The 111,019-nt window shown below is 38.6% G+C and overlaps 15 protein-coding genes, 1 long non-coding RNA gene, 1 other non-coding gene and 3 pseudogenes across 33 annotated transcripts; 8 read left to right on the top strand and 12 right to left on the bottom strand.

Moving 5' to 3' along the window:
- The first annotated feature begins 10,732 nt into the window (after nucleotides 1–10,732).
- Nucleotides 10,733–12,586, top strand: LOC133723771 (protein NODULATION SIGNALING PATHWAY 2-like). The gene has a single exon (XM_062150639.1). The coding sequence runs from the start codon at nucleotides 10,822–10,824 to the stop codon at nucleotides 12,430–12,432; it is 1,611 nt and encodes a 536-aa protein (XP_062006623.1). The 5' UTR covers nucleotides 10,733–10,821; the 3' UTR covers nucleotides 12,433–12,586.
- Nucleotides 12,587–21,322: 8,736 nt separating this feature from the next.
- Nucleotides 21,323–23,225, top strand: LOC133722501 (protein NODULATION SIGNALING PATHWAY 2-like). The gene has a single exon (XM_062149387.1). It carries the CDS (start codon nucleotides 21,397–21,399, stop codon nucleotides 23,002–23,004), a length of 1,608 nt encoding a protein of 535 aa, XP_062005371.1. The 5' UTR covers nucleotides 21,323–21,396; the 3' UTR covers nucleotides 23,005–23,225.
- Nucleotides 23,226–23,482: 257 nt separating this feature from the next.
- On the bottom strand, nucleotides 23,483–29,386 carry LOC133722500 (ubiquitin-activating enzyme E1 1-like). The gene is made up of 7 exons (XM_062149386.1): nucleotides 29,154–29,386; nucleotides 28,483–28,823; nucleotides 27,892–28,109; nucleotides 26,577–27,371; nucleotides 25,532–26,400; nucleotides 25,008–25,440; nucleotides 23,483–24,276 (listed from the first exon to the last, which is right to left on the bottom strand). Exons 2-7 carry the CDS (start codon nucleotides 28,808–28,810, stop codon nucleotides 23,680–23,682), a joined length of 3,240 nt encoding a protein of 1,079 aa, XP_062005370.1. The 5' UTR covers nucleotides 28,811–28,823; nucleotides 29,154–29,386; the 3' UTR covers nucleotides 23,483–23,679.
- Nucleotides 29,387–32,462: 3,076 nt separating this feature from the next.
- On the bottom strand, nucleotides 32,463–32,544 carry TRNAS-CGA (transfer RNA serine (anticodon CGA)). The gene has a single exon. It is a non-coding gene; the product is annotated as a tRNA-Ser (tRNA).
- A 110-nt stretch (nucleotides 32,545–32,654) lies between these two features.
- Nucleotides 32,655–34,112, top strand: LOC133721000 (kinetochore protein SPC24 homolog). The gene is made up of 5 exons (XM_062147497.1): nucleotides 32,655–32,905; nucleotides 33,061–33,203; nucleotides 33,303–33,403; nucleotides 33,606–33,679; nucleotides 33,847–34,112. The coding sequence occupies exons 1-5, from the start codon at nucleotides 32,728–32,730 to the stop codon at nucleotides 33,951–33,953; spliced, it is 603 nt and encodes a 200-aa protein (XP_062003481.1). The 5' UTR covers nucleotides 32,655–32,727; the 3' UTR covers nucleotides 33,954–34,112.
- A 515-nt stretch (nucleotides 34,113–34,627) lies between these two features.
- LOC133722766 (gamma-interferon-responsive lysosomal thiol protein-like) lies at nucleotides 34,628–37,576 on the bottom strand. The gene is made up of 5 exons (XM_062149638.1): nucleotides 37,183–37,576; nucleotides 37,035–37,100; nucleotides 36,627–36,815; nucleotides 36,363–36,455; nucleotides 34,628–36,279 (listed from the first exon to the last, which is right to left on the bottom strand). Exons 1-5 carry the CDS (start codon nucleotides 37,450–37,452, stop codon nucleotides 36,109–36,111), a joined length of 789 nt encoding a protein of 262 aa, XP_062005622.1. The 5' UTR covers nucleotides 37,453–37,576; the 3' UTR covers nucleotides 34,628–36,108.
- A 5,540-nt stretch (nucleotides 37,577–43,116) lies between these two features.
- LOC133722765 (importin subunit beta-1-like) lies at nucleotides 43,117–52,566 on the bottom strand (annotated as a pseudogene).
- LOC133721003 (uncharacterized) lies at nucleotides 46,198–48,702 on the top strand. The gene is made up of 4 exons (XR_009852041.1): nucleotides 46,198–46,530; nucleotides 47,531–47,675; nucleotides 47,769–47,845; nucleotides 48,280–48,702. It is a non-coding gene; the product is annotated as an uncharacterized LOC133721003 (long non-coding RNA).
- An 898-nt stretch (nucleotides 52,567–53,464) lies between the features above and the next one.
- On the bottom strand, nucleotides 53,465–55,096 carry LOC133720997 (gamma-interferon-responsive lysosomal thiol protein-like). Of its 2 annotated transcripts, none has more exons than XM_062147493.1 (5): nucleotides 54,799–55,096; nucleotides 54,596–54,694; nucleotides 54,276–54,428; nucleotides 53,909–54,001; nucleotides 53,465–53,824 (listed from the first exon to the last, which is right to left on the bottom strand). In XM_062147493.1, exons 1-5 carry the CDS (start codon nucleotides 55,087–55,089, stop codon nucleotides 53,669–53,671), a joined length of 792 nt encoding a protein of 263 aa, XP_062003477.1. In that variant the 5' UTR covers nucleotides 55,090–55,096; the 3' UTR covers nucleotides 53,465–53,668. The 2 variants fall into 2 exon arrangements, with proteins under 2 accessions (XP_062003477.1, XP_062003478.1); XM_062147494.1 differs by having other exon boundaries at nucleotides 54,629–54,694.
- A 919-nt stretch (nucleotides 55,097–56,015) lies between these two features.
- LOC133720996 (tryptophan synthase alpha chain-like) lies at nucleotides 56,016–57,258 on the bottom strand. The gene has a single exon (XM_062147491.1). It carries the CDS (start codon nucleotides 57,172–57,174, stop codon nucleotides 56,197–56,199), a length of 978 nt encoding a protein of 325 aa, XP_062003475.1. The 5' UTR covers nucleotides 57,175–57,258; the 3' UTR covers nucleotides 56,016–56,196.
- Nucleotides 57,259–65,120: 7,862 nt separating this feature from the next.
- LOC133720995 (lysine-specific demethylase JMJ26-like) lies at nucleotides 65,121–68,487 on the bottom strand (annotated as a pseudogene).
- Nucleotides 68,488–69,096: 609 nt separating this feature from the next.
- On the bottom strand, nucleotides 69,097–70,553 carry LOC133720999 (gamma-interferon-responsive lysosomal thiol protein-like; annotated as a pseudogene).
- Nucleotides 70,554–70,633: 80 nt separating this feature from the next.
- On the bottom strand, nucleotides 70,634–78,291 carry LOC133720998 (gamma-interferon-responsive lysosomal thiol protein-like). Its single transcript, XM_062147495.1, has 5 exons — nucleotides 77,907–78,291; nucleotides 71,528–71,593; nucleotides 71,302–71,439; nucleotides 71,098–71,190; nucleotides 70,634–71,024 (listed from the first exon to the last, which is right to left on the bottom strand). Exons 1-5 carry the CDS (start codon nucleotides 78,138–78,140, stop codon nucleotides 70,872–70,874), a joined length of 684 nt encoding a protein of 227 aa, XP_062003479.1. The 5' UTR covers nucleotides 78,141–78,291; the 3' UTR covers nucleotides 70,634–70,871.
- LOC133721001 (transcription factor LRL2-like) lies at nucleotides 71,990–77,807 on the top strand. Of its 16 annotated transcripts, none has more exons than XR_009852029.1 (8): nucleotides 72,000–72,264; nucleotides 72,356–72,483; nucleotides 73,026–73,162; nucleotides 73,258–73,323; nucleotides 73,570–73,670; nucleotides 74,149–74,332; nucleotides 76,308–76,539; nucleotides 76,996–77,146. XR_009852029.1 is itself a non-coding variant. In XM_062147500.1 (6 exons), the coding sequence occupies exons 3-6, from the start codon at nucleotides 73,127–73,129 to the stop codon at nucleotides 76,354–76,356; spliced, it is 282 nt and encodes a 93-aa protein (XP_062003484.1). In that variant the 5' UTR covers nucleotides 71,990–72,264; nucleotides 72,356–72,483; nucleotides 73,026–73,126; the 3' UTR covers nucleotides 76,357–77,146. The 16 variants fall into 16 exon arrangements, 4 of the variants coding, with proteins under 4 accessions (XP_062003484.1, XP_062003482.1, XP_062003483.1 ...); XR_009852035.1 differs by having other exon boundaries at nucleotides 76,919–77,146; XR_009852031.1 differs by having other exon boundaries at nucleotides 76,729–77,146.
- A 744-nt stretch (nucleotides 78,292–79,035) lies between the features above and the next one.
- LOC133722764 (receptor-like protein 7) lies at nucleotides 79,036–82,245 on the bottom strand. The gene has a single exon (XM_062149637.1). It carries the CDS (start codon nucleotides 82,243–82,245, stop codon nucleotides 79,036–79,038), a length of 3,210 nt encoding a protein of 1,069 aa, XP_062005621.1.
- Nucleotides 82,246–83,945: 1,700 nt separating this feature from the next.
- LOC133720052 (protein TIC 56, chloroplastic) lies at nucleotides 83,946–86,925 on the top strand. Its single transcript, XM_062146243.1, has 5 exons — nucleotides 83,946–84,734; nucleotides 85,048–85,245; nucleotides 85,574–85,856; nucleotides 85,953–86,115; nucleotides 86,448–86,925. The coding sequence occupies exons 1-5, from the start codon at nucleotides 84,026–84,028 to the stop codon at nucleotides 86,655–86,657; spliced, it is 1,563 nt and encodes a 520-aa protein (XP_062002227.1). The 5' UTR covers nucleotides 83,946–84,025; the 3' UTR covers nucleotides 86,658–86,925.
- A 3,234-nt stretch (nucleotides 86,926–90,159) lies between these two features.
- On the top strand, nucleotides 90,160–90,660 carry LOC133720054 (uncharacterized). Its single transcript, XM_062146245.1, has 2 exons — nucleotides 90,160–90,397; nucleotides 90,485–90,660. Exons 1-2 carry the CDS (start codon nucleotides 90,256–90,258, stop codon nucleotides 90,658–90,660), a joined length of 318 nt encoding a protein of 105 aa, XP_062002229.1. The 5' UTR covers nucleotides 90,160–90,255.
- A 147-nt stretch (nucleotides 90,661–90,807) lies between these two features.
- Nucleotides 90,808–93,137, bottom strand: LOC133720053 (ferritin, chloroplastic). The gene is made up of 8 exons (XM_062146244.1): nucleotides 92,722–93,137; nucleotides 92,315–92,398; nucleotides 92,167–92,227; nucleotides 91,972–92,059; nucleotides 91,651–91,712; nucleotides 91,438–91,503; nucleotides 91,251–91,314; nucleotides 90,808–91,087 (listed from the first exon to the last, which is right to left on the bottom strand). Exons 1-8 carry the CDS (start codon nucleotides 93,051–93,053, stop codon nucleotides 91,026–91,028), a joined length of 819 nt encoding a protein of 272 aa, XP_062002228.1. The 5' UTR covers nucleotides 93,054–93,137; the 3' UTR covers nucleotides 90,808–91,025.
- Nucleotides 93,138–97,300: 4,163 nt separating this feature from the next.
- LOC133721280 (uncharacterized mitochondrial carrier C8C9.12c-like) lies at nucleotides 97,301–99,165 on the top strand. The gene is made up of 2 exons (XM_062147850.1): nucleotides 97,301–98,223; nucleotides 98,735–99,165. The coding sequence occupies exons 1-2, from the start codon at nucleotides 97,450–97,452 to the stop codon at nucleotides 98,933–98,935; spliced, it is 975 nt and encodes a 324-aa protein (XP_062003834.1). The 5' UTR covers nucleotides 97,301–97,449; the 3' UTR covers nucleotides 98,936–99,165.
- A 222-nt stretch (nucleotides 99,166–99,387) lies between these two features.
- Nucleotides 99,388–101,243, bottom strand: LOC133721281 (uncharacterized protein At5g01610-like). Its single transcript, XM_062147851.1, has 3 exons — nucleotides 101,008–101,243; nucleotides 100,635–100,689; nucleotides 99,388–99,871 (listed from the first exon to the last, which is right to left on the bottom strand). The coding sequence occupies exons 1-3, from the start codon at nucleotides 101,092–101,094 to the stop codon at nucleotides 99,498–99,500; spliced, it is 516 nt and encodes a 171-aa protein (XP_062003835.1). The 5' UTR covers nucleotides 101,095–101,243; the 3' UTR covers nucleotides 99,388–99,497.
- Between the last annotated feature and the right edge of the window lie 9,776 nt (nucleotides 101,244–111,019).

Raw genomic sequence — 111,019 nt, 5'->3', positions numbered from 1 at the left:
TTTCTTGAACCATTGTTATGCGTTCCAAAGATTGCATCAAGATCAAGGATATGGCGTTGAAGGCCTCGGTAGCCTACAAAAACTGCAAGCGGTGTTCGAGGCTGTGCGGCGAACACCGGAATCGGAACTGTTCGGATTCTGATATGTCGTCGAAGTTCCACTGCTCGTACCAGAGGACTGGGAGCTCGAATTCGACGCTGAGGCAATGGGGGAAGGGGATGGAGAGCAGGCTGAAAGCACTTTTGAGTGGTGATGGAGCATCCAGTAATGATTCACAGCAGGTCTCCATTGTAAGGTTAGACGACTCTCTTTTCTTTCGGTGTTTTTTTTCCTCCTTTAATTATTGAATTTCTAGTGTCGCATCTTGGTCTGTATGTTAGTGTGGTTCATGGTAGTTTTTGAGGTTTGGATTGGTTAGTTGTGCCAACTTGGTCTCAGTTTTGTTTATATTCATAAACTGATTGTTTGATTACAAATCAGAAGTTTATTTACAATTCCTATCCAGAGAGTGGAGTCTTTGTTTTACCTTTTCAAGTTTCACATGTTTCATGTGGAGGACCAATCCCATAATTTTTTTTTTTTTTTTTTGTGATTTGATATGTTCCATGTTTTATTTGTGGTCTAGTTAGAGCTGCATAACTTGGGGTTCAAATCAGTTAATTGTGCAAACTAGTTAATTACTTAATTATTAGGGTTGTTGGACTGCCAATTTTATTAAATCTACAAAAAATAAACAAGGGTTTCTGAAATCCGCCTTGCGGGAAATCACAGTCTTTTACATGTCCCGACATCTTGTGAGTAGAATTTGATAGATGTGTACAAGGAAGTCCTTCAATAGAGTATGTGCTGGCTCTTATGGAGCTGTTTAAGTTCACCTGAGACTACTCCTTGGACCCTGATCAGTAGACAGACGTGGTTTGCATTTTGGAAATTGGTACAGCAACAAGCTATCATAGAAAACATATACCTCCAAATAAAGAAAACAAGTAAGCACTTAGTTTTCAATGCATGTTAGACATAGAGTGAGATTTCTGGGTTTTTCCCAATTTGAGTTCATCTTGATTGAGTTATTTTACATGCATTTGATGGGTGGCTCTATAGCATTTGAACATATATGTTTGCTTTTGAATGGTACCTTTTCTAACTTGGTGATAGCTTCACATGTACTTTAACTATCAGAGAACTATTATTTGAAAGAGAAAGTAACTTGGCTATACAATTACGTTTTTAAGTACATATGTCATTCATATGTGTACTCTATGGTCTCAACTAACGATACTACCCTCGGTCTGCTTAAAATTAACAGTGTGCAAGATACATTTCCTTTTCTTTTCTGCTTTCAAATTCTTCTCCCTTGTAATTATGCAGAATTTCCAGATCACTGGGGAACAACATGGGGGAGGGTTTCTGGACCTTATTCTGCACTAGTGGATGATGTTGCTCATTTCTATTTCCTTATGTTTGTAGATTAGAGGCACGCATATCAGCTTAGTCCTAATGCCCCTAAAGAAAGAGTTGATAAGAGAAAGCACTATGAGCAAAAATCTGGGCAGGAGTGCAGCTTCTTTTCTTAAAGCTTCCAAGTCAACCAACTGCCTTTCCAATTGTGAAGCAGATAAGATGATTGCCTATGAAACATGTAATAGCATTTGGAAGATGATAACTCCATGATAGATATTTCACATTTCCCCTGAGACAACTTTGTATAATATTGTGCTATATATATATAATATATATATTGTAGCTGTGTATTTCTTTTAGGAACAACTCACCCCCAAATGTGGGTAGTGCAACTGTTACGAACTCTAATTCATGGGAGTCTGAGAATTGAGGGCAAGTATGTTAATTGATGTGGGTCAATTATTAACCATCAAATATGGATAAGAGTTAACTATTAGCTAGCTACTTGTATATCTATGAGAGCATTGAAGGAATTGCTCCGTGTACCTAATAGGATGAGGTGGAATGGCATCTTACTATATATTGGGCTGTTATAAGGAGTTTTGATTTTGTTTGTGTTTGTGGTTAAAATTGATGATTTGATAGTGATGAGACAATTGTTAAGATTATCAACCATGACTTGGCCACGGATTGACAATGATATAACAGTGATTTCATCAATGACTTAGCAAGTGAAATGTGATTAGTGGCTTGGTTAGTGACTTAGTCAGTGATTTTGCCGGTGACTTGAGATTAATAGTGACTTAGTCAAGAATTAATAGTGACATGTTCATAATTGTAATCTGGCCAGTGACTTTGCCGATGACTTCTTTCTCTGCATCGTTCTATCATCTTCTTTATCTTCTGATTCCACCTCTCGGTAGTCTTCGTCATCGTCGCTTGGTTCCCTTTCTTTTCTTTTTGGTCTTGCCATTTCTGATGTTTAAATTCTATTCAAAATTTTTAAAATAAGAAAGTTAGCATTGAGTTTGCAAGTTACATGACCAGTAACTTGGCCAGCTACTGATCTGGCCAATGAAGTCACAGGCCATGTCAATGACAATGTCAGTGACATGATCAATTACATATATTGTAAGTTACATGGTCAGTTACATGATCAGTTACATATATTGTAAGTGACATGGTCAGTTACATAATCTGTGACATGAGGTTAACACACGTTGCCAAAGAGTTGGCATTTTCCAGTGACTTCTCTGGCCAATGACTTGTCCAGCGACCTGGCCCGTGTCCTCATCGGCCAGTTTCATTATATCATCCTATAAAGTATGTATTTGACCAGTGATTGACGGTGACATGGTCAGTGACTTTGCCGGTAACTTGAGCTTAACAGTGACTTAGTTAAGGATTAACAGTGACATGTTCATAATTGTAATCTAGCCAGTGACTTTGCCGATGACTTCTTTGGCCAACTATTGATCTGGCCAGTGAAGTCACAGGCCATTTCACTGACAATGATCAGTTACACTTTTTTGTTTGACGTATAATGAATGCAATACAATCGTTAGAACATATGTCTTGCATTATTTGTCCAGTGACATGGCCAGAGATTGACAGTGACTTGGCCAAGGATTGACAGAAACTTAGCTAGGGATTAACAGTGACATAGTCAATGACATGTTCATGACTGTGACATGGCCAGTAACTAGAGGTTAACAGTGACTTGGCCAGTGATTTGAGGTTAACAGTGACTTTGTCGGTGACTTGAGGTTAATAATAACTTGGCCATGGATTGACAGTGACATGGTCAATGACATGTTCATAACTGTAACAGGGCTAGTAACTTGGCCAGTGACTTGAGATTAACAGTGACCTGACCAGTGACCTCAATGACCAATGACATGGCTAATGACTTGACATTTTTTTATTTTGATTATACCATTGAAGCCAGTGACTTGAAACTAAGGACTTGGGCTGGCCAGTGACTTAGCCAGAGATTGACAGTGACATGGCTAGGGATTGACAGTGACATGGTTAATGACATGTTCATGACTGACATGACCAGTAACTTGGCCAGTGATATTGTCAGTGACTTGATGTTAATAGTGACTTGGCCATGCATAAATTGACAGTGACATGCTCAGTGACTTTGCCGGTGACTTGGCAAGTTCAACTGCTGCAAAAAGTCTATAAAAATAATATTTCATTAAGAAAAACTAAACATACCAACTAGTTGATTTGGTAAGCTAGAGTTTACAATTGGCTAGGTCAGTGACTTGCATCTTAAGCCGTAAACAAATTTCTAAAATTTATCGTCCTTGCTACTCTTCTTTTTCTTTATGGCTAGAACTTTTGATTCTTCTTCATAATCATCTTCACTTCCTTCCCTCTGTTTTCTTTTACCCCGGCCTATGTGTTATGTTTGTATATCCTGTACAAAATTGTGAAAATGAGAACATCATCAGTGACTTTGACAGTAATATGATCAGTAACATGTTCATGACTGTGACATGGCCAGTAACTTGGTCAGTGATATGGATATAAACAGTGACATAGTTTGTTACATGCAATGTAACCTGACCAATGACATGGCCAGTAACTTGGTCAGTGATATGGATATAACAGTGACCAAGGATTGATAGTGACTTTGCCAGTGATTTGAGGTTAACAATGACTTGGCCAAGTGACTTGACAATGATTTGGTCAGAGATTGACAGTGAGGCAACTGCCTCAAGTACGCAGAATTGGTTCAGTTGGCAACCAATTGACAAATGGTTCACTTATGGTCATCTCCCACCTTCATCAGTCATTCACTTAGACTACAGTAACTCAAAAGAACTAGCTATGTGCACTACATGAATAACAACAACAATGGGAGGAGAAATTTCAAAGCCGTAATGATTTTTGCAAGTACAAGTGTAATACACACATTGTAAAGGTGAAACATAATAGAAACATATTCCTTAATTAGTCCTTACTGACAAATGACACTAGCATAAAACTCAAGCTCAAATTCACTTACTGATGCTCTTCAATTCCTACTTTACTTGTGATGAACTTGACATGTTTTTCATTATTCTACACACCGCAAGTGACCCAACCAAAGATCTTTACTAGAAAAAGTATATCAATCCCATTCTAACTTGCAAGCATGCATTTCTCTACATAAGTGAAAGACCCAATATTGGAACAATCATAAAAGAAAAGATCTGAGAACTTCAAAGAGCGTTTGCTACTTTACTCAAATTTGGAATATCAAATTCAAACTTTTTGTTTGCCTCTGAACATAATATAAGCAAACTTAAAGCAACACTCACAGATTCACAGGCAAATTGAATCGAGAAACATACAACGAATCCAAACTCACCTATGTTGGTCTTGATTTTGGCATCAAGGCTACAATTACGAAAGCTTATGAGCGCCACTGGGACATCCTTTGGGCACCCATCGCTGCAAATTTATGATAATGAACTTATTAATCTAACAAATCCGGATACTCTACTCATATATAGTAAGAGCCAGATCTATATGGTATGGTATAGTTCAGAGTTCCACCCACCATTAAAGATCCAAATTGATCAATTACTTTCTCATATAAGCAGACGTAAAGCAGTAAAATCTCTGCTACTAAACCCTAAAGAATTATAAGGGTTCGTTCCTGGGAAATGAAAACTACAAAGAGAATGAATGGGAGAGATGACTAATACCATATGGCAAAGGACGAGCTTTAAAAGCATTACGGATCAGATCAACGAAGATCGCTGAGTATAAAGGAAGAGTTCAGAGATCTTTTGAAGTTTGTGGGCCTTACAGTACAACATCTTCGGCTGCTCATTGCAGAAATCGCAAGAAATACTCTCTCCGGTGGTCTCCGATTTGGAGCTCACCATCTCCAGATTAGTACCAGATTCGACACAATCAGCAAAATGGTCTCCGGCCAGTACTTGGTGAGCGGAGGGATGATCTTGCGGAAGAGAGCGATGTTCCTCTGTGGCAAGTTGAGCCTGGATTCGTCGTGGATTTGGCTGCTCCCGACGGTGAATATGCAGAGTCAGAGACGTACTTGACGCCATTGTAGAGAGAGATGTTTTGGTAAGGATAAGGGTTCAGATTGGCACAGATAACCGAAGGGGAGAGAGAGAGCTGCGGGTGGCAGCTTTGGTAATTACGCCTAATTTTAATTTTAATGGCAGGTTGTTAAGAGGTGACCTTAATTATTATGGGGACATTTGTCTGTCCTCAATTATAATAAGATATTTCAAAATGACCTCTTTTATAGTTAAATTAAGAAAATATAAATTGTAAAACTTAAAATTCTTTAATTATTATGTATTTGAATTTTTATATACTATATATTTCATCAATTATTAATATTTTTAACGATATTTCTTTCATTTAATGATCATCATATAGATGTACAGTAATTCTTTTTTCTTTTCTTGACCAAAATACAGTAAATCCTTCAAGGTCAATTGCCCAAAGCTCATGATCGATAAGCTAGCATTTGAATATGAAAGTTTTGACCAAAAGAAATGATGAGAAAGGTTGTTTTATTCATTGACTGATTAGATGGATCTTTCTCTGTTCGGAAATAATTTCCTTTCTAATTAGAAACATCAGTTCCTGGCAGAAATTTGTTTTGGAAATGATCTTTTCTGAATGTGAAACAGATTCTGAATGCGAAATAGAATTGAAGAATGATAGACACCATTAAAAACGTACACAACAATTAAAAACTTACATAACTTTTTCATTTGTTATTAATTACTTAATCACAGTGTTCAAATCCAAAACTTGGCAAAACCAATTGATTAAAGTTGCAGGTGAGGGAACTGGAGTACATTACATAGAAGAGCATGATGCCCCCACCAGTTATTTGGAGACACATGCATACTAACTTGCATGGTGGCAACGAGCTTCATCATGTGCTTTGAACACTGTGTAATAGGCCCAAATCGGATGGCTAAGCAAAGAGTTTTGAAGACCCAAAATATGGCATGTCCTAATATATATATATATGGCTTGAAATATGGTAACCATATATGAATTTATATATTTATCGATGTCCTCAATTTGAAAGCTAAAAATGCACTCAAGGTCCCCAAATTCAAGTGAAGAAGCAATATATCTATCCGATAGATATATTAAGGATATATGGAAACAAGAGACAAATGAGATCTAGTTAGCCACGTCATCTTTCCTACTGAGAGAAGGAAAGATCCCCAGGTGCTGTATGGGCCGGAGCAGGCATTAATTCCTACGTTAGACTTCGATCAGCAACTTTTCATGGCGACCCAATTCCCAAAATGCCCCAAAATTTCCCTTTTGACACTCCAGCTAACCAGTGAGTGAGGATTCAAGTCCAAAACAATATCCCCAATGCTTAATTACTTTGCGACACTGCCCAAAAAAGGGAATCAAAGGAATGATCAACATTCTTATCAGTTCATTCCTTGTAGTTGTGATAAAAGGCATGCCTTCCCCACCCGAAACCTCAAAACAAATCAGTACGTAAAGATTCCAAAACTAATGCAGTGTTCAAGCACACCCTTCAACACGTTGACTGTTGAATTGTGCCTTATTGCTTCTAATATGTATTTTAGTCAAGTTTATAGTAGAAAAAACAGCGAAGACTTCCCATTTTATATTATGATTGATCTTTTATTCTAAACTTTGATGATATTCCACTATATATATAAAAACCCGGTTCCAAGTATTAACTTAGATAATAAGAAATTAGTATCGATATATATCAAATAAACAGATCAGGCAAATGTCTTCAGTCGAAAACTTAACCTAACTTGATTATTTTACTGATCCTCAGGTTTGTCTTATGAATCTACCTTTCTTCAAAACTAGAAATAATCAAGATAAGCCTTTGGATAAGAAAGGTCTTGACCAAATAAACATGATTTGGAAGGTTGTTTTATTCATTGACTGATTACATGGACCTTGCTGTGTTTGGAATTTGGATACCAGAGATTAGTTTCTTTTGATCAAGAAACAGTATTTCCTGGCATCAAGAAAGCATTTTTTAACTACTTAAGGACAAGTATACGGATGAATATACAATCTGCATGATAAGTATATATGCATGCTTGATATATAGAAATATGATCTGGCAATGATCTATTTCTTTAAGCCAAAGGATAGGAATGAAGATTGACGGGCACCTGAGAACCACAACCATGCAACTAACAGAATTTTTCATGAGATTATCACGTACTTTCACATGGTTCAAAACCAAAACGAAATGTAATTGACATGTAAATCCAGATGTTTAATGACTCTGTTAACTTTGGAAAATGATAAAATATATTATGTCCACATTTTAAGGGATTTTCTTAATATTAATCGGTCTACGAAGAAGGTTCGCCAGATAGTTACAAATATTTGTATATTGGTAAATCACGATTCACGTTACTCATCATCATCATGCATATGAAGCAAGATACCATTTTGTGGCCTCCAAAGCAGGAAAACTCCATGACAGTCATCAAATATTAAGTCATTGGATGGATGACGAAGCATATATTTAGTAGAACAATTCTTAGGTTCACCCCTAGGGTGAATGAGCATATTCACCCCTATTATCGATTAACATACTTTTATTTAATAAATTTATAATCCAACGGTCCATATCTTAAATTAGCCTTTAAAGATCATCTATGTAAAAAATCAATCGAATCAGAAATCATTTAATAATCTAATTGAATCAAACAAATGGATGGTTCTAACAACACTTACTACTATTATGATGAACCGTCCATGTATTTCATAGAAATGAATAACTGAAAGGTCTTCAATTTGATTGATTTTTTACAAAGCTAATCTTTGTATTACGTTATACAAAATGAATGGTTGGATTAGAAAATTATAAAGTTATTATGCGTTAATCGACAATGGGGGTGAATATGCTCATTCATCCTAGGGGTGAACCTAATAATTGTTCTATTTAGTATTATTTTTTATTACGTGTTTGAATGCTGCCAATATTAGTTGGTAGAGACCTTCATGCTTTGAACATCTTTGCACGTAAAAGATCTTTAAAAGATATTGTAAATATCTCCATCAATGTATCTCATCTAATCTGTTGAGGGTGGATGGCTGCAAATTAAAAAAAAAATTGATGTTTACTTATATTAAGCAATCTAATCATCGAACTGTACATTTACTAGGTTTCTTTGAAGTGACATTTTTGTCAAAAACTAACCAAATCTAAAATCGATAAATTACCATGACTTTCGTTTTAGCTTTATTGGTATGTTGCATATGTTTACACAATTTAGACCAAAATATTTTGGACTTGTTTAATTTCTTGCCTAGATGACCCTTATACAATGCTTAAGTAATAAATGTGTGGTGTCGTTGGACTAAATTGTAGAGTAGGCAGAAATGGTAGGCAGCCGCATTTTTCAAAGTTGCTGAAATCCGGCGAGGGGCTAGATCCGAACCTAACTTAATGTTATCCGATATATATTCTAATAATCAATTGGAGCCTAAAATGCATGCTATCCATTAATCTTGTATACTTTATAGTTTATGCCGCTTAATTCAATCTTTTTGGCCATATTATAAGACCAATATCATCCATAAGAAGCAGGGTAGTTGGAAGAGATTCTTAGATTGCAAACTATCCATGCAAACACGTTCTGAACACTTAACTCAATCTTTTTGGCCATATTACAAGACCAATATCATCCATAAGAAGCAGGTTATAAGTTGGAAGAGATTCCTAGATTGCAAACTATCCATGCAAACACGTTCTGAACACTTAACTCAATCTTTTTGGCCATATTACAAGACCAATATCATCCATAAGAAGCAGGTTAGTTGGAAGAGATTCCTAGATTGCAAACTATCCATGCATACACGTTCTAAACACTTAATTAATTAACTATAAACCATAGCCTTCATAGATGCAGGTTATTCTCTAATCTCTATTACCTCTTCTGCATGCAGAATCTCAATATGCAGAAACGGCGGCAATCCTTATCCTGATTACAATTCATAAGGATTATGTAGAATATAATTGGCAATTTGCAGTAATTAATAATTTAGTTCATGGCAGTAAAACAGTAATAAGACAATACTTGGTAATTGTAAAATCTGCATGAAGTTGCGTCAAGTTCTTTCTTTCATCCTGTATTGGTATTTACTAGACAACAGTAAATTAAGAAATAGTATCCTGAACCTAAATTGTACATATATTATGGCAATCTGCAATTAATTACTGATGTTTAAACAGTAAAAAGACAACATTTTGGTGAGATTTTCATGAAGTTGCGTCAAACTCTATGTTTCGGCATTAAAAATTTCACATAATCCTTATCCTTATCATCATCCCCTTTCTAGTTTAGTAGCTAAGCTCAAACTGATTGACTAAAGTTCGTAAGACTCTGGAGAAGAAAAGGTAGAAACTTATTTGCTAGCTATGTACGTAGTTACTGTGCTAATAATAATTAGTGTAATTTATTTGATTACTCATATTTTATGGTATTCTGAAAGACTGTAGCTTCATATGGATATTGCAATGTGAGGACAGACTGTTGACATATTTTTCTATCAAAAAAATAAAAATAAAAATGTTGACATACTTTCCTCATTCTTTTCTTTTTAGGGTTAGATGGGGGCTAATCTTAACCTCTTTTCATATGAATGAATGGGGAATTTTGAAAACAAAATTTGCTTAAATAATTTATATATGAAGTTTGATAATGAAGACTACATGCACCTTGATTGGTTTTATCTGCTTGTTCTTTCTCTAGAGGAAATATATATATATTTATATGTTGATGATGACCACAAAGTCCTCTACACGTAAACCACTTCTTAATTAATTTGATTTAGATTTTAATAAGGTTCTGACGAATGGCATAACAGCCGAATGTCATTGTATGGAATGGTGAACAGAAACACTGTTTCCCCCAGCTGGACGTATTCTGTTGTTTCTTCTTCCCATTGATAACTATAATGTCAGGACACTATTCTTCACTAATTAAATTGATTTGTTAATCGAGGTTATGGTTCTTATGAAATGATAGGTAATTACATTGAAAAGACATGATGAATAGTTACCTTTCTTATTTATTGATTAAAAAACAAAGGATACATGCAGCATATAAGCCACTTTCCAAGAAACTGCCAAGAAAAGAAGAACCTTTGAATCGGGAACCTCATTGAAATGAAGTTTGTGGAAAATTTGGTGATAGGGACTGGCATTTGTTTATGAAGATAATGAGATAGTGATTAGGAAATTCTTCTTTTCAATAATCTTCTCATTTTTTCTTGTAATTTATACTAGTTTGTCTCTAGATTGTCATGATAGGATTATATATACACTCGCACAATCAGACTTGTTAACAAATCAAAACCAACAGAAAGTCTTCATCTTTCTAACCTGTACTATTCATCAAAGAGAAGATGGAATCTGCATTTCTTGAGCCTTGGTTTTTCGAAAATTTTATAGACTCATCTTTTGACCAACCTGATTTCATCAACATGGATGATACTCCAATTGATAGCCCAGACTTCTCTTCTCTGTTCAACTCAAATGAAGTTTTCAAAATTTCGGAAATTGCATCAGACCCTTTTGCCACCCTGTTTCCGGGTGATGATCTGATTCAAGTGACATCCCAAGTGGAGGAAGTTTCAATGGATTTGGAAGCATATGAGACTAATTTGATGATAGAGGGTTTCTATGGTAATTCATTGGAAGGGAGTGAAGGGAGTTTTCCATCACAGCAAGCTTCTTCACACCAATTTTCTGCTGAAGGAAATGATGTGTGGAGTCCAAATTCAATAGTGAATTCTGAAGCATCATCAATGGACTCAACATCAATCCAATCACCACTAAATTTGCCTAGAGAAGAGGAGGGAATCGAGAATCAATTGAGTATTCGTCATCTACTTCAAGCTTTTGCTGAAGCCAAGGAATATGGCCAGAAAGATCTAGAGGAGGTTATTCTCAGCTGCATCAATGAGAAAGTCAGCCCAATTGGAGAGTCTTTCGAGCGCCTTGCATTCAACTTGTGCCAAGAAGTTGTTGATGAACATCAACAAGGCGGCGATTATCTCAAACAAGAATCCTTGAAGAATTTTGAGGCTGCATTTAAGGTGTTCATCCAAAACTTCCCCTATGCTAGGTTTGCTCACTATGTAGCAAACTCAGCAATCCTCGAGGCGATTCCAGCGGAAGCTGAGGCAATTCACATAGTGGATTTCGACATGAGAGAAGGGGTCCAGTTGTCTCAACTTATTGAGGCTTTAGCACAAAGATTCAAAACACTAAAATTGACAGCCATCAAGTGGGAAGAGGAAGAGAGTGATTGTGCTCCTCCACACGGGAGATTTGAGGAGACAAAGAAGCAACTCCAGAACCATGCTAGATCCTTTGGCTTAAACTTAAAGGTGGAAGAAGTAGCAATGGAGGACTTGATGACTGAGATAAAGAAGGCAAAGAAGAGGGGTGGAGGGAAAGAATTCTTAGCCTTCAACTGTATGGTTTCACTTCCACACATGAGGAGGAGAAGAAGCAGAGGGTATGTCATGGAGTATCTGAGACTGGCTAAGGAGTTGTTAGCCAATTCTGGGAACTCCAAGACTACTAAAAGTGGTATTATAACTTTCGGTGATGGGGATGCTTGTGAGAGACTTGGAAATCACTCGAGTTTCAGCTCATTCTTTAATGAGAATCTAGTGCATTACCAAGCCTTGCTGGAGTCAATGGAGTTGAATTTCCCAAGTCATCTGGCAGAAGCAAGAATGGCGATGGAATGCATCTTCATAGCACCTTTTGTCTCTTCCCAGGCTTGGTTCCAAAAGTGGACAGAAATGAAGGACTGCCAAGTTCAACCATGGTTCGGGCTTGAGGGTCGGAGATTGAGCAAAGAAAATTTGATGGAAGCCAAGGAAATTGTGGGAGATGAAAGATCCTATGGAATCAGGATTGAAGGACTCAATGGGAATGAAATGGTATTGGAATGGAAAGGAACTCCTCTGGTTAGAGTATCAACTTGGGAAAACCAAAGCTAAGCTAGATAAAAGTAGATAATTTTTTCTTCCAATTTATTTCAGCAACTGCATGTATTCAACATGCTGGACATACCTCAAGAGTTGCTGTACAGATTGATTGTGTCTTATGTTGTAAAAAAGAACATAAACTAAGTTGACAGATTGTTTGCTATAATTTTTGCTCTATTAGCCTGGTAAAAACTGACGTGTCCAAAACAAGTCACAAGTCAGCAGAAAGATTTTGAAGCTATATAACCTAATACAGTAAAACAGTAGTCAGGAACAATGATAAACCAATAAATTTTTACCACGTGTCATGCGAAACTAATGCTTACATTGACAACTGCTCAATCTGTTTTTGGTTCTAAAGATCCTTAATGAAGGGAGAAAAAATGGATAACCGTGATGTATAAGAGCATGTTGTTCATTCAAAAAAAAAAAAAAAAAGAGTGTTGTAAATCATTATGGCTATATCATGTAAATAGATATAGGGTAAATCATTATGTTGTTATAGGCTTACCCTTTCCATGTTTTATGGATGACTTTAGGAATCCTTGTTTTATGGAGGACTTTAGGGGTCCTTGTTTTATGGAGGACTTTAGGCTACATGTTCCCTATCTTCCACTATATGTAGTCCATTTCTCATCCATGTTATGAGGAGAAAAACAGAAAATACTACACTTATTATCTGCATCTAAACTCTCTCTCTCTCAAGTTCTTAGAAGCAAAGCTCTCTCTATTTTCTGAAACACTTTCTATGTTAGTTTTACAACACGTTATCAGCACGACTAGCTCTAGGATTCGGATTGCCGATCGACAAGAGAAGAGGTGAATAACTCTTGGGTTGCAGAAAAGAAGAGGTTCATCATTCAATCAACATCAATCTACCAGCTCTACAACCAAGTATGTTTTTCCAAGCAAAAACAGATTTTACTGTTTCAGTTTACCTTCTGTCCTCTGTGTTCCCGTATTTATTTAAAATAGTAATTCAACTCCAAAATTCACCAAATTTTGTATGCTAGAGCCTCTGTGTGTTTACTGCATCTCTATAATTTTTCATATTTTTCTGGGTTGTTTTGGTTGGGATTTTGGTTTGTTTTTCGACTGCTATTCAGTAGAAGCTGCAATCACGATTTATGACTTTTATTGAAGCATCTAGTTTAACTTAATCATCTATGAGAGACACTTATTTCTCTTGCACTATAATTGGCATAATGGAATGAGTAAAAGGAAAATCAATAGCTTTTTAATTTAGCTATTAATTCATGTATATTGTGACAAATATCTATAAATACTTGTTTGGACTTTGTGATAATGATACATCTTTCCTTCATTATTTATTATGATAATGTTTTGTGGTGTTACCTGCTCATATTAAATTTAAATATTTTACCCGCTTAAATTCTTTGCATTAGAATATATATGTGCGGAATGCAGGTACTTAACGAACCGGAAGTTCACACACATAAACATTGAACCAAAATTTCATACATAAATATTGAACCAGAAGTTCACATATAGTATCGAACCTGTAGTTTTGACAACACTGAAATATTATGAATCTTTCCAAGTAGGCTCACCCAATTCGATGTGATGTCTAGGCAAGATACAATGAGGCTGTGTACTTAAGAGAGCCTCGCTCCACCCAAACCTCATACTCTTACCTGGTCGTATTTAATTGGAGTTACCAAAAGGGTTGAGTAATAACTTTTCATTCCTTGGCAGACCAGCTTGAGCCCAGCAGGCCCACTCTCCCTCTGAGGGACCTAGCAGCCCAGCAGGCCTCACACACCATTTAAATTACGCATGAAAGGCCGGGTCACAAGCCCGCAGACTAAGCCCGATAGGCTTCACTATCAAGCCCATTCCTTAGGCTTCACACACCAAAATGATTTGATTCTACTGAGATTTGAACCCAGACAATGTACATGTCATTATGGCTATTGCAAATAAATTCACCATATTTCATATGTGTAATTAATTGCCAGAAGCATTTATTCACATAATTGTGTGACAATTAATATGTTATATTACTAGCATGCAATTAATGTCTCAATTGATTTGTGATTTCCATTTATTCAATTTGTGAGATATTATTTCAATTTGCTCTATTCAATATTATTGTGTTACTTGTCTAAATTTTCGCACTAGAATATATGTGTAGAAAATGCAGGTACCTAATAAACTAGAAGTTCTAAATGAACCAGTAGTTCATACACATATCGAACTTGTAGTTTCGATAATGCCATTTAAGAAACTTGAAGTTTCCTTCATAAATTCACCACACATGATAAAACCAGTAGATTTTACATGTTTAATCCGATTTTTCATACCATGTTATAGAACCTGAAGTTCCTATTAGTTGCTTATGGACGATATTACCCAAAGCACTAAGATTATTTGTTCCTTTCCTGTAAGAAATACCAAATCTCAACAAACTTGACTTTGTTTCTTTGGAGGTTTCCGGAAGAAACTATCTAAAGTGGTTCAAGATGTGATAATTCATCTAACTGCAAAGAAGATGAGATCAACAATCAATGCTAACAATGTCGTCATTGAGGCTTTTAATATGAGTGCCATAATTTTCAAAGGAAACATATGGAGAAAACACTCCAAGTTGAGTATCCGATGAAGAGGATACACAGATTCTTTGGGTCGCTCTAGAAGAGCACTTTCACCATCAAATGACCATTTTCTTGCTTGAAGCAAGACATGATTGGCAGAATGAAATTAGCCCATATGACCGTCTGCCACTTGGCCAAAGCCCAAGAGGCCATGTAATCAGGCTCCACGTGGCCAAGGCCCACGTGGTAGGAACCATGATGCCATAACTCAGCAAGCCCGAGTTGAAAGGAACACTGGTCCGGCCCGCTGCCACCAGAATCGATCAGCATGATCTTTGTTATCAATGTGGAGGAATTGACTGCTGGTCCCGCACCTGTTGTGCGATAGCCTAAGCAGTAGATGAGTATTACGCCAGTCGCAGAACTCGAAATACCAACTTTATTAAAGGGTCATTTTCTATCGATTCCACACTAGAGATCATGGATTTTCAGGCAGTTACTGAACATACCGAGGATTAGAACTCGAAGACATGGGTATAATTGGCCCCTTGTGCCATATCTATTTCATCTTAATGAATGAAACATCTTCGGATTTTGGTGATTTATGTTTTCAATTATTTTGGATTATAGAAATGTGGTTATGTTCGAATATATTTAATTCAATAAACTTATTCATACATGTGATCCATTGAATTAAATAAATGAATAGGCATATTCTGTGGGGAAGTTTGTTGTCCGGTTAAAAGTGCTATTACGCACACCATACTCCGAGATCGGAGATATGTTTCAAACTTATTGCCCATGCATACCTCTGTGACAACCATATCAGGCCAATCCAACCTGATAGAGGGCTATGGCAAAGCCCACTTTATGTTGTCCAATGGTACTGAATTTACCATTAATGAGGCCTTATATTCTCCACGTTCCAGAAGAACGTTATTGAGTATTAAGGATATTCGAACCAACATTTATCACGTTGAAACCCCTAAGAAAAATGAGTGTAATATCTTTGCATAACCTCTGAATGTGCGGCCAGAAGCGTATATTGGAGAAATTGAAATTTGTTAGCCAGAAGCTAACCAATTCGAGCAACTACTTGCTATGGCATGACCATTTGGGACACCCAGGTCAAAGTATGATGCACCGTATCCTCAACTTATCACACGGGCATCCCCTTCTGAATAAGGGTCCTGTGTTTAGTAACACATTACGCCAAACTTGCTCGTTAGGAATGTTAAACTCTAGACCATCATGTGCAAAGACTAGTATATACACACACCATTTTTCTGCACAGAATGCAAGGAAAATTTGTGGACCTTTCCAACCACCATGCGGACAATTTAAATATTTCATGGTTGTGGTTGATGTATCGACAAAGTGATCACATGTTACACTATTGTCCACAAGAAAATGCTGCTTTTGCTAAACTCTCGCCCAGATCATGAAATTGTGGATCACCACTCTGATTATCCCATAAAGTCCATAAGACCTGATAATGCCGGAGAGTTTACAGATTGTCACTTTGATGAGACAGTCTTCCCGCCGTTAGGGGGAGATAAGAACGTTACCGTTCCTGATGAACGACGTGAATTGACGTGGAATGTCCCCACTATGTCTCATCTCGATCCCCGAACCGCACAATGCGATAGTGAAGTGCGGAGAATTCTAGATCTACAAAGTGTAGCCCAAAATATGCCAGACGCTTTCTCTGATCTAGCTAAAGTGACGAGATCACATATACCTGCTGCAAATGTGCCTGCAAGAATAGATGTCCCTGTAGGACGCGTTGTCCCGGATGGACGAGGTACGACCATGGCGGCTAACCAGTCACATGTCCCTGCCCAGAAGCGAGGTAGACCACTAGGTTCGAAGGATTCCTATCCCCGGAAGAGGGTAAAACCAGCACAAACGAATCCACTAGACATCGCGATCTCAACTGATCCATCTCACGAGATAATTCCAGATTATAGGTCCGTCCTAGAAGAGACAACGTTGGGGGACGCTCCAACGTTTGAACCCACTCTCGAGAATAGAGAAATCTCGATAAATTATGCATGCTTAAGTGAGATTTGGAATCGAAATGAGATTATCATCGATGATATATTTGTATTCGCGGTAGCTACCGAAATTATAACTAGCGATGACATCGAACCTCGCTCCGTTGATAATGTCAACGTAGAGACGACTGGCCAAAATGGAAAGAAGCAATCCAGGTCAAATTAGATTCCTTGACAAAGAGAAAGGTGTTTTGGACCTGTTGTTCCTACACCTCCCCATGTTAAACCTGTAGAATTTAAATGGGTATTTATAAGGAAGCGTAATGAGAAAAATGAGATTGTGATACACAAAGCTCGTCTAGTGGCGCAAGAATTTTCTCAACGCCCTGTGATTGATTACGAGGACGCGTATTCTCCCGTAATGAACATCATAACGTTCCACTACCTTATCAATTTGGTAGTTTCCGAAAAACTGAATATGCAGCTTATGAATGTGGTCATAACTTATCTCTAGGGGGATCATAATACAGAAATATACCTGAAAGTTCCTGAAGAACTTAATATACCCGATGCAAATAGTTCTAGACCACGGAACACGCTCTCCATTAGTTTTGAGGCGTTCACTTTATGGATTGAAACAATCCAGACGGAGGTGGTATAACCGTCTAAGTGAATATTTAATCAGGATGGGATATGTGAATAATAAACTATGCCCATGCGTGTTTATTAAGGAAACAAGTTCCTAGTTTAGAATTGTGGCAGTCTATGTCAATGACATGAATTTGATCGATACTCCTGAAGAGATAAAGGAAACCGCAAAGCACCTGAAGTTGGAATTTGAGATGAAAGGCCTTGGGAGAACAAATTATTGTCTCGACCTGGAGCCCGAGCACAGTGCAGATGAAATTTTGGTCCATCAACCAAATTACATCCAGAAGATGTTAAGATGCTTTAATGAGGATAAAAGCAAGCACACCCATGGTCGTCTGAAGTCTAGAGAGAACCGTATCGTCCTGCAGATGATAACGAAGAGATATTGGTACCAGAAGTCTCATATCTAAGTGCAATAGGCGCATTATTGTACTTGGCTCAATGCCCTAGATAGGACATCTCATTCGATGTGAACTTGTTAGCTAGATATAGCTCTGCGCCAACACGCCGCCACTGGAATGGCATGAAAGACATTTTTCCGCTACCTTAGAGGTACAACGGATATGGGCTTATTCTATCCCTACGCATCAAGGAATGGATCAAACCCCATTGATCCTCAGAATGATGCTCGCCTTGTTGGATATGCTGATATAGACTATCTATCAGACCCGCACAAGGCACGTTCCCAAACTGGTTATGTTTTTACCATTGGGAATATTGCAATTTCTTGGAGGTCTACGAAATAGACACTTGTTGCTACCTCTTCGACTCATGCTGAGATACTAGCTCTTCAAGAAGCAGTATGTGAATGTACATGGCTAAGAGCCGTTACAAAGCATGTTCGAAGCACATGTGGACTGCATTCCACCACTGATGAACCAACCATTATCTACGAGGATAATGCTGCTTACATAGAGCAGATGAAGACGGGTTTCATCAAATGAGACAACACCAAACATATTGCACCGAAGTTCTTCTTCAATCAGCAACAACAGGAGCATCAGAAGATTGAAGTCAAGCAGAGTCGATCTGAAGATAATCGTGCAGACCTCTTTACCAAGTCACTACCAAAGTCTACATTCCAGAAGCATGTTCAAGGTATTGGTCTACGTAAACTATCTGAATTACCTAACATGTAATTTTCAAGGGGAGTCGAAATCAGGGGGAGTATCCCGAAGCATATACACTTGACCATCGTGTACTCTTTTCGTCCTTCGTCCAGGGTTATTTTGTCCCACTGGGTTTTGTTACCTGGCAAGGTTTTAACGAGGCACATCTTTAGAATGGTCACCCCACTTATACTACATCCTGAAGATGCTTTGATTTGACATATATGCATTTGCTCATCTTTTCCCTTCGACCACGGGTTTCTCCCACTGGGTTTACCGGGCAAGGTTTTGGTGTAGCAAATCTAAATGCATCCCTCTCGTAGACATACTACCTACTTATGATGCTAATAAGAAGACTCCACTTATCTCCGAAGCTGTGATATTACTACTCCACACTCATACGCGTTGTGCTCTTTTTCTCCTTCGACCAAGGTTGTTTTTTTCCCACAGGGTTTTTATTACTTGGCAAGGTTTTTGATGAGACAACTTAGAAGCGCACAACCCATGCAACACTATTGACATGAAATATCCAAGGGGGAGTGTTGTAAATCATTATGGCTATATCATGTAAATAGATATAGGGTAAATCATTATGTTGTTATAGGCTTACCCTTTCCATGTTTTATGGATGACTTTAGGAATCCTTGTTTTATGGAGGACTTTAGGGGTCCTTGTTTTATGGAGGACTTTAGGCTACATGTTCCCTATCTTCCACTATATGTAGTCCATTTCTCATCCATGTTATGAGGAGAAAAACAGAAAATACTACACTTATTATCTGCATCTAAACTCTCTCTCTCTCAAGTTCTTAGAAGCAAAGCTCTCTCCATTTTCTGAAACACTTTCTATGTTAGTTTTACAACAAAGAGCATGTTGTTTAAGCCTCTCATTTGAAAGATGTTATACACAGATCGTCATAAATAAATAAATAAAAATTTAAAAAAAAAACACCTACACAGATTGAGTAATATCCACAGAAATTTAGTTACCATATTGCTGAAAAAGAAGATAAAAAAAAACAAAAAAAAACCAAAAAAAAAAAAAACAAGTTTGACACAATTAGTTACCACAATGTTGAATTGAGTACAAATTTTAGAAGGTGTGAAAATATAATGTAGGAGACTTTTTAGGATCGATATTGGTTTGACCACAAGCAATGACGTTAAAAAACCAGCAGTTTTCTGAATATATCTGAACACGGTAAGAAATTACTAATCTGCTTGCTTATATCATCTCAACTCAAAGTTCTGTTTTCCTCCCATAAACAGAGTTCTCATCCAAAACATTGCATACTGATTTGCTTGTGTAGCTCTAATCGACTAAGATACCTAACATGAGGTAAATTGATATCTAAGGGATGTCAACATATATCTTGTGCCCTCCATTGAGAACCTTACAGAGCTCCAAGCAGACATGAACAGTTGCCATAGAAGTATATGCTGCAGTCTGAAAAGCGCAGGTCCTTGCCCTTACAGCTGCAAATCCAGCTATTTGTCCATGTGATAGTTTGTGTCATCCTCCTGGAAATTCAATACATATGAAAAGCGCCCTAACATCAGTTATGGATACATGACCGTCATTGCCAAGGAAAAACTTATGTTGAAAGTTTTCAGTTACTAATGAAAATATAAGAAATAGAAACAAATCCTTTCCGTTTACAGTAACAATGTCTACCTTTAGGCCGCCCAGATAGTAATACTTATACTGCTTAAAATGTTCAGAATAAGGCATGAGGTGAAACTGAAATGATTATGTAGCAATTACGAGCATATATAATTAATATGTCAATTTCATTATTCTGTCAACTAGAACTACTTCAGTAAAATTTACTTCATGTACTTCAGAAAACATTGCCCATGACCAAATCTAAGTTTTCAAAAATGATGAGGTGTTGCCTCAAAGCAACTTCTTAACAGACATATTTTCCACTACAAATAGGAACTTCCAACTGAATCACTTTATAAGCTCAACCATAGGGCTACTCTATTCAGGATGCAAGCCTGAGTGATATCATAAATGTGATGTCCAACTTGAAATAGTACAGATGTACTATCTACGTAATAAGAAAATGGCGAAAATACAAACCTTCTCAGACAGAATAGGATTCATCTTGAAGGCAGGTGGCAGCTCCACCTTGCATTTCAAAACCAAGTTAAACTGGTAACCACATCATCAGTCTATGATGGTAAGAGGTTTGTAGCTTTCTCATCTGTCACAGTCGTACATATTTCGTGGCCTGAAATTCAGGTAGTGTCACTTTGTTAACAGCATCAGCAAAGATCTGATAGACATGAATAGTAATCTTTCTAGCTAAATTCTCGATTAAAAAACAAAGAATACATGCAACACGTAAGACAACCTCCAAGAAACTGCCAAGGAAAGGAAGAAACTTGAGCAGGGAACCTTTTTGTAATTGAAATGAAGTTTGCAGAAAAGTAGGTGATAGAGATTTGGATTTGTTTATTTGAATTTGAAGATAATGAGATAGTGATTGGAAATTCTGCTATTTAATAATGTTCTTCTTTTTCCTATTATTTTATATGTCCTAGCTTGTCTCTATATTGTTGCTTATCAGCTTATATACACACCCAATCAGACTCATTGACATATCAAACCCACCACAAAGTCTTCATCTTCATACTCCTTACTATTCATCAAAAGAAGATGGAATACTCTGCACTTCTTGAACCTTCTTGGCCATTCCACAATTTGGTGAACTCCCCTTTTGATCAATCTGATCTCATGAACATGGATGATACTCAAATGGGTAGCTCAGATTTTTCTTCTTTGATCATCAACTCAGATGAATTTTCTGACTTATCCGACACTTGTTCAGACCCTTTTGCCTCCTTGTTTTCTGGTAATGATCTGATTCAGGTCTCATCACAGGTGGAGGTATTCCCAATGAATTTGGAAGAATTTGACCCTAATTTGATGATAGACTGTTTGTATGGTAGTTTCTTGGAAGGGAGTGAAGGGAGTCTTCCTTCACAAGAAATCTCCTCACAATTTTCTATTGAAGGTGATTGTGTGTCAAATTCATTGGTGACTTCTGAAGTATCATCAATGGACTCGACATCAATCCAAACATCACTAACTTTGCCTACAGAAGTGGTGGAAATAGATAACGAATCAAGTATTCGTCATCTTCTCAAGGCTCATGCAGAATCCATGGCAAATGGACAGAAAGAGCTAGAGGAGGTAATTTTCAGATGCATCAAGGACAAAGTCAGCCCAATTGGGCAGACTTTGGATCGTCTTGCATTTCACTTGTGTCGAGAAGTTGTTGATGATCAACAAGGTGATGTTGATTATCTGACACAACAATCCTACAAGAATTTTGAGCCTGCATTCAAGTTGTTCTACCAAAACTTTCCCTACGGGAAGTTTGCTCACTATGCGGCAAACTCAGCAATCCTAGAGTCTATTCCCGAGGATACAGAGATGGTTCACATAGTAGACTTTGATATGGGAGAAGGGGTGCAGTTGTCACAGATGATTGAAGCTTTAGCACAAAGACTCAAAACACTGAGAGTGACAGCAATTAAATGGGAAGATGAAGAAAGTGATTGTGTTCTGCAAGGAAGATTTGACGAGAGAAAGAAGCAACTTCAGAATCATGCAAGATCTTTTGGCCTAAACTTGAAGGTGGAGGAAGTTGCACTAGAGGATCTGGTGGGAGAGATAAAGAAGACAAAAAAGAGGGGTGTAAAAGAATTCTTAGCCTTCAACTGTATGGTCTCGCTTCCACACATGCGGAGGAGGAGAAGCAGAAGTCTTGCATTGGAATTTCTGAGACTGGCTAAGGATTTGTTGGCCAAATCAGGGAACTACAGGACTGGGAAAACAGGAATTGTGACCTTTGGAGATGGGGAGGCTTGTGGGAGACTTGAAAATCAGTTGGATTTCAGCTCTTTCTTTGATGGGAATCTGGTGCATTACCAAGCCTTATCAGAGTCAATGGAATCAAATTTCCCAAGTCATCTAGCAGAAGCAAGAATGGTGATGGAAAACATTTTCCTAGCACCATATGTGTCGTCTCAGGCTTGGTTCCAGAACTGGACCGAAATGAGAGAAGACTGCCATGTACGACCATGGTTTGGGCTGGAGGGTCGTAGACTAAGCAAGGAGAACTTGATGGAAGCCAAGGAAATTGTTGGAGACGAAAGCTCCTATGGAATTAGGATTGGAGGAGAGAATGGAAATGAGATGGCCTTGGAATGGAGAGGGAATCCTTTGGTTAGAGTTTCAGCCTGGGAAAACCAAAGCTAGCTAAAATTTTTCTTTTTTTTCTCTCTTTTCCAATTTCTTTCAGCAACTGCATGCATTCAACATGCTTGTTGCTGTACAGATTATTTCTGTTTATTGTTGCAACAAGAACATCAACTTCGCGTTGACAGATTTTTTACCATAACTTCGCGTCATAAACTATTATGTCACTAAGATTTAAGGAATGGAATTTATCGATTGTCATACAAGAAGATTTTGCAACTCTAAAACTAGTGAAACCCCTTCCCAAATCTCAAAGTGATTTCAGCAATAATTAATTTACCACATCCTAAACCCAGATGAAAGTGAAAGAAGCTAAATCTGAATTTGTCTGTTCAAGGATGCTAGGTCAAGGATTAAATGACTACACAATTTACTTTACCAGCATGGTGTATTAGAGTATATTACTATCAGCAGGAAATAAATCAGCAAAATTTAAAGGTACAAGCATATAAACCTGCATAGCATCAACACTCTGGCATTGATTTAACCACAAGCAATAATATTGGAAAACCGCCATTTCTCTAAACATCTCTGAACAGAGCGAAATATCTCATCTGTCTGCTTATATCAACGGAAACTCAAATTTGATAACAGGGTTCTTTAAAAAGGAACATTGTTCTCATCCTAAACATTGCATGCATACTCTCTTGACTAAGCTCTTATCAACCAAAATGCCTACTTGAAGTAAATGGAGATCTGAGGGATGTCAATATCATTATCCTCATCATCTTCGCAGGCCACCACCACATCAAAGTGGTTCCGATATGGAGGCAGCTCCGCCTTTGCCACATCCCTAGCCAAATCCACCATATGCTTGTCCATGCGCTCTCTGTGCTTGGGGAACATGCTGTTATACAGAAGGCAACTGCCATAAGAGATGCTGTAAGCATTTAAGCCCTTTTCTTTGAGCCAATTAAGGAGCTGCTTCAAAGTTGGGTTGTCCTTTATAATCCATCTGTCCCAAACTGTCCAGCTCATATCTTGGTGCTTGATGACTTTAGGAGGTACTGGTTCAGCCATGGAGAACAGAGGAAGAGCAAGATTGGCAAAGGTGTTTCGGTAGTCCTCTATCTTGTGCCCTCCAGCCAGAACCTTGTACAGCTCCAAGCAGACAAGACCAGTTGCAAGAGCAGTAGATGTTGCAATTGCAGGAATGATTCTACCAGCAATGAATTTGGCCTTCAGCTTGTCGACTTCAGGGATACTATAGTTCCTTGCCCTCATATTTGCAAATCCAGCTATTACATCCATATGATAGTTTGTGTCATCATCCTGCATTTTCAAAACACATGAGAAGTGCCCTAACATCAGTCATATGTACATGTTTTTAACGAAAAATACTTCCCATGTAACTTTGAACAATACTAAGGAAGATATAGGACATGTGAAGGAATCTCACTCCCAATACCATTAACAAAGTTTATCTCTAGGCCACCCATACCATAACGAGTCATGAGCAGCTTAAAATGTTCAGATCTAAAGGTGAGACTGAAATGATTATGTAGTAATTACAAGCATAATTAATGAAAAATAGTTAGTCTGTTTCATCATTCTGGATAACAGAACTAGTTCTGCAGAATCTATATGGTATGTGTACTTCAAGGAAACAATACAATAGACCTGAAACAAGTTTTGGTAGTTATTGTAATTGTTACCTCAAAGCAATGACCTTTAAAAATAAACAAACACAAGTCAATAAAAGATTTTTAAAAGGTCAATTTCATCCCCGCGACTAGATCTAGTTCTGCAATCTCTGTATGTTATATACTACTAGAAAACATAACAACAGACCTAAATTAAGTTCTGGAAGATGCTGAACTATCAAACACACTCTACTACAAATATCAACTTCCAACAGAATCAAATTATAAGCTCAATATAACACAATGCTATCGTATAAGGATGCAGTATCTTTAAAGCCGCAAGCCTGAGATTATCTATTGAATGTGATGCCAACTAGATATAACAATTTCTACTCAAGGAGAATAGAATAAAAGACAAACCTTCTCAAATTGAATAGGGTTCATCTTGAAGGCTGGTGGGAGCTGCTCCCTGAATTTTTCTAACTTCATAACTAACTCGTTGATAACAGCAGCATCATCGATGGATGCCGGTAGAATGTTTGTAGCTTTCTCATCTGTTACAATCTTCACATCCTTCTTAGGCTGAAATTCAGGTACCATCACGTTGTTAACAGCATCAGCAAACTTTTGAGCAGACTTGACCCAATCAGGAATTGCAATGTTAAATGTCTCAGCTCGTAGTATGGATGCTGCCAGTACAAATTGAAGGTGGCTGAGATCATCTACTGAGAACACCAGTGGGCGAGGGAAACGCTTGGGAGCAGACCAGAATGGGGTCCCACTACTGGTTGTAGCATCCTCGGGAAAAGTATATGTTAACTGCTTCACACGGTCGGAAAAGTAGTCCTCAAACCTGGTTCCATCAAGGACAAGGCATTAGATCCAGAATGAAGGTTAGTGAAAATTAAAATAAAATAAATTGAATAAAAAAGTAAGAACATTACTTTAGTCGGGCCCAGGTTATGCAATCTTGAAATGTCTCGCATCTCTCCTTGTCAAGGCATTCAATGACACTTTCCAAGTTATTCCTTGCCTGAGCATCACCAGCATTCTTCATTGCAGTAGTGTACTCACTAGGATTTGTCAAGTAGGCATTTACTTCAGCTGGGACCTTCTCAAGTAAACCCTCAAACTCAGATCGAGCCCATGTCAAGCAGTGGTCAATGTTGTGAGGAAATGAATGAACTGTGCACATAGGTGCTTGCTTTTCAGGTGGGTCCCGTGATGCTCCATAATTTTCAGTCAAGTGAGGAATGACCATCTGTGTGTTGCACTTGGCACCTAGGGTACCTGATTCCAAAAGTGGCTTCTGGAAATACAAGCATCGCTGATCAATGTAAAGCCTAGCGTTCACATTATCTAGAGCATTGATAACAACATCCAAATTCTCCCAGAAAGTATCATCAAACACGTTTTCAGTCTCTGGGCTTGCACGATTCTGCAGTGCTTCAATATTGATACGACTGTTTATAAGTGCAGCAGCAGTGGCAGCAACTGTTGATTTAGCCTGCCCAATGTTCCAATCCCGGAAGAGAAATTGTCTACTAAGGTTACTCTTCTCAATGACATCATCATCTGTAATTGTTAATTTACCTTCTTGACCACAAGCAACGCCCATCAAAGCTAAATTCTTCAAAAACTCGCATCCTAGTGCACCAGACCCAACAGTGAACACTTTTGAATCCTCCAGCTTTTTCTGTAGCTTGGCTCCAAATACTGAAATTTGTGCATCATACCGACTGTTTAGAGGCTTCAAATCACTAGGGTCCAAGGCTTCTGTTGGAAGTGATTCAACCGAATCGAAATAGAAAAACTGCATACAAGGAAACAAAATAAATAAATTATCTCAATAAATACTTCAACCTATTAGGGCCAAGTCAAATATTCAAATTAAAAAACAGTGCCACTACCAACCAATCTTGCAAAGAAAATTCAAGTAGGCTTGGTTTTGACATCAAGTTTACGGGCATCTGGAAGTTAATTAATTACCTGGAAAAGAGGGTGAAACTTTGCAGAACAGGCCTTCACAACCTCCTGTCCAACAATACCACCAAACATTGCAGCCATGGGATTCAGCACAGCCCTAGCACCAAATGCAAAGTGACGAAGAATCTTCTGATCAATCTCCTCAAGCCTCCCATCTGCCGAGCTATCATTTATGCTAGTTACCAATGATATGAACTTTGTAGCATCATCCTCGGATCCAGCAACAGGGAAGCGTCCCAACTCTGATATAAACTTATCTAGTGCCTGAAATGCCAAGTGCAGGAGAGGTGGCCGATCAAACTTGGAGAAGTCAATCAGAAGGAAATCACCAGGTTCCTTGACTGCTTCTCGCAAGGGCTTAAATTTCAACACCTTGGGTTGCTTAACCTGTGTAACTATACCACCTTTCTCATATCCTGCATAATTTGTAGTGTCCTCCTCAATTGTGAATGAATACGGCCTTGCATTCTTAATCTTCCTCGGCTTTCCGTCATTCAACTCAGTCATTCCATGGACTTCAGTGAACAGAACCAAATCCCCGTCCTGAAACTCAAGCCTCTCATCATCGACACATGATATCATAGCAGGGTTGTCATTGCTAATTGATGCGACTATGCCTGTGTGTGGATCCTCACCATCAACATCAAGAACAGTGAACTCAGGACCAAAGTCACAAAACACACTGCCAAAAAGGCCCCGTACTTCAGTTTTGATAAAAGAGATTGGAGGCTGATGATTATGGCAGTAATCATCGAATTCAATTGCTTTGTCTAAGCTGATATCAGTGAAAACTACAGCCTGCAGCATTCAAATACCGAGCTTAATTCAGTTTACAGTTTACTACTGTATAATGAAAAGTAAATAAAGCGAAGTCATACAGAGCTATCACCACAGTACTAAAGATAAGCCACAATCACAAATTTGACTTGTATCAAAGCAAAATCAGCACATGATTTCGCCTCTTCCCTAAATTGAAAATTTAACTCAGAGAAACAATTCCATCTGTTATCTATTATTTGATAGTGGACACAAACCAAAATCCATTTACATCCTCCACACCAAAATAAACTATAACTATTCTACTACAAATGATATTTCGGAAAGCTTTGAGATTCAAAGTAATGATGAAATGATCAAAGTTTATGCACCTTGTATTTCTAGGCAAGCACACAATATAATAGTCGAGACCATTGATTGAAGTCACCATAAAAACAGTAACTAGAAACTTAATATTGAAAAAATTAAAAAAAATAACTTGGTATAACCAGTAACGAGCACACAAAGAAAATCAGTAACTATGAAAGAAAGGGTACACTACCTGGAAATCAGAAAGTTTTTCTTTAGTCAGCTGAGTTGTCAAAGTCGAAATGAGCACAGCATTATTAAGTTCTTGCAATTTTTGGACACAAGCAAGGGCCCGATTCTTTCCAATATCGTCTTCGGTGAAAAAGAAATTACCAGACAGGTCCCACAACTCAACAACTCCTTCATCATGCAAGGTCACAGACTTGACACCGGCAAGAACAAGGTTCTTTGCTGCAATAAAGACAAATTACATTACATAAACCATAGAATCACCAGTTGCAAGTACCACCAGGATTTCTATATTGAACCGTCTAAGCGGTATTAACAAGATGCTCTGACTATGCTCTCACTAAGTATAACCTAGAAACAATGAATCTATACCATACAACTACAAAAACAACATTCTGGTATGGTTATTCACATAGAACCAACAAAATGGAGATCTCATAAATAAGAGCCAAGATATTTCTATGAATCTTCCTTGTTATCAGTTATTTTGCAAACATATATGCAGGAAATCTGACGCAATCACTGTTTTTCCCATCTCATCAAACAAAATACACCACTGTAAAAAATCAAATTCAGAGAAGTTCTTTTCACATACCAATCTCGGCACCAAGGCCTTGCATCCCAGAGACAAGAATGTTGGAGGCAAAGAGCCGCCTCATCGTCTCACGGCCGTACACAGCAAGCTGCCGGCTGTGGAGATCCTCATCAATATCCCCCGAATTCCCATTTCCTAATGCCATGATCGGCAGCTTGACGCTGCTGCTACTGTTGCTGCTGCTGATATTGCTGTTACCAGTGTTTTTGCAGTCACTGCCCTTAGATTCGTCGGTGCAAAGCTTCTTGATTGGAGATTCGTTGGCGAAATCTGGTTCCCCTTCTTCTACTACAACCTCTCCGCCCACTTGTCTCTTTCTAGGAAGCATATAGTGCGATGAACTGCCCAACCACAACTCCATTAAAAATCACACTCAAAAAAAAAATCTACACTGCAAAACCAAACCCTAGCACTACCAAAACTACTCCGCTTCTCAAAATCACAGCAAATAAATACAAAACAACACAATCTAACAAGCTCAAACGCAAAAACACAAGATCGATCGCTTCAAATTCTCTGATTACGTATTTCTCTCAGCAAAAACAATCGAATCAAAGCAAATATACGAGACTGGTCTAGAATCTATATAGCAAGTATTACTTTCTAGATGGATCAGGAATATTCATGACGTGAAAAATGAAAATCGTAGATGCGAAGCGAGGAAGAGATACCTGGAAGAACGTGCGGAGGAGAAGCCGAGGATGCGGCGGTGCGAATATTGGACAGGTGGCGTAGGGTTCAGGTTTGGTTAGGGTTTGAGGAGCGAGATGCGATGAGGCTCAGGTGGCGGTTCATCTCTCTTTGTAGAGAAGAGTGTGGGGGGAAGAGAGAGAAAGAGAGAGTGGTGTGGGCCGAGAAAGGTGGACTTGGATTGGGGTAAATGATGTCCTTTCCTTTGATATAAAGGCACTGGGGCAGTGGTTTTAGACCGACTGGGAATTCTGTGGCGTTTGTGCTACTGCGTCGTTTTGTTGCGTGGTAAGGGTAACTTTGAAGGTCTCGTCAATTAGGCTCTAGGAGAGGAGACTTGGAATGTGTGACGTTATCGGGGATTTTTAGTGGTGATTATCGTGGGAGAATAAAAGAGGGGATTCAGTTGTTGGAATTCTATTGCACCAGGGAGAAGGGATTAGATTACCAAATCCCAAGTTTTGTTTTGTCTTTGATTCTTTGGTAGCCACGTAGAAAGCCTTAGTTGAAAATGGAAATTTCGTAAGTGTTACATTATATATGTATATATTCCTGATATGCAAAGTGACCTAATTTGACCATTGTTATTGACATATTTGTTTCAATTTTTTTATTTTTTATTTTTTCTGTAGGATCTATAACTCCTTTTTTTTTTTTGAAATAAAAGTTGAATTCATTAGATCAACAGCAAAAAGGCTGAAGTCTACCAAAACTTACATAAAAAATCCAGCAAGAAAATCCGGAGTAACCTACCTAAGCTAAAGCAAACCTTTAAAGATCACTGGGTCGCTCACATTTAAGCGAGTCTATACAAGAATGAAAAAACTTCGCCTCCTACGGAAAAGAAATCATTCAACTAGCCCTCACTTGCCAATCACGCAATTGTGGTACAAGCAAGAGACTAGAAACGTCATAGAAGACTCATAGAAGTTAATCCAACCTTACACAAGCTCATACCCTAATACATTAGGGCCCCAATTGCCTTGACCCGAGCCCAAGCCCGTAGGCCCAAGCCCAAGTCCAGTCTTGTCTAGCAGAAAGAAAACCAAACAGGCCCATCAGCCCAAGATTGAGCCCAGGCCTAGAGACCCAGGCCCAAACCCAAGCCAGCAGAATAGGAGCCTCATCTTGTTCCTTTGCCTCCGCCGCCGCCATGTCCTTCGTCGACAAGCCCTTTGACCACAGCTCTGGTGGCCGGCCGTTCCAACAGTGCAACACCATCAAGCCTGGTGCCTCTCTGCTACACGTAACCGAGAATCAAGTACTCACTCAAAAGAACCGCCCGAAATCAAGAAGAAGATACCCGAGCCTGCACTGAGAATCGGCAGGAAAAGGAATCCCCGCCGCTCCGAAGATCCACACGTTCAGGAGGGCTCCGCCGCTGTGCTAAGCCCAGAAACCGCCAAGCCCTACACCGGAAGCACCACCACGATCAACTGCTCAGATCTCGAACTACACCAACCCAGAGCCCGATTGGAACATTCCGGAACCACACCACCGCCGCCGCCGATCCAGGCCCAATTCCGCACCGCCGCCACACCGTCGCCGCAGCCTTGCCTGGTCTGGGGAGTGAAGGTTCACCGCCGCCAGCAACACAAAACCTAGGTTTCGTAAAACCGAGGTCACTCCAAGAAAATCGGAGGCCTCTCTGGAACTATCTTCTCACTCTTTAATTTGATGCAAAATAGGATCTATAACTCCTACAAAGGACCAAAACTAAACAATATCTTACAATAAGAAAAGGAGAGACTATTCAAAAATAAATAAATAAAAAATAAAAAAATAAGGAAAGGAGAGAAGTAAACATAAAAACATCGATCAAAACCACTTCATAAATCATATATTCAATGAAACAAAATTTTATTGATTTACAATTACTAGCTTCTCGGGCAATAATTATGAACCGAAGCAATATAGAACACAAGACATGAATTGATATATAACAAGATAAATTGAAAGACCGAAATTCATTAGTAATTTTTCTTTTATAATGGTTACATAATAATATCATTCAAGGTATGAATTAGTATGTTAGGTTGAGTTCGAAAATTATATTAAAAAATAAACACACCCTAACAGATTACTGAGAGCAAGTCCACCGGGGGACTTGTTGCCATGGCACCACGTGAGTTTGTGACCTGTGTCATAAAATAATTCAAAGTCTAGCTTCCACCGGGCTTTTCTTGCCCCAACAATGATTGTCCCAAGTCATAACCCAAAGAGGCTGGGCTCCAGCAGGGCCGCAGACAAATTCATGGTGATGTCAAGGCCGTGTCCAAATAAAACACCAAATTTTCTATACTTGACCAAAATCAAAACCTAAGTATAGCAAGACATGGAGCACAACAAGAGAATTGTTTTCCATACCTCGTTCACTATCAAATTCGGCCGGAGTCACGAAAATTTGTGGGAAAAGCTGCCAGAAAAGCCAGAGTTTTCAGGCTCCGTTTCGTCGCCACTCGATGCAGGATGAAGAAAACGAGGCCACGGCTCGCCCTACACCACCAAGAGGACTTAGACACCACTAGTTCGTCAACTTTGGCCACCCCATAATTGAAGGTAGAGTCCTGATCCCCTGCTCAATGAAAGTCAATGCTCATTTGGTCACTCACCGTCTGATTGAAAATCGGACGGTTGACAAGTAAGTGACTAAATGGGTGCTTATCTGTCAACCGTCCGATTTTCAATCGGACGGTGAGTGACCAAATGAGCATTGACTTCATTGAGCAGGGGATCAGGCCTGTTGAAGGTAAGGGTCAGGTAAGATCATGACATCGCTGAGTTGTGAAATCGGGTCAAAGATTCTGAATTGTTCTGGAACTTTTGTTCCGATATTGGGTATTTATACCCTAAAAATTTGTTTTAATTTGACGGCTGAGATCAAGCGATGAAAAAATGAAAGGCCCAAATCGCACTGCGTCAAATCTAATTTTTCAATAATTTTCTCTAATTATGAAACTTCTGAAAATTGTAATAAATAGATTAGGCATGTGGTGTATTTTAGTATCGAGTCCAAAATTTGAAGGAGGCCATGTGCACAGTGCACCAAAAATACCAATTTCACGAAATGTTTATCATTACTATTTATTTACATCATATATTTCTCGTTTATAATAAATAAATAAATATAATATTGAATAAAATGTGTCATAACCCAGTGACTCTTGACGGGTAGAAACAAACATAAAAAAGCCGTGAACAATGTTCTAACCCAATAATCCAACAAGTGAACTTGCTCTAAGACCTCAATTCTTTTGAAAAATGCAAAAAAGAAAAAAGAAAAAAAAAGTCGTCGACAGCAGGATTCGAACCTGCGCAGGCAAAGCCCAACAGATTTCGAGTCTGTCTCCTTAACCACTCGGACATATCGACTCTCTTGAGAGAGAGGACATGAAAGAAATATTTATAAATAATTAATATTACTAAACATAAATTTTCGCGCTAGAGACTGCAAGCAGCCCTAAATTCAAAACCAAATCCCTAGACTTTAATTTGAAAAAAGAAAAAGAAAAACTGGGACCAAGCTCTCCGCTGCCGGCGAATCTCAGATCAATAATGGCGGTCGCTTCTGGAACACTCGACATCCAGTGGCTGATCTCCAACAGCGACGACCTTGTGCGGGTCTTGAAGGACCCCAGAGACCTCAACCACTTGATCCACTGCCTCCAAAACTCCCAAGCCCTCCGCTCCTCCTCCGATTCCGATTTCGCCGAAGCTCACAACTTGCTCCGAGGTCCCTTTCTTCACTTCATTTCTCTCTCATTACCTTAGGATTTTAGTTTATAAGCATTCACAGCGACCTCCATATCAATTTGTACGGCTTTGTAATGGTGTTGATTGGAAGCATAGATTGCTTACGTGGACTGAGTAGTTCTTGTGTGGAAGCAGATTATGAGAAGAAGTTAGATGCTTGCAAGAAGAAAACCGAGGAGGCGAAAACCGAGGCGGTTGCTGATGAGGAATTGGAGCTTCTTCAGAGAGAATTGGATGAGGGCGTTCGACAGGAGCATTTGCTTATGGAAGAGCTCAGATAAGTGTACCATTCTCAGTAGTGTGTTTGTTTGAGATTAATTGATTTTAGGTTGAGGCCCCTTGGTTACTGATTTGGTTTGCTTTTCTTTATCAGCACAGTTATCGGCGGCGAGATGGATGATTTGGAAGGCCAAAGGGTTGCGGTTTTGGAAAAGAAGAAAATGTTGAAGAAACAGAAGCAGGATGAGTTCAGGGCGCAGTAAGTACTTATGAGTTTGATGCTAGTGCTATATGGTTTCTCTCTTATGTACTGAATCTTCTTGCATATTCATCATTCATCGAATTACAGCTGTAGTCATGAAGTGGCTTGTTTTGAGTGTTCTTTTACTCACGAGATGTGACAGACTGACAAATCATTTCTACATTTCCGTCAATGAACTGAACCCAACACTTATATGCAGGAGGAAGCTTTCCATGTATGCTTCTGTTACAAATATTATACCAAACCTGGATGAGCAGTCAAGAGTCATGGGCTGTATCCTTTGCAACATCTTACTTAGTAGTTATCACATACATATAATATCTATATTCAATAAATCATTCATTTGTTTCTTCACTTTTCTACTGTGCAATAATTCTTAGTTAATCTGATGGGTTGTTAGTATTGCAATGAACTTGTTCTCCTTAAGCCATAAATTACAGATATTGTGGATAGAGATACAAAAGCGGTACAGAACTTTGAAATTGATGCAGAGAAGATGACTGCCTATGAAACATGTAATAGCATTTGGAAGATGATAACTCCATGATAGATATTTCAGGTCCCCCTGAGATAGTTTGTATAATATTGTGCAATATTGTTTTTTCGATTCGTCTGTGTTTCTGGAGAAGTAATCTTTTGACAGTTTGTAATTTGGAATTGTAACGTACACATTTAAAGCTGATTATTGAGAATCTTGTTGGTGCCATTTTGGAGTTGTTTTGGAACAGTTGTTACTTATGTTTAAGTTACACAATTTTGATATATTGGAGGACAAAAGAAATTGTGTTAGTTAGCCAACACAGTTTAACTTCTAACTTTGATTTGCCTGGATATAGTCTCCAACCTACTCATCAAACTAATCAGGGCCAGATAATGGATGCTCTGGCCCTTAGTTTGAGGATAGTGGCTGTGTCTGTTTGTGTGAGTTGAATACTACTAAAACATTACTGAAGACAGGATGGTCTCCATTTGTTGTGCCAGAAGTTTGAAGGTACTACACTGAAGCTACATGTAGCATGCATATATATATATATATACATATAGCTGCGGCACATTGAAATTTCACTTGAATGTTACTTGCTGTGACAATCACCTGTATTTCTTCTCATTTTAGCTAAATGTGTTGAGAGATGACTAATCTCATGCTCATAAAGTCATTTAGTTGGCAATTGGAGTGTGATAGTGGATGACTGGATAATTGTATGGCATCTTTGCGTTGGCAGGTGCGGCTTGTTGGTGATTGAAACTGCACTAAGAAGGCCATTAAGTCGAAATATAAAAGGCAACGGTCTTTGTCTCCAGCAAACCTTCAAGTGGGTGGGCAGTTTTGCCAAATTAAGGGTAGGACACTCATTGCCCTGTTTCTTTATGTTCATCTCTTTCAACTTCATTTATCTTTTTTTTTTTCCTTCTTGTTTTACTTCTGTTTTGTTTTTTATCCCCACCCCTAGCCACCCCACATCTCTTTCAGTTTCCCAAACTGGTGCTAAAATTGGAAGTGGTATAAGTGCCAGTTTGCATTATATTTTTGGCCTTGACTTGTCCAACCATTGCATTAAAGAATCAGAACTATCTATTTTCGTTGATCATGCATATGAATATTGCATCATTGCAACTCAGCAAGCAGTCATGTAAATCAAGTCAAAATATTGTTTGCATTTTTTCTGGGTGCACTTCACATTAGGTATGCAAAGAAGACAAAAGTGAGCAAAGCTACGTAGCTTAGAAGTTTTAAGAGACATTTTATAATCCACCTACTATAGTTATAATTTCAGAGAGGCCTGTGGATACACATCATAATCCTTCTATGTTTGGTAACTGATGGGATATATAGATAATGAATTACTCAAACTTCAACAAGAAAATGACTGGTGATTAAATCTAGTATTCGCTGCCTCAATGGTTCAACTCCATCCATTTTCGGTTGCACTAACTCAATTGATGATTGAGATATGTATTTGGTAGTACTAGATCATAAAACTAACCCAGAAACTTACCATGTTGAAACTGTTTTTTTTCGACCAGGTAGATACAATTTGTCGTACCACTTTACTGTAGCCTGATTTACAAATCATTCAAGTCCCACCAAATGACTACATGTCATGGTGCTGTTGAACTTCACTCTTGGGTGTATTTGGGAGTGATTTTGATACTGTAGTTCTGCTGGACAGTTCCGAAAAGGACCTACTTCCTCTATACTCGGTTAAACACCCTTTAAAGTTCACATGTTTATCAAATTAGTGGAAAACATACTTGTACATGTGGTCATGAATGACCTTGTTATTATACTTAATGCACAGATGAGAGACTGACAATTCACTTCCAGTATGGTCTCCACTACAAGTATGTTTCATGACCACAACTACAAGCAGGGTTTCTACTAATTAGATGAACACATGAACTCTAAAGGGTGTTTAACTTCCAGATTTTCATCAAGGAAACATTAATTTCAAATCTTGGTTTTAGTTCTATGGAGGACTATTGCATGATAGAACCGTACCATTTCTTGTTCAGATCATGATGCTTTAGGAATAAGGAAACATCTCTCTGTATGCTGTACTAGAAATTATGAAGCAGGTGATTAAAATGTCTTATAGCGCAATTTAGTTTTATTTGATACATATAGTTGTTGAACTGACATTACCTCACCAAAACTAATCATATCAAAACACTGCATCTAAGCTTGTATATTATTTAGAAGTCTAGTTGATTAGGAAAGCTGCACAGGACATAAGGTGCAGCAGATAATAATATATATGCAAGTGGGTTGAGTTTGACTTTTTAGCTGAGCTGAAGATAGGTGTTGTGCAAGCCGATGGTTTAGGATGGCCTTGGTAAGCCTCACAGACGTAGCTTACAAAGTTCTTGTAGTCCTGCGTACAGATATGTAGATTTTATTACTTTGTCTGTGTGTGTGTGAGAAAAAAAGAAAGAGAGATGGAGAGTTGGAATTCACATAGTATAGTGGTCGCTTATTGATGACAACCCATGGCACATTTGTATGAGGAGGATCTAGGTGCTTTGTTTCATTAGCGTATCGTAGTAGAAGCTGCATGATTTAATATTTTGAATTTGTTGTAGATCAGCAATAGAGTTTGGCAATAGAGTTTTGAATTTTGAATTTCTCACATATGTATGCATATACATATGCATACATATGTGAGAAATTCAACATGTACTAACAAGAACAAACAAAATGCAGTAAACTAATACTGTAAACCTTTTTCGCATATCCGCTTTTGTAGCAATTTGAGACAGGTTTGTCACTCAGCATTGTTATTTTAGAACATGATTTCCATGCATCTTCTTTTAACTGTAATCGTCCCAAGTTTTGCCATGCAACACAGTGAATAAATTTGAAATGTTTATTCTGCATCACAGTTAAAGAGATGATGAAGTAAGAACAAACCTACTGTTGTCATATCCTTGAAACTGTGTTAGCTATCATATCCTTCTCACTATTCCAACCTTTCGTGTAAGATCATGGTAGTTTCTTTGACAAATTTTAATCATGTAGTTACAGGTTATACTGGGAAAGACTAAACAGAAACAAAATTCAGCTTTTGTTTATGGTGCAAAAGAGAAACAGTATTGCAGATAGGTTGCGTTTACTTGTAAAGAAGCTTACCACATCCGGCCAGATGCTGATTACACAAGCTTCTATACTGTTCAAGTAGCATTCAGCTGGGCCATTCTGCAGGGCATATACATATGAAACACCATGTCAACAAACCATAAAAAGAAAGAAAAAAAGATGAGGAAGGTGGGAAAATGACCTGGCAACTGATGGTGTTGTTAGGTTCTTGGATGTAAGCATTTCCATATGGTACTAGACGGAGGTTGATAATGTGCATGAGCTCCAGCTCAAATGCCTTTGGAAGCTCGTATACAATGAATTCCTCACAGTACGGGTTAAGAGTGTCATAATATATAGTTAGGTTAACTTTCTGAGAAGAACAATTGTATTCCGTACGAGACAGAGCATTGGCGCAGAGCGAGAGCAAAGTTGTTAGAACAGTGATGGAGAAGAACTTGTGAGAAGCCATTAATTACTTATCACTGCTTGCTATTTACCAATTTGTACTGAAGTTTACACTTATATAGCAGTTGGCCACATATGAGTTGAGTAAGTCACCTTTCTTTATTCTCACTTTAGAAAATTAAACATGTTGAGAGATGATGACTCTTCATACAGTGCTTTTCAAAATCAAAGTAGGATGCCATTTTCCCTCTCCGCTTTTTCTATGTTGATCCCTTTCAATCCTCTAATAGAGGATCTTAAAATTGGAAATGGAGTAACTCATGGTGGTACATTGACTAATTTCCATGACTTTATTTCAAAACGAGATATATACTTCTTTTTGAAGGAATCGCCCTTTCGAACCCCCTTTTTCAACTATCCTACTATATATTTACAGAGCCCGTGCAATTGCAAATCACAACCCTTTTGTTTTTTTTTTTTTTTTGAAATGACAACCCTTTTGTAATCGGCTAGAGTTGCTTTGCTGTCTAGACATTAGTGACTCAAGTAAGCTAAGTATTGATAAAATCCAAAAGAATATAGCCTCCTCTATGTCTTCATGATTCAACCTTCCATTTTTCTCATTCTTGTAACTTCTCCTACTTTTCCTCTATTAGAGTGCTCTCCTTGTTGTAAACTTTGAATTGGAATGCTCTATAGTACTAGTTAAGATTTGCTATAACGTGGCTGAGCTTCAAAGGTTTACACCTTTACATGGGCAAAAGTGGGTAGTTGGGAGTTCTCTAAATTTATAATAGAATGAATCAATTTATTAACATACTACTCTTAAAAAAATTGGGATTAGTGTGATTGATTTTATCAGTGATTGCTTTCCTTATGGTAAACCTCCGCTCACATATTCAATCACAGACAACATACAAAGCACTAGAGTTGGAACCAAAACCCTAATTGGCATCTAGTCGAATGAAGGTGCTGCATGTGAAAGGAAAGAGTGGTGATATCATCTTCACAGGCAGCCCTTGTTGGACTAGGAACAGCCTCTATTCCCTCTAATAGTCAGCAAAGAGTGGTGATTCCATGACCAAAATCGAGGACCTCCCTGACCTGGTTTTGGTCGAAATCCTTTGCCGACTTCCTTCCACTAATAAACTCACTTTTCAGTGCAAATGTGCGTCCAAGCGTTGGTTGAGTCTTCTCTCCAGATCTGATTCTTACTTTGCTGCTCGCTTTCAACGTCTGCAACTCGATGGTCACAAGCCTGTCATAAGTACTCTAGTTGTGTGGAGACCCTCCTGCCCCTTACTTCATAACATTCACCAATCCAGTGTTGGACACAATTGATAATTGATTTCTCTCTTGAGTTTCCTCCCATGTTATGGGAACGAACGAACCCAACGAGTCGTGCTAGATTGCTAGGGTTTCATAAAGACTTGCTGCACAACAGCAAATGGTGATGCAGAACCATATTGAAGAATCAGACAAGAAGTTTAAGCTGTCGACCTTGGTGTTCTTCACCTTTGTGGTATCCTAGAGCAGTTGAGTTTGCTGTTTAATTCAGCTGAGTTGATCTTGATTCTTGAGTGTTGGAGTTGTGCAAGACTTTGGTGCTGGATTTCCTTGGTAAGCCTTGCACACATAGCTTGCAAAGTTATTAAAGCCCCTGGAATAAGATATGAACTATTCATTAATTAAAGTCTCTGTTTCCTTGTGCGTGTGTTCGTATGTAGTTGCTTACTTTAGTCAGTGGTTACAGACGAGGCGGGAACAAGGTGGCCTGTTTCATTAGCATTATGTGGCATAAGCTGCATCCCATGCACTTGATATGTTACTGATCAGAAGTAGAATTTAATTTGATCTGGATACATAAATTTCAACATATGAAATAATTACTCCTAACCGTTCTCTCATGTTCACTATTGTAACAATCCCATTCAAGTTATGGATCCCTTGTTGTTGATAACAAGATGTCCAAGCATCTTTCTTCGTCCAATTTCCTTCAAGGGCGTGGCTCTCAGCACAATGAATGAAGTCAAAATGTTGCTTCTGCATCCGAGTTGAAGAGATGATGAAGATCAAGTAATCAAAATCAAATTTGTTCTCATATCATTGTTAGTGCAAGCTGAAAAATTCATCTTTAATATTTGGTGTAGAAGAGGGGCTTTCATGATGTCCACATTATTGGCGTGAGTCACTCTCCATAATTGTAGGAATTGTAGTATAATTAGGATTGTATATTTAAGGAGGATATCATGTAGTTAAGGGGGAGAATATCACGGTGTAATTAGTTTCCTATTAGGAATGTGTATACTTTGTATATGTACTCCATCTTTGGAGAAGATCAAGATATCAGAAATTCCCAAACTTTCTCTTTGTCTTTGTTCTGTTTGACTTGGTATCAGAGCAGAGATCCGTCTGGACTCTGTTCGTTTGTTTCCGCTGCAAATTTGTCTTTGTACTCTTTAAGAGTTTGTCCTTTGTCTTCATCCTCTGTTCCTTTTGCCTTAGAACCCTAAAGTTTGCAATACCTTGCCGTCAGCCTCTCCTTCCTTAGCCGTGTCAAATTTTGTGGTTTGTGTTGTTGCTTGAAGAAGAAGAATGGCATATTTGTCCCTTAGTTCGTTGTTCAACAGTCAGGTGACTTGCAACTATTGTAAAACTGTTGGCCACTACAAGAGTCAATGCCCCAAGTTGCTAAGACTCAACTCCAATAACCCTGGTTGGAAAAGAAGTAACAATGGTCAGAATAGCAAGGCGGCAATCCAACTGGTGCAGGAGCAAGAACCTGATTTCTATAATGTGGAGGATCTAGATCAAACTATGGGTAATGTTTCCCTAGCTCAGGAGAATCGAGGTAAAATTGGTGTCCTTTAAATGTTTCTGGCTTTATTGGTAGTAATACATGGATAATTGATTCTGGTGCATCTGATCATATGACCTATGATAAGTCTTTCTTTGTCACCTTGTCCTCCCCATCCATAACACATGTCTCTAATGCCAATGGTGAGTCCTTTCCGGTCTTAGGAATTGGGTCAGTCCAGGTTACACAGTCCATTATTCTTTATAATGTCCTCTATGTACCCTCTTTATCTCATCATCTTTTGTCTGTGTCTCAATTAAACACACAAAACAAATGCTCTGTCACCTTTTATCCTATGTATGTTATCTTTCAGGATCTGTGTACTCGGGTGATAATTGGCAAGGGAGATTTGAGGGAGAGACTGTTTCACTTGGATTGCATGTACGGAGGACCGACACAAGCACCATCAAGTCCACAAGGTCCTGTTGCCCTGACATTGAGTTCTGATCGGATGAATGAATTGTGGTTGTGGCATCTCCGTTTGGGCCACCCATCCTTTGGTGTCATGAGGAAGTCCATGCCTTCTCTTTTTTTGGGAATAAGTGATTCTAGTCTACATTGTGAAACCTGTGATTTAGCCAAGAGTCATAAGTCTAGTTATCCTTCTAGCTTTCAGTCTAGTACAATGCCTTTTGAATTTATTCATTCTGATTTATGGGGACCTTCAAAAAATTCAACTCTTTCAGGAATGCATTATTTTGTTTTATTCATTGATGACTTCACTAGATTAACTTGGGTTGTTTTGCTTAAGTCAAAAGATGCAGTTTTCTCTGCCTTTATAGCCTTCCATAATCTTGTTCGTACCCAATATGATGCTCGTATTAAGGTCTTTCGGTCTGATAATGGGGGGGAGTTTGTTAATCATTCATTTCGTGATTACTTCCAATCTCATGGAATTGTTCACCAAACCACTTGTTCATTTCGTGAATACTTCCAATCTCATGGAAATTGCTGAATCGTCTAGCCTTCGCCATGCAACTGCCGAACAGAGAATTACAAGTTCCGAAACAGAAAAGGCAATTACTGAATCGTCTATTCTTCGCCATGCGACTGCCGAACGGAGCATTGTGAGTTCCGAAACAGAAAAGACAATTGCCGAATCGTCTACCCTTCAAGAAGAAGCTCCTAATCATTCAGTCTCTCCCTCTCCATCAGTGGTCTCCCCTGTTCAATCTTCATTTGAGGTACGTAGTAGTTTGCCTTTATCCCATAACCCACCTTTGTCTGATAGTGTTACTCCTTTAACTGATTCTACACATGTTCCAACACGAGTCTTACCAGAACGGTCCAATCGTGGCCAGCTTGCCAAGAAATATGAACCAAGTTTGTGTGCTAAGACCAAATATCCTGTAGCTAATTATGTGTCTACTCATAGGTTGTCTAAACCATATGTAGCCTTTGTGAATCAATTATCTTATGTGTCACTTCCTAGTAAAGTGCAGGATGCAATGAAGGATGAGAAGTGGGCAAAAGCAATGGCTGTGGAGATGGATGCACTTGAAAAAAATCAAACGTGGGAGTTAGTATCACTACCTCCTGGAAAGAAAACAGTTGGGTGCCGATGGGTGTATACAGTGAAGCACAATTCAAATGGTTCGGTGGATAGATATAAGGCAAGGCTAGTAGCGAAGGGTTATACCCAGAAGTATGGTGTGGACTATGATGAAACTTTTGCACCAGTAGCAAAGATAAATACAATTCGAGTACTTCTGTCTCTAGCTGCTAATCTTGATTGGCCTCTGCAACAATTTGATGTTAAAAATGCCTTCTTGCATGGTGATTTGAATGAAGAAGTATACATGGACTTGCCTCCGGGATATGGTACTTCCACTGGAGTTAAGGTGGTGTGTCGTTTGAGGAAGTTTCTATATGGCCTCAAACAATCTCCAAGAGCTTGGTTTGGTCGATTCACGACATTCATGAGGAGGATTGGGTACAGGCAGAGCAATTCAGATCATACCCTATTCCTTAAGCATCAGAAGGGTAAAGTTACAGCTTTGATTATTTATGTGGATGACATGGTGGTGACAGGTAATGATCTTGAGGAGATTAAGAAGTTGCAGAGTGCATTGTCATCAGAATTTGAAATGAAAGACTTGGGGAGTTTGAAATATTTCTTGGGAATTGAAGTTGCTAGAGGAAAAGATTGTATTGTGTTGAGCCAGAGAAAGTATGTCCTTGACTTATTAGCAAAGACGGGTATGCTCGATTGCCAACCAGCTGACACACCTATTGAGCAAAACCATCGGTTATCAGAAATTCCCAAACTTTCTCTTTGTCTTTGTTCTGTTTGACTCACATGATCCATGATCCATGATCCATCGTGTGCTATAGTCCATAGTTTTTTGTGGATATCATGTAGACAATTTTTTTTCTCTTTTCGGATAAAGTTCCGTATTTGGTTCCCACGGGATTGGCAAAACATATAACATATATCGATGTGTTTATCCTTCCTTGAATTGGCACAAATAGCCTCACTGAACATGGGCATCATTAGCACCACTACACATGGACATTGTTAGTCGCGCTTGAATGAGTGTGGGCATCAATCCCGTCAACAATATGTTCCAAGTTTTGTTCACAGAACACAATCACCAGGATGAGGTGAAGGCCAGGCTTTGAGAGAGGTTGTAATGGGCAGAAGATGAGAATCTGTGGTTACAAATTCAACATTCTCCTTTGGAAAGTTGGTTCAAACCCACTAACATTAAACCATTCCACTAATCCAATGTTAAGGTGGGACTGATTTGAAAATTGTTACAAGACTAAGCAAAAATTTAATGGGGATGCCTAACAAATAGTTTGCCAGTAACTTACATTTCTTATTTATATGCATGGTAAGAAAAGTAAAGGGGAGAGAATCTCCCTTTGCTATACTTCAACCCTTACAGAGAATGAGAGAAAGACTTGAATGATCAACTTAGTATCCTGTGGAAGAAGTTTAAAGAACCTCTTAATTTCAAACCCCGATTTTTCTGGTAATAATTCCAACTCAGATATTACAGAATTTGCGCCCACACTGCAAAAGAGAATGTTCGTACATAATCTACACAACTTTGAACTTCGTTCACACCCTTACAACTCATTGATTACTGTACCAGCTAGAGTATCATTTCACTTACAAGTAATTCAGCCTAGTCTCCCGCACAAGTGCAGTTTACTTCAGGTTATCACCATCAGATTGAAGACACGCACCAGTATATGTTACACGAGCAGTAAGGTCTCCAAAGAGTGTCTTTGAGTTTGTACCAAGTAAATCTGCAAGGTCATCCATCACAGCAGCTAAAGCTTTTCTTAGAAGGATATCCCTGCAAAATGAGGAACATAGAAGATGATAAAGGACAAAGTTAGGTGCCTAATGGTAAAGAAGCCATAGTGGTTTCCCCTTTAATCTACACAACTAGCCACACCTTCACAACCCTATTATAATTAGGTGTACTCATCTTGCTCTACCATATTTTGCAACAAAACTGACATTAGGAAAAAAAAATTATCAACAACATGCATGCCACACCATCCAAACGGAACATGATACCTGTCTTTCTCCTTCAAAACAAATCCTATAAACTCATAGAGAAGCTGGGCATATGGCATCATGATCTTAGACTTCTTGGTGCCCCGAAGTATACCAGAATAAGCTTCCAAGATGCTACACTTGAGCTGACTGCCGTAATCCAATAACTCATCATCATTGGAGTCCATCTGAGCACACAGCTCCGCAGCTCTCTGCATCATTGGCACTGCAGAGTCAACATACTTCTGAAAATTTTCCTCTATTGAGAGAGCTATGTCGCCAATGACAGAGAATATGGGAGGTTTGACAGACCGGTCGAGTGCTTCACTAGAAAGATTCATCAACAGAATTTGCATAATCCCATCGCAATACGGTACCACCTTGTACTTCAAGGCACGAACAATGTCGCCAACCACACCAACTGTGACAGAACAGGCTTGATAGTCCTTGATATTTTGCAACCCCCTCTTCAAGTACTTGTATAATTCAGGAAGGTACTTGCCAAACTCAGACCTAGTAGCATGAGCAATGGCACCAATAGCAAGCATGGCTTCCTCATGCACTGTAGAACTTCGGCAAGAAAAGACATTAAGAAACAAAAACATTATCCGGTCTGCCTGTGTCAACACAATGGACCTGGTTTCTAAATCATCGGCACTGCTAACTTTCTCGATTATAACCTGGTGAACTCCACCACTATGTCAAAAAATGCTTCATACCATACCCCTCAGACGACAGAAGACGTTTTTTCTGTGGTCTGATTTTTTTGAACGTCTTCAGACAACAGATTTAACTATTTATGTCGTCTAAATGGTATCAAAATCAACACCAATTCAACTTTTTCAAGTTTGTTATAATTTAGAGAATTCAGACAACAGATTCTGTTGTCTGAGTAAAGGGAAAAATTTATCGGGACAAATTTTTTTTTTTGGTTGAACGTACTAAAACTTAATGTGAACTATTTGCAAAAAAAAAAAAAAAAAAAAAAAAAAAAAAAAAAAAAAACAGCAGATGCCTAGCCTATACCCGAGTTTTCTCAACACTTGGTCAAAAAAACATAAAGTTTCTTTCTCAACCCTAACCACACGACAGCCGACCTCCTCTTCATCACCCTCATCCTCCGCCTCCGCTCCCATCCTCCTTCTCCGGCTCTGACGCCGGAGCTCCGCGGAACTCCACACTCCCGATCCAGCTTCTCTCTCTCCTTGGAACTTCCAACCCGTCTCGGCGTGAGGCATCTCTGCCTCTCCAGTCTTTCAAGCCCCACCCAGCCCCCACTGCCGAGCTCCTTGCCCAGCAACCTGCAACTAGAAAACCCGTCTCCTGACTTCGTCCCCCTGAAGGTAATGGTATTCTTCTCAGTTCTCACACTGACTCCGTCCCTCTCTCTCTCTCTCTCGTCTGCCATCTCTTCCTCGTCGAAACCAAATTGGAGCTCAGATTCTTTAGCTCTGAGCAAAATAAATCCGCTCCCCACGGATGGGTAATTCTCTCTCTTTCTTGATCTGTCGATTGCTTTTTCATTATTGCTCCCTCCCAAACAGAAAATCTGGAAAATTTATTGGAGAAAGAATGACAGTGTCTCTTTCCTCTCTCGTTGATTTTAACAACGTCGATCTCTCTCTGTTAGGTTCCAGTGTCTCCCTTCAATTAAGTGATTCAAAGTTTTGTTTTGTGCGTGGGTGTGAATTTGACTTAGGGATTTTAGGGAGGAAAGATTGAAAGAATTGGGGGCGATGGAGAAGGAGCTGGTGGAGGTGTTTGAGGAGGTGATGAAGGCGGCGGAACCCACGAAATCGTGTGACGGAGACGCCGAGGAAAGCAATTCCTTGAGCCTTGGCCCGGTTAGGGATTACACTGTTTATTTTCATTTCATGGATACTCTCGGCTTGAAGAGTAATTGCTTCTTTGAATCCTCTTGTAGCTGGAGGATAGATATGGGTCTCGAACTAACCTGTCATGTACAAGCCAAAGGTATAGAATTTCTATCGAGCTAGCTTCACCCAATACATTCCTTTATCAACACTAAGTTCTCTTTTTTTTTTTTTTTTGAACAATCCAGGTTATCGAATTTTGAGATATTTGTTGAGGTGGATTTGTTGATTAGTGGAATTAATCTGTTGTGGTTAGGTTTGTTTAAATCGTCGTCTCGTCAATTAATCTGTTGTGGTTTGATTTTTTTTTTGTTGGATTTTATATGAAGTTTAGGTTTGATAGCGAGCTGAGTTGAAGTTTTATGTAAATGAGTTTGAAATTTGTTCAATTTTGGGAAATTAGTGATTTTGATCAAGTTTAGATTTTGCTTTGGTGTGCTTACTGTTCAATTTATATAATGCTGGCAGACAATCTCAGTTGAAGGACAAAAGAAAAACCTCCAGACTGACTACATTTTGAAGTAAATTTTTGTACTAAATATTGGTTTTCATATAGATATTTATCTTTGAGGTTGGGTCCTGTCTCACATTTATGTACTGATAGAAGCTTCGCCAGTGAAACGGAAGATATTGGTTCGAGTAATTCTCAAGAGGGTGGAAAGTTCAACGATTATTCACCATCTATAAGTAAGGAGTTCTGTTTCTTTCCTACTAAGACTGCTTATGATCCCTCTGAGTCCACTTCAAGCATGTGGAATTCAGAGGGTGAAGATCGGAGTTTGGAGCCAACTTTAAAGAAGCGCAAAGCAACTTTTAGAAACAATGAAGAGGATGGGCAATTTTTCTGCCAGCCACCTGGCCAGCCCAACAAGTTTCCTGGTCGATTTACAGGGCCAGGTTTGTAGGCATTCTTTTCTTTTTGTAGTATATATGCTTTAAAGTTCAATATCTCAATATAAGGTTCTGAATCCTTTTATGAGAACTCTCTTCTTATGTAGCTCTGATTGTGAAATTTCACAAGTTCATGTTACTTGCTCCTTTTATGAGTCATGCTATATGATCAATGTAAACGTGACATAGCTTAAGGTTGAAACATGAAACTTTCTGCATATCTGACAGAAACTACTAAGATCAGCCAATATTGAATTACTTACATTTTTAAAGTTGAATGAATATGATAGAAACAAATTTGTGTATAAAAGATATGAGAATTTCTGGTACTGTTTAAGATGATAGCATATAGGAACTTCAATGTTTGAGGACTTCGCTGCAATACATTGGTTTTTCCCCAGAATCTCCTCTCCCCAAGCCAAAACGAAATATTAAGGAATTCTTTTTTTTGTTTTGTTTAGTTATTAACTCGACAGTTCCTATAGCTTAAATGTTGAATAATGAGATTGAATCCTTTTAGCTTTGAAATGGTCCTTAGAAGAGAAAACCTTTGCTATTTTTTTTTTTTTTAATGATGGATTATAGCTTTGCCTTGTCATTAGCTGATCTTCAGACTGAGAAAGTACAGTGTTTGAAGATCATTAAGATACTTTCAATTCTTCTAAATATTATCAATTCTCTGATGGTCTGTAAAGAAATCCTTTGTTATCAGAATGGTTTAGGGTTTATAGTGTGTGTACACTGCACACAATGGTTGTGGGGAAGACAGGCTGAGTTGGATCTGGGATGTATATTATCTCGTTGTGGTGTTTGGTGTAAGTGGAATGACTAGTCCATAGGAGAAAGTACCTGAAGTTTGCATTTTCTGTTTGTTGATTTCACATGTGGTCTGGGTTCCATCAATGTCTTTTGGAAACTTTTGCAATGATAGTTGTTCTCAGATTTACTTACGTTAAACTATTTCTTGAATTGGAAGCGCATAACTTGACATGTTCTTGCTGCGCAGGTTTACTAAATATCCTTTCGTAAGCTTCATGGCAGCCATCTTTCTCAAATGATTGTAAACCAACACAACCTTCACATACCTGAGATGACTGTAACACAAATAATCAAATTTTCAGCCTGCTGTTAATGTCTTGGAAGCAGAGCTGGTACATTCCTCATCTCTTTTGATATTTTTTTTTGGGTTAGTTCTTTATTTCCATCATCGAGATGTGAAGTCAGAGGTTGATTTGCTCATGCAGATATAATGCTACAGGTCAGCAGGAGAGAAAAGAAAGAAGGAATTGCTGCTGATCCAAATATTGACACTAAAATGAAGGTAACCATAAAATTGAATAGTTTTGCCTTTGATAAATTTATATTTTTGTCAAACATATAGACATTAACATATATAATGCTGGCAGACAATCTCAATTGAAGGACAAAAGAAAAACCTCCAGACTGACTACATTTTGAAGTAAATTTCTGTACTAAATATTGGTTTTCATATAGATATTTAAGCCCTGAGAACTAATTGGATTAAAACAATTAGCTGTCATGATTTCTCTCTGCTTTTGATCTTTCAATATGTTGCATAAAGTAATCAAATCACTTTGTGTAAATATGAATAGAACTTTGTGATTCATAGAAACATCTCCTTCACTTCAATCAGCACTTCTTTCTCCATTTCATTCATAATAGTCAACACCATAGCAACATGCGGGTAATCTTTCTAGTTTGGTTGATATGTGACTTGTTTATATGTACACACAGATGGGTTCACAGTTCAAGGGTAAGATACTAGAAGATAACATGGTTGGCATTCTAAAGCAATGGCACGGTGATGTGAGGAGGAAAAGGAAGAAGGAAGAACAAGAATCACAATCTGCACACGTCTTCTTCCATGGAATGGAGCTCCATGAGGCACAACATATGTATATGCAGATTTCTTTACTTCTGGTATGAATCAAATTAGTTATATATATTTGAAGCCTACTTAGTGTAACAACAACTTTGAAGAATTGGTCAAAACAATAGAGTACGGCATTTTGGATCTTTATTCCCCTTTAATGAGATGGACTTTTGGTGTATTGTAGATTACTTGTATTGTATTTTGGATGATGTTGGCTAGGTTTAGAGTTGGAACTATGGATTGTATTTTGGATGATGTTGATGCAATTAATGAAACGTAGCCATCATTTTCAATGCAGATTTTAGTCCAATTTTATGGTTTTGATGATTGTAAATGACTGATGTTGAAATGGTTGAAAGGTAATAGATATATGCAGGTTTATGTTGTATCAAGAAAATAGAAACAACAGAAACAAATGATCATCTGTTGTTTCTATCAAGTTCAAACAACAGAAAAGTAAAGTTCAAATAGCTCTCAGACAACAGAAGTAGGTGTTGATATGTTGTTTCTATCACGTTCAAACAACAGAAAAGTAGAGGTCAAATAGCTCTCAGACAACAGAAGTAGGTGTTGATATGTTGTTTCTACCAACTTCAAACAACAGAACATAACTAAAACAATGGTTGAAAGTGCAAACAAACAACAGAAAAATGAGATTGAATACTACTTCAGACAACAGAAATTTGAGTAAGACTATACTCTAAGTGACATTCAAACAACATAAAACAACTAAAACTGTAGTTGGAAACCAAATCTAACCACAAGAATCAAAATTATCTGTGGTCCAAACAAATCTCAAACAACATAACTCATGGTATAAATGTTGTTGCGTACGAAATCAGTCAACATATAACTGTCATTGTTCTTCAAATCAGACGACAGAAGCATCAACTAAGCTTAATATTGGTTCAATCAAACGACAGAAACATCAAAAACTCCGTCATCTTACATTAACTACATCGACAGTTATTTTTTGAATCCGTTGATGAAGTGAATTTCCAACAACATTAATATGTAGTGGTATGGTGTTTCAGACGACAGATAGACTCCGATTCTTCAATATTAGGTACTTCAGACGACAGAACTTAAACTGAATCTGTCGTCTGAGTAGCTTATAAACGACGGAGAATATCTGTCGTCTGAATGGCTTAGAGACGGCAGCCACTTAGACAACAGATTTTTACTTCATCAGACGACAGATATGGTCTGTCGTCTGAAGCATTTTTTGGCATAGTGCACAAAGAGAAGCCTGCAAGTCTGCTTGCTTTTCCTTGCCATCTGATGATACAATCTGAAGCTCTAAAGTCTGACTCAACCTCTCCAAAATCACAGAGAGTAGTTCTCTTATAATCTGTGGTGTTTCGGTACTGCTGGAACACCTCACTACCTCGTTTAATGATTCATATGCAGCAGACCTCAATTTCGAATCATCCACATCTGCACGACTAGCACCAAAAAGAAGACTTTCAATGATCCTAGGGATATATGGCATAAAAAAAGATGAATGCATTCCAGCTTCCTCATAGCCCTCAGCAAGTGTATAAATCGCCCGACACACCTTAGTTGCAACATTTGGAGCATCACTAACGCTCTTCACCAATATATCTACCACTATTGGAAGATTATCGGAAGTAATCACTGAAAATCCACCAACAGGACTATGCAAAAATTCAAATATACGACCGAGAGTCCATGCAGTAGTTTCTTTGACTTGGTTGTTTTCATCATTCATTAAGAAAAGCAAGTCATCTATAAGTTCACGGACCAGTTCACAGTATTTTAATAAGACCCCAAGATCCTGATAGATGGTTGAGCCTTCAATAATTGCACCAAGTGCAAAAACTGCTGCCTCCCGACAATGCCAATCTGGTTTCACTCTGTTATGTTGGCCGATTCCCTCCTCATGCTATAATAGATATAATTATTAGATGTAATCATGCTAGGCATTTAATTATGTTGGACATATGCTCATTATGGGTTGGACTTTAGAGAAAAGAAAAAGAAGAAACAGACATGTTGTCTGAGAGAAAGGAAAGAGAAAAGCAAGCATGCGGCAGAAAAGAACAAAAGAAAGCAAGCTTCATGGCAGAAAAGAAGGTGTGCTGCCGGCACCTTGTGATTCCTTTCACAATCCTTCATAAGGAGCTGGAGAAAGAGAAACCAAGAAGTTCCTATCATTCTCAAATTCGGCAGAATAGAGAGAGAGAAAAGATAGAGAGAGCTAGAGACAGAGAGTTGTAAAAGGAGAGAAAGAAAGTCCTGCTTTTACAATATCCTTGTGAGAGTGTATCCAAGAGTGTTTCTCTTGAGAGTTTTTCCTCTAGTGTTCTAGAGAGATTGGTGATTGTAATCCCATTTTCATAGTGGAAGTTTTTCGGAGTTTGTCCCGTGGTTTTTTCCCTTCACCTTGAAGGGTTTCCACGTTAAATTTGGTGTCTCTTTGTTGCTCTTTATTTGCTATATTGCTGCGTACTCTGTTAACAATCCCAACATGTTAGCCACCACAAATGGAATCACAAGCGGTACAATGACAAACCCAACAGTTTGGGCAACAAGTTCTAGGCATTTCTTCCCAGCCATTGAGATATTCCAAATGTTGTCATCCTGGCTTACATTTTCTTCCTGCATCAGCAAAGTCTCTAGCAATATTGGAATTAGAGAAATTCGAGATTTTTCTATAAAACGTGAATGGGGAGGCACAAAGTCCGGTAAAGAGTCCCAACAGTTCCTGTCAGCTGTCTCATACTTTTGCAATTCTATTTCTTTTTCACAAATGGAACTCCAGAACTCAATTGCTTGAAGGGCAACAGGTTCTACATCCCCTTTTACCGCATTTGATGTAAGCTCAAAGAGAGCCTGCATGTAAGTCCCAAGCACAGAATAGTACATAGAAGCAATTGAGGCAGGGCACTCAAAAGCAGCCTGCCTAACCTCTACCTCCTTAGATAAGGCAGTCTCACAGATCATCTTCATGATGTAAGTTCGTTCCATCTCATTTTCAAAGTTTGTCTGAGCAAACTCCAAGGCATTACATAATGCCCTTGTTGCAGCAAGACGGACTTCAGAACTGTTCTCAAGATTCATTCCTTGAATTACAGCTGTAAGAACAGAGTTTACCTCGTCTTGCTGAAGATCAGGATGGGATATTTCCTCACATACATAACCAAGAGTTTCCAAAGTTGACTGTTTCAAACCAGCAGAGCTATCGCGCTGAATCATGTTATTAAGCAAATGTCCAATTAGCTCAGGCCACTGTTTCCGGGGAACATCAATAGAAGCAACTTTGGCAAGAACTTGGGCAGAGGTGTGGCTTGCCTCTGGCACAGATGACCCAAGTGTCTGTAAGAGCCAGCTCTTGATTTGGGATTTAAATGCAATATCAATATCCATCCATTGCTGAGCAAGATGTTTCTTCGTAACAGAATCTTTGGCATCTAGTAAGTTCTTAAAAACAATACCAGCCAACCTTCGGGATTCAACTGGCTTTTCATTGTTTGCTAGCTCAACCAACAACAACAGAAGGAAAGCAGGTAGGTTTTGCTCTTGAAATTTCCTCAGATTAGATTCTGCTTCAGTACGAACTCTTGCATCGGCTGATTGAGCTGACAATAGATACTGAGTGATCTCCATGGCCATTTCTTTCCACAACGCCACAAAGGAAATCACCAAAAGGGATATATAAGACTAGATAACCAGACATGAATTATTGCATACATAAGGAACCTCCAAAATAAAAGCTAACAAGACATCCAATAAAAATAGCACCTCAATGTAAAAACCGTGTATCATTTGTTTTCCTCTTATCTGCCAAATGTGATTTCAAACCTCACCAAACAAAATGCAAACAATTGACAATTCCAGTTAACAGAAAAGTATCGATTTCTGTGGTACAATGCTATAACATCACAAAGTTCTGAGAGCCTAAAAGCTTCGCTAGTCATGATATTCAATCTACTTGAGCAATAACACAAAGCATCATTTCACAAACAATGAAAAAACCATTCCCCATTCTTCTCATGCAGATCTGCCTGGTAATTAAGCTAACATCTATAATCCTAGTATAAGAACCAAATCAAATCCCATTCAATACATCTCAAATCGATAAACCCCAAAATAAAGGTTAAACCCTAGAAATTAAGCCTCAATCTAGCACAACATCCACAGTGAGCTTGAAACTAACAATGAGCATAACTTAAAAAGCCTCATACCAAACCCTCGCAACAAAATCGAAACCCTAATTCCACTAAAGCACGCTGGATACTAATAGAGAGCGAATCAATTCCAAACATGGAATAGAAATAAATCTATACACAGAAACTTGAAATAGAAGCTATACAGTGAGAGTGTAGAAAGAGAAATACCTCCAATAGAAGCCGATGAGTAAAATGAAGCTCTAAAACCCTACTCGGCGACCCTAGAGTTTTTAAGAGGGAAATCTAGCGCGTGTGAACGCTTGGCAATTTTTGGAGGGAAATCTCTCTCACGTGTGAAATTTTGGTACAGAATTTTTTTTTTTTTTTTTTGGAGAAGAAAAAAAACTAATTACAACACGATGGTAGAATCAGAACTTGTACCAATGGTACCTATATATGTATGGGGCAGACTACTAGTCAGAGATTGTACATGGTAGAATCAGCAGGGGCCTACAATCTAGGTCAATAATTGAATCAATTGAAATCACTAAGTTTAGGGTATTTGAGGTGCCGTTTGGTAAAGACCACGAGTGGGAGTGGTCAGAGTTGGAGGTAAATAATTTGGAGAATAGAAATGTATTCTTGGGATGTGAAAATTCTTCATTCTCTGTTGATGGCTCAGACTACTACTCTGGATGCAAAGCCAATTGTATGTACTTCACGATTAAATGGTTTGAGTGGCTCTCACTTCCGAATTAATACAAACTTGGATCCGGCTGTTTTTATCTTTAACATGGAAGATGAAAAGGTGGAGCGACTTTCAGTACCTAATATTTTAGAAGCACCACATACTTCATGGAAACAACCACAACCACCAAGTTCGTTGGTGAAGAAGAACTAATGCGACTATAAGACATATGCTTCCTTTTGTTTTACATTAATGTTTATTCTTTGGATTTTGGTACTTTAATTGTACCTGTTTTAATCTTTTGTTTCCTAAAACTCTGAACACTAAACACATGCTAGTCCTTTATTTTGTGATGCTAGTAGATCAGCAATGCTCCCCAGAGCAAATTAATGGATGATGCAGAACCATATTGAATCAGACTGAAGTGTTTCAGCTCCCCCCGCGTTCTTCACCTTTATAGCATCCTTCTAGGCTCGAGTTTGCCTTTCCACCTGAATTGATGTTGTGTGGATATGATCCGCAAGCCTTTGGTTTCGGACTGTCTTTGTAAGCGTTGCAGACGTACCTCACAAAATTTAGGTAATCCTGCATCCATATATAAAGAGTTCAATAATATAATCTCTGTAAGAGAAAATGAGAAATACAAAGAGATCGACAGCAAACGCTTACATCCTTCAGCGGTTGTCCATTAACAACCACCCATGGGACGTACTCATGAGGCGGAACAAGGTGGTCTGTTTCTTTAGCATTTTCAAGTATAAGCTGCATCCCATTCATTTGGTAAATGGTTAGCACTATAATTGAGATATGTAGACATGAGCTTTAACTTCTTTTTTTTTTTTTTTTTTTTTTAATGAATAAGGGATTATGCGATATTAGCTCCTCGGAGGCAAACGATGTAGGGAACAAGTCCCACCCTCAATCCCGAAAGAGATGGGTTTGCCACACTCTGGGAACCCACCGTCCGTCTCCTTATTAATGTATGAAGAAAAACAACAATTAATGTACGTGCTGTAAAATAGTATGAACTAGCTACCTTCTTCTCATATCCACTGCGGTAGCAATTTCCCAAACGATCCGAATCCATCTTAAGTTTTACACAACAAGATTCCCAAGCATATTCTTTCGAGGAGTGCAGTCCTTCAATAAGTTTACTCTCAAGACAACGAATGAACTTGAAATGCCGCTTCTGCATCAGATACAAGGAGATAAGATGTGAAGAAGATAAAGTAAAACCATATCTACATTGTTCTGGAACAATTTAAGTTATCCTATCATTGTTACTGTTATAATGTTTTTGTAAGACCTATTGTACTGGCAAAAAAAAAAAAAAAATGTGATAGTTGCAATATTCACCTTTGATTTATGGTAAAAAAAAGATGGCCTTACCACGTCTGACCAGAGGTGGATTGCACAGGCTTCTATACTGTTAAAGTAGCATTCGTCTGGGCCATGCTGCAGAATATATATGAAGCAAATGGAATGATAATTATCCAAGATTCTAAGCACAAAAGAATATATATATATATATAATAAAGATGGTGGAGAGGGAAATTGACCTGGCAAACGATGGTCTTGTTAGGTGCTTTGACCTGAGCATTTCCATATGGAACTAGCCTGAGGTTGACAATGCTTATGAGATCCCCTTCGGGATCGAATAACTTAGCTGCTAGTTCATTTACAATGAAGCTCGCACAGGATGGGCATAGAGTTTCATAATACAGAGAGAGGTTAACTTTCTTGGATTCAAGGACATTGACGCCGTTATCTTCAAAAGAAGGATAAGATGCTTGAATGGACAGCACGGAACTGAGAACAACAAGGGAAAACAAGAGCTTAAGAGAAGCCATTACTGAATGCTTAGGTGGTACCCCGAAGCTACATGAAGTATGCATATATATAGCTTCCAGCACTGTTCTTGGGCTCGAATGTTAAAATGCGGGCTCTGACCATAATGGCCTTCTTGATTTTGGGAGGTATGAGTTACTTATGACCACGTCTAGCATGAAAGTGATATTTACCTATATTTCTTCTTCTTTTAGCTAAATGTGTGGAGTCGTGGAGATGACTAATATTATGCTCTTAATTAAAGTCATTCGCTTTAATTAGTTGATAATAAGAAGGTGATAGATCGATGAGTGGGATAATGATATTGCATTGCTCCATGATCGTGATGGAAAACTAGCCAAGAAGACCATTAATTGTAGAGGCCGGGATAAAGTGATAGCTAGCATATCGATGTCAGTCATGGTCTTTGTGCACTATCTTTTGAGTCTTCATTACATTTAAGAATCAGAATCCTCTTAGAGACTCAATTAGCATTGCATTGTCTTTTGTTTGCATAAAACATACTCTGTAAGTCTGTATTGGACCATTGCAACTCAGTGTGCATGAAGATGCATGCAATGATTTACATCAGATCAGTACTATATATAGACACTTAATTAGCAAGTGCTTATCAGAACTCATGTATAATGAACTAGCTAGGCGCGTGCGATATGTTTGTATGGACAATGATTTACTCAAACTTAACCGATAAAATGACTACTGATGACACATTAAGTCAGGTACATCCTCTCACAACGGATCAACCCCATCCATTTTTCGCTTGCAATCACTCGTGTTCATAAGAGATCCCAACAGTAAACCCAGTTCATAAGATCCCAACACTAAATTCAGAAAATTAAGTTCTACCATGTTACGAATAAGTTTAGGAACAATAATTGTTGTATGTTGTATCAAGTCACGTTTAAGAATTCTCTAGTACATATTCCGATAATAAAAAGGCATGGCCCCAAAAGATGTATTTGACTTGGTCAACCAAATAATAAGTAAATTACTGTACAGTAACTCCCCGAATCATAAATGAGTGATTTCGTTTTAGCGAAACTATCAGAACGTACATATCAGAATCTATGATCCAAAAACATTTTTTTCTTCTTCTATTGCATAGATCATTACAGGAGAGCAGCCTTGAAAGATTTGGCGAAAGCTTCAAGGTCTCTCAACCCTTGCAATGGAGATCTAGCTTCACCCAATACCTTCACAATGGCACTACCAACAATAGCACCATCTGCCCCCCAGTCGGCCACCTGCTTCACATGCTCAGGCTTCGACAATCCGAACCCAACAGCCACTGCCTTGTTCGTCGCCTCCTTAATCTCCCTCAAGAGACTCGGAACTTGTTCGTTCACACGTGGACGAGCCCCGGTGACCCCCACCGCACTCACCAGGTACACGAAACCCTCCGAGGCTCGGACAATGTCTTTCATTCGACATGTTGTAGTAGTGGGTGTGGTTAGCAGCACCAGCTCAACGTTGTTCTTCGCCGCTTCATTTCTCAAGCGTTGTGTGTTTTCAAAAGGGACATCCGGAACCACAAGCCCACGGACGCCGGCTTGGCTAATGATGGACATGAAGTTTTCGATGCCATGCTTGATAATAGGGTTATAGTAGGAGAATAGAGTGATAGGGCACGACAGTTGGGGAACAACATCTTCTAACATTGAGATGATATTTTTGAACTTTGTCCCTCCTGCCAAGGACCGTGACGCTGAAGCGCGTATGACCGGACCGTCTAGTGAGGGATCGGAGTAGGGTATGCCTAGTTCAATTACATCGGATCCACAAGAATCGAGCACCTTCAACGCTTGAATGGTTGTTGAGAGATCTGGATCACCGGCGGTGATGTAGGGGATGAATGCTACTTTCCCTTGTGATTTCAATTTTGTGAAAGTTTGTGAGATGCTATCGGTAGGGGCACGAGGGAGGGTGAGAGTATCCCTTGGATTTAGCTCAAGTAGTTTCTTGATTGGAAAGGTTAATGCTGTTTGGGATGGAGAAGGAAGATGATGAACTGGGTATCGAGGTTTCTTCGTATTCAGTTGAAGAAAGCCTGAAGTAGTAGTAAGTTTAAGAGAAGTAGGAATCGCCATTGAGGAAAATGTATGTTTAAGCCGGGATGCTTCTCTGGTATATATGTTACTAGCTAATTGTGTAATGGTGCGATATGATGAGCCATACGTACACTTATATACTGGATATGTGGGCCAGAATGGTCAAACATGAAACATCAGCTCAATTGCATTTGAAATCTACGCGTCAAAAACTTCCTTTTCTTAACAACATAAACGTGAAGAAATTTTACAAGCAAGGGCTTCTTAACAACATAAACGTGCTTCTTAACAACATAAACGTGAAGAAATTTTACTACCAATTGGTACCCAATATGTAGCTAGGGAGCTGAGTTTCAAATGGTAGGTAAATCATCCCATCACAAATATCAGTTTCCTAAGTCCACTGCTGACCGCTTAAACCAGGAAAGAGGGGAAGAAGGAGATCAAGTTCAGCAAGACTGCGACTGGGATCAGAAGTTGGTCAGCAATAATAGAGGCTAGCTACAAACATCGTGAGACCTATAGTTGCTTTCAGTAAAGCGTGTACTAAGAATATTAAGGACATGCAGTGGGCCTGTTGCCTGTACCAAGTGGCTTTGAAGTAATGCACGTTTTACCTGAGAAGTTGAGAGTTGAAAGTTCAAAGTTGAGAGTTCAGACATACGTCACATTATGAATATATAATAGTCTGGGACTTTGTTGGGGACTCTAGCGAACTATTTCGTAATATCTAGATAAGAAGAAGAATTGTAAATAAAATCTGGAAAAATTCTTTACATCGACATGATTTATTTCTTGAGTAAATTTTAGTTTATTTTCTTGATTTTTACATTCTAAATCATGCGTAAATTACATTATATCTTATCTCTTAAAAAGATATACCTATTTTTAAAGAGACTTATTAACAGGGGCGGATTCAGGGGGGTCGAGTTTAGGTGACTGCCTAACCTCGAAATTTAAGATAAATTATGGAAGTCTCTTTGGTCTTAGGGTTTGGCAGAATTCTTTTCTGAATGAGAGAGCAAGAGGGTTGGGGACAATACCCTGCATGTCCTTTATGTTTCTTTTCTCCAATAAATACGTCGCCTGGTAGTTTGAAATCTTTAATTAGGGCTAAGAGTCATAACTAGGTTTAAATACAATTAAATATAAATAACACTAGAAACTGTTCCCACCCTATGGGTGTAGAGAAGTGGGTGGTCACCTGTCTAGAAGTGGGTAGTTAGTTTCTGAAAATAATAAACTTTCTTCTTAATTATTTATTTAAGTTTTGACTTTTTTATCTATGACAATTAGAAAGATATATAAAGTTATTTAATATTTCAGGGGTATAAAAGTAAAAAAAATTAGTTATGATGAGCAAGCACTCTTCTCTTAAATATAGTATAGATAATATTTTTCAAAGATATAACATACGAGTGCTGGCATCAACATCACTATTCTACACTAGGTTTAGAGAATTGTGTATTTCTTTAAATATTTTTTGTATAAACATTTTTCTTTTTAAGATAACATAATATTTATACTTTTATAAACAACAAACTATACTTCTCTCTTCGTCCCTTGATAATTTTTCTTTTTGTTTTTCATAATTTTGCTTTAGTAAGTGATATCTATTTGTGCTCCAATTTTCATGTATGTAATTGCTACATATTGAAGAGTTTATGACTCCAATTAAAATATAAGAAATTTTTCTTTGAAAACCAATTATAAAGAATTCTATTCCTAATCTTGCCTTACTTGAGAAAGATTTCTGGATCCGCCACTGCTTATTAGAAATATGATTCGTACCCTTTTAATTATAGAAAAATGATGACTAATTATTTTAAAATATTATGATATCACTTTATTCAATTACACAACAGTAGCTGCATGTAGTAATCTTGGTAGAAAACTTTATCTCTTACTTAAACTACATATACATCGAGAGAAGACTTGAAAGACTTGGTGAAAGTTTCAAGTTCTCTCAATCCTTCAAGTAGTTTCTTGATTGGAAAGGTTAATGTTGTTTGGTATGGAGAAGGAAGATGATGAACTGGGTTTTGAGGTTTCTTTATATTCAGTTGAAGAAAGCCTGAAGTAGTAGCAAGTTTAAGAGAAGTAGGAATGGCCATTGAGCAAAAATGTATGTTTAGCTGGGATGCTTCTCTGGTATATATGTTACTAGCTAGTTGTGTAGTTAATGGTGCAATATGAACCATACGTACATTCATATTCTTGATAAGTAGTGGACCACAATGGTCAAACAGGAAACCTCAGACACGAAATCTACACGTCAAAAACTTTCTTTTCTTAACAAAAACGTGAAGAAAATGTTACTCCAATAGGCTTCTGCAAGGGACTGCATTATATTACGAAAATACGAACTAGATATGACATCTGGACTATCATTGCAGCTCCAACAAAGCATCTTTTTTAAGGTTTTAAGACAACTGAATACTTCTTGTGAATTGTGATATCACATGGTAAATACGGGTACGAAATCTTTTATGTTGTAGAGTATGTGAATTTTTTTTAATTTCAAATTCAAATTAATTACGTCAAAATTTTGTACCTGCTGAGATAGGTTCATGGTTTTTTTTGACTGGAATTAGGCGATATTTCGATCTCATAACTTCAATTTGTCCACACTTACGTTCGTGCACGACACAAATTGTGCATGCATGATGCACGTGCTCAAAACAGGACTTGAGGATTGGATTTTAAACTAGCACTGTACAAGAATACAAAATATAACAAACAACGTGAGACGTAGAGTTGCTTTCAATAAAGCGTGTACTAGGATAATTAAGGACATGTAGTGGGCCTGTACCAGAGGAGCATGGCTTTGTTGTAATGCACGTTTTACTTTAGAAGTCGAGAGTTGAAACATACGTCACATTATGAATATATATTACGCATTAAATAGCCTGGGACTTTGTTTGGAATTCTAGCCAACTATAATGTATTTTGTATCCCTAGATAAGAAGACTTACAAATGAAAATCGAGAAAACTCTTTACATTGACATGATTTATTTTTTGTCTATATTTTATTATTATTTTTTTACTTTTACACTTTAAATCATGTATGACCTTAAATTTTTAATTTCATCACATGTGTCTCTATTTTTTGTGTTATTAAAAATATATAAGGGTAAATTCATTCTATAGTACCTGAGGTATGCCCAATTGGACAGTTTGATTAGAGGACAGTTTGGTACCTAATGTCTTACTCTGTTAGACCTCGTAGTACTTCTGTTAATATTTGTCGTTAAAATTAGCCATGTGGCGCGCACGTGACTAACTTTCAGGGTTATTTTTGTAATTCCAATTCCAACCCTTCAAAATCAGACTTTTTTTTTCATTTAGTACTTACTCTGATCCAAAACCAACGAAGAGCGAGAAAGAAAGAAGTCAAAGAACCCAAATCTCTTCTTGCAATTGAGATAGGTGGAATGAAGTACGATTCTCATCTTTGTTTAAAGTATCTACAGTGTATAGCAATATTGATCACCAAAACACTCTCATTAACAGCTCCATTCTCACTACCATAACCATTCATCTAGTTTATGCACAGATGCCATTTCGACAACTACTTGAACTAATTCTCTATCACCTTCACAAAACACTCTGTGACATGCAAATCTGTATTCACCAAACCAATTCAATCAATTCTATATCCATTTCTTAATTCGATCAGTTTCCAATCAGTTCACACCCAACCAAACTTTCGACAAGGAGATAATCAGTTGAGCAATTTCACTCCAATAATTTGAATTACCTTGGGCAATCAGGTACAACTCAATCTGGGCAAACAAATTGTATCAATGATGAACACGGGGGACTCAAGCGAAATTCGAATTCACCATTTCCACCCACTCGACAGATTTAGCACAGACATGAAAATTGCGGGATTGGATACTCTCCTCGTTCAGCGATTGGATGATCCAAGGCCATGAGGAGAGGATTCCGGTACGCTGCCTTATCACCGCCGGACGGAGGAGTTACAGCCGGGTCAATGTTTCGGGTCGTCGAGTCGAGAAACGGGTCGAGAGTTCTTGAACCGTCTGGTTGATCTGATCGAAGGTCTATATATAGTCCCCATAATAAATTTTGAACTGTCCAGATTAAGCGGTGGAGAAATTGAATGGCCCAGACTGAACCACGACAATTTCCATTTTCCTTAAATTATTTTCTATAATTCCAAAACTTCAGAAAATCATATAAATTAGCTCGGGTGTCTGAAAAATTTCCTGAAAATTCTTCCGACCTCATCATGTCGACTACTTTATTATCAAACCCTTACTTTGAAGAGGAGGGAAAATCAGTGGATTCATAGAGAATAGTGCAAAAAAATCTAATTTTAAAAGGTTGGAACTAGAGTTACAAAAATAGCCTTAATTTTAACTATAATATTGACAGAAGTACTACAAGGTCTAACAGAGTAAGACATCAGGTACCAAACTGTCCTCTTTAATACATCAGGTATCAAACTGTCCAGTTTTTTTTTTTTGGTTCTTGACCAAAAGCCCCAAAATGAGTCAAAGTTATCCCACTTACCCCAGCAACAGATTTTTATTCTCACTAACCCAATTTAAAGAGAAATGACTATTCTGCCCTCTGCTTAATTAATAAATTACATACTGCCACTCGAGCTTCTCATCCCCGATCTCTCTCTCTCTCCTCTCTCTCTCTCTCCCCCCAACTGACCTCCAGCTCCGGCGACATTCCAGCCCTTTCGGCATTCGGCGCTTGACCCAGGCGCTCTGGACCCAGCCTCTCCGGGGTACGACGTAGGCCCTCCGGCGCTCGATCCAGCCTCTCTGGTGCTCGACGAAGGCTATCCGGAGCTCGATCAAGGTTCTCCAGCGCTAGACCAAGGTTCTCCGGTGTCGATGAAGGCTTTCCGGCGCTAGATCAAGGTTCTCCGGCGCTCAATCGGAGCCAACGCCAGAGTTTGATGTTCAACCGGAGCCTGAATCTAAACTGGAATTACAACTCGGAACCAGAGTCGATGCTGCAGATCCGATGATGGAAGAGAAAAGCGCCGGCAGAGCTGGAATCGTTGACCGAGCTGGAATCGCGTTGATCTCCGGCGAAAGAGATCCGTTATCTCCGGCGTTCGCCTCAATTCCACTGCTGCCCGCTGCAAATCAGTCATCTCCGACGAGATTCGGCGCTCGAGCTCGACCTCCGGCGCTCAATCCAGGCTCTCCGGCGCTCGTCACAGGCCGGTGGCAGAGGAGAACGTTGATCTGGTGCGTCGGTGGCGGAGGTGAACGACATTTTGGTGCCCAGAGCTTTTCTCTGGGTACCCAAGTCAATTTCTTTCTTCTTCTTTTTTTTGGGCAGAAGGTTAGAATGAAAGAAAAATAAATAAAAAAAAGTTCTATTGGGGCAATAAAGGCTTGTTAAAGGTCTATTGGGGAGCAATAGACGTCTATAGGAGAGCAATAGGCGTTTTGGATTGATGTAATCTTTTTTTTTTTCTTTAATCAAAGTTTTATTTGTCTAAATTTAGAGAGATTAGTTCCCATTCTGGCAATTGAAAGTTCTATTAGGAGCCAATAGACGCCGCCTAGGGTTTGGTCTCTTCCAAGACGATTCATGCCTTGTCCGACGGCGCGTCCTTGGGACGTTGTCGTCGGACGGGCCAGAGAGGACTGGGTGTCCGGTGGTGATGGCCGGAGAGGGGTCTGCACGTTGAAAGCGACGTCGCTTGGAAGCGAGGGGAAATGAGGTAAGCAGAGGCTGTGGGGTGATGGAATCCGGGTTGGGATGCGCGATCTAATTCCAGATCGCAGCGTCTTCTATCCCCGAGTACGGACGACGAAGGAAGCGGCGGTGGGAAGGTTCGTTTGAGCAGTGCGGACGACTTGGAGGGTGAGACCCGACCCGATCTCTGATCGCGGTAGAATAGTCCGGTGGCAGGGTTTCGGCGGATGGTGGGGGTTGACGTCGCTTTCTGGGTGGTTGCGGTTCGTCGGGGATGAGCTGCCATGGGTGGGGAGTGGAGGAGGCGCTGGTGGAGGAGTGACGGCAAGGTTGCTTCCGGCGTGGGCTGACGGCGTGCAGATCTCTACTTGGGCCACATGGTTTTTGGGCCAGGGTTTGTCTAGGCCCGGTTATTCAGTTTTTGCTGTTTGTTTTTTATTTTTAGGTGACTTTGAGTCCTTAATAAATTCCTACTATAGGATAGTAGGGCGAGGTGGGCGTCGTCTCGGTTGGTGCACTTTGAGTGCCGTGTCTGGCCTAGGACGGCAGCGAGTTCCTTGCATCGTCAAATGGTCACAGCCTCCTAGTGGCAGGATGAAACCAATTGTCATCGGACTTATTATCCGATGGCAACATAGTGAGAAAGTTGTTCTTATTAGAGTATTATGGCTCCGCGTGAGCATTATCTTTCCGGTATGTCGCCAAACTTGTAAAGCAAATAGAGTAGCCAATCGTGCACTCTTTGCTAATTGGTGTGTTTTAGAATACACAAGATTAGTTGAGACTTCTGATATTATTTCGGGATGTTCTATTTTGGTTTATTGTAAGTTGGGGTTTAGGCATTATGTCCCCCCCGTGTATTCTATGGTTTCATTAATGGTTATGGCTTAAGGGCAGCCGTTTAGCCCTACCTCAAAAAAAAAAAAAAAAAAAAAAAAAAAAAAAAAAAGGAGCCAATAGACGTCTATTGGGGGGCAATAGACGTTTTGAATTGATGTAATCTGCTCGTTTTTTTTCTTTAATCAAAGTTTTATTTGTGTAATTTTAGGAAGATTAATTACATTTCGGTAATCTAAACGTCTATTGGGGGACAATAGACGTCTATTGGGAGGCAATACATGGCTGATAGTTGTCTATTGGGGGTCAATAGACGTTTATTAGGGGGCAATAGACTATTGGGGCAATAGACGTCTATTGGAGGGCAATTGACGTCTATTGCCCTTCTATTAGGGGGCAATAGAGGGGGCAATAGATGTCTATTGGGGGCAATGATGAAGTTATTAGAGCAACAAAGAAAAAGAAATTGGGAGGAGCCATTAGTTACTGATCAAAGCTTATGAGTAGTTTGAACTTTGAACACATTTCTTGCTGTACATGTAGAGTGCATATTTCATATATAGCTGCTCTAATGTGGCCACTGACCATATATATTTGATTTCATTATGACTCATGCATGACTCAGGACCAGCTAAGCATGAAGGTGGAAGTTGCATCTCTCTCTCATTTGGCAAAATGTGAATATCAGAGATTACTGATGCATAGATATGTTAAATACATTAATTTGTTTTAGTTGATAAGTGGAGGGTGAAAGTAAATTATATGGGAAATATTTCAATGCGGTAGGTATGGACTCACCAGACTTGCAGTCTGGGCAAGTCCATAGTCAGTCTATACCTCTGCTTGATATGCATAATGCACCCTATCGGGGTTACGTTCACAATTTGGAGAAGAAACTTGAGCAAAGCTATGTAAGTTTTGGAAACACTTTCATGTACATCCACCTACTATAACTACAATATTAGAATGGTGTTCAGATGTGATGGACTTTCTCTCAATTGAACACGAAAAGGACTGATAACGCCTGAAATTATATATATAGCCTCCCTCAATGGCTTAATACCATCCAATTTTGGCTTCCGCTTAAGTGGGTGAGTTGCAACTGCTAAGAGTCTAGAAATCATATACTGCTTAGTTTACCCAGAAAATTCATACCAATGATAAATGATATGAATTTCACCAACAAATGTATAGTCAATCCGATACAAATTGAGTTCTAAGGTGCAACGTCTTTGTGTATATATCTTTAATTTGAGAAGTATATAGTGGATCTGTTTTGTTATTAGAGCCTTAATCAGGTTCGAAGAATTTTGTAACAGATGATCTATACAAAATGACATTTATTTAAGATATGCCCTGCCTACAGAAACAACGAGGAGAAAGTTCTCTCTCGGGAAACTAGAAAAGACGCAGATTAGTTAGTTCATCATCTCACTACTACAATGAGTATAAATAGAGATAACAAATGTAATTGGCGATTATTATTAGGATAAACTGAGTTGAAAAAAATAAATGTACTGAAGATTAACCATATGCACCTTCAATGCTTTATCTCCAAACTCTTAAGCAACAAGAATCAAACTTGAACATGGAGGACAAACCATCAGTTAACATGTTTAAAAAATGCCATAGAACACTGATCAGCTAAGTTCAGATACTATTACATTTTATTAAAGACACATATAGGCTTTCCCTTACGCCTCGCACATAGGCCTCTCATCAGTCTTTACATCCTTAAGCCTCTCCTTTCCACTAGTAATCTCCTTCACAGCATCAAAGACAGCATGAACAATCATTTTTTTAACCTCTAACTTGTCCTCGCTTGCTCTATGATCTGACCGGCGGGAGAGTACGGAACTCCTCTGTCAGCCGAAAGCATTGAACAACGGTTTCGAGGGAAACAAAATCCATTGCAACTTTAATGCAAGACTTCAAGTTTCTCACCTGATGTGGACAGCCTGCAGGAATGAACACCGCATCACCAAGCTTTTGGATAAATGTCCGTGGCTCAATCCCATATTCTGCCTTAAGCTTTCTTTTGAGCTCCGCAGTCAGATAAATTGTCTGATCGTGTATCGGATGAACCACCTGCTTTAATGGCCTACACTGGAAGTGCCTGAATTCCCTACAATGCTTCTTTAGGTATTGCTCCAGCTTTGGAACATCCTGTACCCGGAAAATGTCTCATAGAGCACCTCCTTCACCTGCATCATCAACTTCTTCCTTGCAAGGGAGTCTCCTTTGACCAAAATTTCCAAAAATCTCCTTTTGGTCTTGCTCCCTGTGCTTTCTCTTCAACTCTTCTATAGCAGCAAGATGTTTAGGTTCAAGGGTCACTTCAGTAGCATGGGTCAGAATGTTAACTGCATCAGACATATCACAGTGAAGCTTTGTCACAATCTCCGCGTCCAAGTTCCTGAGCAACCCCATATGCAATGTATGTCTTTTGGGCAAGTGGCAAGCAAGGTTTAGAATACTACCTGTTGGATGAGTGTATTCCTTGAGAGGCAAGCAACACACAAACTCCTTGCCATGGCGAGGAAGACGTTTATCAAAATCAGTGGAGGGCGGCCAGTCTTTAAGTTTTAGGATCCGAGGGCAGTCTTTTGTATAAAACATGCCTTCAGAATATCGAGTAAAAAATTTGTGCATATTGACATCGATGAAACACCAATCCAAGCAATCAATGGCCTGAACTTCCACATCCTTTTCATGCTTAGTATTATTAACTTGACGAAAAGCCCTCCACATGACTAGGGGTTCCCAACTCAACTCTGAACCATTTTCAAGCGCATTGCTCACAATAACAGCCTCACACCTCATCCAATGCCTCTGAAAATGCACAAAATCCTCGGGTTGAATGCTTTCAGCCCTTGGACAGAACAAATAGTTGTCCTTCGAATCACCTCTACAAGCTGCTTTTCTATACTTCACATCATCCACCAGGTTTATACATGAACAACTTTCTTCACAAGTTTCACTACTAACATGTAAAATTTGATAGCTCTCATCTATATTTTCAGCTTTCTCTACCAATTCCATGACTTTATTTCCAGGAAACAAACATCTAAGTTCTAAACAATACTTACCGCAACCTTCCATGTGCTCTGGGGGGCAACGAATGCTTCCATCTTTATCTGCTTTCCATTCAAACTCTGACTTTATAGCAGAAGAAGACCTCAACCTCCTAGTTCCCACACCATTCCTCTGAATAATCTTCCCCTCACCATCGAAACACTCAAATCCCCGATTTCCATATTTCTCAACCATTTCCTCCCCACCTCCCTTCAACTGTCCACCCCGAATTTCCCGGCAACACTTAAGACACAGATCATATTGGCATCCAGGACAGCTTCTATGAAAGTCGAAAATCGAAGTCTTGCAGTTGTTGCAATACATCCTCTCACCAACACGGCAATTAGACTTTTCAATTTCCATCTCCTCAAACTCCACCAACCCTTGCTTCTCAGCCTCAAACTTCATCTCACTCACCTGTTCATCATTAATCCTCTTCAAATAAGGAAGCAACTGATTCACCAAATACATACACTGCTCTAGCCTCTCGTCTTCCCCAATCTCCAAGTCTCGATTCTTGAAGCATCTCAGAGGCACATCCAAACGCAAGCACGCTTTGCAATTACAATTCCCAAGGCAAACAGGACAAGCCTCGGCAAAATCCTCCTCTGATGAATTGGCATACCATTTCTTTATGCAAGGAATACAATACCGCTTTCTCTCTCCCCTTTCTGAACACCCTCTGCAACGAACAACTCTCCCATTATCATTTCTCTGACATTGATGACACATTGTCGACACATCTGCTCTGCTCCATCTTCCATTCTTCTCCACAACCCATTAACTTGCTCAGTCTTCACTAAACCCTCTTCATTTTCATCTCTCACTCCCTCTTTACCAAAACCCACATCACCATTTTCTTCAAACCTCTCAGATTTCATACCCTTTCTACCACATTTCTTCTTCTTCATGACCAAACCCTCTTCAATTCCATCATTCACTTCCTCTCTGCCAAACCCACATCAGAAACCCCATTTCCTTGAGACTTCTCCTCACCCTCTTCGCCTTTCCCCTTTTGCCCTTCAATTCGATGACCAAAGATCAAATCTTTATGCTCTAAGCCCTCCAGAACACTCTTCCCCATCTTCTTTTCCCGACGCAGCCGCTTCAACATCACGGCCAGAGTCAAAGTCGACTCTTCGTCTTCAATTCCCAAAATACCCTCGCCGCCCTTCTCCACCACACCGCCGCTGCTCTCTTGCCTCCGCCGCTTTCTGTAATAAACCCGAGAGAACAATCCGTCTCTGCAGATCGCCGCCATCGCAAGAATCAAAGCCTGACCGTCACTCGTTGATGGAGAGAAAAGGGTGTGTGGATCTCTGTTTAGAGGGGTGTTTGGGCAACCTAGATCACGGAAGGGGTTTCAGATATGGCGGAAATTATGAGGAAGAAATTTGAAATTCAAAAGTGGCGCCATGAAATTGTGAAGGTGATTTGATGGAATTGTGACCACGGTTTGGGATTTTTGTTGGGGAAGACGATGATGAAGAAGCCTCACTGATCAGTTTATACATGTGTTTTCTTTTTGGCTTTTTCCTAAGCCAAGTACTGGAATGAGTGGAATCCTTATTTTTCTGGGAAGAGGATAAGTACTCGAACTAGGAATAAGGAATCTTTTTCTCAATTTACACAATTTCGATGATACTTGCTAGTTCCTAATGTGGACCTAGAACTGTAGCTCGAGTTCGAGAAGAGTTGCTAGTGCTCCGACGGATTGGCTTGCTGTACAAGCTAACAGAAAAGGGTTGGATATTGAATAACCCTATTCATCACCGTCTATTTGTTCAGGTGCACAACAAAATGGTGGATTACCAACTCCGTAGAGCGTAGATAGATAATGCTAAAATCAGGTGTGAGAAATGAGATCAGGTGTGATCGTATTCCGTAGCCACTTTTTCGTGTTTGAAGTTTCAACATACAAAAGAGGAAGTTGCAATCTTAAATGGTAAAATCAAAATGATGAATATGTATTCATTTATTTTTATTTTTTTTAGTATTTTGTTTTATTTAGAGGTTGTGACTCATGTGAGATTCAGATTTGAACCCTCTATCAACATTTAGTTAGAGAGATTGCTATACCAAATGATAGTTAGCAAATCTTCCTTGTAATGAAACATCGAAACCAAATTATCAAAAGTAAAAAACATATGATCGAACCAAAATCCTCTAAAACATGCTAGTTTTTTAACCATTGTGTTAGGATCTCGTTCATTGTGGTTGATTCAACTCCCAGGAATAAATTACACATTAACTATTTCCATAGGCAATAGATTCTTTTCTTATATAACACTTTATAATCGCTAAGAACTTTTCATTATTATAAACTCATTTACATCTTAATCAATAATATAGAGAGAACCATTTACAGAGAAACTAGAAAGTCAAAACTATGATCAAGCAATACAATGCGAGATTTTTTTTTTTTTCTTTTCATGATCCACAACTAGTGGAGTTATGCAATCTGATTTGCTGGTAAAGATATCGACTTTGGTTGGATTAATGATCCTGGATTGAGGCTTGATTCTGGTTGATTGATTGCTTGTGTGGAGTGTGTCTATTCTGTCTTCTGCTTCAAATGCACAGATTGACATGCCATGGGCACAATGTTACCTTTGTAAGCCTTGCACACATAGCCAGCAAAATTTTCATAGTCCTGCATTTCATTAAGACAAAAGTTAATTTTGATTCAAAGAGAGAGATCAAACACGTGTGAGAAAAAACGGGAGATGGAGAAAAGAGGGATCTGAGAGAAAGAGAGAGAGGACCAACATTTCCAATAGGTTGATCGTTCAGAACCAGCCATGGTACAAACTTTAGAGGTGGATTGAGGTGCATGGTTTCATTGCCATAGTTTTGTTCAAGCTGCACTAATCCAGCAATGTCAAACATAATGGACAACTTAATCATCATGAATTCTTGTAGATAGGATTAAATATGAAACCTTTGTTGCATTTGAACTGTTGTAGCAATTCAAAGTGGGTTTCTTAGGCAGTCCCAATGAACTGAAGCAAGTTTCCCACTCCTTGTGCCTTCCCTCTATGGCAAGAAATTCTATGCAGTAAATCAAAGCAAAGTGCTTGTTCTGCATCACAAACTCAAATTTCAAAACCATTTCTAACTCAATAAATTGATAACCTTTATTTGGAACTCATTTTATCTCACCACATCATGCATAACATCGATAGCGCATGCTTCCAGAGAATTCAACTTACACCCATCTGGCCTATGCTGTGAAATTTGCACAGGAGGAAGAACAGATGCATCACTAATGATTTCATAAATAATGTTGCAGAAAATTTGAACCAATGAAGTTGGTAAAAAAAGTGATTAATATAAACCTGACAGAAAGCGGTGCTGTTGTTCGATTTGTTGGCGTATGCATCACCCCAAGGAACCAGTCTGAGATTGAGAATGGAGATCATCATCGAAAATCTTAGCAAGATTCTTGACGATGAAGGTTGCACAAGATGTGCTCAAAGAGTCATAGTAAATAGAGAGAGTAACTTTCTGATTAGCAACATAACAAGGAATAGTGAGCAAGAACATTGAACAGGTCGGACAAGTGAAGAATAGAGCAGAGGCCATTTTTGCAGTTCAGATCTGTTTCAGAAGTGTTGTACATATGTAGTAGTAAGTAGTTTCCCTCTTCTCTTTTAATTTCTTTTGTTGGGTTTGGTACTCTGATATTAATGATGGCCAGATCATAATCATATCTTTGGACAAGATTCTGCAATAAAATGAATGCCCCCTGTTATAGAATTTTGGGCAAAAAAGTCATCCAGCCATGTGTGCATATCTTAAAGGCTTGTTAGAGCTATGATCACCTAGAGAGCATCAGCATCAGCATCAGCATCAGCAGGGTTATAGATCAATGGCACACCTACCTGATACTATCAGTTTGCCATAACTTGATTATCTCAATTATAAATACATGATGGTGGCAGTAAAAAGCCCTCAGATTTTGACAAGAATGATTAAGCAGTAACAAACATGGATTGAAAAAACACACAAAACATAACACAATATCAGACCATAATACATTATAGGTCAGCTTCAACAATGTCATATCAATCAACATTAGGTTCAATTATCATATGGAATGTCAATGTAGGTCTGCTCCTCTGGCTTACTATGTAGAGTTTCTTCCTTGTTCTGCTAGGCAAACTTGAGGAATCGATTTTTCATTTCCAATTGATTCAGTCTTGTAGCGAATTGATCTGCAAGCTTCTGGAGATTTTCCTTTGTATGCCTTACAGATATAGGCCATAAAATTTCCGTAGTCCTACATAGAGAAAACAGGTCATGAGGGGGACAAAAATGAGGAATTAAGCAATCTGAAATGTGATTTGACTAACCTCTGCAAGTGGTTTATTATCGACAACCAGCCATGGCACAAATCTATGTGGTGGATTAAGCTGAGCAGTTTCCTTTGCATATTTTGTTTCAATCTATGCATCAATGCCAAATTGCCAATCCATGAAGATTAATTTTGTCAAGTCTCTCTATGATGAAGCAGTTCAAAAACAGCAAGAACAAAATAGGATTGAAAGTGAACTGACCTGATTGCCATATCCACTGTTGTAGCAATCGATAAGTACAGTCCCCAACTTCGACATTTCAAAGCAATCGGCCCATTTACTGTGTTTGTTCTGCAACGTGAGCCTCTCAACGCAGTGGATGAATGTAAAATGCCGATTCTGCATTAGAATTAATCCATCATAATTAGTAACCAAACCACAGTTCAAGGGTCATCCGTACATGTTTGGAAGACAGTGTTTACTTTACCACATTAGGATAGATGGTGATGGTGCAGGCCTCAATTGTGTTGAGCAAGCATTCATCTGTTCCATGCTGTAAAGCACAAAAAGGGTCAAAAGAATAATCATTGAGCTACAAAACTGATTGGTGTATTATATTGAAGTTCAAACACCTCATATGATTTGACAGAGTTTTCACTTAACCTTTACTAAACAAATTGCATGAACACTACTCCCCCCATATTTAGTGCATTCTCATTCAGTCATTCTGACCTTGTAAGTGTAAATTATAGAAATAAAGAGGTAAAATTGTAAAATAAGATTAGCACATGGGCATTTACTTTTACTATATACTAAAGGAGAGTTGGTGTTCATTCTACTGTTCATTTAACAGTGGTTTTGGCTGAAGTGGAGTGACTCTTTTGCCCTTGCTCTTTACCCTCAATTGCAGGTTGCCATTCTTCTAGGGGCTTCTCATTCGATTGCTGTCATTCTTCTAGGGCCTTCTCTCATCGGCTATGGTATTTCAATAGAGACAGACTGTGAGAGCGAAGAGTGCAGAGCAGGCCTTCAATTTGAAGCGTGATTGCAGTGAGATTGGGGATGACAGGCCCCTTTATGGTAACCCCTAATCGCGCAACGACATCACCCCACCGCTTCACTCCTCTCTGAGTTTAACTCTCTTAAGACCACTACTGCTCCACAGCATATGAATCAAATTCCTCAACCGCGTTCAGTAAATTTCCTCTCGGTGCTGCAAGAAAGGTATTGCTTCTTCTTACTCTCTGCCTTTTCTCATCTGAGTATTACTTGCTTTTCTGGGTTCGTGCTTATTTGTGGTTCCATGTTGATAAAGAGGTACAAACCAAGACCCATGAGGGCCGCTGAAAGAGGCAATGAGTTGCATAATGGGAAGTTGATTGTGCAGAATTGGGGATTTCGGAGTTGGCCTGATGGGATTCAGTCAATGGCTATCCCACTAAGGTGAATGGCTATCTCGCTATTTCCTTTTATCAATAATGTTGGGGTTGATTGATTTTGTATACAGTTTGTAATTTGATGTTTCAACAGTCTGCTGTGGGGTTGCTTATAAATTTAAGGCATAGACACCTACTTACAGTTTTAGAGAAATTTGTTCTGCAATTTTAATTGGATAGTGAGAAATGTGATTGGGGAAGTTCAGTTTGTTGGATTGGGGGTGTGAGATTATTGTTTGATTCGTTAAATTAGAGGTTGTTGAAAATTATATTTGGACATCTATTTGCCGTTATGCAAATTATATTTATTCTCTGTTTTATAACAATTTTGGTGTTTAATGGTTCTGTGATTGTTAAAGATTATGATTGCCGGAAGTATTGCCTCAAAGGAGAAGACATGGTCATGTTTCTGATTCTGCCAGTTAGTTTTTTTTTTTGTGGAGGTTTTAGTTTTTAGATTATATATAGTACTTGATTTCTTGGTTATTGATGTTTTGAGTTTAGCTATTAAAGCATGAAATTGATGTTTTGATGCTTTTTATCTTTCAGAGTTCATCTTTATGTGAATGAAATACTCCAAAGCTTACCAACATTTAGGAATCTCAATCATTTGAACTTGGACCTCTATTCATATTGAACTAAACGTGAAGATGTTGATCTGGTGCCTGATTCCAAATTCTAACAAGGTACTCTGCTTTTAAATTTTCTGCAATTTTTTGTTTTGTTTTGTTTTGTGTGGTTTATCTTTCAAATGAGTGATCTGGGGTTTTGTTTTTATTAGACTGATAAGGCTTCAATGCTGGATGAAGCAGTTGAGTATTTGAAGCAGCTCCAGCTTCAAGTACAGGTCAGATAGTTTTCACTTTTTGGGATTATATAATTCTATTAGCATTACAAGCAATTGCTTTTAATACGTTTTCAAAGATAAGTCGTGTTGAGTAGTATGGATTTTTTAGCTATGCTCTTGATTTTCTGTTGTGTAAGTTCAAGTTTTGAGGTATTATATTGATGCTATTATTCAATTAGCCATATTTGATTGCGTGTGATTGATTTCTCATTATAGTTTGCATGGTTGTGGATTTTGGGTTTTCAGAGGGGAGAAAGGAAGAAACAGAAGAAGGGGGAGACGGGAAGGACAGAAGAGGCAGGGAAATCCAAAAGACGAGAAGAACTGCTCTACTTCACAGATTCAAGGTACAAATTTATACACCAAATTAATTTTTATGCTTATTGGTTATGTATTATAATGATTAATTTCAGATCGATACTAGGTTTTCAATTTTGATCGAGTTCCTTTTCACTTCGTTATGTAAATTTGAACTTGAATTTCATGAATCACTGGGCATTTCATGAGTCATTGTCCACCCACTATACACATGTGAACTTAGGAAAGTCCTGCATGATTACACTTTGCTATAAGGAATTCTGCAATATTTACTTAATCAGAATGATTCAATTGGTTGAATTATGTGATGGTAAAAATGTTGAAGTGTTGTAGTCGGTGACTTGATAGAAGCTTTTTGAGACTTGAGCGTGTTTAGTGCTCTAATTATGCATTTGTTGTGTAGTATGTGCTTCTTTTTTCTTTTTTTTTTTCTTTTTTCTTTTTACTTTTTTCTCTTTTTTTTTTCCTTTTTTTTTTTTTTGTAATGATTTTTCAACTTCATACTAGGATATGTCTGCTGGAACAAGGAACAACTTTGAAAACAAGTTTTGGGCCAAAAGCCAAGATAGTGGCAGCATCCATTCATTTTATGATGTCGGTGCTAATCCACTTGACAAACAAGTATCAATATCAAAATCTGACAAGAGGAGGTGATTAATGTTAGAGGGTACCGTTGGTAGCAGTATTCAAGGTGATCACTGATATTTAAACCTTTCTACAAATCAATTACAACATGCGAGACAATGTATACTAAATAATTACAGGTCATGTTTATAACAAATGAAATGGCATTCATACCTTTCCAAATGTAATCATCATTTCCAAATTTGGTACTGTTCATCATCATTTCCAAATGCATTCATGCAAAACTTTCACCGCATTTCCTATTTTGACATGGAATGAATGTGTTGTTGCTGGTATTTGTCATTAATATACATTGAGATTAATTAACATTCTGAGGAATGATTGTTAATTTAGTTGTCTCAAGCAAAGGGATTTATTGGCTATTCAGCAATGTCGAAAAGTATTAACAAAAATTAAAATGCGGAGACTGTAATATGAATTTTTTGCATGAAAGCTAGATTCTTTTGTAAAATTGCATTCTTTTTAGTTTCTTATCCATTTCTGTAAGTAAGTTAATGTAGAAAACTTGGTTACTTAGCAATAGCCAATAAGATGGTTTTGCCAATCAGTTTACAAAGCAATAGCCAATAAGATCTCTGATCTCTGTCATTAGAGGATCTATTATCTATCATAGACCCACCATGCACTACAAAAATATGCACATAATATAGGCCTTAATTAAATCTTCTTCCATGTAATGGTAATGAGTCCATAACTATTGAAGTCATGAGTTATGTCATGGATGAGTTGAAGTATGATGAAACTGCTACAAAATTCTGATTCCAGCTTTGGGAGATTAATGTACAATCAAAAGCTCCCAGTCTGTGTACTGCTTCTAGAGCAAATCCTAACTTTCTGTCTTAATCACAACAATACTGTGATTAAGAATCTTAGAGGAAATTTAAACCGGCTAAAGGTGTATTAGACGATGATCCTCATCACCTACCAAATAAAGAAATCATTTTATTAGAGTTACAAAAGTATTTAAATTGGATGCTTAGTGGCTTATAATATACAGAAGAGACACAGCTGAATGCTTCTTCCACAAGACTGTTGTATGGTATATAAGAATTTCCATTTGAGATTTTTATTTTTATTTTTTGATAGGATTCGTTCGAGATTGTTCACTAATTCATTTTCAAAGTCTGTTAAATTTTATTCTTTCGGGTCTGTTACGCCCCAAATCCGGAATAAATATACTTTACCCTAAACCCTAGCTTAAGCAATTCCTTCATTGGACCTGGAGCACATACCAGGGAACCAAGAGTCTGACTATTTCATTAAATGCTCTAATAGCACATACATCATTTTGACCTTTGTTTACAGGCTTTCCGCCTTAAAATTGTATGTCAATCTCCCTTAAATTGTATTCAATGTGGCAAAAAATTTTGGCCAGCAATTGTGAACTATTATTATATCGTATAGTCATTACTTTCTGTCTTTCATGTTAGTGTTTTGAAAACCAGGAATGAATTACTACTTCACCTTCAATGCTAATTGCTTCCTGTAGTTCACTTGATGCAAGCTAGATAGCCTTTATTTAACTTATTCTGCCTCTGTGATTGTATCCCTCCACATTAGGCTCTATATGTGATGACTGATGTATCCTACAACTGATCCCTCCTTCATATGTCAGTCTTCGATTATAGATATTCAAAGAATAGTTTTACTAAATGGCAAGCTTTTGTAGAGATTTTCCATTTCAGTTTTTAAGATGCACACAAAAATCAATATATATATATATATATACACACGTATGTAATACAAATAAACTAAAACCAACATGTTACTATTGAGATATGATCACTCCTATAGTCTGTGCAATGTTTGTAATGATCTGGTAGTCATTTGGATTAAAGATGCTTACAGAAATCAATGTGTGCGTGTGGTTTACAAATATCTTTTACAATAAACTAGCACCAACATGTAAGTTATATGATTACTCATTGTTCACTTGCATGGTAGACCATAGATCAAAGACTTCTAAAAAAAGTTTGATTGCATCCAAGTATCTAACTTCTAGCTATCCTATCATTTATCAGATGTGACAAACCAGGGCACATTTTGCTTTCTGGCTACGATTTCTGGTAACAACCGCAGCACAAGACAATGATAAGCACATCATGGGGTGCCCCCGCTGCTTTCACCAAAGGTTTCAACCTTCAGCATGTCTCTGATGGTCTCTATGGGAGGCATCTTCATGTCTACAGTTGGCCTGAGGGTGAATTGAAACGAACTTTGGATCTTGGCAATGCAGGACTCTTACCCTTGGAGGTGAGTAGTATAAAACTGATGGCAGTCATTAATTTTTACAATATATGTTATTTTCTTTTTTGGTTAATCTCTTTGAGCAAAATGATGGAACAAATTTTCTACACTAAAGTTTCAGTCTTGATTTCAATTGGGTACTTTAGCTTTTGTTCTTTGATTTCTGCTAATTTATGCAATTGGGTTATATAGCAGAACAAGTTTGGCAATCCTCAAAGAAAGTTTGGAAAGGGGTTGACCTAATAAGAGAAAGCTTGCCCATATTTAGCTTGGGTATTAGTTTGTGTAGTGTGTTGGGGATGTATAGGAATTTAGTATGTAATAGTTTGGGATAAAATGAGCAATGAGATTACTGCTTTCGTGCTCCTTTTTGACATGATTTCAGGCGATAGAGGCTGATAATGTTATGGGCTCAAGTAGGGTTGATGAATTTGCTGAACCTGTTTTACAATATGGACACAGGTAGAACCCTGATGCAAATCCATAATTTAAAGTTGTGATTTGTTGGGAGGATGGAGTACCATAATGCCATAGAGTGTTGAAGTTACAAAAGGACTTTAATCTCTTTTGTTGTATTACACAACAATAGTAATCTACAGCTACCATTTTGACATTTCTGTGAGGAAATACATTTTGATCAGGTACCATCTTTAGCTTGCAGAGAAATTGAAATGTATACAAAGCATAGAACTATCATTAGGGGACTCGATAATTTTTCTTCCTACAAGTAAGAGAATGCAATGGAGATATAGAAAGAGCAAAGCATATGAAGTTGTCGGATACTAAGTGGGTAGATTGCCTCTACCTACATGGCAAGCTTTTGTACTGAAATCACATCTACCATTTTGTGATGAGATAATGGTTTTTATATATATTGCATATAGAATGCAGCTTCTAGAACCGAGTAGACACAATGTAACATAGCTAATTCACTTTTCTAAACCAAACCACACTCACATTCATAAATAATTTTGCTTCATTTTATTACGCATATCTTCCATTTTGTTTCAGCATAGCTAATTTACTTTTCTAAACCAAACCACACTCACATTCATAAATAATCTTGCTTCATTTTATTACGCATATCTTCCATTTTGTTTCAGCATAGCTAATTCTAAACCAAACCACACTCAAATTCTTCAAAAATGAACAGTAAGTACTACAATTTTCTACCCCGCAGCATCGCACGGTTTCTCTTTCTAGTGTAATTTAAAAGATGGAAAGATAAGGCGGCGCTCGTGACACACTGACATTACTAGGAACGACGTCGTTGAGGATTTAACAGACAATGAGGTAGCTAGCAGCTAGAATACGACGAGTGAGTAGCTGAAAATAAAAGAAGGGGGAGCAATTGGGGGTTTGAGAAAGCTGACCTGGCAGGCGAAGGAGCTATCGGAATTGAGCCAAGCATTGCCCCAAGGGACCATTCTGAGATTGACGATGGAGATGAGCCCATTCTGGAAGATCTTGGCCAAATGGTTCACTATGAAATCGGCACAATAAGGACACAGAGTCTCGTAGTAGAGATTCACACTTACATTCTCAGCAGCATAAGATTGAGATGGGTTTGAGACCAGGAAGAAGAGGAAGAGTTTGGTAAAACCCATTTGGGAGATTAGATCACAGGGCTGGGCTTGAGACTGTGTGTGGTTTATATGTATGAACTATTTGTTCCATTGGGAGTTAAACTGTACTGAATGCTTGTAATTAGACCATCGCTTGGGTTGTGGGGTGGCCTTACCTCTATCCATGTGGGTGCCCATATAATCTTTTTGCTTTCTTTTTCTTTTTTTTTGAAGAAATTTTTGCTTTCTTTCTTTCTTTATGGGTTTCAACCAAAAAGCCTTCATTGTTCCTCCTGATGACATGACAGACTATCAAACGAAGAGCGTTTGTATTGCCAGTTAATTACCTGCTAAATGTTTCAGTTCATGTTGCTAATTGAGGAAGTTAGTAGAGAACTCGCCAAAAATTATAAATTAGCCAGATGCTCTAGAAAAGTAGTTTACAGATCAACTTTTTCTTTTGACATCTTCAATGGCTTCCCAAAAAATTTCTATTACATGTTCAAAAGTTCAAATATCTATAATTTTTTTTGTCCGAATTTCAATAGTTTTCTTATATAATATATTATCTAGAATTAAATAAAAACATAGCACAAAAAGTACATACCTTAATCATTATATATTTTTTTTTTGAAAATGATTTTTTTTCTTATTAGAGAAGCGAGTTAAGAGAGTAATCTGTCCTCTTACTCGAAATTTTATTAAATGAAAAAGAAAATACATAAGAGAAAGAGGGACTTGGCCAAAATATTTCTCACCAACAAAACAAAAGAAACTAAGGAAAACACTCTTAAAATTAGTCAATAGGCAACAAACGGAATTTAAAGACATTAAGAAGAAATCGATTGCTGGAACCTTTGAAGAACATAACCCAAGGTGAGTCATCAGACCAACCAAGCCGACGACAGGGTTGGGTTTATTGCTCTTGACAACCATTTCAACGTCTCCAGTACCTTTCGCCTATGAACGCATGTCTTCTGTGATGACCAAACCTGTGTTCCAGCTGAGGAAATATCTTCACAAGGATTCTATACATAGAGCTGTAATACCATATCCTCCATCTCTTCCAAAACAAAAGTGATCCAACAACAATTCCGAACCCACATGTAAATCCAATCTCAACAATGACTATATTCCAATCAATCTCATCTCCAGAACTTGGATGACTTCTTTTCGTTGCCGGATGTGACAACCTTGTTCTGTTTTCTTCGGTCAAAGGAGGCCCGAATAAATCTTTGTTTCCTTCAAAGGAAGATTTTGAAAATGTTGGAAACTGGTTAATGCTCGGAATCCTGCCGACCAATTGATTGTGTGACAGATTCAAGAACGAAAGGAAAGTGAGTTTTGTAAGTTGTGGTGGAATTTGACCGCTCAAATTGTTCTGTGAGAGGTCTAAAGACTCTAGCTGACTCAAGTTGCTTAATGATGGTGGAATTGCACCTGTGAAAGCATTATTGGACAAGTTGAGGATATGCAGTGATTTGAGTTCTCCAATTTCATAAGGTATTGATCCGTTGAACTTGTTGCATGAGAAGTCAATCGAGGTGAAGACTGTTAAAATCTTTACCAGCTCTATCTCCAAACCTTTGGTGGTAACTGTAATTGTATCCTGATAATAAATACCACGACCGTTGTTGTCTTGAAATTGAAGGTGATTGAGCTTTGATGGGGCATCATCTTCATTGGCCATCATTGCCTGCCAAGTTGTCAAAGCTTTTCCTGGTACATTTCCACTAAAATTGTTGTGAGCTAGGTCTATGATTTGAAGCATTGGCCAAGTGCCATTATTCTTGGGACAACCAATACCTCCATAAAATTTATTGGATCTCAAGATAAGGACACGCAAGGTGGATATGTCCTTCAAAAAGCATGGAAATGGACCTGTTATTTGATTCTTTCCAAGGTTCAGAACTTGTAATTGAGGGCAATTGACGAGTGATTTTAGAAACTGACTTTGTATCTGATTTTCACTGATGTCTAGAGTATGCAAACTGCAATTGTGAGACAACATGTCTACATTTCTAAGATTGTTTCTCCTTAAATTAAGTACTGAAAGAGTGCTCATTGTAGTCAGGCAGTGAGGGACCGTGCCACTTAAGGAATTATTGGATAGATCAAGAACCTCAAGGTAAAGTGAATTGCATATTGATCCAGGAATTATCCCCTGAAGGTTGTTGCTTGAAACATAGAAGAAACTGGTTTGAAGAAGCATATCTCCAATGGTAGTTGGTATGGTAGAGCTGAAGTTGTTCCTTGAGTAATCCAGATAATACATGTTAGTTGACGATGAAATTGGGATTTCCCCATGAAGCTTGTTGGAATGAAGGTCAAGGAGTTCCATAGAAGTGAGATTGATTGTATGACCTTCTAGAGTTTCTAGAGAGTTACACGAAAGATTTAGGTAATTGAGATCTCTGAACCTCCAAATCCAGTTGGGTATCTTTCCCTGTATCTGGTTATCTGAAAGATCCAACGACTGTAATTCAGATTGATTTCTCAAGAAATCAGGGAATGTTCTCAAGTTTGATGAAGCCAACCCCAAATATTCAAACTGAGGAAAGTAGGAATATGAGAAATTGGTAGCATCATGGCTAAGAAGCAAGCTATTGTGTGAAAGATCAAGAATAGAAAGATTTCTCAGATGTTGAAGACCATCTAGAGGAAACGAGCCACTGAAATTATTTGAAGAAAGATAAAGATAAGTAAGGCTCCGTAAATTAAAGATAGACATGGGTATTGGCCCTTCCAGATTGTTTCCTCTCAAATCAAGGACATTGACAGAGTAGGATGAGAGATTAGAAATTTCAGGAAAATGACCAGAGAATTGGTTGTCGGAAAGATCTATATTATCTAGCAAGGGAAGAGAAAACAGAGCTGATGGAATATTCCCATCGAGCATGTTGCCAGCTAAGTCGAGATAGGATAGATTAGTAAGGTTTTTCCAGTGGATGCAATTAATATTACCTGTCAGACCATTTGAAGAGAGCTCTATTTCTTCTAGATTCTTGGCCCCACTGAATGATGGAATTAAACCTTCAAACTTGTTTCCATACATCGACAAAGAAACCAATTGTGTAAGGTTTGTCATTGACTTGGGGATTGATCCCGTGAAATTACAGTCTGAAATATCAACTGTGGACAACATTTTGAGGTTGCCAATAGAGTTTGGTAATGCCCCTGAAAAATTAGTGTAGTGTAGATCCAGGTATTGAAGAGATCCATTCTTTGGAAATTCTGGCAAGGAACCATCAAGTTCTTCATTTTCCGAAAGGCGAATCTCACGAAGAGAAGGTAATTGAAAGATCTCTTTCGGAAATGTTCCTTGCAAATTACAATCATTGAGAATCAAGGATGTCAAGTTTGAAAAGTTGGCAAAGAATGCTGGAACTGGAGCAGAGATATTGTTCAATCTCAATTGAATCACGGAGAGAGATCGGAGGTCAGCAAGAGACTCGTGAAAAGGGCCTGAAAGATTACAATAGGACAAGCTCAACACCCTGAGGTTGGGAAGGGAAGATGATATGGCTTGGCACCACTCACTCCCCTCTGCTGATATTTGGACATAATCAAGATACAACTCTCTAAGCTCTGTGAGGTTCTCTACCAGCTTGTGTAAATTTGAGATCTCAAGGAACTCAAAAATATCCTCAAGCGTGAAAGAATTATAAGAAATGTCAAGAACTGCCAACCTCCTCAAGCGTGAAATCTCAATCGGGATTTGCCCTGAATAAGCATTGGCAGATAAATTTAGATACCTCAAATTCATGAGCTGCCCGACTGCAGAAGGAATTGATTGAGAGCCGTTGCCAAGTTCGTTGTAGGCCAAATTGAGGCTTTGAAGATTTTGAAGATGGAAGAGACTGCTGGAATTGTCAATGCCACCTGAGATTGACTCACTGCTGAGGTCAATACCCAGAACACGGCCATTGGTGCTGCAAGTAACTCCGACCCAAGAGCAGCAATCGGTACTTGAGTTCCAGGTAATAAGCTTGGAGGAAAGAGAGGAATTGAATAAAAGGTTGCTCTTGAAATCGAGCAATGATTGTTGCTGGTCTGGAATACACTTGCTATGAACTAGAGGGATGATGATGATGATACTAACCCAGAGTGTGACTAAGAGAAGGAAGAAATGTAGCCAAGTTTTCATTCTGGATTAGCTTTTTAGAGGCGTCTTGGTTAGGTGAAGAACTCTTAATGGTTAGTGGCTTTTATAAGGTGGAATTGGAAACTCCAGGAGATTTGTAACCACAAAAAAAAATAAAAATAAAAAAAATAAAAAATAAAAAGAAAAAGAAAAAATTAAATGTATATGATACTGACCATGAGAGTCGCAGTCACACTGTGGGCTCTGGGTTCAGATGTTGCTTTTGAATTTCTGGGTTGGAAGGTGTTGAAAATTCTAATATTTAGATAGACCATGGAACTAAGTTGGAGGCTACATATATTTCAAATGTCGAAATTGCATCTTTTTGTAACTTTTTTTTTGGCAAGGTAGATGCATGATTAAGGAATGAGATGAGATAAGTTATGGGGTCAGTAGAATATTCATATATCAATTGGTTTTTGATGGTCTGTAATTTGAGCTATGTCATCCGTTTAAAAAAGATGAGGTGAGTTGTGAATACCCCTTCTTATACGCTAAGAGAGGTGATGGTATTTTGGTAATAGAAATGGTACCGTGGAAAAAGGGTTCCATGAGATTTGTGGTTGCTTGACTGTGAAGTCTTCTCCATCTGTAAAGGCTGTTTTATTGAAAGTTGCTTTCCTACTTTAATTCAGTAGATGTTGATATGGAAGCTCAAAATAGTCTCCAAGATATTTGTGGCAAATACAGCAAACAAAAAATAAATAAATCAAAACGTAGCTTCTGCTAATGACACCAAGCATATAACAATATATTTAAACTTGAAGTTCAACACCAAAAAATCAACCTCATACTCATCTCCAATCGCAACACCTAAAAAGCCTCCACCGGGATTCTATTTCGATCTCTATGATAGCATGATTAGTTGCTGCTAACAAACCTCATGCTGAGGATCTCTCATGTGTACTAGCAAAGACAAAGACAAAAAAAAAAAAAAAAAAATCATATGCAATTTCCTTCTTTATTTTGCATACTCACCAACGAAACTCTAATTAAGTTGCATGTGTACGTAAGAGCCAATTATGTTAGAAAAAGCATGAAAGTTGCCTCAGTTTATCAGAGTCAAATAGTAGTAGTAATTCGATAAAGTAATATCGAATCCTTTGGTTAAGACATATAATTGTGAAATTGCTTCAGGTGTGCATTCAGTATAATCTTTTAGAGAAGCCAGGGAATTTTGAGATTCTGCATAGATATGGTGAGTTTAATATCGTGGAAAAGCATTCATGAGATTGCTTGACTTTCAAGTCTTTCCCAATTTTTCCACAAATTAACTAGCTTGACTAATGTGCACAAGTTAAGAGAAGACCGAAGGCTAGGAAATTTCAGTGATTGAAGAGTATTGACCGAAAGCGACGGATGTCAAGAAATTAAGCCCTATAAAAGAAAAATCAGAGATGCTGAATAGTCACACTCACAAAACCGTGCTATATAAGTTCAAGGAATACATTATACATATTGAGGAAGAGGAAAGAAAAAAAAAATGGGGGGACTGGAACTTGCATAATTAACAAACCCCAAGGCTGGCGCGTAAGAAGTTGAAACTTGAAAGCAAGAAGAAAGAGATAGTGAACGGTTTAGGCCCAATCAAATGGATTGTAAGGCAGGCTATATGTGACTCGTTGAACTATTCTTAAGATCAGCCTAGGCCCAATCAAAGGCCCAAATCAGACTGATCCTCCCCAGGTGCTTCTAGTCTCTCACTCTCAGTATCAGTCAAAACCCAGTCTCCATTTCCAACCTTGCCAAAAACCAGAGCTTCAAAGCTCTCGACTTTCCTCCAATGGCTTCCATCAACTTCAACCCTTTTGAGGGCTGGTTCCGAAAACCCCCAAACCCACTCCCACCCATCAACCTTCTCTCCCTCGCCGACTCATTCTTCCCCAAAACCCCAACCCCCACCCCCCAATTCGCCTCCCTCAGCCTCTCAAACCCCTTCAAATCCCCCAAAAAACCCGACCCGAAATCCGAACCCGAGCCGGAGAAGCCCGGGCACTACACCCAGATGCTGGAGCAGTTCTTCTGGGAATGCGGGAACCTACCCGATTACAGACACACTCCAGAAGTGGACAAGATTCTAGACTCCGACCCGATTCTGGAGAAGAAGGAAAACCCGACTGAGGAGGAGATTAGAGAGAACGAGAAGTTCTGGGAGGAGTTTCGGGCCAGCCCGGTAATCAAGTTCTTGACCCGGGCCGAGCAGATTGCCGATAAGATCAATGAAATGGAGCTGAAGGAGAACGAGAGGCCGTACAGGAGTGAGGACAAGAAGCTGTGGCAGGCTGTGCCGAATGTTATTGGGCCGGACGGGAGGCCCATGCCGAGGAAGGCGATTAAGACGAAGAAGGAGTCTGATGATAAGTTCTGGGATTTTGCAAGGCAGTTCTTTTTCGGGCTTTGGGGGTTCCAGCAGAGGCCGTACCCGCCGGGCCGCCCCATTGATGTGGCTCAGGCCATTGGGTACAAGAGGCTTGAGAAGAGATACTATGATTGTAAGTTTTCGCAATAGAGCTTTGTGTTAAATGAGGAATGTGTTTGTTGGTTTCATTTTGCTAATGTTGGAGGTGCGGTGAATTTGTGTTGAATGAAGAATGTGTTTGTTGGTTTGATTTTCGTAATGTTAGATATCTGTTGCGTTTAAGAAATGGGATTCTAATGTTGAAATTGCAACTTTCATTTTGTTCTAATTAAGTACTTTTTAGTCGTATTGCTGGTATTGGGTGTTGGATAGGAAGCATTGCATGGTGTTCTTTTGATCTATGTTGTGGTTATGTTGTTTGTGATGGTGATGTTATGTTGATACAGTTGCCATGAGGAGTGGTGGGTGGTTTTATAAGGACCGGTTGGGTCGAACAAGAGGTCCATTGGAGCTTATAACACTCAAAACAGCATGGGGTGCTGGGATTATTGATAAACACACATTCATTTGGGGTGAGGATATGGATGAATGGGCTCCGATTCACATGGTTTATGGGATGGAACGTGCTATTGCCACCTGGGAAGGTATGCTAATTGTTTCCTTTCCTCCTACATCTGTTTGTAAGTTTCCACTGTTTTTTCTAAGAAATAGGACTCAATGCACACGCCCTTTAAATTGGTATTCCATGCAGTGCTAGGAAAGCTAATGTGCTGACATCAATTTTATCAGTCTCATCCCCATGAGCATGTCTGCTGTACAAGTACTATACTAATATACGAAGCCAATTTTGTGGAACTTATCAACTATAAGAAGCATTTTTCACATACATGAAGCGTGTAGGAGTGCTATTACTGATTTACTTTTGTGCTTTTGATAAATTGATTCTTGGTTTTATGATTGGGTGATCTGCAGTTAGACTCGGTGCTGCTGCAACTGCTTTTATTCACAAACTACAAAAAGGAATCCCTCCTTGGGTTCCACTAAAGGGATTTGAGGATAAAACCTATAAGCAATTACAAGAAGAGGCTGTAGAAAGCAAGAGACGTGACTTAGCAGTACTTGAAGCAAATGATGGTGTTTGGCCGGGTGTTAGAACTCCTAGTCATGCGTTATTTCTTTGGGCTAGTGGCTCTGAGCTAACAACAATTTTGGAACAGGATCACATGCCAAACAAATACATTCCTAAAGATCTTAGGTATACAGTAGTTGTGTCTATAATGTACTATGAGATGTAAAACCACAACTCTTTTTACTTATCTCTAACTTATACACCATCTTCTTGTGAGAGCAGGCTCGAGCTCTCTAGAATTATCCCTGGTTTAAGGCCATGGGAGGTTTTGAGTGTGGAACAAGCAATGGATCAGATAACATACGAGGGAGAGTGGTATCGCGAACCTCTTGGTACATACACGACTGGCCCTCCATACATTCGAGAATGGAATATGGATGTCCAGGTACACACTTGCTTTTGCATCAGTTTGGTTAAATTTAGTTTCTTTTGAGTAGTATTAATTTCAACAGCAGAATGTTAAACCAAAGGTCATGCACCATCAGTGTGAAAGTAGACGCTTAATAAACTTGTTTTGTTTGTCCAAGGCTCCCTTAATTTCTCATAACCCAAGGGAATAAAAAGGATATATACCATGATGCTTTTTAAAATCATTCTAGGATATTGAGTTTCTTAGAAATGCCTTTTTATGACATTTTCTGGTCATTTTGTACATTCCCCTCCTTAGGGATGTGCATGTGCTTCTATTAATTCTTTCATGTGTTTTTGTGTGCTCAGAGACTGTATAGGATCTATACCAACCTAAGCACCCGAGTCTACCAGAAATTGGAGAGATCAATTCCTGGTTTTGATAAAGTAATGGAGAAGGTCCAAGCTGATGCTGCTGCAAGAGATCAGAGGCGGAAGGCTAGAAGAGCTGCAGAGAAGCAAGCCGAGCTGGAAAAATCCTTTGGTGGAATTCGAACTGGTCCTGAAAATGACCCTTGATCATATTTCCATGTACTGAATGGTAACATCCCAAATTCCCATTTGAGATTATAAAGTGGCTTGTGAATGCATGGAAGGATGTTTAGGCAGATATAAATGGCGAACTTTTCTCCTTTCACTAGGAGCAATTATAACTGTAAGTTCTGTATCAGCCTCTCTTTTCAAGTTTCAATTTTTGTAAGAGACCATGACAAATAGTTGATCCTTTTGTCAACCCGGTATTCACGATAGTAATGTGATTCTGAAGAGTCCAATTTTCTGTTTGTTATGGTGATGTCGAAATGTTTATACATGATTAATCTCAAAAGTTGAAAGTAAAAATTGTAATGGCAAGTTCATTCATAATTAAGGAGGTATACATTCACACCTCAGCTTCATGATACATTGCATTATCATGGTTCCGCGAAGCTCTAGTGTTTAAGAGGTCTCTCGTTCGAATCTCTAATTAACGATGAGTCTCGATCGAAGTTATTTTGGGCGGATGCATGAACTCTGTTTTGTGCAATGTCTTCCTGTTTTTGTGTATTACAAAGAAGTCAAGAACACTGACCGACTTCTCTAAAAACAAATGAAAAACCATCTCATGATCTTATCCGATGTAAATACCAGTGCGGTGGAATTTTCAACTCCGACAAGGATAGCTTTTCCAACCGACCTTTTTTGTGGGAACACACCTAGATGCTCAGACTAGGACACGTGTTTCCTTGTCGTTGACCATGCTTTTCCATGAGACAACAGTTACGAAGTACGTGTAACAAAACCAGAGCTCCTTTATTAAAAGACTCCTCTGCAGGTGACGCCTGTCCCCATTACATAAGCTGCTCCTAAATATCAAAACAAGAAAGTGAAGAAGCAGAGATATTTGTAAACCCAGAAGAGAAACAGAGAGAAAACAAAAATGGATGATGTTATACCACAATCCGAGAGCCAGAACCTGACAACTCCTTCAAATCATAACCCAAAAGGTGATGAAGCTAAAGGAGAAGGAGGGAGAGTAGGTAATGGGTTCATCAGCAACCTGAAAATCCCTACTTTGAGCTCTGGAGCTGAAGAACATGGTGGAGATGGAGAAGGTGGTGAAGATGAAGAAAAGGGTGGTGGGCTTATAACCAACTTCATCTCCAACTTGGTGTCACCAAGGAGTACTAAAGCAGGGGAGGTTACTAAGCGAAAAGTTGAAGATGAAGTTGAGGCTGGTGAGATAGTTAATGGTAAGACAGAGCAAGATGTGGGTGGTGGTGAAAATGGTGGAGGGGTGATTTCAAACATCATTTCCAACTTCTTTCATCCAAGTGAGGAAGAGAAAGAAGGAGAGAAGGTGAAAGATGGTGGAAATAAAAGGTTGAAGATGGATGAGGAGGAAGGAGGTAAAGGAGGCCTCATTGAAAACATTGTCTCTCACTTGCCTACATCAATTCCAGGTCGGTCAATCTCTTCTCTGAAGCTTTCTGGGGGTTAATTTTGGGAATGCTGTGACTAAATTTGTGAATTTCAGTTGACATTTTTACTTGAATGTTACTAATTACCAGATGATGCAGCTCCAACAACTGATGAGGCCTCCATTCTTATTCACTCCATTGTCAAAGACTAGGCAGATCTTGGCCTCTACTGACTGAGTACAACATGTTGCTGATGTTTCCTTGTTTTGTATTTTCGTATTGTTGCTGTTGCTTAAATTGTCGACGTTGTTAAGTAGTAACTAGTAAGTACATTCCATCAATGAATTGGTATTCAAAGCAACATGTTTCAAGAGCCTCTATGTTCTAAGGCCTCCAAGTATGGTCGCGTCTTAGCATAATTAATCTCCACTTGGCAATTCTCTGCACAATTTATTTGTAGTAGATTACATCAATAGCCTACAACCATTGGAGATGTATGATCAATTGCTTCTAGAATCCAGTTGAACAGGGGCATTTGAAATGCTTGGATCTATCTGATTTCATGAATTATAACTCTAACCTCTAGCTGATTAAATCATGAAGCATAAGCAACTCAGCTTTTAGTCTCAAGCCCATCTGTCTAATGAATCATCAGCATACAAACTTAGGCTATTCATTCTGTCTGATGAGGTTATGAATTAGCAATTGAGCAATTAATCGCTTCAAGAAACACAAAATTTTGCTGATCCAGTGAATACAAATTGAGGGCCTAACCAGAAATTCGCAAGCCTTTATAATCAAACCTCCAAGGCTCCAACTAATTAAACTTGATAGGGCTTATGGTAAATGAAAATGATGCAGCGTGGACTAATAACTTGATAATGGAATTTCTTTTAGCTCTAACAAAACGAACTTTTTCTTTTTTTTCTCAGAACGTAGAATTACCGATAATCAACAGATTAAGTGCATCAGACATGGATCACGGTAGAGCCAATATAACCGCAAAAGTTAGAAACATAAGCGATTTCTTACTTGAAGGTGCGCCACCATCATGTGGATGAAGAAGTGGAGTAACGTCTTCGAAGTGGAATAACGTCTTCACTTCTACTGGAACACTACAAACCAAAACAAGAGAATGTTGATTAAACGAAGAACGAACTTATGCAATAACAATCCACAGTCACAAAGTAAACCAGTAATGTGTGCCTCTTTGTCCATATCCCCTATATGCAGCACATATTTCAGATCCCTATCAAAATCCAAATATTGCAGCCTAAAAATCTACATATCCCAAAACATCATGAGATTGGGTGATGGTCATGAATTGATTAGTGGCAGTTGGTGAAATGTCATGGAGTGTAGTTGAAGACCTCCAAATGACAACCACCAGAAACGGTTGCATGTGCTATGCACATGCTTCAGTCGTCCACTACTATCACCAGAATACCAAACCGATTAAGTGACCAAAGAAAAGCTACACAGTTCCTCTGTTCTAACTTCTAACTAAGCATTGCCCCTTTATTAATGTTAACCTTATGATAAATGACATGTACTCACACACTGAATAGATTTGAGGACTCAATAAGAAAACCGGAGTGTAGGATTGTAGGAACAAACTAGATGGTACTGAAAGAAAATCCAACTAACCGTTTGACTAAGACCCCACACTACCTTCCTCCAATATTATAGAACTCGGAATCTTGGAAACATAGATAGTTAGAAAAGCAAAATCCAAACGGACTCTCCCACTCAATGGTCCATTTCTTCCCAATAAAGATTTCTCTTTTCTACCATAAACTTCAAAATTGAGTTACTGTTGTTGTTTTTATTCACCAAACCTTGGTTTTTACTGTTCTTTTAAAACCCAACAACATGTTTTCACTTATAGCTTAAACAGCAAGTTAGAATCATACTTTGGGTAATCCCATTTCCTAAAAGAGATGAAACCCACTATGCAATACCAAGTTTTGAGCTGATCCATATGATAATATTGACAAAAATCAGTACTCAAATGAAATGATATTTGCCTAAAGTTTAAAAGAAAATTAATTAGGTTTAAACACTTGAATGTGTAATTGTCCAATCAGAGTCCTACAAGAGTCCTATGTCTTTATGAGTGTTGCTTAGTGCTATGTCTATATGCAGTCTGTTGTTTTGTCCACATATTAGTATTTTAGTGAGGAGAAGTTAGGCTCAAAACTGAAAAATCAACTTATAAAATGGAGGGGAGGAAGAGAAGGAATAGGAAGCGTTTGAAGATGGTGGCTTGGAAAACCTGGTTTTGCTTGAAGCAGTCTTTCCTCATCCCAACCAAGTGTTTTCTGATCAAGCTTACTTTGCGCTCAAGGCACAAACAGAAAGGTAAACTCGAAAACTTCATTTTGCAAATTCAGTTTGCTCTTTCTCTCTGTCTATGTCTCTGAGATATATGGTGAAAATGAATTGCAGGAAATGGGAATGGATTGGTGAGTTTGTACAAAGATATTGAAACTTGTGGCGAGTATGCAGATATAAAAGTGATGTGGGAGATGATTCATTCTTGTCCTCAGAATTCAAACAACAGTACTGAAAGGAGGAAGAGGTCTTCTTCTTATTGGAGATTTTGTGTTCATCCTAGTACATGAGTTCTGTAATTAGCTTTTGATGTTTCTGTGATCGCTTTGATTAGAGATCGATCTAAGTTTTGATTCTGGAGGATGTGACATGTAAATATCAGCAGCATCTGAGTATTAAAAGATGAGTGTGTCTAGTTTAATAGAAACAAGAGCATATTCTGAACGAGCATTGGAAATGTTCTACTACAATATTATAGCAACTTCATTTGAATAAGGACTCGAAAATTATCAACTTCAAAACACACTTACTTCTCTAGATAAGTTGAAGGCTATCTATGCCTTCAATCATAGATATGGCCAACGGTAAATAATTTTACATATGCAGAGAAAGCACTTCAAGACATTAAACACTACGAGTAGTACTAAACCAGCAGCTAATTTCCAAGATGCAGCATCTCCTCTTGATGAAGGAGCTGTTGATCAAAGTGCCACACTCCTGCAAACCACCAAACAGCTCATTTAGAGTTCAAAAGTTAAGAGGAGATGGGGAACAAATTCAAATTGAGGAAATTGAAAGTAAACTATGATGGTGTTTGTTCAAAAAAATGAAAAGTTCAACAGTGAAAAAGAAAAAGAAAACAGTGAAATCTGTTTCATACCATGTCCTTTTCCAACCATCCTCAACTGGGTGACATACTCAGCTATCTTCTTAATGGCTTCAACCTGTACATTAGGCACGCTTAAAATGATTAGTCAGTGTTCGAATAATAAGTAACGTTAACCCCCTCCTTAAGCCAGTGAAAAGTGGTTAACCAATAAAACTGATTGGTAGAACATGTGTTTCACCTGCTCACTAAGAAACTCCCTCTCGACAAACTCTGTCATTTGAGCATCATTGTTCTCCTCTGCCACCTATTTTTGATCAAGAATAAAAAGAAGTATATGTTGTAGTTAGGAAAGTTTGAAATAAGAAAGAAAGGGTCAAATGGGAATCAGATACCACCAATTGTACTAAGGAACCCAAAAGAAAATGTCATATGATAGAGATGTATTAAGTACCCTATGCAAACTCAAGAGCTTTTCATTTGTCAGCTTCTCCAAAGACAAAGCTAACTCCATAGCTGCATTAAGAAACCAATGACTGTTTAGTTAATTAAGAGGCTATTAACTTGGTCGGTCACATAATTAAACAATGCAAAAAATTGACTTAAGAAATTAAAATAATGCACAAATCTTCACTGCTATTGAGCTCAAGATAAATGAAAGACCCATTTTCATCTTTATATGCATAACTACATCTATTAGTACCAGAGTAATTGTTAAGAGACTAAATAATAACAAATAACCATGGAGAAGGAATAAACAAACAGTCTTTCTTACCATACAATGCATCTCCCTTCTCAACATGCTCAAATTCTGAAGGGGGATTTATAATAGAGTGTAGCTTTACTCTTCCACCACGTATATTCTGCCAAAAATTCATAATAAATGAAGTATCTGCAATACAAGAACAAAAAGAAAAACTAGAAACACACAGGATTCGTATCATCACGATGAGGTAGGTTGAGTATCTACCTGATATTTCATCAGTTTTTCAGCATGCTCTCTTTCTTCCTCACTTGATTCCTTGTAAAACCTAATTGGAACAAAATGAAACATACATCAATTTGTGATAGCACGAGTCATATATATAGTGGATCTAAAGGATTTGCGCAACACTTACTTGGCCATGCCCCTAAGAGCAACGTCGTCCCTGTCAAAATATGAAAACATGGAATGGTACACATACGACACATTGTATTCCACACTGTCACACAAACAAAAACATATGATCAGAACAACCAACAATTAACTTGAATCCCCTGTCAAAAATCTCACATGATACGTTATCAAACTACCAATTTGAATCATTGTGTGTAGTTGCGACAATCAAAATGTTAATACATATGATCTAAAGTCAATCCCTCTTTGTAACATATTACATCTAAATGTCATCATGTTATGTTATTAAACTGTCAATCTGAATCAATTTAACTACAACGTATGATCTAAATTCAATTAGAGAACGGAACATGTCACACATGTTTAAAAGTAAGATAAAACAACAAGATTATATAGAGACGGAATTACTTGATCTGCTCGTTTATCGCAGCTTCACACTCATCTGCAAAACACTGACGAGCAAGCGAAACATGACGTGCCACAGGAACAGCAAGAACCTCCTTCTTGACCTCTTCAAATGGTTGGAACACAACACCAGTCAGCACCGACTCGTTCAACGCAGAAACCACAAGGTTTCTGGGTTTTCTCTGCTGATTAAAACTCAGACCAGAAGAGGAAGAAGATCCAAGTTTTGAGCCCTTCAACAAGAGGCTGCTGCTGCTGCTGCTAAAATCAGCACCACCATCCCCTTGCTTGCTCGAGACCAAAAGACTCGAAACACTCCTCACAGACATTGCCATATTCAGATCAAACAACAAGAGAGATTTCTAAACTGAAACCTGGATTAATCAAAGAGCAGAGGAAGGAATTGGAGAATGAGAAATGGTGTGAGAGGCTGGGAGTGTGTCGAGGCATATATAAAGAGATAGAAAGTGTTCCAGGTGGCTGAGGCTCTATTCTGAGCCGTTGGATGAGAGAATTAGGATGTCGACACGTGGAGAGGCGTGTGGCGACCTCGTGTAGTCTATCCAGAGCCGTGGAATCTGGACGGGATCGGGCTCTATTCTGAGCCGTAGGATGAGAGAATTAGGATTTCGACACGTGGATTGGCGTGTGGCAACCTCGTGGAGTCTATCCACAGCCGTGGAATCTGGACGGGAAATCCGTTTCACATTACCAAACTTTTGTTTGTCTTTATTCTGCACAATCTGTCACTCGCGCGAGTACAGAAAACAGAAGTACGCGCGATTTAGAGACGCCAACTGGAAGAAAAAGGGTATTTTGGTAAAAGGAGTTACTGTTCGAGGGCGAGTGGCGCTTTATAATTTGGCTTCAAAGATTAGGGATGATGCTTTTCTGGGTAAAAGAATAGTATACGCCTCTTTCTGGTTTCTTCTGGATATGAAATCATGAATGGGTAGATGTGATTATCCCATCTAAACTGAGATATTGTCGAAGAAAATTATAGATGTGTTCGATAAATTACTAACGTGGGTTATCATTAAACGCAAATATTATTGTAAGTTTAGTTTTTCAAATGCTAAACTCTGAACAGTATAAACCCTAAATCGAATCACTTTTTATTTTTTCTATAACTTTATGTACACGAAATAATTTTGTGATATTTTACAATACATGAATTTAGGTGGAGAAGGAAATGAAAGGAATTTCTAACATTTTGCTTGATTTGTCAATGGGCCAAATGACAATCTGTGTCTAGATGCATTTTCGTTATTTATCAAAAAAAAAAAAAAAAGATGACTTTTCGTTATAATTGGACTCTGCGTAGGCCCAGGCAGGTCAGAATTGCCTTTTGAAGAATTTTAGTAATGTGTCTCTGAGTAAATGGGGAACATGGAAAAGGAAAACAAAACGAAGGACCCAAAGAGCAATCATTCACCAAGAGATGAGAAAACATGTGAACTTATTGGAAAACTTTGATTAACATGGTTGTGCATGAAAACTTCAATAGAAATGAATGAAAACTTTGTCATCTCTAGCAATGATATGGGAGTCTGTTGGGACCCGAGTCTGTTCTAATTAATGGAAAATTGTTGGTAACCGGCCGGCTCCTCTGTTCATCACACTATAGATTTTTTGTTCTCAGTTTTATATTAGATTTTATTTTAGTGATTATTTAAATACATAAAAGTATATTGACCAAAAAAAAAAATACATAAAAGTATAAAGGACATTATTTTGGACATAAACATAATTCAGAACTAACTGCATGCACTACTGACTAGCTACTTAGTAGCTATGAATTTTGGTGAATGGTGTGGTGTAGCATGATTTATTGATCTATGTAGGACTTCTATTATACTTCTGGTAACTACTCACTAGCTATGAACTTTGGTGCATGCAAAGAGTCCAAATGCTTTGGACAGTGCCTTAATTACCAGAAGACAAGCTAGCTAGCTCATATACCAATCGATTACGCAAGGAATCTGAAAAATATATAACCATATAGCAGTGCTTGGATTTGATTTCAGCTATTTAACAAAAGAAAGACTTCGATATGAGTTTGTCTTATGGAATGAGAGTGAGACGCAATTAGGGGAACCTTTACTATCTTCAGTGACAGGTGCAGCTAGTTGTGCTGAATGTCCGAGCGTCAACTTCTGGCTTGTGTCAAAAGACTCAAAACCTTGGCCTTTAGTCTTGTGCAAAATGTCGACACCATTGCGTATACATTCAAAACTATTTTGTTGACAAATATTTATTATTTTCTATAATATGCGATGTTTCAAATTTTTAACTATTAGATTTAATGAAAAAGAAATTAATATTTATTTTATTTCATTACACGCTTCGAAACATGATAGAAATTCTAAAATAAAACGGACGAGAGATGACATGGTAGCAATTCCATTGCAGGTATGGTAGGAACCTCATCTTGTGATCATTCCCTTTGAGATAATCTGCTTTGGGATGAACTGAAACGCCAAATATATATATTGAGAGTGATTGTATCAGATTGAGATAAAGACTTATATGCTTGTGGACAGAAACGAAGATCGAAGCTTGTGGATAGCACAAGCCCTTTACCCTCCCCATTTGTCTTCAAGTACAAGTGAGAAGAAATCACACAACTGTTGTTTTCACATACCTAGATAATTCTAGTTTCTCATTTTGAGAGATATCGTCATTGTGATTTAAGAATATATTGACAATGAAGAGTATTTATTGAGGACAGAGCATATATTGGTTCGTGAGAAAAAAACATATATCAAGAGATGTATCGACGTGTTTCATCTAGTGGTATTTTACTTTAATCAAGGTTTCTATAGTTTGGATTGGTGCTCTCTATCTTATTCAAGTGGGTCCAAATTCATGTGAAAGTACCATGAGTTTTAGGTATGTTCAATAGAGCAGCTAAACTCGATTTTTAATTATATATAATTATTTTTGAAGTAAAATTCAACTCCAATAAATTAGCTTACTATATTTAGCTAGTGAATCATGCATAACTAAAAGTAAAAATTATATTTCTCTCTCTTTTTTTTCCACATTTCAATTTACATTTCTATAAAACATAGTATTGTTGAGCCTACTACTGTTGAGCAACATTTCACTTACAAACATAGTATTTGTCCACATTTTACTCACAATTTTAGCTAAATTTAACTAAAAAGTAACACTTACTGTTGGACATGCTAAGAACATCTTTAGTTTAGCAATGCTAGTTATTTTTTAGTCAAATTTTAGCCAAAATAGTTAAAAAGTCATTTTCGCTAGCCACTTCAGAAATAAGGCTGCATCAGTTCTCTCTATGCAAAAGTAGTTATTTTTTATAATATTTATTTTTTAGTCAAAGTAGTTAAAAGTCATTTTCGCTAGACTTAAATTTATAATATTTATTGAACGACTTAAAATAAATATTTTAAATTAACAAAAATAATAGAGAGGCTCATCTCGCTCTCAATATTTATGAACGGGATAGCTAAAAATTAAAATAAAGAGCCAATTAGGAGTTTCATGTAGCTACTAAAATTGATAAAAAAAAACTATACATGTTGTCACGAAAAAACCGCTTTTCTCTCTCTCTGCAGTTTTGAGAGTCGACAGCGCCTCCTCCATTCCTCCACCCTCTGTGGTGAATCCCCCTGAGTTTTATCTCAAATCTGAGGCTTTATGTCTCAATTTTATTATCTTTTTCTTTGCTCTAACCCAATTCATCTCCAAATGTCCAGATCTACTTTCACTTCTCTCATCCTCACACAACTCCCTCTTTCGTTCTCTATCCCATCTTCTTCTTTTTCCACAATTCTGCCATCACACTTGTGCTCGACCTGGGTTTATATACCTAACTCTACACCTGAGAATAGTTATCGAACCGATACTCCACCGATGCTTGTGGATGTTGTCGGACCAGTGGCGTTGTGTTGCTCGGTGGTCTCCACCACCACGACGGCCGATCTTATGTCTTTTGGTACCTTTATCCTTCTTTTGCAGACTGTTCGGGTATGGAGAATGATGGTGGACAAACCCTTGGCATCCGGAAGTGAAGCGTTGGCTGATGTTACTCCCTCTGCAACTTGGAGGTCAGCAGCCATGGCGGCTGGTCTCCTGGAGGCAGTGCTTTGTGATTCTAGATCTAGAGTTTTTTTTGTTGTTGTTGGGTTATTGGGCCTCGGTGTGTTATTTTCTGTTGGATGTAAGTTAATTAAGCTTTTGTCTATTGGGCTTCTGGGTCTAGGACCTTTGCTTCCTTATGTACATCTACTTCTACATTTGTAGTTGTTTTGTTAATGAATGAACTATTTGACCAAAAAAAAAAACACAGCTAAAGAATCAAAACAGAGAGTCTACTAAAAATGCTCTAAAAGTAACTATAAAATTGGGCTTAACCTGCCTTATCACTGTATAATATCTATTGAAATGGTAAGGAAAACCAGTTACTCTTTCAGGCACTACGAATCTCTCAGTTTCAAATCAAAGATCTTTCACATTCTGCTTTCAACTCTCAACTATGTCTTTCTTCTTTCTGATCATGATCATCATTCATGTCCAATTCAGTATCTCTCTCTCGCATATCCCACACCACACTCTTAAATCTTCCCACAACAAATCAAAACCCTTCTCTGCATGGAGACAATGCAATCCTATTCAACCCGAAAACGATTTCCAGACCCCCAATTATTCACTCTCCTTTAAAACCCCTCCAACCTCACTTCTTCACTCTCCACCACCACAATGTCCACCGATGCCTCCCCTACTTTCCGGAGCCTCTCTCACTCTCAAAAACTCGATTTCCAACCCGAACCCGTTATCTCTGCCTCCACCCACGACGGCCTTGAGTTCTGGCAGTACATGATCGCCGGCTCCATAGCCGGCTCCGTTGAGCACATGGCCATGTTCCCTGTTGACACTCTCAAAACCAGGATGCAGATCTTCGGTGGGTCCCTCTCCGTTAACCCTGTCGGAGTCCGGCAAGCCCTGGGCTCCATTCTGAAGGTCGAAGGCCCGGCCGGTCTCTACCGTGGAATCGGCGCAATGGGCCTCGGCGCCGGCCCGGCACACGCCGTCTACTTCTCCGTCTACGAGTTCTGCAAGGAGTACTTCACACGTGGCAACCCGAACAACTCGGCGGCGCACGCTGCGTCCGGCGTATGCGCGACGGTTATGAGCGACGCGGTGATTACGCCGATGGATATGGTAAAGCAGAGGCTGCAGTTGGAGAGTAGTCCTTACAAGGGCGTTGGGGACTGTGTCAGGAGGGTTTTGGTGGAGGAAGGGGTGGGGGCGTTCTACAAGTCGTATAAGACCACGGTGGTGATGAATGCGCCGTTCACGGCGGTTCATTTCGCCACGTACGAGGCGGCGAAGAGGGGGTTGAGTGAAGTGTCGCCGGGGAGTGCGAGTGATGAGAGGTTGGTGGTTCACGCGACGGCCGGAGCGGTAGCAGGGGCTTCGGCTGCGGCTATCACTACTCCGCTTGATGTTGTCAAAACCCAATTGCAGTGTCAGGTAAGAATTTTCATTTTACTAAGAACGGGCTATTGAGAAATCCGAGCATCAACGATTCATCATTTGTAATTTTAAGCGTTAAAACAAGTTTACTTAGCAAACAAGGTTACTTCTATTAGTGTTTCCTAAGGTTTCTCTTTGGGTTGCTTTGGTTGGCCTGAAGTAGTAGGTTCCTATCAACCTATCTTGTTTCCTGAATATTAACCAACTTTGTTTACCGGGAGTTTGTGGATGTGATAGATTTTCAAGTAGCTACTAGTGAATAAAGATGGATATCGGGGGCTTATTTACTGAAAACAAGTTTCCTTAGTAAACAAGTTACTCACTTACTCCTATTAGTGTTTCCTAAGGTTTCTCCCTTCTTCTTTTTTTTTTTTTTTTGAAAAGGTTACTAAGGTTTCTCTTTGGTTTGAGAGTTTGCTTGGTTTTAAGTGGGGTTGTTCTTAGCGTAAAGTAGTAAGGTTGATTGGAACCATCTTGTTTCTTGAATATTAACTACTTTTGTATACAGGGGGTTTGTGGATGTGATAGATTTTCAAGTAGCTCGATCGGAGATGTTATCCGAAGCGTAGTGAATAAAGACGGATATCGGGGGCTTATGAGAGGTTGGATTCCCAGGATGCTCTTCCATGCCCCTGCAGCTGCAATTTGCTGGTCTACTTATGAAGCATCAAAAACGTTCTTTCAACAACTCAATGACGAGGATAAGTAACATGACAGTTGCATGTGCAGAAACCTAATCTAGGTTCGACATTATGCATGCTCATGATTTAGTCAATACCAGCTCTTTTTCATGTAGATGTATGCCGGTTTTGTTCGACTGGGAAAAATAGTCGTGTGTATATATACTGCATATTGATGGATATGCTGAATATAATAGTGTATAACTGTATATGATTTATCGATCAATGGGGCACTGATCATTTCCCTGATTCCAAGTTCTATTCGATTTGTCCAAAAAAGAACCAGCCTTTGGTTATTTGCGGCTGTAATATACTTGGTGCAAAACAAGTACATATAATCAGTGCAATCATGTACTCGGTCTGGAAACAGAAAACATTCTATACTGCAACCTGCACAAAATACAAATCATTTTAGTCCATACAGGCCTTAACCGTTTATGATAATTTTCTACCATCCATACAAACATAAGATTATTCAACATCCAGAAGAAACACATAATCATTCATTCAACAAGTTTTCATGGAGGACAAGCAAGCTGCAGCTCTAAACACTACAATTACACAACAGCACCTGATGAGCATTTAGACCTTTTAAAACTTGTCTACGGTTATTCCGTCTCTAGAAACCTCATAAGCCTCTCTACTCCTGCTTCTGTTCATCCCAGCCTGGAAATTAAGCTTCGATCCCCCAGACGAGATAGAGGTCACTTTTACCCAAAGTAAGGTCACCTTTGTCTTGATCCCCTGAATGTCTTCTAGCTTTCCTTTCTTCAAGTATCCAGTCACAGTCGTGAAAAACCGCAAAACAGACGAATCCCTATAGCCCACTTCACAGACTGAGGGTATGTAGACGGTAAGTTTTCCCGTCTCCTGATTGAATTCATAGTTTGTAGCATCCCGAGGAAAGATTCCTACTGCGAGGTCATACTCCTTAAGAAGCTCAGGCAATGGCTTTTGCATGCTTCCTGTTAAGATAACACTTCTTATTGGTTATAATTTGTGGCAATTTTAAAACTAACAAGACCTAAACAAGGCTAATCAATTCTTTATGGGAATAACAGTAACAACAGAATATAACAGGATTATCATAAAGCACTCCTGTCTGAAAGAGTATTAACACTTTTAACACTTATATGAATAGATTTTTTTCTTTTTTTTTGGAAGATGACATAATCAAGACCATAAAAGTACTCCTCCCCTCTCCCTGGTAGCACAATCACAAGTTTACAACTTATATTACTCCCTGCAATTCTTCAATTTACATTATTGTTATTTCCAAAAACCCCATTATTAAAGTCCTTTCCTTCATAGGACATTTTCCAAAAAATCAACCTAGTTAAAGCTGAAACAAACGGGTCATAAACTCATGCTGCATGAAGCAATCTAAAGCATATTATGCAAAACTTCAACCACATTGTCATACACAGCTCTGTAAACCCCTTACTTTACTACTTTAGCCTCGAACACAAAATTCACACAATCTAATTTTCGCCACTCAGACCCATTAAACCCCACTGAACAACACTACTAATGTCAACGTTCCCAAACCTACCGCCTATTGCAATATCCTAACTTCCAAAAGTTAATGCCAACGCAAGTATAACAGGAATAGCAGGATTATCATGAAGCAAAGCAACTAAAAGAACAAACTTTCCATAAAACACAAGTTAGCATATATGAATTTTGGTCCAATACGAAGCAAGCAAAGAAACTAGAGCGAAAACTAACCTTTGACCTTATTAACCAACCAACTGGCTCCTCCTGAAATACTGGATTGCAATGACTAATTACACAAACAATGTCAGTGCAAAAAATTAGTTCAAAGATAAGAAATTATTAAATAACTGATGCCACCAAGAACAAAATAAAAATAAAAAATAGAGATAACGGCGTCTCAATTATCTTAACACATATTAACACGGAAATCAATTATCCTAAATTTCAATTAAACAAGAATTGGATGAATGATTAATCTTAATGACTCTAATTAAGCAGGTAAAGAATTCAAATTTCTGATCCGAAACACAACAATTCAGGATCGCGAAACCAGAACAACCAAGCTGAATCAAATTGAGAGAGAGAGAGAGAGAAGCGAGCTTACGTTGATGTCATCGCCGACGGAGGAGATCTCCTTGGTGGCCTTCTGGCTGAACCAGTAGGACCCCGCCTTGTTCAGAATCTGATCCATGCAATCTCAATCCTTTCTATTCTCGCCGACGGCGACGTGTTCCGGCGGGTCACGGCGGAAGAAAACGATCAAAATTGTTTGAGATCTCGAGAGAGCGAGAGAGAAAAAAGACCGTGACTTTTTTTTTATCTCCGACCTCTGGTTCGATTTTTATTTTGGGGAAGAAGTATTGTGCTGACTTGGACATTTGTGCCATGGTGGAAGCTTCTACAACGATTCCTGTCCACACGTTTCTTATATCACACGGCACGTCGTTCAGCAACATAATTGTACATTTGTACGCATTGGGTATGTTTGTTTAACCGGATTACGTGGGCTTAGTGTTAAATAAGACGTTTTTATGATTTTGCGCTGATGTACAAAAAAATAAATGGCACTATGGGGCATCTCCAACAAAATAGTTAAATTCAATTTATATATTTCTATAACTAGTTTTGAAGCAAAATTTAACTCCAACAAATTAGCTATAGTTAAAATAAATTTAACTTTAGATAAAATTGCTAGCTATATTTAGCTACACAATCAGGAATATCTAAAGTAAAATTTATATTTCTCTTTCCTCTTTTATCCACATGTCAGTTTATGATTCGATAAAACATAGTTTATCACTTACAAGTAGCTACTATTGCTGGAGAAACATTGTTAAATTAATAGCTATATTTCACAATTTTAGCTAAATTTAACTAAAAAGTAACTTAACTATTGGAGATGCTCTTAATGTAGCACAGTTTTTGGTTTTTAACCTCCTTAACTAGTGTTATCAAGAGTACTTCATTTTGGTGTCTTAAGATAACACATCATACCAATCTCACACCCTTATATTGAGAAAACATGAGAGCTCTCGCTTTCTCCCCTTTGCGGCGGCTAACCCTAGGGTTTCGCCGTTCGATTTTCTTGGATTGCGGTGATGGCCGTGGTCCTTGGTTGTTGAGTCTTTTGGACTCAAGAATCTCCCCTCTTCAACCTTCGGGTTGCTGCACCCTAGTCTCGTCTTTTTGCAGATGGGATTCAACCCCTTCGGCTGCACTCTGTTTCAAGGATGGTGGTGAAGGGCGGCGCCATGATCCGGTGGATCCAAACCAAACTTGGGATCCCGGGTCTATTAGTTTTGAGTCTGAGTCCTTTCAGTTTGGGAGGAGATGACTTCTGGGTGCTGCTGCAGGGCTTCGACGGTGGATGGTTGTAATGCATCCGGATCCTCTCCAGCAGCGATTAGTGATTGGTGGTTGGAGGATTTACCGCTGGGATTACCGATCGGAGCAGAGGGCGAATACGAGGGGGGTTGACGTCGCGTGGTTGGAGTCTAAACGTTCAGATCATCTCCGGTCTAGTCTCCCCCATGTTATGCCGACGGCGCGGCAATCTGCCTTGGTGGAGTGGCGGTCTGTCTCGGCGGGGTGGCAGTGCGACTCGGCGTCGCGATGGTGTGTCTCAGGATGGGTGCGCAGCGGCTCGGGTGCCCAGAGTGTTTTCCTATGGGCTGGATCTTGGTTAATGGGCTTTTTCAATTGGGCCTGGATCTTGATCATGTCTGTTTTGGCAGACTTGTTTTTGGAAGCGGGTCAGATTTGGATCCGTATTTGGGACCCAGGTCGTCCTCAATTCCGGATCTTGAATCCTAGACAACTGCTCATTTTGATCTGGTATTAGTTCTGGTTCTTGGGAGTTCGTTTGCTAATTTTTGAGTTTTTGACACCCTCGGTTACTTTCGAACTCCGAGTGAGCGAATCACCTCCCTTAGGTGTTCGTATCACTGGTTACAGTTACGGTTACTATTACATTTACACTGCTCGAGTGACATATGCAGTGCAGCGATGCCAGTCAGCATCAAGTCACATGGTTACCTGGTTACCTTTTCTTCTCGATGCGTTTGTGCATCTAGTTATGATTTATTATTTTTTTTTTATAGATGCGTTTGTGCATCTCTTTATGTTTTATTGCTTTCTTTCGATGTTTTATGCATCGCTCTATGTACTCTTCAGTTCCAATTAATATAGTTTGTCGTCCTTCCTTCAAAAAAAAAAAGATAACACATCATTCTCTCATACTCTCTCTCCACTCAGAAATCGTTATCATAATTCTCGTAAACTTCTCTAATCGCTTTTGGCTCTCGCTCTATTTGTTACATCTCACCTTTAATTTCTAGCTAGTGAGAGCAATTGGGATTTGGGTTATGGAAAATTTGGTTGTATTCATGAGATTTTGTAGTTCGTTTATGTGAGTGAGCAAGAATTCTCACTTTGGGAAGAATATAGAATTGAAACTAAACCCCTCTCTCTCTCGAAAGGAGAGGGCGGCTAGGTTTCCTTAGATAAGCTTGGAGGCTCTGGTCCGACTGCTCCCATGCCGTGCCAGGCTATTAGCCTTGTTAGTGAACGGTGAGTGCAGTCGGGCGGGAATGTTTTAATGGCCATTTCTCAGCCTGTGGTGGGCCTGTGTCTTCTGATCATTTGGAGGCTCTGGCGGTGGCAGATTGGTGGTATCAGCATTCTGTTCCCTTGATCGACGACGGCAGCTGGTAGGACGGCATGAGGTGGGGCTTCGACTGGCTCATTTTGGATCGGAGTTTTCCGATCTGGTATGGGTGCTTCGGAACCATGTGGGAAGGAGGCGTTTTAGGGGAGGTGGAGCTTCTTGTCGGCGTGCTGGCGACGATGGCGGGGTGGATGGTCTTCCGACGTCTACTCATGGCAGTGGCTAGGGTCTCATAAACATTGTGGAGGCGCAGTGGCTGCTGCAGCTTGGAGTTTGGCTAGGGTCTGAGTGCTCTTGGGTCTGGGCTTTACTTTGGGCCCAATTTTATTATTTGTTTGTTATTTCATTTTGTGTAATAATGCTCCATTTTTTACTGGTGGGTGCAGTGGGCCTTGGCCCTATATATCTTGTTGCTTTGGGTTGTTACAATGTGTCCAAGGGTCAGTACTGATGTACTCCAAGAATGTCTTAGGCGGATGTACTGGTTTTTTGGTGTTATAGCTTCTCATTGATCAAGGCAGAGTAGTCTAGACTAGTAGTCATTTTTAATGTGCAGTAAGTGCACTACTTGAGCAACGAATGTAATGGGTGGTCTTCGGATCTCCTAGCTTGACCTTGTACGGTCGTATGATCTTTTCGATCACATGAATATATCTTCCTTTCCCCTTAAAAAAAAAAAAAAACTCACTTTGGTTTTTTAATTCATTGATTTCCCGGGGCACTAGATTGATATAGGTTTTGTACTAATTTTCCACCCACCCACTTTTGTTATCGAATTTTGACACTGATATATCTTTCTTGTGATTCCCCACAACATCGAGAGTTCGAGACATTACCAAAATGGTAATTCGGTGAAGCAATCCAATAATTAAGGCTTTAGTAAAATAAGAACTTATTGGGTTCAATAAAATCACTGCCTCCTTATGGGTGGTTGTTCATATCATGGACTTTGCTTCTTAATCCTACTCACCTCAGTCCCAACTCACCAAGCACAGTTCAATCTTGTACTTCTTTAGCCCACTCTTAGAGGAAGTCCAGCTAGGTCTTACACGTAAGGAGTTCCACAATTGCATCGAGTACCAAATGACCCCATTATGTTTTTCTCAAGTCTTAAAGTCTCGTTTGGTTCGCCGACTGGAAAATTTGGGAATGAAAACTTGATTCTTTATTGTGTGGCACGCCCTGGTATAGAAACAATTTTCTTGCATGAATGAAAAAACTCATTTTTCCTGCATTAATTGTCTATTCTACCATTTTAAAGGTTATTAATTATTACCAATTTTATGCAAGAAACTTTTGAATCTTGAATTGTTTGTGTTTTGATAATAAGGATACCATAGGAAAATTGAAGTTACTTACTTTCCTATTTATGCACAAACCAAACATCGGAAAGAAAAGTAAAATATATTTTCCGATTAATACTTTCTCAGCGGTCCCAAACATTGTAGGGAAATTACTGAGAAATTTAATTTCCCATGCTCATGGGAAAGATCAAGGAACCCATGTTCTTTCTGTGAACCAAACGAGATCTAAGGGTAACTATTTATTCGTGTGTTGCCCTAAAGTAGAACCCTCCCGTCTTGTTCTAATTAGAAGTTAAAACTCCATCCTTGAAAAAAATCGAAGAGCTAAAAAGAAAGAAAAAAAATACTAGCTAGAACGCGCCTCACGCTTGGTTTTCTTCACAAAGGTGCAATGTTTTGTCCGACAACACGACCCCACAGCATTGTCATCGGACGAGCCTTCCAAGTTGTAAGGGCTGATTTGGAGTGGTCCTTAAGTGTGCCTGGTTGGAGTGGAGGTTGGGCGATGCCAATATCGTGTTTCAGTTAACTTGGATACAACAGGGAATGTGGGAAACATTGGTAGTGGCTAGTTGAATGGCAAGGGAGGTCGTGGTCTTTAGGGAGAGATCCTGGAGCCAAGCCTTTCCGAGCTTCGTCGGTAGTGGTATATCCAAACGGGTTGTTTATGTGGGAGGCTTGGATGTGTGGGTTCAAATCTAGAATAGGTCTCGATCTCTCTTAGGTTGGCCTGTATGCAGGTTATGGTGGTAGGTTGGTCAGATTTCGGTTGGTCAGCTCAAGTTACGGAAGGTGGAAGTAAGGGTGAAGGTGGTGGAAGGACGGCGGTGATTGTCCAAGCAAGCTTCCAATACTGTGCTTCTCACAGACCTCGAGATAGGCCTAAACTGGGTGGTTTGTGGGCTTGGACTTTTGCTATTTTTTACTTTTTGTAAGATGTGGCTCAATGCCGACTAAGTCTCTATCATTTTGTGATAGGGCAAGGTGGGCTTTGTCCCAATTTATGCACCTTGTGTGCCTTCTCTATCCTAGTTAGGTGGCGAGTTTATCTTATCAGATGGTCGCATGATCTTCTAGAATGAAACTAAGTCCTACCAGATTTATTCTCCGGTGGCAACATAGTGGGAAAGTTGATTTTATTGTACTATGGCTTGGAGTAAGCGGTATATTTGCAGTATGTCACCACAATTGTAAAGCGAATAAAGTAGCCATAAGAGCACTCTTCGCTAATTGATGCATGTTAGAATACATATTTTTATGTAGAGACTCGTTATTATCTTGGAACATTCTCTTCAGGCTTTTAGTTTGTTAGGGTTTAGGCATCATGTCCTCCATATATTATGCAATTTCATTAATGATTAAGGCTTGAATGTAGCTGCACCAACTCTTAAAAAAAAAAAAAAAACAAAACAAAAACTATCTTTGAAATACGATAGATTCATTTGGAAGTTTTTTCTCTAACATGTTATTCAACATAAGTATAGACGTATAATGCGCATTATCATATCTTTGATTTAGCTTTAACTTTTGTTTGGATTCAAATTAGTCGTAGTTAAGTTCTAACTCTTATGTAATTAAAGGTGCAATATGTTGAACAACATGGTGAACGAACTCTTAATACTGAATTGGACCAAATATTACAATATAATGAAGGGAAAATGTTCATTTACCCAATTTTGAGCTACACTAACCCCACTTACCCAAACATCTTATAAGATTGCTCACTTACCCAATAGTTTACATATATTTTGCCCTAGCCTAATACCCAATTAAGTATTTTTTTTATTACTTTTTATTTATTTTTAGGACAATTTTTCCCTCTTGTTCTTTGTCACTTAGAGAGAGAAGTCATCGGAGACCTTGCCGAACTCCAGTGACAGGCGGTCGGCCGCAGACTCCAGTGACCGGAATCCGGCTATCGGACCGGTGACCGGATTCCGGTGTCCGATTTTATTGCCCCCTAGTGTTACCTAATAATCATATTATTGCCCCCCAATACTCTTTTTATTGCCTCCCAATAATCATATCATTGCCCCCTAATAATCATATTATTGCCCCCCAATAATCATATTATTGCCCTCTAATAATCATATTATTGCCCTCCAGTGAATTGCATAAACTCCCAAAACCAAAATGAATACACTACAGGCACAATTGATCAATTTACATGTTCAATTCTACATGTTCACTCCACGTATTATCATAAGCTTAACTCCATTATCAAATTAACCATCAAGTGTTCATCCAACCACCAGTTTCAATTTTTTTTTTTCCCTCCATTCTCGGAGTTCACAGTTTACCAAAAACAAAAAAAAATTTGGCCACCCAGAAAATGCTCTCGACACCAAATCGGAGCAAACCATGAAGCCTTCCACTCCCCCTCGGCCAGGACTTCCTCTCTACCAATCCTTCCAACTGCCACCTCCTCCTTGTCGCGGGCGACCGCCAGGGCCGCATCGCCCTCCTCGACCTCCGCCACAAGTCCTCGTCCTCTGGTTCGACACCGACACCACCAACAACTGCCGCCTCGTCGTCCAGGACCTCTGCTCGGTCCAGGCCCAACCCGAATCCTACCTCCTCGCCGCCATCTCTCCTTCCTCTCCCTCTACGACCCCAACGCATCATCCAAATCCAATTACAAGAGCGACGACGGCGACGAAGCCGCATATGATGGCGGCCTAGGGCTCAATGATAGAGTAGCCGGCGGTGATGGCCGAGAAACCGCCAAGGAAGCTGTTGCTAGATCAACGACGGTGGTTTGGGTGAGGAGGCAGATTTGAGAGAGAGAGAGAGAGAGTCTGAGAGGAGTGTATTTTGTTAATTAAAAGGGTAAAACTGTCATTGATGTTTAAATTGGGTAAATGGGAATAAAAACTTCTTAGAGGAGTAAGTGAGTAATTTTTAGGCTCAAATTGTGTAAATGGTCAATATCCCTATAATGAAATATATTTGTGATCGATAAGTTAATCAAATCTCGATCCTCTATATATATCACTCGAGTCAATAGAAATTCAACATACATTTCCATAATTACATTCCTCATGCTAAACACTCTTGAATTCTTTTTTCTCTTGATGTACAACTTACACAAACTTCCTCAAGCCTAGAAACACACTTGCACACTTCCAAGATCGGTTAGGTTTCGACCGGTTTCATCCGATGACAACCCTCCAGCTAGACAGCGTCGGTTGCTTCTGATGACAACCCTCCAGCTAGACAGCGTGGCCTACCCAACTCTATCATCAGACTGGAGCCACCCTCAGCAACCCTTACTCAGCGATGAAAGAGTTTGACACACAGCTTTGCCGCTAGCTCGATGGAAACTCACCAAATGCTAGTTATTTTGTTGACATCCACAGAATTTGTTCTTAGTATTTTGTTGCGAATTCCTCTATTAAGTTCCTCTCTCTAGACAACCAAAATCACTTTTAGTTGGCATTTTGGATGTAGTGGCCCAAATCCTTATAAACTCATAAGCAAAGTTATATTTTTCATTGTGGAAGTTATATTTATATGACATTCTCAACACGCCCCCGCATCTCAAACCATACACGTGAACAAGTTATATTAGATGATGGTGAGCACATGTGGCCATATCGTCGAAACCAAACACGTGGATAACCCGCTCTGATACTAACTCCGTATACAGGGAGAACTGGAAAAGAATTTACGTGTTTTATGTGGGTTTCTTCCTTGATTGGACCTTGAAATAGAATGAATACAGCTATAAAATATAGATGGTTGTTTTTTCCTTCTCTCCACGTACACAGACATACATATATGTCTAAATGCTGCTATAGACGCCTGTAGTTTCTTGGAATTGGAAATGCATAAACCAGAACTTGCATGGCACATGAGATTGATCATAAACTAGATAGAGCTAGATACCTCAATGACCCTTCCCGGCCTTTAAAGGTCAATAATTATGAGCAATATGTCTTCGATCTAGCTTCTGCATTCATCTCTTTTGTACGTTAACACCCCTTTCTTCTTTATGTTTAGGAGTACGTGTGTTTTCTTTTGCATTATAGAGTTTGAAATTATAGATAGAATATGTCAGTACGTGGTTGTTTTTTCCTTCTCCCAACTGCTTGATACCTCTGGTTTTCTCTGGGAAATGGACACACCAGAGCAGAAGGCACATGAGATCGATCAGGAAACTATACATAGTTAGGTAGTTAAATGACCCTAGCCCTTCTCTCCCTTTAAAGGTCGCTCCTACTCAACCATACATATATAACTCATCGAAAGCAAACAAGCTAACTAAACTGGACCGATGAAGAACAACTTGTATGTACTAGTTTATTAATAATGTACACAGTACGCAGTGTTCACTGTTTACCACATGGCTACGAGTGTACGATGATGCAAGTCATGCAACAACCTAATTATATATAAATCCGCATGCAGTTCCTTAATTAGATAAATATAACATATCTACAGCTGTTTTCGAATGAATCTAGCTACTATATACATATATACGATACTAATTAATTCACATACACATGCATGTAGACTACTTGATCGATCAGATGGAGTTAGTGTTTCTGTGCATGCATGCATTTCGAAGGACACGTCATGTACAGTATGATCTACAGCTAGCTAAAGCTAGGGCACCGCTTCATTATATTTTCTTCTACATGAAGTAGTTTCTCTGCGTTCTTCCACACCTTCGATTCAGATCCCAGTCACCAGTACGTACGTGTAAGCTGATCGATCATTATTATTACATTTCATAATTTCATCCATCGTTTGGTACAATGATTTATGATTCTATTCGAACGGAGTCCCAGCAAATTCAGATCGATATTATTATACATGCAGGACGGTACCTCACTTATACACTACGCCAACTTTTTCTACACGATTATTAAGACATTGTACCAACCTGTAATTACATTATTTAGCATATAATACATATATAATACATGTATGTTGAAAGGTACTTGAGCAACTTGAATGAATCCCAGTGCTTTTTTCAGAAAGATACTAATATAGATTGAATTAATCGTACGTTCGTACAACTTGGAACTAGTTTTATCTTTAAATTTTATTTCTTTGGATCTTTACAGCATATCTTTGATTAATACGTCTTTTATTGGGGTTAAGCATATTTTCAAATTCTCAATATGCACTTGTTCATCCCCTTTCCTCTGAAAGTTAATAACATATAGCTAGCATCACAATCTTTAAAAGTTGAGCATCTGATTCATAGGGAACCTCATCTTTTGAACTCATCGATCAAATGCATGCATGTAATTGTTCGACAGATGTATTTTCCTTTTGAAGAAAACAACAAATTAGTTCGACTCAATCATCAAAGTAGGATGCATTACGTGAAAATAAGGGATAAGAAACATCATCTCAAAGTGATACCGTGAACGAATAAAACTTATAACAATAATCATAACAACGACAAAGCAGATATTTCAGATAGTGACTTTCTTTATTATAATTTTCAAAATTGATCATTTAATCTGCATTTTAGTCTTTATTATATTAATAATACACGATACTAATTGGAACCAGGCTAGAAACTACATTGATGACAACTTGTAATTTCTTAGAATGATGGGTTTATATGATGAATACAACTTGGGTATTGTATATTTTTTTCTGTTTGATGATATACCCAACAAATAAAACAAAGGCTTAATTATATATAGCAACTAGCTACAATTTGCCATGTAAATCAAGTACTTAAACATAAAGGATACAGCTATGCGCCATTTATAATATTTGTTGTACGTATGCTTAATTAACATGTCAAGTGGCATGGAATGAAGCCGGTGAGCAATTTCTTTGCAGAAGAGAATCGATCTAAAGAATAGAAGGGGAAAAAGTTTGAATAGTAAAGCATTTGGTATTTAAAAAGAAACCAAGTGGGAGGGGAAAATGAAAGATATCCAAATATAAATACATGTCTTACCATGTTTATAAGTTTTTGCTAAAGTTGGTCCAAGTCACGTTAAAGTAACATAAGGTCCTCACAAATAAAGGCATTGAAGAGTAAACGCTTGGCTAAGTACGAATATAACTGAAATTGTGTCTATATAAATCCCAAATGGATGATTTTTTTTTTTTAAAGGCTTAGAATTTGGTCCAAGTTTTCTTTCTTCAAATTTGTCTTTACATTCAGAATCTGC

This window comes from Rosa rugosa, chromosome 7 (assembly GCF_958449725.1).
Source record: "Rosa rugosa chromosome 7, drRosRugo1.1, whole genome shotgun sequence".
NCBI lineage: Eukaryota > Viridiplantae > Streptophyta > Magnoliopsida > Rosales > Rosaceae > Rosa > Rosa rugosa.
This window is presented reverse-complemented; position numbering and strand designations above follow the sequence as displayed.

Bases quoted from the DNA above. Each gene is read 5' to 3' on its own strand.
- LOC133723771 (XM_062150639.1), top strand. From the start codon at position 10,822: ATGGAATCTGCATTTCTTGAGCCTTGGTTTTTCGAAAATTTTATAGAC.
- LOC133722501 (XM_062149387.1), top strand. From the start codon at position 21,397: ATGGAATACTCTGCACTTCTTGAACCTTCTTGGCCATTCCACAATTTG.
- LOC133722500 (XM_062149386.1), bottom strand. From the start codon at position 28,810: ATGCTTCCTAGAAAGAGACAAGTGGGCGGAGAGGTTGTAGTAGAAGAA. The intron at 27,372-27,891 runs GTAGTGTACCCT...TGAATGCTGCAG, and splicing joins AAAAACTTTCTGATTTCCAG to GCTGTAGTTTTCACTGATAT. The intron at 26,401-26,576 runs GTAATTAATTAA...CCTTGTATGCAG, and splicing joins AGTTTCACCCTCTTTTCCAG to TTTTTCTATTTCGATTCGGT.
- LOC133721000 (XM_062147497.1), top strand. From the start codon at position 32,728: ATGGCGGTCGCTTCTGGAACACTCGACATCCAGTGGCTGATCTCCAAC. The intron at 33,204-33,302 runs TAAGTGTACCAT...TTTATCAGCACA, and splicing joins TGCTTATGGAAGAGCTCAGA to GTTATCGGCGGCGAGATGGA. The intron at 33,680-33,846 runs GTATCCTTTGCA...CATAAATTACAG, and splicing joins GCAGTCAAGAGTCATGGGCT to ATATTGTGGATAGAGATACA.
- LOC133722766 (XM_062149638.1), bottom strand. From the start codon at position 37,452: ATGGCTTCTCACAAGTTCTTCTCCATCACTGTTCTAACAACTTTGCTC. The intron at 37,101-37,182 runs GTCATTTTCCCA...TATGCCCTGCAG, and splicing joins ACAACACCATCAGTTGCCAG to AATGGCCCAGCTGAATGCTA. The intron at 36,456-36,626 runs GTTTACAGTATT...TAAATCATGCAG, and splicing joins AAAGCGGATATGCGAAAAAG to CTTCTACTACGATACGCTAA.
- LOC133720997 (XM_062147493.1), bottom strand. From the start codon at position 55,089: ATGGCTTCTCTTAAGCTCTTGTTTTCCCTTGTTGTTCTCAGTTCCGTG. The intron at 54,695-54,798 runs GTCAATTTCCCT...TATATTCTGCAG, and splicing joins ACAAGACCATCGTTTGCCAG to CATGGCCCAGACGAATGCTA. The intron at 54,429-54,595 runs GTGAATATTGCA...TATCTGATGCAG, and splicing joins TTTTTTACCATAAATCAAAG to AAGCGGCATTTCAAGTTCAT.
- LOC133720996 (XM_062147491.1), bottom strand. From the start codon at position 57,174: ATGGCGATTCCTACTTCTCTTAAACTTACTACTACTTCAGGCTTTCTT.
- LOC133721001 (XM_062147498.1), top strand. From the start codon at position 73,127: ATGTTGATCTGGTGCCTGATTCCAAATTCTAACAAG. The intron at 73,163-73,257 runs GTACTCTGCTTT...TGTTTTTATTAG, and splicing joins TGATTCCAAATTCTAACAAG to ACTGATAAGGCTTCAATGCT. The intron at 73,324-73,539 runs GTCAGATAGTTT...TTCTCATTATAG, and splicing joins AGCTCCAGCTTCAAGTACAG to TTTGCATGGTTGTGGATTTT.
- LOC133720998 (XM_062147495.1), bottom strand. From the start codon at position 78,140: ATGGGTTTTACCAAACTCTTCCTCTTCTTCCTGGTCTCAAACCCATCT. The intron at 71,440-71,527 runs GTAAAGTAAACA...ATTCTAATGCAG, and splicing joins TCACCATCTATCCTAATGTG to AATCGGCATTTTACATTCAT. The intron at 71,025-71,097 runs GTTAGTCAAATC...TTCTCTATGTAG, and splicing joins ATAATAAACCACTTGCAGAG to GACTACGGAAATTTTATGGC.
- LOC133722764 (XM_062149637.1), bottom strand. From the start codon at position 82,245: ATGAAAACTTGGCTACATTTCTTCCTTCTCTTAGTCACACTCTGGGTT.
- LOC133720052 (XM_062146243.1), top strand. From the start codon at position 84,026: ATGGCTTCCATCAACTTCAACCCTTTTGAGGGCTGGTTCCGAAAACCC. The intron at 84,735-85,047 runs GTAAGTTTTCGC...ATGTTGATACAG, and splicing joins TGAGAAGAGATACTATGATT to TTGCCATGAGGAGTGGTGGG. The intron at 85,246-85,573 runs GTATGCTAATTG...GGTGATCTGCAG, and splicing joins TGCTATTGCCACCTGGGAAG to TTAGACTCGGTGCTGCTGCA.
- LOC133720054 (XM_062146245.1), top strand. From the start codon at position 90,256: ATGGAGGGGAGGAAGAGAAGGAATAGGAAGCGTTTGAAGATGGTGGCT. The intron at 90,398-90,484 runs GTAAACTCGAAA...AATGAATTGCAG, and splicing joins CTCAAGGCACAAACAGAAAG to GAAATGGGAATGGATTGGTG.
- LOC133720053 (XM_062146244.1), bottom strand. From the start codon at position 93,053: ATGGCAATGTCTGTGAGGAGTGTTTCGAGTCTTTTGGTCTCGAGCAAG. The intron at 92,060-92,166 runs GTAGATACTCAA...AATTTTTGGCAG, and splicing joins AAAAACTGATGAAATATCAG to AATATACGTGGTGGAAGAGT. The intron at 91,504-91,650 runs GTACTTAATACA...GATCAAAAATAG, and splicing joins AGCTCTTGAGTTTGCATAGG to GTGGCAGAGGAGAACAATGA.
- LOC133721280 (XM_062147850.1), top strand. From the start codon at position 97,450: ATGTCCACCGATGCCTCCCCTACTTTCCGGAGCCTCTCTCACTCTCAA. The intron at 98,224-98,734 runs GTAAGAATTTTC...TTTTGTATACAG, and splicing joins AAACCCAATTGCAGTGTCAG to GGGGTTTGTGGATGTGATAG.
- LOC133721281 (XM_062147851.1), bottom strand. From the start codon at position 101,094: ATGGATCAGATTCTGAACAAGGCGGGGTCCTACTGGTTCAGCCAGAAG. The intron at 100,690-101,007 runs GTAAGCTCGCTT...TTGTGTAATTAG, and splicing joins CCGTCGGCGATGACATCAAC to TCATTGCAATCCAGTATTTC. The intron at 99,872-100,634 runs GTTAGTTTTCGC...TTATCTTAACAG, and splicing joins GTTGGTTAATAAGGTCAAAG to GAAGCATGCAAAAGCCATTG.